This window comes from Lagenorhynchus albirostris, chromosome 7 (genome assembly GCF_949774975.1).
Source record: "Lagenorhynchus albirostris chromosome 7, mLagAlb1.1, whole genome shotgun sequence".
Lineage (NCBI taxonomy): Eukaryota > Metazoa > Chordata > Mammalia > Artiodactyla > Delphinidae > Lagenorhynchus > Lagenorhynchus albirostris.
Genome location: NC_083101.1, coordinates 34675294 through 34819472, shown reverse-complemented (window position 1 = coordinate 34819472; position 144179 = coordinate 34675294).

Here is a 144179-nt window from a genome sequence, read left to right as displayed (position 1 = left end):
TTGTGGCGCACGGGCTTAGTTGCTCCGTGGCATGTGGGATCTTCCCAGACCAGGAATTGAACCCCTGTCCCCTGAACTGACAGGCAGATTCTTAACCACTGTGCCACCAGGGAAGTCCTGTCCACATGCTTTGAATATGTAGCATGCTTGTAATGTTGCAGCTGATTTCTTTTTTATCCTTATTAGGTCAAAAGGCTTTTCTCCCATTTGCTTCCATAGTCTTCATCACAGTTTTTAATGGTTGTACATTGTTCAATTGTGTGTTACTAATCTTTTGGTTCTAAGTAACAGAAACTCAACCTAAATAAGCTTCAACAGAAAGGGAATCTTTATGCAGATGATACTGGAGCATCTCACAGAAGCCAAGGGTAGGCTTCTGGCTGGGCCTTGGGGACCCCCAGAACAGGGATGCAAATGCCATAAGGTATTATCCTGTGTCTGTGTCAACTTCATTCCTTCCTTCTTTCCCAGCTGATCTTCCTCTGATTTTCCTGTCCACGTGGCAGAGAACACCCACACACCATGCCCAAGCTTTACATGTGATAATTCAGCCACCCCTCAGAGACTGGTCCCTCTTTCTTAGGAGCAGACTCCTTTTGTGTAGTTAGGGGCAGGGTCACATTCTACTAATGTGGGTCATCCTTGAATAACCCGGTAGCTGGTGTAGAAAAGGGATCCTGGGAAGAGAATCCCATGGTGAGATTTTATATTGCCTCCAAATAACTGCTATAGCAGTCATTGCATGTATTAGCATATAAACTTTTCCTGATTTTGAATTATTTTCTTTGGTCCAGTTCTTAAAAGTGGGATGACTGGATCACAAAGTTCGTAATTTTTATATATGATATTATTACCAAATTGATTTCAAAGAGTTATTCAATTCACTCTCATTGTGTGAGAGAGCCTTTTCATTGTACCATTGAGAACATTGGGCATCATGACTTGAAATAGAATTTTTACTATTTTAATAATCATAAAAATATATCTCTGTAATTTTTATTAGCATTTTTCTGGCTACTGGTAAGGCTGAAGATTTTCTCATATATTTGTTTTATTAGAGTATATTCCCTTTTGTGAACTGTGTTTTCCTGGTTTTGCCCATTTATCTAGTGGCATGTTAATTCTGTTCAGATTTAATTGCTTCCTTCTTTTGTGTGTGCATTTCACTTTCTCTACCTTTCTGCATGGTCTAGCTTGTATTATCGTTACTTGTCTGATTTTTCTTATTGGACTGTGAGCTTTTGGTGGACAGAGCCAGCCCTGAGCACCAGCCTAGTGTGGAATACTAGTAAAGCCCTTAGTGGTGGTTAATTGGATAATATAAGCCTATGGTTACAGTCTCCATTATGCAGGAGTAATTTTTCAGCCTGAGTAGTGTGCATATAGGCTACAAGGATGCAAAAGCATAGACTTCATTCATTCAGACTAAAGATCTGCTCCATGCTAGGGTCTAGGAGTGCCTTGGAGCCACAGGACAGTGGAGGAGAGAGAATTAAAGATGGATTGCACAGCTGTGAGAAATCCTACTTATCCCACAGAGTTCCAGAGAGTTCTATGAACTCTAATGGGGAAGGAGCACAGATCCAACATAATCTAATGCAGAAGTCAGCAACCTTTCTGTAAAGGGCTAGATAGTTTATTTAAGGTCTTTCAGGCCATATACAGTCTCTGTCACATAGCCTTCCTTGTGATTTTCTTTCTTTTTTTACAGCCCTTTAAAAATGTAAAAACAATTCTTAGCTCACAGGCCATGCAGAAACAGCTATGGGCTTGATTTGGTCTGCAGGCTATAGTTTGCCAACCAGGTCTAGACTCCAGATCACAGAACATAATAGCTGGAAGAGCCAGCTCCCTCATTATTATACAGATGGGGAAACTAAGTCACAGAGGGCAGATCTATGTGTTGGGTCCCTTTGCTGATGCCTGTGCTAAGCTGGACAGCTAAGGGATTTTGCTGGGACTTTGGCAAGGTCCCCTCCGCCTGTCTTCTGGGATAAACTGCTCCCTTCCCTACTTTTGTGCCATGGCTGCTGCTGCCCCAAGAAGTTAGGGAATATAGTCTGTTAGCAGAGCATAGGGCCCCCTCCCCGAGGGGTATTTCCTGTCCCTCCCACCATGGGATCCTTTTTTTGTTTTTTACATCTTTATTGGAGTATAATTGCTTTACAATGGTGTGTTAGTTTCTGCTTTATAACAAAGTGAATCAGTTATACATATACATATGTTCCCATATCTCTTCCCTCTTGCGTCTCCCTCCCTCCCACCCTCCCTATCCCACCCCTCCAGGCGGTCACAAAGCACCGAGCTGATCTCCCTGTGCTATGCGGCTGCTTCCCACTAGCTATCTACCTTACGTTTGGTAGTGTATATATGTCCATGCCTCTCTCTCACTTTGTCACAGCTTACCCTTCCCCCTCCCAATATCCTCAAGTCCATTCTCTAGTAGGTCTGTGTCTTTATTCCTGTCTTACCCCTAGGTTCTTCATGACATTTTTTTTTCTTAAATTCCATATATATGTGTTAGCATACGGTATTTGTCTTTCTCTTTCTGACTTACTTCACTCTGTATGACAGACTCTAGGTCTATCCACCTCATTACAAATAGCTCAATTTCGTTTCTTTTTATGGCTGAGTAATATTCCATTGTATATATGTGCCACATCTTCTTTATCTATTCATCCGATGATGGACACTTAGGTTGTTTCCATCTCCGGGCTATTGTAAACAGAGCTGCAATGAACATTTTGGTACATGACTCTTTTTGAATTATGGTTTTCTCGGCGTATATGCCCAGTAGTGGGATTGCTGGGTCATATGGTAGTTGTATTTGTAGTTTTTGAAGGAACCTCCATACTGTTCTCCCTAGTGGCTGTACCAATTCACATTCCCACCAGCAGTGCAAGAGTGTTCCCTTTTCTCCATACCCTCTCCAGCATTTATTGTTTCTAGATTTTTTGATGATGGCCATTCTGACTGGTGTGAGATGATATCTCATTGTAGTTTTGATTTACATTTCTCTAATGATTAATGATGTTGAGCATTCTTTCATGGTTTTTTTGGCAGTCTGTATATCTTCTTTGGAAAAATGTCTATTTAGGTCTTCTGCCCATTTTTGGATTGGGTTGTTTTTTTTTTTTGTTATTGAGCTGCATGAGCTGCTTATAAATTTTGGAGATTAATCCTTTGTCAATTGCTTCATTTGCAAATATTTTATCCCATTCTGAGGGTTGTCTTTTCATCTTGTTTATGGTTTCCTTTGCTGTGCAAAAGCTTTTAAGTTTCATTAGGTCCCATTTGTTTATTTTTGTTTTTATTTCCATTTCTCTAGGAGGTGGGTCAAAAAGGATCTTGCTGTGATTTATGTCATAGAGTGTTCTGCCTATGTTTTCCTCTAAGAGTTTGATAGTTTCTGGCCTTACATTTAGGTCTTTAATCCACTTTGAGTTTATTTTTGTGTATGGTGTTAGGGAGTGATCTAATCTCATACTTTTTACGTGTACCTGTCCAGTTTTCCCAGCACCACTTATTGAAGAGGCTGTCCTTTCTCCACTGTACATTCCTGCCTCCTTTATCAAAGATAAGGTGACCATATGTGTGTGGGTTTATCTCTGGGCTTTCTATCCTGTTCCATTGATCTTTCTGTTTTTGTGCCAGTACCATACTGTCTTGATTACTGTAGCTTTGTAGTATAGTCTGAAGTCAGGGAGCCTGATTCCTCCAGCTCCATTTTTCGTTCTCAAGGTTGCTTTGGCTATTCGGGGTGTTTTGTGTTTCCATACAAATTGTGAAATTTTTTGTTCTAGTTCTGTGAAAAATGTCAGTGGTAGTGGTAGATTGCATTGAATCTGTAGATTGCTTTGGGTAGTAGAGTCATTTTCATAATGTTGATTCTTCCAATCCAAGAGCATGGTATATCTCTCCATCTATTTGTATCATCTTTAGTTGCTTTCATCAGTGTCTTATAATTTTCTGTATACAGGTCTTTCGTCTCCTTAGGTAGGTTTATTCCTAGCTATTTTATTCTTTTTGTTGCAATGGTAAATGGGAGTATTTTCTTGATTTCACTTTCAGATTTTTCATCATTAGTGTATAGGAATCCCAGAGATTCCTGTGCATTAATTTTGTATCCTGCTACTTTACCAAATTCATTGATTAGCTGTAGTAGTTTTCTGGTAGCATCTTTAGGATTCTCTATGTATAGTATCATGTCATCTGCAAAGAGTGACAGCTTTACTTCTTCTTTTCTGATTTGGATTCCTTTTATTTCCTTTTCTTCTCCTATTGCTGTGGCTAAAACTTCCAAAACTATGTTGAATAATAGTGGTGAGAGTGGGCAACCTTGTCTTTTTCCTGATCTTAGTGGAAATGCTTTCAGTTTTTCACCATTGAGGACAGTGTTGGCTGTGGGTTTGTCATATATGGCCTTTATTATGTTGAGGAAAGTTCCCTCTATGCCTACTTTCTGCAGGGTTTTTATCATAAATGGGTGTTGAATTTTGTCAAAAGCTTTCTCTGCATCTATTGAGATGATCATATGTTTTTTCTCCTTCAATTTGTTAATATGGTTTATCACATTGATTGATTTGCGTATATTGAAGAATCCTTGCATTCCTGGAATAAACCCCACTTGATCATGGTGTATGATCCTTTTAATGTGCTGTTGGATTCTGTTTGCTAGTATTTTGTTGAGGATTTTTGCATCTATGTTCATCAGTGATATTGGCCTGTGGTTTTCTTTCTTTGTGACATCCTTGTCTGGTTTTGGTATCAAGGTGATGGTGGCCTCGTAGAGTGAGTTTGGGAGTGTTCCTACCTCTGCTATATTTTGGAAGAGTTTGAGAAGGATAGGTGTTAGCTCTTCTCTAAATGTTTGATAGAATTTGCCTGTGAAGCCATCTGGTCCTGGGCTTTTGTTTGTTGGAAGATTTTTAATCACAGTTTGAATTTCAGTGCTTGTGATTGGTCTGTTCATATTTTCTATTTCTTCCTGATTCAGTCTTGGCAGGTTGTGCATTTCTAAGAATTTGTCCATTTCTTCCAGGTTGTCCATTTTATTGGCATAGAGTTGCTTGTAGTAATCTCTCATGATCTTTTGTATTTCTGCAGTGTCAGTTGTTACTTCTCCTTTTTCATTTCTAATTCTATTGATTTGAGTCTTCTCCCTTTTTTTCTTGATGAGTCTGGCTAATGGTTTATCAATTTGGTGTATCTTCTCAAAGAGCCAACTTTTAGTTTTATTGATCTTTGCTATCATTTTCTTCATTTCTTTTTCATTTATTTCTGATCTGATTTTTATGATTTCTTTCCTTCTGCTAACTTTGGGTTTTTTTTTGTTCTTCTTTCTCTAATTGCTTTAGGTGCAAGGTTAGGTTGTATATTCGAGATGTTTCCTGTTTCTTAAGGTAGGATTGTAGTGCTATAAACTTCCCTCTTAGAACTGCTTTTGCTGCATCCCATAGGTTTTGGGTCATCGTGTCTCCATTGTCATTTGTTTCTAGGTGTTTTTTAATTTCCTCTTTGATTTCTTCAGTGATCACTTCGTTATTAAGTAGTGTATTGTTTATCCTCCATGTGTTTGTATTCTTTACAGATCTTTTCCTGTAATTGATATCTAGTCTCATGGCATTCTGGTCGGAAAAGATACTTGATACAATTTCAATTTTCTTAAATTTACCAAGGCTTGATTTGTGACCCAAGATGTGATCTATCCTGGAGAATGTTCCATGAGCACTTGAGAAAAATGTGTATTCAGTTGTTTTTGGATGGAATGTCCTATAAATATCAATGAAGTCCATCTTGTTTAATGTATCATTTAAAGCTTGTGTTTCCTTATTTATTTTCATTTTGAATGATCTGTCCATTGGTGAAAGTGGGGTGTTAAAGTCCCCTACTACGAATGTGTTACTGTCGATTTCCCCTTTTATGGCTGTTACTATTTGCTTTATGTATTGAGGTGCTCCTATGTTGGGTGCATAAATATGTATAATTGTTATATCTTCTTGGATTGATCTCTTGATCATTATGTAGTGTCCTTCTTTGTCTCTTCTAATAGTCTTTATTTTAAAGTCTATTTTGTCTGATATGAGAATTGCTACTCCAGCTTTCTTCTGGTTTCCATTTGCATGGAATATCTTTTTCCATCCCCTTTCAGTCTGTATGTGTCTCTAGGTCTGAAGTGGGTCTCTTGTAGACAGCATATATATGGGTCTTGTTTTTGTATCCATTCAGCCAATCTGTGTCTTTTGGTGGGAGCATTTAGTCCATTTAAATTTAAAGTAATTGTTGATATATATGTTTCTATTCTCATTTTCTTAATTGTTTTGGGTTCGTTATTGTAGGTCTTTTCCTTCTCTTGTGTTTCTTGCCTGGAGAAGTTCCTTTAGCATTTGTTGTAAAGCTGGTTTGGTGGTGCTGAACTCTCTCAGCTTTTGCTTGTCTGTAAAGGTTTTAATTTCTCCATCAAATCTGAATGAGATCCTTGCTGGGTAGAGTAATCTTGGTTGTAGGTTTTTCTCCTTCATCACTTTCAATATGTCCTGCCAGTCCCTTCTGGCTTGCAGAGTTTCTGCTGAAAGATCAGCTGTTAACCTTATGGGGATTCCCTTGTGTGTTATTTGTTGTTTTTCCCTTGCTGCTTTTAATATGTTTTCTTTGTATTTAATTTTTGACAGTTTGATTAATATGTGTCTTGGCGTATTTCTCCTTGGATTTATCCTGTATGGGACTCTCTGTGCTTTCTGGACTTGATTAACTATTTCCTTTCCCATATTAGGGAAGTTTTCAACTATAACTCCATGGGATTCTTTGACCCTGTGTCCTCCTGTTGAATTGGGGGCGGGTGACAGAAAAGATGGAATGGTGGCATTATTAATTAATGCTTGTGTATCCTGAGGCTGAGAATTTTGGTGAGTGTAGAAGTATTTCCCTTATTACAATCGATTTTTACAGCAAAGGTGACATTCTTTTTTCAACTGAATAATGTATGGGACAGAAAGTCCTAAAGATAATTGCTTCTTCTCTCTTGAGATAACTCTCCTGACCAAATATACACAGCAACAGACAGGACATGAAGATGCTTCCTCTGTCTCCAGAGGCTTCCGCGGGCTCAGGGCCTCACCCAGCCTCAGAGCTGAACTTTCAAGCTGTGTACCGCCTGGAACATCGGCCTCATGAGAACCAACATCTGCTTAGCCATGGGTCTCTCTGGGGCTCCCACGTCTGCTCTCAGTGGGCTGTTTCCTGTAAGGAACAGCTACCACCATCCACAACCTTGTGTTCTTACCACTCTCACTAGGATTGTCTTGATACCCCAGCTTGGGATGGGCGGAACTTGCAAGCAGCGAGGAATGATTTGACCTGATAATCAAATCATTAGTTAGGAGGCTGAGCTTCTGGTGTTCACACTGCTTCTGCTAGCACTGTGACCTCGCGCAAGTGTCTATCTCTCTCTGGGCCTCAGTTTCCCCTCTGGTAGTAGGGGAGGACTGACCTTGTTCTTCTTTAGTACGCTGTTTCTGGCAGGCTTGTGATGAGGCTGACTTGGGATCAGGTTCAGCTCTGAGGACCACCAGAGTGCGCCTGGGACCCAGACTACCCCTGGGACCCAGACTACCCTCCCACAGCACTGCCCTCCTCCTGCCTCTGTGGTGTCTCTGTGTTTTTCTTCTGACTCCTCTCCTCCTTGCATTTCTGCCCCACTCATGCTAAATGATCGGTCAGAGTGCTTTCCCCTCCTGGCCTTTGCACCTGCCTGTCCTCTTCCTGGAATGCCCCTCCCCCCACCCCTTCACGGGGCTAACCCCTGCCAGCCTTGCTGGGGTATCCCCTCCTCCGGAAAGCACCCCTCCACCGAGCTCTTTCTGCTCCTCCCATGCTGTTGCAGTGGTGGGTTTTGCGGGGAGGTGGTAGCCCCAGCTCTGATTCCTCTTAGTACCCCTGTGTTTGTCGTGGGTCTGGACACCAGGCAGGGAAAATGGGTGGACCTGGTGGGGGCAGAGCAGGCATGGGGAGCAAAAAAGATGATTTATGGAATGACTGAGTTATATTTTATTTTCTAGAAAAAGAAGGTGCTGGAGCTCTGGCCGCCTCCCTGCCTGCCTCTCTGCCCACTGCCTCCCCTGACTCCATCACCCTGAGCTCCAGGGACCAAAGAATAGTAAGTCATTTGAGGGGCCTGGATGGGGAAATGAGGGCAGTGTGTGGAGGCATCTCACAGGCTGGACAGCAGCACCTCTGGCCCCTCCTGACTGTGGTCAGTGTGTCACTGGGCACTCTTGGCCACTTGTAGCTGTTATCTTGTGCTCTTCCCCCCTGACTTTTCCAGGAAGGCCCACTAGTAGGATCAGGACTCCAGTAGAAGAGAGGGGCTTCTTTTGGGGGCCGTGAGGTAGAAGGAGCCCTGGCCCTAGAGTTAGGGTTCAAGTTTAGCTCTGCCTTTGACTTGCTGGGCGACCTTGGGCAAATCCTATCCCTTTCTGAGCCTTAGTCTCCCATCTGCACATTGAGGAGGTCAGAAGGGATGATCTCTAAGACACCTTTCAACTAAAAAAGGAGGTCCTGCAACTCACATCCTGTGAGGTAGGCTAGAGATGGCAGCTACCCAGTGGCAAGATGACAAACACTGTGGTGATTCATTTGTCCTGAGGCTGTTCTGGGAATGGGTTGCCACAGGTGGGAGGGAAGGCTCAGCATAATTCCAGGAATCTGGACGGAAAGATCTGGAGATAGCCACATACTGGCCAGGATAGAAGCATGTGGCACTACTATACCTGGAAATCGACCTCTGAGTGCTACTGGCATGGCACTATCACTGTCAGGAGAGGGGGACAGATGTGGGATCCAGGAGGTGGCCCCTGCTCAGGCCTGGAGGTGCATGTGAGTGCATGTGCATATGTATGTGTGGGTGAGTGAGCTTTTGTGCCTGTGACTTTGGCCCTGTGTGTGGACATAGGCTACTTCATGTGTGTGAGAACGTGTGTGCATGAATGAATGAATGTGAACATGAGTATGTATGTGTGTATTGAGGACAAAGCCTTTCGTTTAGCTTGACTCTGTTGCAAGCACACCAAGACCTGGTGTTTCTTTGTTTATTTTCACATACCTTCCTGCACACACATATACACACCACACACACACACACACACACACACACACACAGAGCTTCAAGGAGTAAACTTCAAGCTGGTACAGACTTGCCTATCTCAGAGTGGTAAGTCACTTTTGACATTTACGGTCTAGATTTTGAAATGCACAGAGAATAGATTCTCCTGAGATGACCAGCTTAATCTAATGATTGATGTGGAACAAACACATGTCAACGTGTGTTTGCCAACTTGAACACTTATTTAGGATAGTGGCCAATAAGCAGAGCTGATGATGGAATTTTCTAGCTCATCATTTTCTTCCTTTCCTGCATTTTTTTTGTTCTATTCTCTTCTTCCCTCCTTAGATATCTATCGAGCTCCATATCATAAAGGGCATTGAATGGGATGATTAAAAGTTTCTACTTAATTCTGTGGTTCACAAGAAGCCCCTGGAGTTTTCTGAATAAGATAGTGGAGGGTTCAGGGCTTTGGGCCCTTGCTGTTTAGTGGTTTGGACCTTGGCCTTGAGGAGATGGTTACTGGCCTCTGTGAGGCCTCGTTTAAGGTGGTGGCCATAGTGATAGTGAGAATTGCTGACGCTCACATGGCTCCTGTGAGCCAGGCATCGTTTCAGTTGCTTCAGGTCCATGGACTCCTTTACCCTCCATAACCCTCTGTGCTAAGTGCTATTATTATCCCCACTTCACTGATGTGAAAACTGAGGCCCAGAGCAGTTAGGAGACTTGCCCTTGGCCACACACAGCTACTAAATCAAGCCAAGATTTGCACCAGGCAGTTGAGCTCCATAGTCCAGACCCTTTGCCGTAAGCTCTCCTGTCTCTCAGTGTGCAGGAGGAGCAGAGGGAGGAATTTGAGGTGACTGAGCAGGCCTTGTGACTGCTGGGGTGTGTGGGTGAGGGTGAGGGCAACTCTGACATGCTCCCAGATTTCTGGTTTGGGCCACAGAGGACGGTGGGGTCCTTTGACTCAGCCTCTCAGGTTTCAGGGCCTGCCTTGGCCTTGGCCTAGAGCAGTGGACCTCAGCTCCATTCAAGGATGGAGTGTCTGTACATCGCTGTACGCTTTGTAGTTCCCTGGGAAATCTCAACACATTTAAGTTCATCGTGCAAAAGAGAACCAGAAACAGTTTACCTGTAGGAAACAGGGCTCTGTTCTATGTGTGCAAAATATAGTAAAAACCATACGCTCATGGAAAAGTTGTTGAACTTGCAGTTTTATTCTGTTTCCTATTAATATTCATTTCTCCATTTGCCATTTGTTCACTTATTTTTGTTAAAAAAAATCTTTGCTCAGAAGTAGACAAGTAGTTCCAAGCACTAGTTTTAAGAAAAATTTATCAAATAAAAAATTTTAATTCAGCACATTCTCCCTATGAACTTAATGTTATTATCATTATGTGGAAACCATTGAGTAGATGACCCTATTCAACTCCCAAACCACCAAAGTTGGACAACTGTGTCCAACTGTCTCATTCTCTCTGGAGAATGAACCTATGGAAACAGTCTCCTTAATTCCCTGGTCCTAACTCACTGTGGGTGCAAAGAAAGTTAACAATAATAACTTAAATTCTGCTAGTTCTTCAGCCACCTCTTAAATTCTCTCCAGGTTGTTCCCTGAGCATGTCCCACATGTGTTCACACAATGGGATATAAATAGAGATGGTATATAAACCTTAAGGAAGTATCTTTAAAAGTAGGAAGAGATGCCCTTCTTTATTACTTCTTGCTTGCCGGAATGCAGCTGTAATGGCTGGAGGTCCGGCAGTCACATAGGACCATGAGTCAACTTTGGGAATGCGAGGTAGAGTAGCAAGATAGAAGGAACATGGGTTCTTTTTATTTATTTATTTATTTTATTTTATTTATTTACTTTTGGCTGCTTTGGTTCTTTGTTGCTGTGCGTGGCTTTCTCTGGTTGTGGGGAGTGGGGGCTACTCTTCGTTGCGGTGCGCAGGCTTCTCACTGCAGTGGCTTCTTTTGTTGCGGAGTCTGGCTCTAGGTGCGCGGGCTTCAGTAGTTGTGGCACATGGGCTTAGTTGCTCCGCGACATGTGGGATCTTCCTGGACCAGGGCTTGAACCTGTGTCCCCTGCATTGGCAGGCGGATTCTTAACCACTGCGCCACCAGGGAAGCCTGGAACATGGGTTCTTGATCCTGTGGTATGCCATACCAGCCCAGTAATTCTTATTGCTGGACTTCTCAAAAGTTAGAGAAGAATAAACTTTTATCTTGTTTAAGACAGTATTTTTAGGGTTTTTCTTTTCCTCAAAGCTGAAACTTACCTCAACAAATACTGATGCCAAAATGGAACTGTGTTCTTCTCAGTCCTCCTGACCAGAGCCTCTCTGTGTGCACGCTGGAGCGAGGCAATGAGTCACTCCCCAACTCTGCTACTTACTGTTTTACTTGGGCTCCACAGCAGAAGGTCTTCAGCTTACCAGAGTAGCCCTTCTCCTTACCTTATGTTTCTTCCCTAGCAATATGTTATTCCAGGCTTCTCATACTTTAATGTACATGAATCACCTGGGGAACTTGTTAAAATGCAGATTCTGATTCAGTAGGTCTGGAGGTGGGGCTGGAGAATCTGCATTTCTAACAAGTTTTCAGTTGGTGTTGCTGCTACTGGCCCAGACCAGGATTTGAGTACTAAAGCTGTTGGAATGCTCGGCTGTGAGCTGCTTGCAAGCATGGACCATGTGGAATCTCGCCTGTTTCCACAATGCTTGGTGCACAGTAGACACTCAGTGTATGCAGAATGACTGACTGAATACTGTAATAGGCCATTAATATGCAAGATGCCAAGAAGTTCTGCAGAAAGGAAACTGACCCTTTGTTTACTATGCATATCTCAAATTTATTTTCACTGGGACCCTATTTTCAAAAATACCTATTGACATTCTGTGGAAAGAGTGCTCTGAGAAACCCACTTTGGCAGACCCTGATTTACATGGGGTCTTTGCAGACCCTGTAGCCAGAGTGAGCCAATTTCCATGTGGGAGCCTCGTATCCAGAATTCTATTTGGGCGTCTGCTTCAGCAATTAGGAGAAATTGTTTCAGCTCAGACTCCCTGTATCCCTGAGGGCCTGCAAACTCCTCGAGGGAACGTATTTGAATACATTAAAATATAGGCTTGGGTGCTATTGCCAAGGTGTTGGGCCCAAGCAGTGCCCAATAGACCTATGACCCCCCTCAGGGCAATGGGAGCCTGAGTTGTTTGCTAATTAGCATGTTCCTGCGGATGTGTTCAAATGTCTTTGTTCCCAGGCTGAGGCAAGGAGGAAGTGCTGGGGAGAAAACTGAAGGAGTTTGAAGCTGGGGAAAATGCTGAGTTTCCCTCCAGGGTTGATGTTGACTAGGTGAAGCCCTAGAGCTTTTTCCTGTAAAAGAAGGCTCCTGGGCTCTGGAAGGTCTGCTTTGCCAGCTTCATGGGAAGGAGGGAAGCTGGCAGGAGGGTCTTTGTCATCCCTCTGTGGGAGCATTCTCAGAAATGCAGGCCTGGGGCTTCCCTTGTGGCGCAGTGGTTAAGAATCTGCCTGCCAATGCAGGGGAAACGGTTCGAGCCCTGGCCGGGGAATATCCCACATGCCGCGGAGCAACTAAGCCCGTGTGCCACAACTACTGAGCCTGCACTCTAGAGCCCGCGAGCCACAACTGCTGAGCCCACACACCCTGGAGTCCATGCACTGCAACTACTGAACCCATGTGCTGCAACTACTGAAGCCTGCGCGTCTAGAGCCTGTGCTCTGCAACAAGAGAAGCCATGACAATGAGAAGCCCGCACACCACAACGAAGAGTAGCCCCCGCTTGCCACAACTAGAGAAAGCCCGTGCACAGCAACGAAGACCCAACACAGCCAAAAATAAATAAATAAATAAATTAAAAAAAAAAAAAAAAAGAAAGAAATGCAGGCCTGGCTGTCTGTTCAGGAGCCCCATGAATGCCCTGTAGCCCCCACCAAGACAAATTCACAGGATCAAGTCATGGGGTCTACATGGGCTGCATCCCCTGAACTTGGGCACCTAGCTCCTTATCCTCATTTTGGGTCTTAACAACAACTCTGGGTCAGTAAGGAAAAACCTATTCAACATTCTGTTGCATATGTCAAAAGATATGGCCCCTATGAAATAAAGGCAGAAAGCCATAGGAATAGAGGGACAGACAAGTCACAGAATGAGATTTTTAAAAAAGTTAAATGAAAAAGGAATTAATGAGAAAAGGAAACACTGTGATAGAAACTAAAAATGTAATCACAGAATTAAAACTTCCCATTAATCCCTTGGTGAGATTAAAGAAAAGAATTGGTGCTGTAAAATATTAAATCAGTGCTGTAGAGGTCAAGGTTGAAAACTCTCATCAAAAATGCAGGGGAAAAGACAAAGAAATTCAAATGACAAGATAGGTATGGAGACCAGAGACTAAAGCAGTGCCAAGCAGACACTCCATGCTTTTGCGGGTGAGATTGGAGAGTAGCAATCATCCAGTAAACCAGGGGTCCCCAACCCCTGGGCCGCGGACCAGTACCGGTCGGAGACCTGTTAGGAACCGGCCGCACAGCAGGAGGTGAGCGGAGGCGAGCAATTGAAGCTTCATCTGCTGCTCCCCATCGCTCGCATTACCGCCTGAACCATCCCCCCCCACCAACCCCCGTCCTTGGAAAACTTGTTTTCCACGAAACCGGTCCCTGGTGCCAAAAAGGTTGGGGACCACTGCAATAGACAAGAGAACACCACACGAATCCTGAGTGTGCAGCTCAGAAGAGATTGTGTGTCACGCAAACATCACTGAAGATGGAACTATATCTAGACACCTCACAAAAATATTTAAGAAGCAGGATCTTAAAAATCCTACAAGTATATGCGCAGAATAAAGAGGAACCTACAAAGGAAGAGAAATCAAACTGGCTTCAAACTCTTACTGCCCTCAGTTTTCAGAAGAATAAAGAAAAAAATTGCAATCCATTATTTGATGCCCCACCCAGGTACATTTAATATTTGAAATCTCAAGAAAGATACTCTCAAATATGCAAGAGTTTAAAGTTCGCATACTCTCAAGTATGCAAGAGTTTAAAGGACATACCACCTTGTACCCTTTTGAATAAGAAACTTGAAAAAGCATTAAATATTGTCAAGAGATGAAGCAAATTTAAGAACTGAAAGTGGGGAAGCCCTGGTGCAAGAGGGCAGGGAGCAAGTGCCTGTTAAACATAGAAAAATATAAGAAGTTTTAAAAGTGGTACAAAATAATGAAAGTTAAAAATATTCTCAAAAAGAGGCAAGAGGACTCAGGAAGTACTGATTTACTCTTGTCTGATATTTAGAAAAAAAAGTGGATTAAAGAATACTTAAAAAAATTTAAAACTATTGAATTATAGACAGAATATATATCTCATATATACATATACATAATATAAGATACATTAAAATGTATAATACATGAGATATAATGTAATACGTATGTGTGTATACTCTCTCTCTCTCTCTGTCTCAGATAAAAACCAAAGAATACATGGTCCCACACCAAACAGCAAACACTCAAAAGAGCAAGAATTAAAATGATCTTTAGGTCTTTCAAGATGACTCTCTTAGTAACTTTCAAACATGCAATCCAATATTATTAACTATAGTCACCATGCTGTACATTACATCCTATGACTAATTTATTTTATAACTGGAAGATTGTACCTTTTTTTTTTTTTTTTTTTTTTGCGGTACGCGGGTCTCTCACTGTTGTGGCCTCTCCCACTGCGGAGCACAGGCTCCGGACGCGCAGGCTCAGCGGCCATGGCCCACGGGCCCAGCCGCTCTGCGGCATGTGGGATCTTCCCAGACCGGGGCACGAACCCATGTCCCCTGCATCAGCAGGCGGACTCTCAACCACTGCGCCACCAGGGAAGCCCAGATTGTGCCTTTTGACAAGGAGAATAGATCTTAAAAGTTCTTATCAGAAAAAAAGCTTTTAATTATCTTCAGGTGATAGATATAATACTAAATATATGTTACAACAATTAATGTAAATGGGTTGCATTTCTTTAAGACAAAAATTCTTAGACTATATGCTATCTATAAGAGGAACTTAGTGAAGCAGGAATTTAAAAGCAAATGGGATTCAGCAATTCCACTCTAGGTTTGTACCTAAAGAGTTGAAAGCATGAACTCAAACGGATACTTGTATACCAATGTTCATAGCTGCCTTTTTCACAATAGTCAAAAGGTGGGAACAACCCAAGTGTCCATCAACAGATGAATGAATAAACAAAATGCGGCATATAGATACAAAGGAATATTATTCCTCCCTAAAAAGGAATGAAGTTCTGATACATGCTACAACATGGATGAAGCTTGAATACCTTATGCTAATTGAAAGAAGCCAGACATAGAAGAACAAATACTGTATGATTCCATTTACACATGGTACCTAGAATAAGCAAATTCATAGAGACAGAAAGTAGATTAGACGTTGGCCAGTAGATCTGGTGTTTGGTAGTGCCTTTAAGCTGGTTCCTGTGCCTCCATCGTCCTTTGAGTACTTCCTTACTTTCTAGCAGGACAAGATGTTCCAGGTTTATCTGTACTTTCCCTTTCTAAACCCTGGAGTCAGCCATTTCTCCAAGGAGTCTTTGTTCCTTTCAGTGTATACTGGTATTTAGAAGTCAAGATCTGGGCACTAGGTGTGCTCATTGCTATTGGGGTATTGCTGCTTCCAGCCTCCTTCAGTGGAATTAGGGAATTAGCCTGGCCTCTCAACAGTGGGGTCCACAATGGCTCTCCCTTTGTTGAATGTGATAGAAAAGGGGGGACATGCACCAAAGGAGCTTTTTTCTCAACTCCTCTCTACTCTATGAATGGAACAATTTTGGCAAAACCCTCCATTTGAGTCACCCCCAAGGAGAAGAAACCTCTTAGATCACTGTTGGCTATTGAAAACATCACTCACCTATCCTACACCCCCTAAGCTCCACCAGGGGCCTTAACCTTGCTGAATTCTTTTCTCTTCTAGTTGACATTCATAGGGCTAAGGCACAGCAGGACCCAGGCCTCTGCCCAGTGGGAGTGGGGGATGAGGCAAGGGTTAGGGTCACCAGGGAGCTCATGTCCCTCAGCAAGTCTTCATTCCAACCAGAGGAAAAGAAAGGAGAGACATCCTAGCTCTGAAGTTTCTGCTGCTCACTCCCAGTGCAAGGAAGCTGCTGGTGCATGGGCATCTACAGCACAACCAGGACTGGGAAGAAGCTCTGATATTGGAAATCCAGAAGAAAGCATGACTTCAGAGTTCTTTTCTAAGAAATGGCCCTTTTGCTACCACAGGGAATTATCTGCAGACAAAAATTATTTTTTTTCATAGAAATAGTCCTTCTCTGTTTCCCTTCCTTGTCCCCAGACCAGCATCAACTAAGTGATTCCCAGGGAGGGGAGGGCAGGAAGAAGAGTCCCGTGACCTGGGGGGCAGGGGATGCCCTTAGGCCTGAGTACCCCAGTAGTCATGATCCCCTTGCTCCCGTACTTCTGAGGACTTAGATGTGCTTCCTGCCTCATAATCATTGATTCGAACCTTCCCAACTGTACTGCTGCGTGGGTCAGATGGCCACTATGAATTCAGACATCTCACACCTATAGACAGGGACCTATTGTGCCTTAACAAATTGCTTTTCCTGTACGCTGTAGCTGGGAGAGTCTCTCTCTCTCTCTCTCAATAACTTTATTGAAAGATAATTTGCATCCCATACAATTCACCTGTTAAAAGTGTGTATCATTCAGTGGTTTTTAGTAAATTCACAGATATGTGTAACCATCACCATAGTCAATATTAGAACATTTTCATCATCTCAAAATAAAGAAACCCTGTACCCTTCAGCTATCATCCCTCTATCTCCCCAACCCTCAGCCCCCAACCCTAAGAAACCGCTAATCTACTCTGATATTATAGATTTCCCTAGTTTGGAATTTCAGATGAATGGAATCATATAGTATGTAGTTTTTTGTGACTGGTTTCTTTCACTTAGTATTAGGTTTCCAAGGATTGTCCATGTTGTAACCTGCATCAGCACTTCATTTCTTCCACATTCCTCTTTAGGGTAGTGAGCAGGCCAAGTGTGGATCCATGGAGTAGGGGAGTATCTCCAGAGACCCCCACGTCCAGGCTCGTGGTGAACGTGGCTAATTTCAGGGCATGTCATTCGCTTCCTCCTTAGGTGGTTGTTGGATCAGAGACCGGTGACTTCTCCCAGAAACTCCTTGCCAGCCTGGTGCGGATTGTCTTTGTACTTTACAGATAGGCTTCTGCCCAAGGCCACCGTGGTCACCACTTTGATCTTGCCAAAGGACATCTGCTATTTCCAGGTGTTCTGAATGTCCTCAGCCTGCTATAACTCACACTGGCGATGAAGAGGATCAAATAGTATTTGTAGGTGCCGGCACACTTCTGAAGCTCTTCTGTGGGGTTCTGAGCCCTAAACTTTTCTCGGCAGCCTTAGATAAGGAAACATTCTTGACAGGCTTAAACTTGGACGTGAGGCTGCCTACACTGTAACAGAAGTTTTAAACCTGTAATAGGTTGGCCTGGATTTTTTAAAAACTAAAAGTGACCAGAAAGCCATGTGATCTGTTCAAATGCCAGTGTGGGGCAGGAGGGAGAGATTTGACAGAACTTGCCTGAAGGTAAGCGAATGGACAAAGAAATAAAACCATTTTATGTTTATGCCCTGCTGACTTCAAACTGTTTGATACACTGGTTACACATTTAAGAACATAGAGGCCGAAATCCCAAATGAAATAGTGATCAATCCAGTGATATGTTAGAAGAATAATACCTTATAGTCAAGTCAGTTTTATTTCAAGAATGTAAAGATGACTCAGATGAGGAAGTGCGTTGATGCAATTTATCACAGCAACAGGTCAAAAGAAAACTTTTGGCAGTAGTTCAGGAACCTGTTCACAAGGCATTTTTATTCCTCTAGTACTGGTGCCAAACAGAAGCCAATAGGACAAAGGTAATGTCTGTTTGCTGCTTTGATAGACTTAACCTCAAAGAAGCCATTTGATTTTGGGATGGTGACAGGTGTTTCATGTGACTAAAAAGCCACCTTGCATCATTCTGTGGCAGCAGAGGAACTTCAGCTGCGGGTGAACGATTTCTTGAATGTGGAAGAGAGTCCCAAAGTTTAAGGTGACAAGAATTGCATTTGAGAAACTCTTCAGGCTCCATCTATAGTTCTCAATGGAGCTTTTTAAGGTGCTTCCAAGATCAGGAAAGGGAAATTGCTGAACACTGAAACAGCAAAAAAATGTAGTCCAGTGAAGGTGAGGCCAAAGGTTATCAGGGCCAACACGGACATGGCTTCTAGACATCTCAAAGCCACAAGTGATCTTGCTGCTTGATTTATCGACAGTTCTATTGTGATGTATTTTACATACAATATCACCAACTTTAAGTGTATAATTCAATGGGTTTTGACAAGTGTTTTCAGTTGTGTAACCACCACCACCACAATCAAGGTATAAAAATTTCTGTCACCCCCCGAAAAGTTGCCTGGCGTTTCTTTACAGCCAGTTCTCTTTGCACACCCTCCGTCATGGGCAGCCACTGATCTGCTTTCTAGTTGTGTCTGCTGTGGGTCTCCGGAGCTCCCGTGGAGCATCTCTGCCATCTTCGGCATTCTATACTGCCGATTCTAGCTGCCTCTGCCTCCTTGAACTCTGATCTGTCCCCCAACTCAGTAGGTTTGCTCGTCTTGGTTTGGATCCTGCTCCCTGTGCTGTGGCTTGGAAACTCCCTCCAGGCAGTCAGCTGGGACAGCTGTAGAGGCTCACCTGTGGTTTTTCCTGAGACCTGTATCCTGGGTCCAATATGTGTGTAAGACATTTTACTCATTTTGTTTGGTTTTTAGTTGTTTAGGCTAGGATGGCAATTTCTAGAGCTGTTAATCCTTCATGAGCAGAAGTGGAAGTGCTCTGACTCATAGTTTGCTATTTGCCTGATGATCTCATGTTACCTGGAGTCACCAGAAGATACATTCAGGCTGGTGGCCACTCCCTTGCGGCAGGTGTATAGTTTCAGCTGAAATGGAACAATTGTGTTTCCAGTTTGGGACCCATTGCCTCATCAAGAAATATATAATAATAATAATTCATTTTGAAATAATTTCAAATTTAGTGGAAATTTGCAGAACCAGTTGTACAGAGAACTCTCATTGTTGTCAGCTGTCCCGCAGAGTCTCTGTTCCCTCTCTGGTCCAGGACCAACTCAGGCTAACATGTTGCACTTAGTAATCAAGTCTGTTTGGTCTCCTTCAATCTGGAGCTGTCCCCCAGTCTTTTCTACTCATGCACACCCTGACAGTTTTAAATGGTACAGGCCTCTCATTCTGGATCAGGTTCCTCTGCCTGGGTCCATCCAATGTTTTCTCGTGTCCAGACTCAGACCATGCTTTCTTGGCAGGAATCACATAAAAACTACACTGGTCTCTTTCAGTGCGCTGTGTCAGGGGGCATGCGATGTCAATCATTGCACCACTGCTGATTTAACTTTAATCACCTAGTTATATCGTTGTCTCCCACCTTACTCCGTTGTGAAGGCACCATTTTCCCCTTGGTAACTGGTAGGGACATGGTATGAGTCTATGCCAATATTCACAGGTGCCTTTTTGAGGGAGTAAAACATTTATGATTTAACTTTGCCCTAAAGAATAACAGTAGAGGCAGAGGAACCAAGATGACGGAGTAGAAGGACATATTCTCACTTCCTCTTGTGAGAACACCAGAATCACAGCTAGCTGCTGGACAATCATCAACAGGAAGACACTGGAACTCACCAAAAAGATACCTCACATCCAAAGACAAAGGAGAAGCCAAAATGAGACAGTAGGAGGGGCGCAATCACAGTAAAATCAAATCCCATAACGGCTGGGTAGGTGACTCACAGACTGGAGAACACTTATACCACGGAAGTCCACCCACTGGAGTGAAGGTTCTGAGCCCCACGTCAGGCTTCCCAACCTGGGGGTCCGGCAACGGGAGGAGGAATTCCTAGAGAATCAGACTTTGAAGCCTAGTGGGATTTGATTGCAGAACTTCAACAGGACTGGGGGAAACAGAGACTCCACTCCTGGAGGGCACACACAAAGTAGTGTGCACATCGGGACCCAGGGGAAGGAGCAGTGACCCCATAGGAGACTGAACCAGACCTACCTGCTAATGTTGGAGGGTCTCCTGCAGAGGTGGGGTGTGGCTGTGGCTCACCGTGGGGACAAGGACACTGGCAGCAGAAGTTCTGGGAAGTACTCCTTGGCGTGAGCCCTCCCAGAGTCTGTCATTAGCCCCACCAAAGAGCCCAGGTAGGCTCCAGTGTTGGGTTGCCTCAGGACAAACAACCAACAGGGAGGGAACCCAGCCCCACCCATCAGCAGACAAGTGGATTAAAGTTTTACTGAGCTCTTCCCACCAGAGCAACAGCCAGCTCTACCCACCACCGGTCCCTCCCATCAGGAAACTTGCACAAGCCTCTTAGATAGCCTCATCCACCAGAGGGCACACAGCAGAAGAAAGAAGAACTACAGTCCTGCAGCCTGTGGATCAAAAACCACATTCACAGAAAGATAGACAAGATGAAAAGGCAGAGGGCTATGTACCAGATGAAGGAACAAGATAAAACCCCAGAAAAACAACTAAATGAAGTGGAGATAGGCAACCTTCCAGAAAAAGAATTCAGAATAATGATAGTGAAGGTGAAAAAAGAATGGACCTTGGAAAAAGAATGGAGGCAAAGATCAAGAAGATGTAAGAAATGTTTAACAAAGACCTAGAAGAATTAAAGAACAAACAGAGATGAACAATACAATAACTGACATGAAAACTACAATAGAAGGAATCAATAGCAGAAAACTGAGGCAGAAGAACGAATAAGTGACCTGGAAGACAGAATGGTGCAATTCACTGCTGTGGAACAGAATAAAGAAAAAAGAATGAAAAGAAATGAAGACAGCCTAAAAGACGTCTGGGACAACATTAAACGCAACAACATTCGCATTATAGGGGTCCCAGAAGGAGAAGAGAGAGAGAAAGACCTGAGAAAATATTTGAAGAGATTATAGTCGAAAACTTCCCTAACATGGTAAAGGAAATAGCCACCCAAGTCCAGGAAGCACAGTGAGTCCCATACAGGATAAACCCAAGGAGAAACACGCCGAGACACATAGTAATCAAATTGGCAAAAATTAAAGAAAAATTATTGAAAGCAGCAAGGGAAAAACGACAAATAACATACAAGGGAACTCCCATAAGGTTAACAGCTGATTTCTCAGCAGAAACTCTACAAGCCAGAAGGGAGTGGCATGATATACTTAAAGTGATGAAACGGAAGAACCTACAATGAAGATTACTCTACCCGGAAAGGATCTCATTCAGATTTGATGGAGAAATCAAAAGCTTTACAGACAAGCAAAAGCTAAGAGAATTCAGCACCACCAAACCAGCTCTGCAACAAATGCTAAAGGAACTTCTCTAAGTGGGAAACGTAAGAGAAGAAAAGGACCTACAAAAACGAACCCAAAACAATTAAGAAAATGGTCATAGGAACATACATAATGATAATTACCTTAAGTGTGAATGGATTAAACGCTCCAACAAAAAGACACAGGCTCACTGAATGGATACAAAAACAAGACCCACATATATGCTGTCTACAAGAGACCCACTTCAGACCTAGGGACACATACAGATTGTAAGTGAGGGGATGGAGAAAGATATTCCATGCAAGTAGAAATCAAAAGAAAGCTGGAGTAGCAATACTCATATCAGATAAAATAGGCTTTAAAAGAATGTTACAAGAGACAAGGAAGAACACTACATAATGAGCAAGGGATCAATCCAAGAAGAAGATATAACAATTTAAAATATATATGCACCCAACATAGGAGCACCTCAATACATAAGGCAACTGCTAACAGCTATAAAAGAGGAAAGTGACACAATAATAGTGGGGGACTTTAACACCTCACTTACACCAGTGGACAGTTCATCCAAAATGAAAATAAATAAGGAAACAGAAACTTTAAATGACACAATAGACCAGATAGATTTAATTGATATTTATAGGACATTCCATCCAAAAACAGCAGATTACACTTTCTTCTCAAGTGCACACGGAACATTCTCCAGGATAGGTCACATCTTGGGTCACAAATCAAGACTCAGTAAATTTAAGAAAATTGAAATCATATCAAGCATCTTTTCTGACCACAATGCTATGAGATTAGAAATCAATTACGGGGAAAAAACGTAAAAAACACAAACACATGGAGGCTAAACAATAAGTTACTAAATAACCAAGAGATCACTGAACAAATCAAAGAGGAAATCAAAAATACCTAGAGACAAATGACAATGAAAACGACGATCCAAAACCTATGGAGTGCAGCAAACGCAGTTCTAAGAGGGAATTTTATAGCTATACAAGCCTACCTCAAGAAACAAGAAATATCTCAAATAAACAATCTAACCTTACACCTAAAGGAGCTAGAGAAAGAAGAACAAACAAAACCCAACGTTAGCAGAAGGAAAGAAATCATAAGGATCAGAGCAGAAATAAATGAAATCGAAACAAAGAAAACAATAGCAAAGATCAATAAAACTAAAAGCTGGTTCTTTGAGAAGATAAACAAAATTGATAAACCATTAGCCAGACTCATCAAGAAAAAGAGAGAGAGGACTCAATAAAATTAGAAATGAAAAAGGAGAAGTTACAACAGACACCGCAGAAATACAAAGCATCCTAAGAGACTACTACAAGCAACTCGATGCCAATAAAATACACAATCTGGAAGAAATGGACAAATTCTTAAAAAGGTATAACCTTCCAAGACTGAACCAGCAAGAAATAGAAAATATGAATAGACCAATCACAAGTAATGAAATTGAAAAATTGATTAAAAATCTTCCAACAAACAAAAGTCCAGGGCCAGATGACTTCACAGGTGAATTCTATCAAACATTTAGAGAAGAGCTAACACCCATCCTTCTCAAACTCTTCCAGAAAATTGCAGAGGAAGGAACACTCCCAAACTCATTTTATGAGGCCACCATAACCGTGATACCAAAACAAGACAAAGATACTACAAAAAAGGAAAATTACAGACCGGTATCACTGATGAATATAGACGCAAAAATCCTCAACAAAATGTTAGCAAACAAAATCCAACAACACATAAAAAGGATCATACACTATGATCAAGTGGGATTTATCCCAGGGATGCAAGGATTCTTCAATATATGTAAATCAATCAATGTGATATACCATATTAACAAATTGAAGAAGAAATACCATATGATCATCTCAATAGATGTAGAAAAAGCTTTTGACAAAATTCAACACCCATTAATGATAAAAACTCTCCAGAAAGTGGGCATAGAGGGAACCTACCTCAACATAATAAAGGCCATATACGACAAACCCACAGCAAACATCATTCTCAATGGTGAAAAACTGAAAGCATTTCCTCTAAGATCAAGGACAAGACAAGGATGTCCACTCTCACTACTATTATTCAACATAGTTTTGGAAGTCCTAGCCATGGCAATCAGAGAAGAAAAAGAAATAAAAGGAATACAAATTGGAAAAGAAGAAGTAAAACTGTCACTGTTTGCAGATGACATGATACTATACATGGAGAATCCTAAAAATGCCACCAGAAAACTACTAGAGCTAATCAATGAATTTGGTAAAGTTGCAGGATACAAAGTTAATGCACAGAAATCTCTTGCATTCCTATACACTAATGATGAAAATTCTTAAAGAGAAATTAAGGAAACACTCCCATTTACCATTGCACTAAAAATAATAAAATACCTAGGAATAAACCTACCTAGGGAGACAAAAGACCTGTATGCAGAAAACTATGACACTGATGAAAGAAATTAAAGATGATACCAACAGATGGAGAGATATACTATGTTCTTAAATTGGAAGAATCAATATTGTGAAAATGACTCCATTACCCAAAGCAATCTACAGATTCAATGCAACCCCTATCAAATTACCAATGGCATTTTTTTACAGAACTAGAACAAAAAATCTTAAAATTTGTATGGAGACACAAAAGACCCCAAATAGCCAAAGCAGTCTTGAAGGAAAAAAGGGAGTAGGAGGAATCAGACTCCCTGACTTCAGACTATACTACAAAGCTACAGTAAGCAAGACAATATGGTACTGGCACAAAAACAGAAACATAGAACAGTGAAACAAGATAGAAAGCCCAGAGATAAATCCACGCACCTATGGTCAACTAATCTATGACAAAGGAGGCAAGGATATACAATGGAGAAAAGACAGTCTCTTCAATAAGTGGTGCTGGGAAAACTTGACAGCTACATGTAAAAGAATGAAGTTAGAACACTCCCTAACACCATACACAAAAATAAACTCAAAATGGATTTGAGACCTAAATGTAAGACTGGACACTATAAAACTCTTAACGGAAAACATAGGAAGAACACTCTTTGACATAAATCACAGCAAGATCTTTTTTGATCCACCTCCTAGAGTAATGGAAATAAAAACAAAAATAAACAAATGGGACCTAATGAAACTTAAAAACTTTTGTACAGCAAAGGAAACCATAAACAAGACGAAAAGACAACCCTCAGAATGGGAGAAAATATTTGCAAATGAATCAACGGACCAAGGGTTAATCTCCAAAATATATAAACAGCTCATGCAGCTCAATATTAAAGAAATAAACAACCCAATCCAAAAATGGGCAGAAGACCTAAATAGACATTTCTCCAAAGAAGACATACAGACGGCCAAGAAGCACATGAAAAGCTGCTCAACATCACTAATTATTAGAGAAATGCAAATCAAAACTACAATGAGGTATCATCTCACACCAGTTAGAATGGGCATCATCAGAAAATCTACAAACAAATGCTGGAGAGGATGTGGAGAAAAGGGAACCCTCTTGCACTGTTGGTGGGAATGTAAATTGATACAGCCACTATGGAGAACAGTATGGAGGTTCCTTAAAAAACTAAAACTAGAATTACCCTGTGATCCAGCAATCCCACTACTGGGCATATACCCAGAGAAAACCATAATTCAAAAAGACCCATGCACCCCAATGTTCAGTGCAGCACTGTTTACAATAGCCAGGTCATGGAAGCAACCTAAATGCCTATTGACAAGTGGATAAAGAAGATGTGGTACATATATACAATGGAATATTACTCAGCCATAAAAAGGAGCGAAATTGGGTCATTTGTAGAGACGTGGATGCATCTAGAGACTGTCATACAGAGTGAAGTAAGTCAGAAAGAGAAAAACAAATATCGTATATTAACGCATGTATGTGGAACCTAGAAAAATGGTACAGATGAACCGGTTTGCAGGGCAGAAGTTGAGACACAAATGTAGAGAACAAACTTATGGACACGAAGGGGGGAAAGCCGCCAGCGGGGTGGGGATGGTGCTGTGATGAATTGGGCGATTGGACGTGACATGTATACACTGATGTGTATAAAATTGATGAAAATAAGAACCTGCTGTATAAAAAAATAAATAAAATAAAATTCAAAAATTAAAAAGAAAAAAAGAGGAATAACAATAGAACCATAGCTGTCATCCAGTGAGCATTTTTTATGTGCCAGGCGCCATGCTAAGCACTTTCCATATTTTAATTTAATGCTCAAGCACTGTGAATTAGGTACCACTATTATTCCCTTTCACAGATGAGGAAACTGAGTATGTGTGGTAATGATTTAGGAGCAGGACACACTAGAGGCCACCCATTCACTCTTCTTGAGAACTAAAAGTATTTTCCATTTAGTGCCCCCCAAAACTGTAAAAGACATTAACTTAGAAAGAGTTAAAATAACGAAACGGGACTTACCTGGTGGTGCAGTGGTTAAGAATCCGCCTGCCAATGCAGGAGACACGGGTTCGAGCCCTGGTCAGGGAAGATCCCATATGCCGCGGAGCAACTAAGCCCGTGCACCACAACTACTGAGCCTGCACTCTAGTGCCCGGGAGCCACAACTACTGAGCTCACGTGCCACAACTACTGAAGCCTGCATGCCCAGAGCCCATGCTCCGCAACAAGAGAAGCCAGCGCAATGAGAAGCCTGCACACCACAATGAAGAGCAGCTCCTGCTAGCTGCAACTGGAGAAAGCCTGTGTGTAGCAACAAAGACCCAATGCAGCCAAAAAAATAAATTAATTTAAAAATTTATTAGAAAATAAAAAGAAAGAACCAAACAGAAGTGGTTAGAATTTTTCCCTTGTATCTCAAATGAATCTGCTTTTGGCAACTAATGACCCAGAAGTTCCATCAGATGCTTTAGTAGATAATACCCCTTAAAATCTGCAGCCATTTAAAAATTGGGTCAAAGGCACTTGTTTAAAGCCACCAAAATTGTCAAAAATAAACCCCACTAAACCTCATTATTTCTACTAACGTTAGGTCATAAAAGGAAAATGAAGGGTAATGACTAAAATTGTCAATCCAGTCAAAGCCATCTGGAAATTTGCCAGTGCTGGGACCAACCCAAAAAAGACCTAGGATACTATCTCTATGTATAAAGGAAAACCCCATAACAGGCATTATTAAAATATGAGAATTGATAGAACAGTTTTGATGCGGGTAAAAAATTATGACTCTAAAATATTTTCAAATACCCTTGAGAAAGAGACTGTAATTTTCTCATGTATTAATTATAAATTAAGCACTGTCTATCCGTCTCTGTTTCAATTTTTAATGAGTATTTTTATCTGAGTTCATTTTTATTAAATCTCCCATGGGAGCAGAATGGTGGATTTACAGATATTTTACTAGGGTCCATTTATCATGGGCCATTTGCTGTGATCATAAATTTTGTGGTTGAATAACAATGAGTGAGGAGGGAGTAGAGCAAGGAGTAGATTGAGGCTGAGAAATAGGGTGGGATTAAAGATGGGTTTACACAGAAAACAAACAGCTTTTATGTTTTGATACAGCTCAAAATGACCTGGTAAAAGTACCACATTGAAATGCCCTTGGAATGAAAATAGCAACATTAAAATGGACTGCTTCACTTATATGCGCATCACAACCCTCACTCAGCTCAAAGGATTCACAGGCATAACACACATAGTTTTGGCTTTTTCTGAAGACCCTAAAAGCCGTGAATTGGAATCCTGGGTTGTGAGGCCAACGTGCTGAACCAAGATACTGAGCTAGTGAGTGAACCTAGCTGACTGCCTGGCATCCAATTCTCTGAAGTTTTGGTGTTCTCAATTCATCACTTAGGGAATGACTCTACTTAAGTGATAAAAACTTTGGTTTATTTTTTGTTTGTTGTATATGTGCACATGTATGTAGTAAGTGGAGATAAACAAAACTTTAATGAAATCTTCAAAAGGCAGTTAACTAGTAGTGGTCATATGGGGCAAGTGAGAACAGTAAATACCAGTGTCTTGTGGGAATGTGATTCTAGAAATCACGAGCCTATATATCTGAGTTCATTATTTTGGTGGTTCAGAAGTGTTTTGGAAAGTGTGGCAGTAATGGCTGGTTTTCTTTCTTGTATATAATAGATAGCTGAGTTTTTTGCTGAGCACATGGCTGCCCAGAAAAAAGACTACATTTCCCAGACTTCCCTGCAGCTAGTTAATAAAGTTAATAAAGCTGTGTAATAAAGTTCTGCCCAATGGATGTAAGTGATGTGTGAAACTTGGAGGTTGTGCCCTTAAAGGGAAGAGGCATGTTCTCCTCTGCCCTTTCTAGCTGGCTGGAATATGGACACATGGTGAGTCATTTTGGACCAGGTGAATGAGGAAACCCCAATATGACAGAGCAACAAGAGAGAGGAGGCCTGGGCCCCTGAAAACTTCACAGCCAGAGCTGCCATAACTGCCCAGACTTATGGTTTCTTACCTATTTCTTAACTAACACCATAGTAGATCAAGGATCCATTGTAATTGTTTCCATGCTTGTCTCCATCATTAGGCTGTGAGCTCCTTACGAAGATCTCTCCCCATATTTCTCTCCAGTTCCTCACGTAGCCCCAGAACTACTCTGAGCCATGGCACAGAATAAGCCCTTGTGAATATTTATTGAATGAATGAATGAATGAATGTACTGTGACACATACCAGCCTGTGATGGGAGCTGTGATAGGTGCATCAGAAGAAATGTGGAGGGAGAGCCACCTCCCAGTTGGAATTTATGTCTAGGAAATTGTGTTTGGCTGCTTGTAACAGAAAACCAAATAACAACGTAGTGATTCATTTTCTTCACATGGTAAGGGTCTGGGGGTGGGTGGTTTCTAAATTAGGTTTAGTGCTGTCAGGCCTAAGTTTCTGCCAGTCACTTGGCTGCTTCCTCATGTTGGCAATATAGTAGCCAAACTCCAACCATCATGTCTATGTTCCAGGAAAACAGGAAAGTCAAAATGGTGAAAGGGAAAGCCAGCCAAGCCTGTCCCCTCCTAAAAGGCTCAGGCTACTCCAGATATTTGCAGGGACCAGACAAGAGTATGAAGGGACACCCAGCTACCGTAGGTTTATCAATTTAAAAGTTGTTAATTCAAGCCAGAAGACTGTTAAATAACATATCTTTGTTTTATTGCTTTGACAAAAATACCTTCAAAATGACAAAATCTAGAATATATGTCAGGCTATAATTTTTATATGACTGAAGATCAACAAAGCACCAAAGACAATTTAATTTAATTATGACTGAATATATCTGGGTATTCTGTTGATGTGCTTGCAAAGTCTGAATGAATAATAAAAGTAAGGTATACATAATTTATAAGTTATCATATATTTATTCCATAAATTTTATATTTTTGCTTTTATCTCAGCAAAATTCAATAATTATGTTATCATCAAGATTTTCACAGATTTGTATTCTGTTGGCAGTAATGATCTAAAGCAGAGGTTGGCAAACTATGACCTGCCACTCTATTGCCTGTTTTTGTAAATAAAGTTTTACTGGCACTTAGCCAGGCTCATTTTTTTACATATTGTCCACGGCTGTTATCACGTTAGTGTCAGAGGTGAATAGTTGTGACAGAGATTGTATAGCCTAATAAGCTTGAAATTTCTGGCCCTTTAAGAAAAAGTTTGCCAACCCGTGATCTAAAGGATAAAAACATAAAATGTAAATGTAATGAAAGTATACAGAATTTGAATATATTTTTATCAAAAAGCATTAGTTAAAAATAAGTGAACGTAGGGAATCCCCTGGCAGTCCATGGTTAGGACTCTGCGCTTTTACTGCCAAGGGTCTGGGTTTGATCCCTGGTCTGGGAAATAAGATCCTGCAAGCTGTGTGGCATGGCCCAAAACAACAACAACAACAAAACAAAATAAGTGAGCATAAAAACCAAAGAATTGGGCTTCCCTGGTGGCGCAGTGGTTGAGAGTCCGCCTGCCAATGCAGAGGACACGGGTTCGTGCCCCGGTCCGGGAGGATCCCACATGCCACGGAGTGGCTGGGCCCGTGAGCCATGGCCGCTGAGCCTGTGTGTCCGGAGCCTGTGCTCCACAACAAGGAGAGGCCACAACAGTGAGAGGCCCGCGTACCGCAAAAAAAAAAAAAAAAATCATTTTTCATATACATATTCTATAGAAGTTAATTTTTCTACAAAAGTCATAATTATTTAACAATTAAAAGGTAAAATATAAATTATAATTCATGTATTGAAATATTTAAATAAATTTATTTTTAAAATTTAGTTAAACAAATCTTAGTAAACATTTCTATAAAAATAAAACTTGACCTTCTGTCATTCAACATCCACGTGATTGCCAAGGTAAATGCTTCATATCATGCTTTGTGTATATTCTGTCTAGACCTACAAGTATACAAATTTGAGAGTAATATGAATTGTTAAGTATGGCAACATGTTCTTCAGCTGCCATGTACAACTGCTGTGAACACCCTGCTAATAGTGAGTACCTCCAGAAGGGGATTGGAACTGGGAAAGGAGCAAGAAAATAGATGCTTGGCACAAGAGGGAAATGATACTTTGGTCTGTAAGAACATAACATTCATGCTATGTGCTGGGAAGGAATTAACAATTTTTCCCATTACCTAAGCTCTTCTGCCATTCATTCCTTCCTGATTTCAGAAGGAGCATTCATCTCCACTGTCATCAGGCACAGACACAAAATTTCCAGACTCAGTATTGTTTCGAAACAGGGCAAGGGATGTGGAAGTGTATTTCCCTGGGGCCTGAATGGTGCTTGTAATAAGATGTTTAGGGCATGGATTGCTTGTGTCAGTGTTAAGCACATGATCTCAACTGATAGAGACCATCTTTGTGTTCATTAAGAAATGGGTGTGCGTATGTGTGTGTGTGTGTGTGTGTGTGTGTGTGTGTGTGTCTGCATGATATACAAGGCCCACTAAATCACGGAACCCAGAGCGGGGTCTGAGGACAGACAGTACTAAAAATGCTTTCTCGGAAACCTGCCCAAATGACTTCTGCTTACATCTCATTGGCCATGACTATATGCTGTGGCCACTGACGGCTGCTGTGGAGTCCCGGCACACTGTCAACAAGAAAACCAGGAAGAAGGGGACATTGGCTATGAGTAGTCTCTGCCACACTGCCCTCTCCTCTCCACTCTTTCTCTCTGGCCTTGACCTTCTAATCCAGCATCTTTTCCCTGCCCCCATATACAGGTCTTCCCTGCAGTTCCTCCACCTTGAGCCAAGAGCCTCCATCTCTATGTCACTCCCAGCCAGGGCTGAAATGCTCTGGACAAAGAAGCTGAGAGTGGGAAACCCCAGGTGACTCCTCAGTGCTCCCCCCAAGCTGTACCTCCAGGAGCATGCCATTGTCTGTGGGCCCAGTGGTTGTCACAGAGCTAACTGGCATGAGCAGTGCAGGGGCCAGGTGCCACCTGCCTCCCAGGTCCCCCTTCATCCAGGTGTGGAAGGACCTTATCACCACCTGGTTATGGACTATTGTCCTCTGAAGAGCTGCCAGAAGGGTTTGCTGCATTCCTGTAGATCAGCGAGTTGTGTCTCTCTGGGAAGGTGAGGGCCTCACCCAGCCCAACCACAGGGATCCAGCTCCAGCTGGGGTATGGCGGTGAGGGCCTCGGTTAGTTCTTCTCCCGTCTGGGACCCTGCCCCTTTCAAAGTTAATGTAATAATGACAATGAGATTTTGGGGAGCATGACTCAAGTCTGGGAAGGAAAGAGATATCGTTTTACATAATTAGTTACTGGAGATATGCCAACAAGAATCATTTTTTGTGGGCTCAAAAGTATGCCAAACTTTAGATGTTTCACCTGGGGCTAGATCACAGTGATCTCACCCTGCTCCCCTTTACCCTTGAGACTTGCAGCATCCGCTACCACATGGAGCAGCAGAACTCAAGCAAAGTAAATGGTGACTGACAGCTGAAGCTGGAGGCTGGGATTTAGGATGAGGTGGGAACTCTGGCAGAAGAAGTGGAGCTCAAAGGAGCCTGGAACTGTGGGGCTGAGAGAGTGGGCTTGTGTGGGAGGTTGGCTGGGGACAACTATGTGTATTTGCCTGCTGAGGAAGGGGCCAGGCCACTCTTTCCCTTGTGACTTTCTCTTTTGGGGGACCTGCCATCCTCGAGATGTACATGTATTCGGGGGGAGGTGGATTTCCTGGGTGTCTTGATAGGCAGCCCTGTCAGAAATAGGTCTGTGTGTGTGTGTGTGTGTGTGTGTGTGTGTGTGTGTGTGTAAGTGTGTATAAACCTGTGTTGATGGGCATGTCCGAGAGTGAGTGTACATGGACATGTGGGTGCCTGGGTGCAGTCAGACCCTCTTGTCCTCCTTGTGAGTTGCCTCTATCAATTTCATCTTTGGCTCTGAATGCACAGGTGTAAGAGCTGGGGCTCCTAAAGTGTTGCCACTCAAAAAAATAAATGTACAGAGCAATAACTCACGCTGAAGCCTCAGGGAAGCAGCTTTGCAAGCTGAACACCCTGCAGAAGAATAAGCCACAGGGTTCGTGCCAGCCAGCAGCTGGTCCGCACTCTCCACCAGGGGAAACCTGCCAAGGGTCACTGATGAACGTCAGGGACAAGCACAGAATGGCCACAGACCCCAAGGGGCTGGGGTGGAGGTGGAATGAGCTGGTTGGAGAAGTAAAGCAGGGGCAGACTTTTCCTGTGCCTTCCTGGCTGCATCTCACGCAGAGAAGCCAACGAAGGTCTTCCAATTTCTGTAGGAAAATTGCGTGGTGTGTATATGTCTATGTACGTGTGTGTATCAGCATAAGTATGCATGTGTGCACACAGGGCATGCGTGCAGGTATAGGCACATGTATGCATGTACACATGTGTGCATGAGTATATGTGTGTGCACGAGTGTGCACATGTGCACGTGGGTGCACTCTAAAATACTTATGACAATTGTCATAAAGGGTGGGGGACCCATATTATCCTTTTAGTCCAAGAGTTCATACTAGAGTCCATGCTTGGGTGCCCGTGAACCCCCTGAGATTAGATGCCAAAATGTTTTTGCATGTGTATTTTTCTTCAAACCTGGTTTTCCTTAGTTTCTCCAACTTCCCAGATGGTTTAGGACCGTGATAGGCAGAATAATGGCCTCCCACATCCTAATCCCAGAACCTGTGAATATGCTATATTATATGGCAAAGGAGAATTAAGGTTGCAGATGGAATTAAAGATGCTAATCTGCTGACCTTGAGATGGAGAGAGCATCCTGGACATCCAGGTGGGCCCAGAGTAATCACAAGAGTCCTTCTAAGTGAAAGAGGGAGGCAGGAGAGGTGTGCAGGAGCAATGGTGTATGAGAAAGACCCAACCAGCCGTCATTGGCTTTGAAGAAGGAAGGGGATCATGAGCTAGGGAATGTGAGTGGCCTCTAGAAGCTAAAAAGGCCAGAAAACAGATGCTCACCTAGATCCTCTAGAACGGAATGCAGCCCTGCCAACACCTTGATTTTAGTCACGTGAGACCCATTTCTGACTTCTGACCTCAAAAACTGCAAGAAATTTGTGTTGTTTTAAGCCACTTAGTTTGTGGTAATTTGTCACAGCAGCCAAAGGGAGCTAATAAAGGGCCTGTTTTCTTAATCATAATTGCTTCACGCTTCCAGGCCCTGTGCTGGCTCCCCCAATTCTCCCCACAACTCTGTGGTGGGGCTAGGTCCTCCCCTCTGAGCAGTAAGGAAGCTGAGGCTCAGATAGGTGAAATGGCTTGCTGAAACTCATTCAGATGTTAACTGAGGGAGGTCTCTTACATGCTCAATGTGGATGAAGGGTGGGTTTAGCAAAGAGGCAGTGTGGGGCAGTGGGCAGAGCTGCACTGGAAGTGGGGAGACCTGTTTCTTAGCTAAGGCTCCATCCTAACTTGTAGGACTTCAGGCAAGTCACCACCCCTCTCTGGATCTCAGTTTCCCCATTTTTAAAGTGAGAGAGTTGTACAAGAGCACTTTCAGTCCTGTTGCTCAGTGACTTCAGGCAAGATAGATATATATATATATATATATATATATATATATATATATATATAAAACAACTGGAAGGGGGCCCAGTGGTGGTGGTAGCAATATTGCTGAGGGGAGAAGAGAGTGGAGTAATTAGCCAGGGTGTGAAATTAGAGCATGAGAGAGAGCAGGGGAAGGGAAGACCTTTGGGGGGAGCGCAGTGTCTCCCTACCTGTAAAGTCCCCGAGATGCCTCCTGGGATCATTCTAGTTCTGCAGTTTTGATGGTGAGGTTTGTTTTCACGGGCAGTCATATGTACACAGGAAATGACCTGATTTCCTTCTACTACCTGCTCCCAGGGTCTGGTGGACTCCTCACAGCACCAGGTAGACAAAGGGTCTGGACTTAAAGTCAGGAGGCCCAAATCTACCAACCTGCCTGGTCATTGCCTCTGTGGTCTGCAGGGAGGACCTGGGAGGTATGGAGGTGAGAATGAGTTGTGCTCATGGGAACCTATTTTTCCTGAGCTCTTTGCCTCGTTCTGGAGAACCACACCTTCTAGTGTTTTTTCCTCATCAAGTGGCAAAGAAGACAGCATACAGCTAATGTAGCATCCGTCCACCCTTGGACCTGGGCCTGGTGCTCCAGTCCCTTGCTACTCTCAGTGTGGTCTGTGGCCAGCAGCATCTGCATCTCCTGGGAGTTTGTTATAAATGCAGGGTCTCCTGATCCATGTGCACACAAGTGTGAGAAGCTCTACTGCAGAGGCTATAGCTCTGCCCTCTTCCCCTGGTCTTCCCCACAGGTAATGAGGACCACCCAGAGCCCAGGCCCTTTCTGGACCTCACTCCAGCACTCTCCATCCTGGGATTTCCTGCCTAAAGGGACCAAGCCTGCATCCAGGCCTTGTACTTGTCTCTTCTGCAAGGCTGTTGTACCCGTAGCCCCAAGGGATGGTCAAAGAGTGACTGTGGGAGTAAGAAAGGGGTTATGGGGGTGTGGGGTGGATCTTGGGCATGAGGGCTTGAACAAGAACCTTACATGTGCACAAGATCCTTACAGCACAGGATGAAGTCAGGCAGAAGGGTGGAAAGAGGGGAGCAGGTGCTGTGGGCTGCAAGACTCCCTCTTTTACTTGTCCTGGGTTCTTAAGTCGTCAAGGGTGGGCCTGTGTGACTTTATAATTGTTCTAGCAATGGATTGGGTACATATCTGTCTATGGCTGTCTATAAGTTGACTCTTAAGGTGGGGGTAGTTAAAAGGTTTCTTAGAGGAAGGGGCATTGGAGCTGGGCTTTGACAGATGAGTAGGAGTTCAATTGGTTGAGATTGAAGAAGATAGAACTATGTAAGCAAAGATGTGGAGGTAGGGAAGTATGAGGCATTTGTAGGAAAAGATGAACTTTATGCTGGATTATTCTTACTGTGGGACCAAATCATGTAGGTGAGGAGTCTGGTGACAGGGAGCCCTTGAGGATTATGAGCAGGGAAACTACAAGGTGAAGGCAGCATTTTTGGAGGAGTTTTGGTTGGAAGCATGGAGAGTAAGTTGGAGCGGGGGCGGATACCAGCAGTGTGGAGACCAGGTTTTGACAGGAATTGAAGCAGAAACAGTGGGAACTGGGAGTAGAAGTGAACTCCGGGGACATCAGGTAGATGTCTGCCTGGACTTGGTGATCAGTTGGATGGAGGCAGAGTGTGAGTGAGAAAAGACATGTCCTGAGTCTTTAAGCTGCCATGACCAAGGTGCTCTCACAAAGGTGGGAGAGATGTTGAGGCTGAGATGCCTGGAGCAGGGAGCACCCAGGTGGAGAGCTCCAGAAAAGCCTGTCTGGAGAGAGACTTGGAAGCATCAGCAGACAGATGGTCAAAGGTGAGAATGAGAACACGAAAGGAGAGAGGACAAGACTGTCCTTCAGTCTGCACTGAAGGGGAGGCCACTGAGAGGTGCTCGGAAAGGAGCGTCTGGGAGGTCATCGACAAAGCCCAACTATCCTTGTATTAGGGTGCCAAAGAGGCCACTGGTGTGACCATGACTAGCCTCACCTCCATAGAAAGGATACTGAATTGGTCACAGGGACACCTGTGGTCTCCTGAGGAGGGGGTTTGGGAGAGGGTGACTTGGGACCGAATCATGTCGGTGAGGAGTATGGTGACACTTACCCAAGTTGACAGCATAGCATAAATCACAGTTTAGGGTGTGAAGATTTGCAGACCCCACACCTACTTTCTGATGATTTATTCACATCCAGGAAATATGCTGAGAGAATCAGGGGAATTGCTGGGTCATCAGCAGATCCTCAAAGCTTCTTGGACATTGCAGGTTGCTCTGTCTGTAGTGGAACATTAATGCAAGGGGAGAGGTCTCATTTGTAATTAATCAAGCAGTAGTGAGAGCAATTGCAGGGAGCTTGTATTGATTCCTGACACGTCAAACAAAATGGCGCCCAGCAGCCAGCGATAGCAGCCTTGGAGAGGCTGGCCAAATTGGATTAGCAGACCAAATGTCTGTTCTAATGCCTGAGAGATGGACGAGGCACTTATTAAATGGTCCACAGGCAGGGATGTTTCGAGTACTTAATCAACGCTTCATTTCCCTCCTCCAGGGAATAGGGAAGCCTTAGTGCCACCCATGGTGAAAAATTACCAATCCCGGCAGGATCTCTCCCTGCCATTTTCACTGTACAATATACATGAATTATAGCAAGAGCCCAGGGAAGACAGTGTAGGGATATTTGGCAGTGGAAACTGAATAGGTCTGGGGTGGGAGACCTGGGTGCGAGTTCCGCCTCTCCCACCTCCTCACTGTGAGGCTGTGGGTCCATCATTCCCCTCTCTGGGCCTTAGTGCTCCCTTCAAGGCCTCCTCACTTTGATGAGCTTAAAACAGTTCTCTGAGGGGGCTTACAGGAGGCAGCAGGCAAAGTGGCCTGCGTAGCCAAGTGCTTTTTCTGGGGTGAAGGCTTGCTTCGTGGGGGAGAGAGGCAGGGTGCCCTTGGATTTTCTCTTTGTGACTTTAATTCAACCTTGGCCTACAGGGTAGAAAGCCCCTTCTATCCTCTATCACCTCCCCTTCCTCTTTTCTCAATTAAGAGACTTAAATTTCAGAGCCAGAGAGCACCAAAGAAGCCTTCAGGGGCCCCTCTGTTGGAGTCCTGGAGGCATCCCTCTCTAGTCTCTGGTAAGATCTCCCCCAGGGTGGCTTTTGAGGTGGGATTCCCCCCTCCCTTGCCCCTACTTCTTACCCAAGGATGACACCCTTGATTAAACCCCTTTTTCCCCTCGAAGGAGAAACAAAAGGTAGGGGGAGAGGGTCCCGTGTTAGACTTTGCATCAAGGCCCATTACTGCCAGCTACATGGTGACGTTGACCTCAGTCACCCCAGGCCCATCCTTGTACAGTTTGGGAAACTGAGGCCCAGACAAGGGAAGGGCTTTGCCCAAGATCCAGGGTGAGTTTGCTGTGGAGCCAGGGCTGGTCCTCTACAGTGCACTCTTCCCCCCTTGCCATAGCCCTGCCTACATAAGCCAGGGGTGGGGTTACCACTGGGCCTGGTCAGCAGGGGCCACAGTCACAGTGGAGCCCACCATGCTTACCTTGAATGTCCCTCTCCCTGTCCTGAGGTCTGAGATCCCTTCTTGGTCACATGGATGTTCCCTTTGCAGGCTTCTGTGTACACCGGGATAGTACCCTTTGTTCCTTTCCTCCCAGGAGCGTTTTAATTAGAGCACTCCCATCCCCCCCAGGGGGCTGTGTGGTGGGACCCACCAGGTTCTAGGTGGGTCTACTTTACTTCAAGGAAGCTTAGTAAGCCTTCCCATAATAATCCTTATTAAGAGCCAAATATAAACATTAAAAAACAGCAAGATCCTGGGGAAAAACCCAACAAACACATCCCACAATCTTCTAGATAAAATTTGTGCTCCATCACTCTAATCCTTCTATTATCCACCAGTGCTGAACCTAGTCCCACTGTCATCACCACACTTCAGTAGAATGCTTCTTTCAAGCTGGCCAGAACATTTTTTTCAGGGGCAAACATCTTTACCTTTGATATTCCTGCTAGCAGGGGGCCTTGTTCTTTCTCTCCACTGATGGGATGCCAGGTGCAGCTTCCACCATCAAGCCTCTCTGGCTCCAAAAGAGTAACAGACAAAACAGTTGGAGAAGGGAGTGAGACAGCATCCCCTTGGGCTCCAGCCACCCCTCCTCCTGCATTTAAAGGATCAAAGGGAGGGATGAATTATTGCCTTAGCAGGTTGGGGTGGCCCTGCTCCCTGTCCTTCCCGGTAGGAGCCGATTTCTTCACTGATTTATTTACCCCCTTGGCCCTTTCTTCATCTTTCTGATTAATAGTTTATTTGGAGGTTCTGGGAAATTTACATGCAATTGCTACCATAGCAGCCAGCTCTCTTGCACAGGATCCCATAGCAAATGCATTTTGGGCCTTCTGGAGGAGCTGGGTTTATAAGGATCTCAGCATATACTGGGGCAGAATGGGCACGATGACGTTCTACTGATATGAGTAAGAATTATAAGCAAGGATATGAAACGGTCTTGCCACACTGTAAAGGATGGTTTTAATGCCTTCCCTCTCCCCTTTTCTTGTCTCTCTTTCACTGAACAGCCCTCCCCCTCAACGTTCTCTCTTAGGTCCCCAGAAAGTTAGTGCCCCGTGGGACAAAGGCAGGACCAGTGCGTGGAGGACTTGGGGAGGCTCATTTTCTTTTAGCAAAAGGAAGAATTTGTAGCAGGCTGAACCATCTGAAGGTCCAATTGGCAGCCTTGGGAGGTAGTGTTCTCCCCATCATTGAAGGTGTGTGGACAAGGGCCTGTTAAAGGGCTCTAGGGAGGATTGCACAGGGTGAGGGGTGGCATGTGTGGAATCTCTGGGTCCCTTCAGTGCTAGGATGGGAGAGTTGAACTGAGCACATTCCCCCAAGCTAAGCAGAATGTCAGATTTGAGCATTTTAGCTCCCTGGGCACCTGGGATGTCCTTTGTGTTCTCATAAACTCAATGCCCAGCACCCTGCCTGGCCCATAGGTGAATGAATGAATTCCTTAGGGTTTTATTAAGTGTGTGGGCAGAATCTACTAACTGTTTATATGTTCTTTGATTATGATAATACAAATCTACATTTTAAAGCATGACCAAATAACAACTTGAAGCAAAAGAAAAATGACGTTGCTTGTAAAACTCCATCGCATATGCTAGAGTCATTCCCTGAATTACAGTTGAGGCATGGAAGTGTTTGTCCTCTGCAACCATATGGAAATGGGGAGGCCATGTGGTATAGGGGAAAGCTCTGCCCAAAGGGACAGGAAAGCCCACCTTGGACAAGTCCCTTACCCTCCTTGTGCCTCTATTTTCTCCTCTGTGAACTGGGAGCAATGGAAACCATCAGGAATGACCAGCTGGTTTTCATTTACGGCTGACTCTGACTGATGGGTAGAGGCTGCCCACAGTGCTGTGTACAGGAGGATTCAGTTGTTTCTGGGCTCAGCCAAAGAGTATGTGGTAATAGATTAGCAATGTCTGCCCTGGACGCCAGATGGCAGGAGGTTGGCCCGTGTGTCATATATTTTCCATCCCTGGACTAGGTGATCCCAGAGGGCCCTGATGGCTCCAGATGCCAAGACTTAATGCTGCTAGGTCACTTCAGTCATTCCTCTGCCTTCAAGCCAACCTTCTTGGCCCTTCTCTACTCTTTTTTTTAATAAATTTATTTATTTATTTATTTTTGGCTGCGTTGGGTCTTCCTTGCTGCGCGTGGGCTTTCTCCAGTTGCGGCGAGTGGGGGCTACTCGTTGTTGTAGTGCTTGGGCTTCTCACTGTGGTGGCTTCTCTTGTTGCAGAGTACGGGCTCTAGGCGTGTGGGCTTCAGTAGTTGTGGCTCGCGGGCTCAGTAGTTGTGGCTCGCAGGCTCTAGAGTGCAGGCTCAGTAGTTGTGACACACAGGCTTAGTTGCTCTGTGGCATGTGGGATCTTCCAGGACCAGGGCTTGAACCCGTGTCCCCTGCATTGGCAGGTGGATTCTTAACCACTGCGCCACCAGGGAAGTCTAGCACTTCTCTACTCTTTTTTTTTTTTTTTGTGGTACGTGGGCCTCTCACTGTTGTGGCCTCTCCCTGTTGCGGAGCACAGGCTCCGGACGCGCAGGCTCAGCGGCCATGGTTCATGGGCCCAGCCGCTCTGCGGCATGTGGGATCCTCCCGGACCGGGGCACGAACCCGTGTCCCCTGCATCGGCAGGCGGACTCTCAATCACTGCGCCACCAGGCAAGCCCCCTTCTCTACTCTTAAGTCTGTAAAATTATGAAAAAACTGTGAGGCTGCTGCTTCAAAACTTGGTTACATTTTTTGTTCTAAATAGAATAGTCTGTGTGAAAGACCTCAGAGCTGGTTTGTAAATTATGCAGATTAGTGGAGAAATGCAGGGTTTAGATTCCAGGGAACACTCTGCTTGCAGCAGTTTGCAGGAGAGCCACCTACAGAGGGGGGACAGTTGAAGTCTTTGGGAAGGGGGACAGTGGATGGGCTACTCCAAAGAGCAGATGGAGTCAGATCTGTAGGGATTTATTCTGGGTGCACAGCTGCGTTCTAAGACTGAGATTCCTCCTTGGCAGCAAGAGGCCATACCCACAAGGGATTGAGACTTGGCTGCCTTCTTGGGTAAAATACCCTCCACTATTTTTCCCCAATATCCTCTCTGGCCTCAACTGCCTCCACCCTCCCCCCACCCACCCTGGGCTCTAGTTACACTGGCATCTGCACCATTCCTACTTGTACATGTCTTTTCTTAATTCCATACCTTTTCCAGCACTGTTCCAGCCACGTGGCACGCTCTCCGCCACCCAGCAGGCTCCTATTCATGCTTCAAGATCCAACCTCAAAGTTATCTCTAAGATGACTTCTCAACCCTCTGGACCATGCAGAGTCCTGCATCCCCATTCCCTTCTCTGTGTTTAGACTGGCAATGTTGTCTGGCTTCTTGGTAAATCCCTACTTTGCTTGGTTCTGGGTAAGCCTGGACATAATGGAGTGAAACATCTTAGAATGCAGTCATTTTGTGATAGAAAATAAAGATGACTTAATTCTCTGATGAGAGCAGGAAATTCAGTTTCTGTACGAGCCCTCCCTGGAAGCTCACCCCTCAGCCAAGGGCTGTTTGAGGGTGTAGAATGGACTCCTTTGGCCATACACAGGCCTCTCCTGAGGGCTGGGCTGGGCTGGGGTTGGCAGGGTGTGCCCTGTGGCTGGGCTTGACCTCATTGAAAGGCCTCATATTTCATCTTTTGTTGTTATTTCCAAGGGAGGTTACATGGGTTATAGGTCCCATCATAGAGGTACCCTGACCTGATAAAAGCAGAAAATGCTCAGCCCACAAAGTAATGTTTGCATCTCATTACCAAATCATAGCACTTGCGGTTTACTATAAATTAATATGCTTTTAAAATAAATGCGTGATTATCTTGTGATTAGCAATTATAGTGCATTGCTTTTTTCTTTGATATTAAAAGTGATTACTTAATAAATGTAAAGATTTAAAATATGTCACCATTTGTGTATTTGTTTCTTCATATCTTCATTTACTAGTATACAAAGCATCTCAGAAATTGGAAGTGGCCCAGGCCTCTCTTAGCCTCTGAGAAGCCCCACTTGCCTCAGGTTGAGAAAACAATAGCTGTGGACCTTGGGCAAGTTGCATAAACTGTCTTCCCAGCCTCAGTTTCTTCATCTGCCCCACTTGCAAAATGATGAAAATAACTCTGCCTTGCAGAGTTTCGATGATGTAACCCCGCATGGAATATGTAAAGTACCCAGCAAAGTTTCAGATGCACAAAGTTCCCAGTAGACAATAGGTGCCCGGTTATTTGTAGCGGTGATTATCGTGTTTTTACTGTTTATTTACTGTTTATATCGTGTTTTACAGCTTATTTCTAGCTGTTTTGATGAAGAATATTCCTGTATCTGTCATCTGTTACTGTGTAACAAATCACTTTAAAATTTAGTGGCTTATTATAAAGCAGAAACTAACACACCATTGTAAAGCAATTATACTCCAATAAAGATGTTAAAAAAATTTTAGTGGCTTAAAATAACAACCATTGGGCTTCCCTGGTGGCCCAGTGGTTGAGAGTCCACCTGCCGATGCAGGGGACACGGGTTCGTGCCCCGGTCCAGGAAGATCCCACATGCTGCGGAGTGGCTAGTTCGTGAGCCATGGCGGCTGAGCCTGTGCGTCTGGAGCCTGTGCTCCGCAACGGGAGAGGCCACAACAGTGAGAGGCCCGCGTACCGCAAAAGAAATAAAAAAATAAAAAAACAACCATTTATTAACGTCAAGATTCTGTAGGTTGGCCGTTTAGGTTGGGCTCAGCCAGCAGGTTTTCTGGACTCAGCTGGCATTCCTCCTGCTTCTGTGGTCAGCTGTGGCTGGCTTTGCTGATTTTGGCTGAGCTCTTCACATGGTTGGGGGCCTCTACTGGGACAGCTGAGTTGACATTAACTCATCTCTAGCAGCCTCTCCTGGACTTGTTCACATGGCAGGGACAAAAATCCCAAGAGAGCGAGTGACAGGGTGCAAGGTGTCTTGAGGCTAAGGCTTGGAATTAGCACAGTGTCACCTCAGTCACAGTCTATTGGTCAAAACTAGACAGCCTCATGGGGTGGGGAAACAGACTCCATGTCCTGATGGGAAGAGTTACAAAGTCACATCCACGAAGCAGCATAGATACAGGAAGGGAAACAATGGGGGTCACTTTTGCAAACAATCTACCATAATTCCCTCTTTTTAAACAAAAACCAGAGCTTGAGTTTATTCCCCATGTGCCCCGGTGAGCAAGTGGTGATGAATTCTGTTCTTTTCCACTGTCTGATTCAAGCCTATTTTTAGATCTAGCCTAATAAAATGATCACACCTGGGTTACTCACCCACTTTGTTCTTATCAGTGCCTGGGACAAACACATAGGCAGCCTGGATTTGTAGTTCCATTACCTCCAAGCACAATAATTGTTAATTACTCGCTTTATTTGGTTCTGTTGCATTTGCCAATAGTCAATTACCTATGTTAGGTTTTCTTGTGATCAGTGGGCCTTATCCAATATTTCAGCTCAGCTCTGTTTTTGTCTCAGAGATGTCTTTTCCAAGAGAGTTACAGAAAATCCTTGTTTACTAGTTTATTGAATATTAGCCTTTATCTGCTTATTTCAAAGGCTCCTTATTTACTGCTGCAAGCACCAGAGTGCTCAGGCTGAGTTCCTAGAATCAAACAAAAGACTAAAGATAAGCCTCCCCTTTGCCTGATCTGCCTAAATCCCGGTACCCGGAATAGAGGAAAGAACGAATCGTGGGATCCTGGGGCATTCATTTAGTTCAGGCCTGAATCTCTGAAACTGCCTTATCCCTTCTAATCCACCCTCCGCATCTCGGCCATGAGACCTAATGCAGAGATCTGATCGCATAGCTTGTGCTAGAGTGCATTGATGGACCCCATGCCTCAGTGCTTCCTATGCTCATGCCCTTCCTCATATGACTTTGCAGGTGCATGCCTTTGAATCCAGACTAGGCCACATGATGTCCTTTGGTCAACAGAATGAGGTAGAAGTGATAATGTGCCAGTGCTGAGCCCAGGCCTCAAGATGCCTTGCATGTCTCCTTTTGCACTTTTATGCCTCTGCCATTGCCATGAGCAAGACATGCCAACGCAGGCCTGATGGCCCCAGGAGGAAGATAAGAGACTCATGAAGAACTGAACCAGTTCATCAAAGCCCAGCCAGGACCAGCCAGCCCCCAGCTGACCCCAGATGGGTAAGTCATGAACACTGTTGTTTTAAGCCACTGCGATTTGGGGTGGTTTATTATGTGGCAAAAGCCGATTTATCATTCTTGTGATTAACCCCCAACACTGGTCCCTTGTAGCATAAAGTCCAGGTGAAACCTCGTAACATCTGGGCCCAGCTACTTCTCCTGCCTCCAGACCTCCCTTTTCACTTTATACTTTAGCAATGACCCCCAAATGGCTTGCAGTTCTTCAGATTCATCATGTTGGTTTACATTTCTATGCCTTTGCACCTGGTTTGCCCTTTCCCTGGAATGCCATTCTCCTCTCCTTTGTCTGCAAGGAAAACTCCTATTCAGCTGAAAAAACCCAGCTCAGGAATTGTCTTTTCTAACAGATCTCACTGTACTCTCCTCTGTGGTAAATCACCTTCACTTCTGCGACAGGTTTGGACTCATAAATATTTCTATTGTTACCATGTGACATTGCCATCTATTATAGACTGATTCACTTGAGGACGAGGGCAGCCTTAATTCATCAGTGTATCTCAGTACCTAAAGCAGTGTCTGTTTGATGGCTAAAGGAGGTGTTAGGATCCCTCCTAGCTGGGGGAATTGCCCACAATGGGAAGATGGTTATTTCTTGCTTCCTTCCCCCCCTCCCCCTCAAACTCACATGCTGGAATTTGCCTATGTGTGTCTCTTTGCACTGAGGTTCTGACTCCACTGTAGGGGGCGCTCAAGTACTTAATGAACAAATGAATCCTTGGTCCTGTGGGTCCCCCCACTGAGCTATGAGCTCCTCCAAGGCTGAATCTGGGTTTGCCCACCTCTGTGCCCATTGTGTTGGCACTGAGCCTATACACAGGCAGTTTCAGAAAATCCATTTATTCAAAATATTTATATTTCTGGAATATCCATCAAGTACTAGGCACTGTTCTGGGTGCCGCTGATAGGTGGTGACCAAGATAGACACAGGTTCCCGCCCTCCATGCATTCCAACTGGGAGACAAGAGAAAGAAGAGTAAACAACTTAGTTAAATAAAACGTCATTTCTGTCTGTTCCCATGACGAGAGGAATTTTCTTTGCATTTGGAGGTTATCTGTGAGTAGTGTCCAACTTAAAAATGAGCCATTTGTGAAGAGTGCTTGGGACGCCAAGGGGCATCTCAAAGAGAGAGCAGTTAGCTGTTCTCCAGAAAAATGAGGTCTTAGATACAGCTAGAGGTCAGCGATGGCTGATGCTACTACAACAGCCAGGGATGGTGTTGAGGGGAAAACAATGTCGTTTTGAATCTGAGCCCTATTCCGAATGGCTCTAGGGCACATTCCAAATCTCAAGCTCTGATTTGCAATCGAGCTGTTTTTCACTTGGATAACTTTATATATTGTGCTCCAGGGTGGGCAGTAACGGCGATGTATTTACTTAATGATGTGAGGGAGGCCAACCAGTAAATAAAATAATTACAAAGTGTGACAAGCACTTTATAAAGGAGCCTGAGATGAAGTTGTGGGGGAGGCGAGGGTCAGATTATGTGGGGCCTTGAGACTGTGGTGAGGGCTTTGGATGTTAATGCGAGTGCATCGGAGACCACGGGAGAGAGGATCTGATTCATGTTTAAAGAAATCACTTCTGCTGCCATGTGGAGTAAATTTTTATTTGATTGAATCAAATATTTCTGGAGAGCATCCCAACAAATTGGCTTCTAGTTCTTGAAGCTATCACCTCCCCTTGCTGAATTTCAGTAGCTCCTCATAGAACTTGGGAGCCTAATTTTCCAAGGAGACAAACATTCAATTTTGGGTTTAGATTTGCATTAGAAAGAGACCTTAATTGCTCTGATCTCTAACACCTTTGAGAAGCTGATTTGAGCTTTTCAGAGGCAAAGAGTGTTAATTGGCTGAGGGGCCCAGCTGAGCGGAAACCCTCTACCGCCAAGTGGGTAGGGGATGAGGCTGGGAGAGGGGGAGGGGGGTTAGAGAGAGGAGGGGACCGACCCCTCGGGGAATGAAGGGAACCAACACACAGCAGTTTTCTCCTTGTCCTTCAAGATCCAACTCACTCCCACTTACTCCAGGAAGCTCCCCCCGCCCCACTCCCCCCACCCCAGGACTCGCCCCACTTACCCTCAACTGCTTCCTGGGTAGCCAGTGCCTCCCTGGGATCCTAGTTTCTAACCACAGCACTTCCCCTTGTATTGGATGGTCTGTAACAGAGCGACCCTTCCACTTGAAGGACAAAGACCCATCTCATGCAGCTCTGCCTCCTTGCACAGCCCGTAGTGGGTGCTCAGGAAATGTGAAATGAATGAACACTAGAACAAACAATAATAATTATGCTAATAATAATGTAAGAATAGAAGCCATCACTTATGTAGGGCTTCCTGTTTAAATGCTGTTTAGTCTCAGACTTAGAAAACATTTAATCCTGTTCTCCAGTTTTTGCCAGAGCACATGTCCTGCATGAATCACTATTGATACTTACAGATTTGTGGGATCGTTTAATATTTACCACCTCATGAGGACAAGATGCCTGTCTGTTTTATTCACCACTTGATCCACAGTGCATAGCCCAGTGCTTGCCATGTAAAGGCTTAATAAATATTGTTGAATGAGTGAGTGCTTGCATACCTCAAGTGACGGGGAGCTCACTATCTTTTGATAGTCTTGCCCATCTTTGACACCTTTTCCTGTTAGTTGTTCCTTTTACTGAAGCTACATCTGTTTTCCTGGAGCATCCATCTATCTAGTCCTGACTCATGGACTTTCCCAAAGACAGCTTCCCCCTCCTCCCCGAGGCTGAAAGGCTATGACCTATAAATGTCTCTCCTTAACTCCCTCTGTTCTTCCCTGGGTATAGCACAGCCAGTTCCTTCCTCAAAACGACCCAGCATCCAGTCACTGCCTTGTCCTGGTTACCCACTCTGGACACAGTCCAGATTGTCCTGCTCCCTCTCAGAGTAAAGACGATATATGTAAAGATGGGACCTTCACTTCCCAAATTCTGAGAATTACATTTCTGTTAATGCAACCCTTTAAATGTGTTTACCTCTACCCTATTTAAATCAAGAGATAAGGCATCCAATATGGAAGGTGGGTTGACCAAATGAGGTCTTTTCTATTCTTTTATATAGGAATAGAAACTATTGATGGTAGGCACATAGGTACTCACTGAAAAACTTCTTCAACTTTTTGGTATGTTTGACATTTTTCATAATATGTTGGAAAGAGAAAAAAGTTCAACAGAGTAATTAAAATGGAATACTAAAAATATTTTGATTAACTCCAAAGAACACAAAAGGAGAAACAGAGAAAAAGAAAACAGGACAAATAGAAAGCAAATAATAAAGTGGCTATCCTAAAGGCAGCCATATCAAAAATAATATTACATGTAGAACTAAATATTTCAATTAAAGGCACACGTTTTTAGACTGGTTAAAAGAACAATAGCTAGTTAACTGCTGTTTACAGGTGTCAGCTTTCTGTGGACACTGCTGTCTACAAGTGAAAGAAAGCTTGAAAGTAAAAGGATGGAAAGAGATGTACTATGCAAAATCACTAATTATAAGAAAGCTGGAGTAGCTATATTAATTTCAGATAATATAAACGTCAAGGCAAGAGGTATTATCAGAGATAAAGAAGTAGGGCTTCCCTGGTGGCGCAGTGGTTGAGAGTCCACCTGCCGATGCAGGGGACACGGGTTTGTGCCCTAGTCCGGGAAGATCCCACAGGCAGTGGAGCGGCTGGGCCCGTGAGCCATGGCCACTGAGCCTGCGTGTCCGGAGCCTGTGCTCTGCAATGGGAGAAGCCACAACAGTGAGAGGCCTGCGTACCGCAAAAAAAAAAAAAAAAAAGAAGTAAACTTTATAATGAAAAGTGGGTCAGTTCATCAGGAAGACAAAACAATTATAATTGTGAATATGTGCAAAAACAGTGTTTCAAAATATACAAAGCAAAAATTGATGGAGAAAAATATAAAACTACAGCCATAGTTTTTACTCTCCTGGTAGTTGATAGAATTATTAGAACAACAATAGTGAAGATATGAAAGATCTCAACAACGTTATCAAGCACTTTGACATTCAACAATTGTAGAATACTTATTTTTTTCAAGTACCCATGGAACATTCATCAGGATAGACCGTATGCTGGGCCAGAAAATAAAACAAGCATTGATAAATTTTAAAAACTCGAAAACTTACAGATTATGTTCTCAGACTACAAACAGTGATGAATATAAAGGTACAGATTAAGAACTCAGTGAGCTCCAAGAACAAGAAACATGAAGAAAATGATGTCAAAGCATATCATGATATAATTGCTCAAAAGCATTAATAAAGAGAAAATTTAAAAAACGAGAGAAAAAAGACATGTACAGAGGAAAAAAGATGAGAACTATAGATTTCTTATCAGAAACAGTATAAGTAACACCTTTGACATACTGTATGATTAAAAAAAAAGTCTTTCAACCTAGAATTTTATATTCAGCAAAAATATCATTTAAAACCAATGGCAAAATAAAGACTTTTTCAGACCTATAAAAGCTGAGGGAATTCATCATTAGCTCACCCACACTAAAAGAGATGCTAAAAGAAGTTGATTAGGGGCTTCCGTGGTGGCGCAGTGGTTGAGAATCTGCCTGCTAATGCAGGGGACACGGGTTTGAGCCCTGGTCTGGGAGGATCCCACATGCTGCGGAGCAACTAGGCCCGTGAGCCACAACTACTGAGCCTGTGCGCCTGGAGCCTGTGCTCCGCAACAAGAGAGGCCGCGATAGTGAGAGGCCCGCGCACGGCGATGAAGAGTGGCCCCCGCTTGCCACAACTAGAGAAAGCCCTCACACAGAAACGAAGACCCAACACAGCAAAAATAAATAAATAAATTACTAAAACTCCTACCCCCAACATCTTAAAAAAAAAAAAGAGAAGTTGATTAGACAGAAGGAAAATGACACCAGATGGAATTTTGAATTCACAGAAAGTAATGAAAAGCATTCAAAATGGTAACTATATAAGTATATGCAATATATTTGTATTATTTAAAATTCTTTTAATGATATTTTACTGTTAATATTAAAATAACTGCAATGTAATGTGGGATTTATAATATATGTAAATGTAAAATGCATAACAACAATAGCACAAATGTTGCCTGTAAGAAAAACATTTTAACTATAAATACACAAATTGTTTAAAAATGGATTGATGGGAAAAATACTATGCTAACACTAGTCAAAAGAAAGCTGGAGAGGCTATATTAATATCGAAGTACATTTGGGAGCAAAAAATATTACCAGAGATAGAGAAGGTCATTTTATGATTATAAGAGGAAGTCGATCAAGATAACATAATCCTAAATGTTATGTGGCTAATCATAAAGCTTGAAAATTCATAAAGCAAAACTAATACAACTAAAAGGAGAAATAGAAAAGTCAACAGTTGTTGGGGATTTAAATAACCAAAAATTGATAGAATGAGTAGACAGAAAATCAGTGAGACTATAGACAACTTGAACAACACTATTAAGTAACTTAATCCAAATGACATTTATTGAATACTCCTAACAACAGCAAAATTTACATTCTTACCAAGAGCATATGGCACATTTACTGAGATAGACTCTATTCAGGACAAATCTCAACAAATTTAAAACAAATCACTTCATATAAATTATTTTCTCAAGTCACACTGGAATTAAATTATAAATCAATGACAGAAAGATCTCAAATGTTCGGGAACTAAGTAACACACTTAACTCCTAAGTAACCCATGGATCAAAGAAAAAATGAATTTAGAACAGAATGAAATAAAAATAGAATACCAGAATTTGTGGGATGTTGCTAAAGCAGCACTTATGGGGAGATTTCTAGCACTAAATGGCTATATTAGAAAAAGAAAAGTTTGAAATCATTGACCTTGATTACCACCTTAAGGATAGAAAGAGGAGAGCAAATGAAACCCAAAACAACTGAAGAAAGGAATAATAAAGATCAAAGTGAAAATAAATGAAACAGTATAGAAAAACAGTAGAAAGAATCAATGAAACCAAAAACTTGTTCTTTGGGAAGATCAGTAAGAATGATAAACCTCTAGTTAGACTGACCAGGGAAAATAGAGCAAAGATACATATTTCTAACATCAGGAATAGTAGTGGTATCACTATAGATTCTCCAGATAATAAGGGAACATTACAAACAACTTTATGCCAATACATCCAGCTACTTAGATGAACTGGACAAATTCCCTGTAGGACACAAATTACCAAAGCTTACTCAAGGAGAAATAGTTAACCTGAAAAACTCTTTATCTATTAAAGAAATTGAATTTACAGGTTATAAAAACTTTCTCACGCTGATAAATTCCACAAAACATATAAGAAAGACATAATACCAATTTAACACAAGTTCTTTCAAAAAGTTTTAAGAAGTGGGGGAAAGGGGGAGGAAATATTTCCCAATTCATTCTATGAGGCCAGCTTCACCCTGATACCAAAAGCAGACAAAGGCATTATAAAAAAAGAGAACTATAGTCTAATAATCCCTTACGGACACAAATTGAATCAAACAATAGACTAAAAGGATATTTGTGTCAGGACCAAGCAGGGTTTTCCCCAGAAATGCAAGGTTAGTTTAACATTAAAAAATCAATCAGTGTGATTCACCATATTAACAGACTAAAAAAGAAAAAAAATCATGATCTCATAAATACAGAAAATGCATTTGACAAAATCCAACATCCATTCCTGATAAAAACCGTCAGCAAACTAGTGATGAAAGGGACTTGCTCACCATGATTAAGAACATCTATAAAATCTCAATAGCTAACATCATACTTAATCATTAAAGACTGAATACCTTTCCACTAAGATCAGGAATAAGACAGGGCTATCCTTTCTTGCCACTTCTATTAAACATTGTACTGGAGGTCTTAGCCAGTGCAATCAGGCAAGGAAAAGAAATGAGACATTCAGACTGGTAATGTAAAACTGCCTTTGTTCACACACAACATAATCATCTATGTAGGAAGTCTACTGGAATCTACAAAAAGCTACTAGTAGTAATAAATAAGTTTTGCAAAGCTGCAGGATACTAGATCAATTTACAGAATTTCAATGTATTTTACACACTAGCAACAAACAATTGGAAACAGAAATTTTAAAACTTACCACTTATCAGTAGTATCAAAAGATATAAAATACTTAGGGATAAATCTGAGGAAAGTTATAAAAGAACTGTACCCTGAAACTATAAAATATTGCTGAGAGAAATTAAAGAAAACCTAAAATAAGAAGTTGGAAGAATCAATATTGTTCAGATGTCAGTTCTCCCCAGATTGTGATCTATAATGCAGCACAATCTCAATCAAACTCCCAACAGGGCTTTTTGGCAGAAATTCATAAGTTGATTCTAATATTCATACTAAAATGCACAGAGTCCATAATAGCTAAAATAACTTTTGAAAAAGAAGGACAAAACTGGAAGGCTCATGCTAGCTGAATGCAATACTTATAAACATATAGTAATAAAAATCATGATATTGACATAAAAGCAAATAGATAAATGAGACAGAATAAAGAGAATAAGGAGTCTGAATAAAGAGACCAGAAATATAACCACAAGTATATTGACAACTGATTTTTGACAAAGGTGCAAAGGAAATGCTGTGGAGAAAAGGACACTTTTTAGCAAAGGCTAGAACAACTAGATATCCAAATAAAAAAAAAAAGGCCCCAAAACCAAAACTGTGAATTTATATCTTATACTGTATACGAAAATTAATTCAGTGCATCATAGACCTAAATGTAAAACCGAAAACTGTAATTCTTTTTTTTACATGGAGGCATAAGACAAAATCTTCATAACCTTGGATTAGGCAAAAATTTCTTAAATATGTCACCAAAAGCACAATCCACAGAAGCAAATTTGATAAACTGGACTTGATCAAGTTAAAAACTTCTCTTCAAAAGATATTGTTATGAGAATAAAATGTAAGCAGCAGACTGAAAAAACATATTCGCAATTCATATATCTGAAAAAGGACCTATATCCAGAATATAGAATGAACTCTCAAGACTCAATAATATGAAAATAAGAAATCCAGTTTAAAAATGGACAAGAGAGTTGAACAGATGCTTCATCAAAGAAGATTCAGGGATGGCAAATAAGAACATAAAGATGCTCATCATTAGTAATTATCAAGGAAATGCAAATTAAAAACCACAATGAGATACCACTCATTGGTATTGGATATAATACCTTCTGGTTTGAATATAAAATATTACTACTATTTTGGAAAATAATTTGGCATTTCTTAAAAAGCTACCATCCAACCACCCTTCTCCTAGGTGTTTACCCAAGACAAATGAAAGCTTATGCCCATTCAAAGACTTCTACACAACTGTTCACAGCAGTATTATTTATCCATCAACAAGTAAATGGGTAAACAAAATATGGCACCTCCACACAATGGAGCATTATTCTGCAATAAAAAGGAATGAATTATTTCTACAAACAACATGTGCCTGTCTCAAAATGAATTTTAAAATAATTATGCTGAGTGAAAGAAGCCAGACAAAAGGGTATATATATTATATTTCATTTATAAAATTCTAGAAAATGCAAACTAATCTATAATGAGAGATAGCAGATCAGTGAGGATGGGGTTGGGAGGAAGGGATTTTGAAGATTATGAGGAAACCTTTGGGAATGATGAATATGCTCACTCTCCTGATTGTGGTGGTTTCACGTCTGTGTGTGCTGTGTGTGTGTGTGTGTGTGTGTGTGTGTATCTTAAACTATATCAAATTTATACTTTAAATATGTCCAGTTTATTGTATATCAGTTATATGTAATAAAGCTGTTTAAGTACATTTGAGCCTTAGTAAGATACACACACACACACACAAAGTTCCTGAGCCCTGTCCTAGGTCTACTGATTGTGTGGGGAGGAGGCCTAGGGTCGCAGTTTTGCAATTCTGATGCACACCCCAGTTTGAGAGCTGAGGCCCCATCATGTTGAGGCCCCATCATGTTGAAATTCCTTCCTGTGGCCTGTGAGGCTCCCCTCCTCCTCTTCCTACTTCCCTTGAAAGCCTCACCTCTCCCACTCCCCATCTCATTCTCTGCCCTCCAGCCAGGCCAGCTGTCTGAGGTTCCCTGATGGGTACATGCTCTTATGACCTTGAGCTGTTGCAGACACTGTTCCCTACTTGGAATACCCCTGTGCTCTTCAGTTGACTAATTCCTACTCGTGCTTCAAAACCCTACTCAGAAGGCACCTCCCCTGGGAAGCCTTCCTAGCCACCCACTCTCTGTCTGAGGCTCCCTCACATATGCTTTTTTCCTGGGGACCTCTCTGAACTTCCTTTTCTTGATCTGTAAAATGAGCTTAAAAATAATACTTACCTTGGAGAATTCTTTTGAACTCAATGAGCTAACAGAAAAACTACTTAGTATACCTCTTGGTATATATTAGAATTCAAGAAATGGTGGGCACTGTCGTTGTGGCTGTTACTGTTTTTTCTTGTCACTGTTGTCAGAGCCCTCGGACCATGTGATGTGTACCATTCAACACACTGGTGGCTGCGTTTGATCTTCCTCCCCTGGATGGTGACTTCCCTGAGTGTGTCACAGACATTCAGTTAGTTGAGACCACAAGCATTTTTTGAGTACCCTCTGTGTGTCAGACCCTATCTCAGGTGCTGGGGACAAAGATTAGGAGGAAGGGAATGGACAGCAGAGGTGAAGGCAGCAGAGAAGTACCAGAGGAGAGTGTGAGGGGCACAGACTTCTGAATCATTGCTCTATCACATGTAGCTGTGTGACCATGGACAAGATATTTAACCTCTCTGTTCCTGTTTCTTCAGCTGTAAAGTGGGGGTAAAAGATAAGTTATCTTACTAGGTTGACGTATCATTTTATTTTACTTCAACAACACATACATAGTTTTGGTCAAATGAGTTGATATCTGTAAAACACTCAAAAAAAGGCACTGGGATTGGCAATTAGCAGGGCATCAGAGATGTGGAGAGAGCTATTTTAGAGGGGGCAGAAGCCCAAGTGTAGGGAGGGAGGAATGAGTGACCTGAAAGAGTGAGAAAGGGAAGTGGAGGCAACTCCTTAGAGTTGTTTGGATGGGAACGTGAGAAGAGGGAGTGGTGGTTCAGTGGGGAGGGTGTGAAAGGGTTGAGAGACCAAGTGTTATTAAGTTGAAGAGAAGCTTCCAGTAGGATGCGAGTGACTCAGATACAGGAGACAGCAAGGAGGACAGAAGGACAGAGCTGGGGGGTGGGGCGCAGGGAAGGGGAGACTGCATGCATGTACAGTGGGAGGTGAGAAGTGGTCGTTAGTGCTTGCTGCCCTCTCCTCCGTTCTCCGTTCTCTGCACAGCAAACTCAGCTGTGCAGGGGCAGATGGGTGGTGTATGGAGGGTGTTGGGGAGGGCTGGAGAGGTGTGAAATAGCTCTTGAGGGTGTGGGGGAGGGTTACAAAAGACTGACAGGCAGTGCTAAGCAGAGACCAGAATTTGGAAGGCTGCCAGTCTGTGGGGAGTGGGGGAAGGGAGACTGATTCACCTGCAGCTGCAGCCACTAAGGCAGAGGACGGAGAAGGTGGAGGGTAGCATTGCTTTAGGTTTGGGCTGGATCACTGGTAGGAGGGCCAGCTTGTCTCTGTTTGCCTGGGACTGTCCTGGTTTTAAAACTGAAAGTCCCATGTTCCAGAAACTCCCTCAGGGTGGTTGGTCACCCAACTGGGCAGAGTGGTGACAGCACGGGGATCCAAGGGCTATGAGGATGCTGGTTTCTGGAATCAGTGCCTGGATGGAGGCCTCTGCCTCTGGACGGGAGCGTGGCCTGCGCACTCAGGATATGGCAGTGCGGGGTTGGGAGGGAGGGTAAGGACCTAAAGGTGTTACTCACCTGTCTTCCCAGTGCCTGAATAGTGCCTGGCTCTCTACTGAGACTAAATACTTTTCCAGAGACTGCAAAAGCAGACATTCACATGCTACTTTTAATTTTTCCCAAGCCACACAGCTTCTGCATTAACTTAATATTCTTCAAAATCAGCTCCTTAGTAAAAATGTCTTAAAAGGAAACAATCTCTACCCTACATGGAGAAAAACAAAGAAACCTCTCTCAACACCACCAAACAAGTGTTGGATTCTTTTTTTCCCTAAATATTTATTTATTTATTTTGGTTGCGTCAGGTCTTAGTTGCAGGCACACGGGATCTTCATTGAGGCATGGGGGATCTTTTTGTTGCAGTGCGTAGGCTCTTTGTTGGGGCACTCGGGCCTCTCTCTAGTTGTGGCATGTGGCTTCCAGGGCATGTGGGCTCAGTAGTTTGTGGCACGCAGGCTCTCTAGTTGAGGTGTGCAAGCTCAGTAGCTGTGGCTTATGGGCTTAGTTGTCCCGTGGCATGTGGGATCTTAGTTCCCCGTCCAGGGATCGAACCCCCGTCCCCTGCATTGGAAGGCAGATTCTTTACCACTGGACCACCAGGGAAGTGCTCAAGTGTTGGATTCTAACTGGATCTGCTGCCTGACAAAGGATTTGAGTCTGAGAATGCTCCTTCTCTGATAACCTGGGAGGAGCACCAGCATCAGGGAGGCATTTAAGATGCGATGTGCCAGACAGATCTGCTCAGGGGGATGGAGACTCCACAGGGACTCAGCACTCCCAGGGGACTGAAATCTGTGACCCTTTACTACCTAAAATCATCTTGCCTTCCTCGTTTTGGAGAATGCTGTGGTAAAGTATTGGGAATGTAGGTCCTCTGGGTATTCTCAACAACAGCTGCGCACTTAAATACTGAGATGTCACTTTGGTGGCATTTCCCTGAGAAGCCATGTATAGGCTCAGAGAATGTTACAGCTGAAAAGGTCCCAGAGGACTCAGCTGATCTGAACCCCCTATCCCACCCCTGCCTGCATTTTTTTTCAGGGTAGAAAGTGAAGCCCCAAGGAGACAAGGACTTAACCAAGGTCACCCAGATGGAGCTGGGACTCACTGTTCCCCTGCCCTCCCAGCTCGGCTATCACACCAAGTTGGCTGCGTTTCCCAGTCCTTCCCCACTTTGCCTTCAGAGGCAGAAATGCCTTCTTCATTTCTGACTTCTTGTCAGCTGTGATTAATGAGGAATTCTGACGCATACACGATTTTCAGCTGTACCCAGTTTATGACAAACAGGTTAGACCATTTAAGTCAGAATCATGCTATTTAGCAAAGCTGGATTTAGAGCTGGCAGAAATTAAGAAAATTAATTTAAAGGTTAAAATAAAGGGGGTGACAATCATAGATTAACACCTGAAAAATCTCACTGCCTATACACATGCCTAATTGAGAAGTATGTGGAAGATTCCATCCGTGAAATTCAATTATCATGCAAGCTAGAGGAAGCAGCTTCCCTGGGGAAGAAACTAGGCAGTCCAAATCAAAACGACTCCACCTGTCTGTTTTCCTGTCAAAAGAGTGAGAAAACCTGCCTTGGTGACGGTGAAATATGGACGGTATGCATTAATAGTAATGAAAATTTCCAGGGGTCCCTTTCCGGAATGTGATTACCTCCCCAGCTCCTCCATCAGAGGTCAGCCCGGAAAAACCTCCGAGGCTCCACAAAGCCTCTGGATACGATACCAAGGACAGACGGACTCCTGACATCCTTTCCCCACAGCTTCCAGGCAAGACGGGATGGGGCTTGCAGACAAAAGGCGCTCTCAAGATCCCACACCCCTTCCACTGATTAGGGGCTTCCTAACCCAAGCAATCAGCAGAGAAAACTCTAGACAACTGTAATGATTACAAATGAGCCGATGGTAATTGACCCGCCTTTTAACTGCAGGGAGAGGGGGTGGGGTGGCAGATTCGTCAGCGCTTGCTTTGTCTTTCCGATGGCTGAGCTTCGCCGTGGAGCACGCTGCAACCCCTGATCTGCAGAAGAGCTGGACAGAATTCCTTTTAGGTTAACTGTTTTGGGTGGTCGGGCTACTGTGCTGGGAGGTTAACAGTGTGCAAAGTGCTTTTACATTCATCAACTCAGAAAATTCGACTCAGGAAACCCTGAGATAATGTCTCCCATTATATAGATGAAGAGACCAAGGTTAAGAGATTGGCCTCAGCTGCTTGAAAGATTGTGGTTGGATTCCAATCTCACGTATGTTTGATGTTGCACTGGTTAATACAGAGGAAGGTGTAGTGTCAGTTTTTCAGGAGCTCCTGTTCTGGAGGGAAGGACTAGACACAAGACTGTGGAGATCATCGTTGAAGGTCAAATGTGATATGATCATCAGAGCTGGTGCTCAGGGAGAGGTCAAAGATGGAAGAGACTGCATGATGAAGAAAACACACCCAAGGACGGGGGTCAAGTCTGTCTTGATTACTGCTGCAGCTCCATAAATATGCTCGGCACAAAGCAGGTTTCGAAAATATTTTTGAATAAATGAATGATTGATGGTGATGCCTCTTGAGACAGGCCTTGAAGGATGTAAAGAATTTGGGGGATTTGGAGGTGAGCAAGTGTGTTGGGAAATTATTGACCAGGAGAATGGAACATGTAAATCGTAGGATATCAAAATTGCAATAATATTGGGTTTGCTGAATCCGTGCTGAGTACAGACAGGCTCTGGCTAATAACAATGTGGTTTTGCTAACCTACTGAAATCATTTTGCGGCATTATCTTATGGAGGGTGACAGACAGGTCTGGTTCACGTGCATTCCTCTTCTCTCAAAGTCATCAGGAGCATCGCTTCAAGGAGCACCTGTACCTCTTCCAGTGACTTAGAGCTTCCAAGTTAGTTTTTCTCACCAGGAATGATTTTGAATTCTAGTCCCAGATTAGAGCAGGAATAAGGGGAGAAGAGAAAACTCAGTGGGAAGGGAAAAGTTCTGTGTTTAATTGGAGACTTGTGTAATTTTCAGTGCAATGAAAATCCATGAAGACGGCTCTTTATGCTGACTGTCTTTTGAGTCCTCAGGAACACTTATGAAGGGAATGTCTAATGTCAGGGCAGACTCTCTGGTGCTACCCAGGAGGAGCTCGCTGAGCTGGAGGGGATGGAGAACGTGATCTCCAGCCTGAACCGTGATCTTCACATTTGTCTGAGACAAGAGGGCCCAAGGGGCTCCGGGTCAACATGAGAATCAACAACTTCCTAGAAGTGTGAGGCAGTGAAGAAAATCTGCCTGTCCCTGACTATAGGATTCTCATTTCAACCTCTAACTGATAAATAACAGTGGGTTTGTCAAGCCCTGATCAGGAGGGGTTTGTGGGAAAAGTCTGATGGTTCTTCTCCATTGCAGTTCCCTTCCATTCCAGTCTCTGACCCCCACGGAATGCACCATCTCCTTTGCCCTTGGGCATCTGGTTAGGTTCAGTCTAGGGAGGCAGCACAGGAAATGGGAGGGTGGAAGATAAGGAGAGGTCAGGTATTTCTTCCCCGCTCCCGTCCTGCTCTGGCATCATGTCTGTGGCAGGGTGTGAGTCCCTCCGTGACTGCCGTGAGCAGGCGGCTGCTCCTCTGTAGCTTCAGCTCTCATGAGAGTCTGAGAACACCATCTCTTCCCTCTACCCCTCCAGGCCTCGGTGTGGAATGACTCCCTTTGTGACAAGTCTCTTGGTGCTTCACCATCCTGCTCACATCCCTGCACATGGTCCCTTTGCCAAAGTCTCTTCAGTGAATGGATTCATATTTCTTGCTAAGATCCTGACTGAGAGGAGATTTCAGGCTGGAGATAAGGGTTCCTGCCTTGTTCACCTCTGGACTCCTCTGGTTTGATTGCAGAGCTTGGCTTTAGCACTCTCAGTAAATAGCTACAGAAGTCTTTATCCTCCAGGAACCTACACGGTTTGAGAGAATCCCTGTCCCCTGCCTTCTCCCTCATCTCAGCATGTGAGGATGGCCTTCCTGCTGGGCTTCTTCATCGCAGGGAGGCTGGGCACATCAGGATAGGAAATGCTCACACCTCTAGGGCCTGGTGGCTTAAGGTCTGGTCTGCTGGTCCAAGTGTGCAGTGCCTCTGTGTTTCACCCCCCAGAGCCCAGCCTTGGGGGTCCCTAGGAATGACAAGTATATCATGTGGCTCACGCGGGGCAGGTGAGGAAAACCACGTGGTCAGTGAGGAGAAAGGCCTCGTCCTACCTTCAAGCTTATCATGTCCAAGTGGAACCTGGTTTCCAGGAGAAGAAATAGCTGACTTTTAGGATTGGATAGACCTGAGTTTGAATCCTAGATCCTCTTCTTACACACTGGGTGGCCATGGGCAAATCACTTCATTGCTGAGTCCCTTTCCTCATATGTAAAATGAGAGTGATAATAGCCTCCATGCTCCAAGGTGACCGCGAGGATTGCACGTGGTATAGATGGGAAGGGCTGGGATATAGGGTGGTCCTGTGACCCACACCTGCTCATCCTCAGGTTCTCCCCACTCGAGTACAGTGCTCCTGAAGAAAGGAATTTCCCCATTTCCATCTTTCTATATCTCCTGCAAAATGACCTTCATAATACTGTGTCCCAAACGCAGCCTTTTACGTTAATATCGACTCAAACCCCCAACCCCCAATTCTGAGGAGGATCCAGTGCTCCCCGAGATTTCTCTAAATTCTGAAGGGAATTCGTTTCCCATGGTCACCTTTGGCTCTGAGTTAGTCCCATTTCTGGATCATCCTTTTATCTCTCCCATGTTGTTTCTTTCCTATACTGTTAATGAGATATTCAGCCCTTTCCACAATTTTGGCAAAACCAGACTTCCCCAAAAGAGAAAAAAGCTTGCACTTTGCCAATGCAGGCTCTGGGCTTCCTCTCCCCAGTCCATCTCCTTTCCTTTCCCCTTCCTCCTGATTGTCCTGGGAGCTCCAAATTCTCGCTGTTGTGCTGAGCTCCGCAATCTGGTGCAGCCCCTGCTCCCCAGTTCTGCTGCAGGCCACCGTCCTGCCCGAATCTCTCGAGTGTACCCAGGAGAACAGAAGGGTCTTTCATCTTATGCTCCTCTCCCCTTTGAACAGCGTCCATGTACATAGGACTATTATCCATCCGTGACATAACCAGGGCAGGGCACTGCGAGATCTTAAAGCTCTGCCACCGGTAAGACCCCCCTGTCGTCTCTTTCTTCCACCTGAATGCTTTCTCAGGGGGTCTTTCCAGAGGTGGAAGGGGAGCTGCCCTTCCCAAGCTCCCAGTCCTGGATTGGAGCCCTAGTGCTGGAGATGTTGGGATGTTCTAGGCACGAAACACTCCTCTGAAAGCCCGCCTGGAGAATCGTTAGCATAGGCAAGGCAGGGCTGAAGGTAGACTTCTGTAAGAACGTATGGTAGGGGGTGGCAAGGGCGGGACAGCCCTGGGAGCCAGTCCACAGGCATCGCCCATCACACGTACCACAGTGTAGCTGGGACTGCGTGGAGTCAGGTGTCCTTCAAGCGCGTGACTGGGTGGGCGACCCTCTCTGCCTCACTCTCCTCACTGTCAGGTGACGGTGTGGGGCTGGGCAAACTGGAGCCCCAGCCCAGTGCCCTGAGCCTGGCGAGCTGGCCGGAACACAGACGTCCTGGCATGGGGGCCCGTGCACACACGCTGTCACGCAGAGCCTGCGTTTTCTCTTGATCACGCTTTCTCTCACCTTGTCCTTGTGTCACTGGATAGGATCCCATCTGTCACACTGAGCCATCTGCTTCCTCTCCTGCCATCTCTGCTGCCCAGCTCTAAGTAAATTAAAAAAACAAAGAGGTAGGAAGCCACTGACAGCCACATTTATCCTCATTTCTGTGCCTGGCAATGGGAACTGAAGGGCCAGCTTTGTGGGTCTGAATTAAAGATTAGTTCCGGCTGGTGAGGAGGGAACAGCTCCATGGCTGTGACATCCTGACCCGGGTTGACACCACAGGTGGCAATGAATGTGGGCTGGGGCTGAGGAGGAAGGTATTGAGGCCAGCATGAAGAGCAGTGGCAGGATACCAGCTTCAGAGTTGGGCAAAACTGGGGTCCAGTCTGGTTTGCTGCTCAGGACTGGGGGCTTGGAGAGGCACCTCCCATTCCAGCTCTGCCTTATAAATGACTGACCTCACAGAGTGCTCCGGAGACTAAGTGAGGATCCTACGGATTGATAGCAGGTGTGTGCTGGTGCTCCATAGAGAGCAAGTATTTCTGGTGACTCGGGGTAGGCAAGGAAGAGGATGGGGTAGACAGGGAGCCCTTTGGTTAGGGAAGGGCATTAGGGAGGAGTTGGTGACCCGGGGCTCCTCTGTGGGCCTCAGTCTCCACATCTCTAAAATGGGACTAGGATGGTGGGGCCAAACCCTATTAGAAGAAGCAAGAGAAATGGGACAAAGCTGGAGGACATGTAGGTCAGAGGAGCAGGAGACCTGGCTTAGGTGCCACTGTTGTGGCTTCTGATGGGATGGCTCTGTGGCGGGTTGTGTTACTGTTTCCCTTGTTTTGTGCCCTCCTTGTGAGATCATAATTGCCCCACCTCACTGACATCCGATTTGGACACGTGACTTGCTTTGGCCACTGAAAGTAAAGGGAAGGGCCATATGCCAGTTGTGAGTAGCAGCTTTAAGAGCTGTCAGATGTTTCCGTTACTGCTCTTCCCCTTCTTCCACAGGACCAGAATAAGTTGTTCTCATCTGGTCTGGGTCTTGAAATGAAGGTGGAGTGGAAAAGAGCTAGAGCTGACCCACAGTAGATATGGATGTGACCCAGAAATAAATGTTTGTTGTGTGTTATTGACATTTCAGGGCTGTTGGCAAAAGCTGACTGATTCTGGCCCTTTCAAATCCAAGCTGGTCCCGACCCGCATCTTGGAAAAGGGATGCAGCCTGCTCCTACCTGGGTTCCTGCGATCTCTGGTTTTTGCCAAATGAGGTGCCATCTATCACTCTCTCTGGGTCTCAGTAATTTGCCTGCGAAGTGATTGGGTTGTGGACAATTGGGAGTCAACAGGGAGGGGGAGGGTGTAGGGCCACACAACTGTGTCATCCCATCGCCAGAGGACCCTCACGGTGTAGGCAGATATGCGGCAAAAGTAATAGCGTTGGTCATTGTGTCCTCCTTGTGCTCTCAGCTACATAGCTTTCCTAATCTCACAGAGCACACCACCGCAATTTCCAGAGCCCAGGATGCAGGCCACACTCTTCTCACGCCAGGTTCCCACAATTAGAGAGAGGCCTCCATGGTTCATTCCAAGGACGTAAGCTTAGACCTCCCTGCACATCAAGGTCTAAGTCCTTCCTGACCCGGCCCAACAGAAGTCATGATTGCGGAATGGTCAGGTTCTGAGTCATGAAAGTGCGCTGGGCAGGCAGATAGTTTAACTCAGCTTCAGAATGGAAGCCTTGACATTTAGAAAGAGGGGATAGTTAATGGCATCATGAATCCTCTTTCTACTGTCCTGAGATATTTAATTCTGGCCCCAAATGTGACTCTTTTATTCTGTAAGACTAGAACCCTGTAGGTAGCCAAGTCTTTTTGGAGTGGACACCAAATGTTGGGAAGTGTTCTGGCTTCTGAACATCCTGCCTATGTTTGGGCCTGACTCACTATAGAAGCAGAAAAGCTGGACACTCACTTCCCAGGCCTGCCTTGTAGTAGGCCACGGGCACTCAGACCCACCTGCTCCAGTGACACAAAGAGGCCGTGGAGGCTCTACCCTGGTGCAGCAGCAGCACCCAGCCTCCAGGGGCCATGGCGGCAGTGGGGTGGGTGGTGGCATCCGGTGCCCAGTGAGCTGTGGCTAGCAGGACTTGGGGCCAGTAGTAGTGTCCTTGATATCCTGGCTCTGTAGTGGAATTTTGGCTGTGGTCCTGGCCTCTGTCCATTTTCTAATCCCGACTCTGCATCTGTCCCAGCCACACTGTGAGTTGCTCACTATGCTTTCACTACATTTCCTTTCTGCTTATTATCAGCTAGAGTCTGTTTCTTTTGCTTGCTAATAGGAGCCCTGACACTTACATCACTCTCCTGAGAAGGCAGGCCATCATCTTATCCCAGACCAAGCAGGTTATCTGTCAGGGGATACTTTCCAGGCATGCATGGTTCTATCTTAAGGAGCATTCTGGGAAATAAATCCAGCTATATTTCCAGGAATATTTTAGTGCCCTTATAAATTACCATCCAGACTGCTGATTCATCCCTTATTCTGGTTCCGAGCATGGCTGGCCCCATTCTCAGGTGGTAGGCATGTTGGGGTATAACATAAATGTGGTTTGTAGTGGTTCTGGTCACACATAAGAGCCAGCTCCCATCTGGGCATGGACAGAAGGGGGCATCTGTCATAGCTTCATAGCTATCAGTCCCAGAGGACCCCTTAAGATGGTCTAGTTAGGTAGTTTTCAAAGTGGTGCTGGCAAACCAACTGTATCAGGATCACTTGAGAAGCCTGTTGAAGATACATGGTCTAGTGTCCCACTTACTGAACCAGTGAGGCCTGGACACCTGCATTCTGATGCTCTAATCCAACTCCCTGACCCCACTACAGGTGGGGAAGGAAGAAGCCAGGTCTCCTGACCGTCAGGTGCTCAGTAGCCCCTCTGAGGCCCTTGAAGTAGATCCAACCCCTCCTAGGCAGGAAAGCATGATCCAGGTTGGCTGTCGGCAAGACCAACCTGGTGGGGAGGGGATGCAGCTTCTGGAAGAAAACTGTGATGAGTGTGGAATTTATAATCTGGCTATTTCAGCAAATATTTGTGTACTTTGCTGAAAGGTACACTTTCAGATCAGTTCTGCACTGCGTCTTTTTCAATTTATTATTCTAAGCTTGCAAAATTGAGTTTATCACTGATGTAAAAATAATAGGCTCAGAAATCATTCATTACTTTACTTTCCACCCTCAGGAATCAGCCCAATTTTTGAAAAAGTCAGGAAAGTCCAGAATGACGCCAGGTTTCCTAAGTAAGCGACTGGGGGATGAATTGAGAACTCAGTAGAGGGACAGATTTGGGGGATGCAGGACATGTTGATTTTGTGGTGCATGTGGAATCATCATAGTAATATTGGTGGGCAGAGGCCAAACAGATCTGGAGCTTAGGAGAGAGGTCTGGTTTGAAAGCAAAAAGTTAAAACTTTCAGCACAGGTGAGATGGTTCAGAGACATTGTTTTCTGTGATAAAAGAGACCAGGCCTCCTCAGCCCCTTTGTCTGTCAACAGAAGATGGGGGTGTCATAGGGAAGGAAGGGTGAATGGTGAGAGGCTGGGACCAAATGGTTTATAAATTTAATCTAGCACCAACATTCTGCTGCTCTGGGCCAAAAACATTTGTGAATTCAATTCAACTCAACTCAGTTCAACAGACCCAGTCACTGTGCTAAGCACAATGCAGTCCATCCACTGTTTATTGAACACCTAGTATATTTTAGGTCCTGGGGCTCATCAGTGAACCTGAGACAGGCTTCATCCTGAGTGAACTTCCACTTGTCATATTTGGCAGTGGGTCAGGGTGTGATGTTTAATTAACCATGTCAGGACTGAAGTCCAGAGGGAGGAGACAACATTCCCAGGGTCACAGAGCAAAGTGGTGAGAGAGGCCCAACAAAGGGTTCCTGATCTCCAGCCTAGTGTTGGGGAATTCTCTGAAGCACTGTACAGCCAGGAAAAGGAGGTAGGATATGAATGGTCAGTGTGAAAATATGATTAGTATTTGATTATTTGCACAAAGGATTAAATAACTAGGTTGGCTCTGGAGTCCCACTGGGGACAGCAACAGGGTTTTTGGGCTCACTGCAGTAAATAGGGTATCTTGAGCTGGATGAGCGGATGAGAGAATCTCAGGAGTCAGGGATCATCGCATTCAATCTGCTACTATTTAAACAGTCCTGCACATCCCCAATAATGAGGAGCTGACTACTATCCAAGGTAGCTCATCTCTTATTTGGGTAGCTCTGACTATTGGAATTTGTTTTTCTACAGTGAAGCAAGAGCACTCCTGCTGGGGTTCAAATCCATTGATTTGTCTTAGCTTAGCTCCTGAGTACCCCAGATCATGTCTGCTCCCTTTGTTCTGTGACAGCCCCTCAGAGACTTGGAAGTGACCATGTCTCATTGAGCCTGTCTTCTCCAGGTTAAGTGTCCCAGATCCCTCAACACTGGGTCTTCTTCCCATCCTGTCCTCTAACCCCTCATGCATTATGATTCTCCATTGTCCCCCTCCCAGAGCTGAGCACAGCACTCCAGAAGTGTGGGATGGACATATCCTGTGATGAATGTGTTCTTTTAATGCTTATTGCAGGACTAGGAGCTGCCTGTGTATTAGCCTGAGACAAACGACCTTGTGACCCAGTGTCCATCACCAATGACTCCTTGCTTCCACTTAAGGACATAGGCACCTCCTGATTCTTCTGTGTATGTGGAGGAGGGATGGGACAGGAAGGGCCCAATGAAAGTGGTTTCAACCCTGTGCAAGAGAAAACCGGAGAATACAGAAGGTGGTCTATAAATTCACAGCATTCATTAATGACTGGGCCAGCAAATAGGTTTCATTCCCTTGTTACTTAAAGTGTGGCCCATGGACCAGGAGTATCAGCATCACCTGGTAGCTTTCTGGGAAATGCAGAACAGCATGCCTCACCCTAAACCTACTGAATCAGAAGCTGTGTTTTAACAAGATCCCCAGGTGACCCATGTGCCCTTTATTTGCCTTTTATGAACCTTCAGAGTCATGTTGCTTGGCTTAGCCTCCAGGGCGTGTGGATCACACCAGGATGACCTTCCTAAAACTCCAATCTGGCCGTGTCACTCTACATTCTTTCAGAGGATCCCTGTTGCTTTCAGGATGAAGTCTAATCTCTCAGGCATCACGATCTGGTTGTACCAGTCTCTAAGGGGTATTTCTCAACTCAGATCTGAATGCCCAGTCATACCAAATGACCCCAGAAAAAGGCTAGACCATTTCACACCTCTATGTCTTTTTACATGCTGTTCTCTCCTCGCTGGAATTCCACCCCTAGACTTTCTCCCCTGAGAAATTCCTCCTCAGCCTTCATTTTAGCTTCGATATCACTTCCTCCAGGTGCTGCCTGATTTGTGCCTGCATCAGATCTAGCCCTTCCATCTAATAAACACGTAACAGAGACACACTGTGCTGTCATCACTAACTCACAAGTGTCTTCCTCATCAGGTTGTGTATTCCTTGGACCAGAGTCTGGTTTATCTGAGGGCCTAGCACACAGTAGGCACTCAATAAGTGCTAAATTGCTGAAACAGTTAACAAAGGCCCTGGTGTCCACAGGAGAGCCCAACTGGAGGGAAGGCTTATTCAGGAAGGTTATTCCTCGTAGTACCCGTCTCCCTGCTCCCAGGTGGGGGCCCTCTCTGCCCATGAAGAGTCCTCGGAGAATCAGCCCATCATCATCCCAACACTACTAAGTTACACAGCAGCCAGTGCCACCACCAAGAAATGCCACTGTCCTCAGAGAGTTTCCTGGATCCTAGGCCTTTTACAATTCATCCCATTTTCCCAAGCCCACTGTGGGTTGGGCTCGACTCCCAGAAAGCCAAGATGGAGCAGATCTAGTCCTTGTCTTGGAGAGTTCACATTCTGGTCAGGAGTCAGGCCCAAATGACTTGTAAACAGTGCTCTGGAGATTTGGGGAAGAGAGGTCCCCACTGGGGAGGATGTCACTAGGTAGGATCAGGGCAGGGCCAAAATACCAAGACATAAAACAAAAGCAATATTGTAGCAAATTCAATAAAGACTTTAAAAATGGTCCACATCAAAAAAATCTTTAAAAAAAAAAGAGAAAAGGGAGATGGGGGCTTGCCTCAACCCCAGTTTGACTGTATAAAAACCAATTGGTCAAATAAATATGGATTTTAAATTACTCAGGATTTATAGTGGGTCAAATCTAGTGATCATTTCTAGAGAAAACAAGATATGGGGGGAGTAAACATTAAAATAATCATAAACATTTTGTTTCCATGAAAGTGAGATGCATGTCTTAGCCTAGGTTCCCCTAAAAGGCAGAGACTGAGACATGAAGGTGGTTCATTTAGGGAAACTGGCGCCAGGGAACTGGGATAAGTGAAACAGGAAGGAAGCTCCCCGTTATGTAGCTGGCATCTGCTGTGAGCACCTGGGCTCCATCTGGCTGGGACCCTGAGGAGCCATGAGGAATGTACCCCATTGGGCAGAAGAAGGGAGCATTTCTCTACTGGTGTCCATCCCCCATTGGTCAAGGGTTGTTGCTCTCTGAGGAGTTAACCCTCTTGTACTTCAAAGTTTGCACATTTGTCAGAATGTCCTCTGTGACCACATCAGAAAAGTCCCAGAGCAGAAAACAGGAGATATGCGGGTAGCTGAGGTGACGTGCTCTCAGGTGACACACACAGCTGGTTGCCTCAAAAGCATCTGGAGTAAAAAAGTGACTGAGAGGATGTGAGGTGGGGCGTGAGAGGTATCTGATACAATGTGTAATACTTAAGAACAAATAATTTTAGTCTAGCTCTAATTATTGTGAATAAAAGCTCAAATTTTCTATTTTACTTAGAACATTTAATTTTGGTTTAATGAACACATGGTACACAAATCTTAAGTGTACAGCTCAATGAATTCCAAGTATTCTTTTATATTCTGCAATTGATTTATTTTACAAAAAAATGACTTTGTTATAATTATTATTTTTAAGAAGTAAATAGCGTACCTATTTACAACTGTACTTGGAAGATGGGTGGCTTGTTCTAATTTGCATCAAGGTGCCGTATGGACTAGCAGTGAGGCCTCCGAGCAACACTGCTGTGTGTCCTAGCAGAGTAGGGAGGGACACTGCTTCACCTAGTGGGTGAGGTTTGGAAAATTGTAGCCAAACTGACTTTTTGTAATTGAATGTTTTTGAAGCGTCAACTAGGAGAATTCGCCATTTTAAAGGTCCTTACAATAATAAGGGAACCCCTTTAAATCAGGGGAGCCTGTGTGCTTAGCTTTTGGAATATTGAAATTCCTTCCCTCCCTCCTGGACCTCCTTGAAGGTGTTCCTACTAGAGAACACTTGGAATTGCAGGGCTGGGACTAAAACCAAAGCATGTACCAGAGCAGGGCTTCTCAACGGAGGGATGATTGATATTTGGGGCCAGAAATCCTTTGCTGGGGCAGCGGGGGGAGGTCTGTCCTGTGCGCTGCAGGAAGCTTAGTGGCATTCCTGGCCTCTACTCACTAGATGCCAGGAGCAGTCTGCTTGCCCCTCCACCCCGTGTGACAACCAAAAATGTCTCCAGACATTGCCAAATGTCCCTGGGGGGCAAGATAGCCCCCATTTGAAAACCACTGCTTTAGAGGGTGAAGAATCCATTTGTACAGCTAATTATTTCTCTCCAATACTTCTTTCCATAAGCTCCCATTTTCTACACTTTTCTTTAAAAAACAAACAAACAAACAAACCAGATGGTATACTATTTCTCCAGTCAAAGGATTTAGTGAAAATCATAACTCAGGGGCCTGCAAGATGATGTGGCCAGGCCAGTGTCTGAGGATGCCCAGTTTCTGGATGTTGGAGCTGGGCAGTGAAGATCTGGAAGGGGAGTCAGGAGATTCAGTACTAACCAGTTTATACTGAAGGAATGGCAGGCGGGTGGGGAGGGTGTGTTGGGGGGGGATGAGGAGAAGGCCTGAGGAGCCCAGCATGTGTCTACGTAAGGGGGGCCATGACGTGAGAGCTCATGGAGCCCTCCAAGAAGCTGCCACATCTGACTGCGACCATGGCTACTGCTGAGATATCCTGAGAAAAATGGCTTCTGCTTTACTTCTGCCTTCCAAGAGTTCCTCTTTGACATATTTTAATCCTACAAACCCTACAGGAAAGGAGATTCTGGGAAATGTAGTTTCCAGTCTGATAACAGGAGCAGTGGTTGCTAGAAGATCCAGAAGAGCCCACTGTCAACTTGGCATCCATACACATTGCTTTCACTAAGACTGACTTCTGAATGAAAACAGTAACAACAGCACACTCCACCTGAAATGATGCATCTCTCCTCGGTACAGCTGAAGACAAGCTCACTGGCCCCTCCTCCTGCCAAAAGAGGAAACACAAAGTCTCATAGGAAACTTTATCCATCTCTGGATGATGTTTACTCATCTAGCTGGATCATCCTCCCCCCTTTTATGCCCTGTAACTTAATATGGAGATATAGGATTAAACACTATTAATGCACTTCATATTAGCTAGAAGAGAATGGGTGAGGGGAAAACAGAAAAAGAAGTGGTTAACAGATACAAATATACTCATATCAAAGCAAGGAAACAAGGAAGCAAGTAGTTCCCATTTTGGCAACTGGTCATGTGGTTGTAGCTGGAATTTGACTTCTTTCTTTTACTACCCATTCCTTAATCTTTTTTGCTCTTAGCAAGCATTTTGACTAGTTATGGTTCCTTGTCTGGTGGAATAACTCAACCCTTCATTCCTGAGGAGTCTACGTCATTAGACTACGCTGATGTTTTCCATGCACTTTTACCACAGAACATGAGAGTATTAGAAAACATCCAGAAAATTTCCTGGGTCCCAGCAAGACTTCTCTTTATCCCTGTCTTAGTCTGTTTGGGCTACTATAACAAATAACCAAGACTGTTATATATAAGCAAAAAACATCTATTTCTCACAGTTCTGGAGGCTGGGAAGTCAAAGATCCATGGTGTCAGCAGATTTAGTGTCTGGTAAGGACTTGCTTCCTCATTAGTGGCTGTCTTTTCATTGTAACCTTACATGGTGGAAGGGTCCAGGGAGATCTTTGAGGTCTCTTTTATAAGAGCACTAATTCCATTCATGAGGGCTTCACCCTCATGACCTAATTACCTTCCGAAGGTCCCACCTCCAGATACCAGCACCTTGGGTGATGAATTTCAACATATGAATTTTGGGGGGACACAAACATTTAATCTATAGTAGGCCCCATTGTGTAGTAGCAACTTAATTTCCCCTTGGTAATCAGGTCTAATCATTCCAGTAATACAGAATGGACCGTTGTTGCATCCCTTGAAGGAAGTAGTCTTCCTCTGGTAACCAAGACTTCTATGCCAAAGAGCCAAAGTCATGGGGATAGAAGCAGAAATGTTGCTGGTGTATCATTAAGGGTAACAGTGATGTGAGCCACTTGTATTTCCCCTTATTGATCCTCGGACCTCTGAATCCTGGCTGTGGGAGACACAGTATTATACATGGGTTACTGAGTAAGAGCATATGCCCCATTACCCCAGACTGCAACATCTCATCACCCAGCTGGTGCCTAACAGACCTACTGTTTCAGAGTGATGGAAAACACGGTCAGATCAGCAAATTCTGGGAACTTGAACCTAAGGATTATTTCAGAGCAGTCACCAAAGCTTTATGTTTTCTTACTCAGACCTTGAGTTGGGAACTTAAAGCCTGAACTCATCTCTTTCTTTTTTCAAATTCTTCAGCACAATTAGAAATAGCCAACTAATCCCACAGTCCTTATAATCTCTACTTCCACTGTAAATGTTCTATTGCAGAGCTAGTTGGTCACTTGACTTTCTTTCCACAGATACCTGACTTCAGATAGGTAATAATTTAAGAAAATGTTTTGTCACTTTATGCCATGGATTACCATGATGTAATAATGGTGTTGTTAATTCTAATATTAGTGAGAGCATTTCACACTCTCATCCTTAAGGCTCTGTTTCTCGAACCACTAGTGATTTCAGTCAGGAAAACAGAGCCATTACAAGTATTATAAGAATAAGGGGTTTAACATAGGAGGCAGGGCTTATGCAAATCTGAGCGTAGCCATCGGAGTGAGGTTCTAGAAGGGGAAAGTTGAAGGGTTTGAGAAGCAGTTGCTAACCACTTCCACCTTAATTACAGGTGGCAAAGGTGGTACAGGTAGCACAGGTGGGAAAACCTGAGAAGCTGCGTGCATCTGGCCCCCAAAGTGGGTCTGTGGGATGAGAGCTCACTGGGAGGTCTGCAAAGCCACTGCATCTGTTGAAACTGCCATGCCTGGTGACTCTGCCATCATGTCTGACTGCCATGGCTTCCCAATGACAACGGCTTCTTGTTGGCATCTCACTTCCAAATTTTGTACAGGTTGCTCTCATTGGCAAGCTCCATCCTGGAACATTCAGGAAACAGCATACTGGGAAGTGAAGTTCCAGCGTGTAAAAGGAGTGATGGTGCCAAGTTGACAGCAAAGACAATCCAGCACAATATCCAACAATGGGGGATTGGTTAACTGAATTATAGTATAGTTATATCATAAAATCTACACAGCCTGTGTCGGTCAGCTTTCAACCAGAGAAACAGAACCAGTAGGAGATATATGTATTCAAAGATTTGTTGGCTTACATAACTGGGGGCTCTGGTTAGGTGAGTCTGTAGGGCAGCCCACCAGGAAGGGCACAAGCTGAAGCTGCTGTCCACAGACACAGTTTCTTCCTCAGTGAAGCCTCAGTTGTGCTCTTCAGGTTTCCAGCTGGCTGACTCAGGCCCTCCCACATTATCTAGGATAATCTCCCTTACAGTTAATTAGGGACTTTAATCACAGCTACAAAATACCTTCATGGCAATACCTAGATGAGTGTGTGACTGAATAACTGGGGACCATAGCCTAACCAAGTTGACCTATCAAGCTGACCATCCCACAAAATGAAGGAGATTGTATAACATGACAATTCATGCTGCTCTAGAACATTTAATGATATAGAAAAGTGTTCATGAAATGTTAAGTTAAAAAAGGCAGGTTATAAAACAATATATAGAGTATTCTATTTGTGTGAAACTGTCTATTTAAGCATAAAGAAAATATGCTAAAATAGCACATGAGATGGTTCAGAGTGGTAATTACCGGGCTCTGAGAGACTGGGTGATGAAAATTTTCTCCTTTTTGCTATGTGTATTTCCTAGATTATTTACAATGAATAAATGATACTTTATAATAAGAAAAAAAATTGAACATTCTCTTTTAGACACCTTAGGAAACCTTGCTAATTAAATACCAGTAGGTTTCTCCCAAGGAGTGGGGGTGGGGAGGGAGGGGATTTCTCTCCCCTCCCACTCTCTCAGTCTTTCCTTCCCTATCTACTTACAGACACCAAAGGTACTTGCAAAATAGGAAGCTCTCAAGTCTTAGCATGAAAATGCTTCCCTCTCATTCCTCTCTTTAACAAGTATGAGTGGATGTGGCGGGTGAGATGTCAAAAGTAAGCATTTAATTTAGTATACACGGTGGAGAGAACCTTTAATATAGTATTAATTCCTTGTGCAAGTTAGCAAGGCTTAATAACCATGTGAGCCATTGGGAATCCTGGTGTGACTCAAAATGACATCTGCATTAATGGTCTAATTAATAATGTATATGTTAATAAGAATCTCATTAAAGCCAGGGTACAATTATCAATGTAGGATGCAATTCCTTAGCATCTGTGGGCCAGTGTAGTGCTCTGGTGATTCCAGTTGCAGTTACCAATGATAAATGACCTTTTAAGTCTCATTAATTGATTAAGGAGGCAGCAATTAGTGTAAAAACTTAACTGCTTTAGAAGTACAAAAACCACTGGCAAGACAGTGATGATTACAAATCAGGAGGAACTGGGCCAGCTCATCATAGGCAGTGGGGGATGCAGAGTGAGCAGTAAAAGACAGCACGCAGGTTCACCAAGCCTACTCATCCATGTCTCCCTTAACTGCACCCCCAGTCTGGGCATTTGTGCTGTTACTAGTAGTTTAATAAGAATTATATCAACACTAATTAATATTATGGAAAAATTATTTTTCAAAGCCAGCACCTTAAAGTTAATGGACTTCTTTGGTCCATTTTCCTCTTTAATTTAGTTTATCTTTTCGCAAATCTTACTGAAATTATTTCAGTCAGGGACATTGTTTCACCATGAAGACTTGGTTTATCACTCAGTTTTCTTTCTTTTTCTTTTTTTAAAATTGACTCATGATAGCATCTGCCACTGTAGCTTTTCTTTTCTTGACCACTATTTTGACCAAGCCCAAGTTTCTTGGGTCATATTTAGCAAATCAACATCAAGATGATTTGGTGCTTTGGTCAATTTTTAGTCAATGAAATTTCCACCATGTGGAGTTTTAGCCTTTGTCAATTGTATTTTATGCTGATTATTGCCACCAGTCATCCTGGCTGTACGTTGGGTAAATGAGAGCTAATTTTTATTTCTAAGCTAACCCATGAAAAAAAATGTGAGCAGGTTTATGAACCAGAGGCAGACATTAGGGGAGAGGGAGGAGGAAGGAAAGTGGGGAAGGACCCAGAAGGGAGGATAGATCCAGAGGGGGAGAGACAAGAGAGGTGGAGACAGACAGCAAGAGGTAGTAGCAGCTCTAGCTTATTGGCCACTCTGCTTTTGACTTTTCATCAGAGTCAAAACATCTGCTTCTCTGTTTACCTAATTCCATGGTTTCTGAGCCCCTGCTCTGAGGTGGATCCTGGGCCATGGGGAGTGGAGCTAAGTAGTGTAGGTGGTCTGCTCTCCAGGATCCCCAGTCAAGGGAGCCAGGCACGGAGGCTGAGAGCTAAGCTATAGACGTGGTGATCCAGGGCAAAGGAGCCGCCCAGATGCATCTCTGCTTCCCCAGCAGCTGGCACAGGGCCTGGCCAGGGAACATGCTCATAAATGAAGGAAGCTGTTTATCTATTAACATGTGTTGACATAGTACTATGTCCCAGGTACTATGTTAGCATCTGAGGGTACAGCTGCAGAGCAAGCAGTGCAATGGGAGAATGAGAAGGAAGGGGCTGAGAGGAAACGAGCATGTTGAGCATATAAACTCAGATTTTTTTAAAAGTAGGCAGGAATTTAGTAAGTAATTTTTAAGATTGAAGCCAGTGATGCTAAACTGAGGGCTTGTTTGGAGAGGGGGCAACACCTGGCACAGGTGAGCAGCATGCCTGGTGGGGGTGATGTTTGTGATAGTTTCTTCTTTCTCAGCTCTTGGGTCTATGTGCCCAAAGCTGTTACCCCATCCTGCCTCCTGGTTTCCTCTCCTGGGAGGCCCAGGAAGGACTCAGGAAACTTGGATTCTGGTCCTGCCTCTGAATGCTATCCTCCGGGCTATGCAGTTTCCCCATTTGTAGCTCCACTCTGTCCAGTGCCCCTCATGGGGCCACCAGTCCTTGCCATCAGGAAGTGCCAGCTGGACCCTGCTTAGAATCTGGGGCTCTACCCATTGGTCCTTGACCCCTGGAAACCAGGTCTTGCCTTCTCAGGGGTGGTTCCAGACAATTGAGACAGCCCCTGGGCCAGAACCCACTGGGGCTCAAAATCTTGGGCATTCAGTGAGGGATTTCCGGTCCTCCATCACCTGATCCAAATTTTCTTAAATTCTCCTTCCTGCACTCACCATCTTATACCTACCTGTCTTGCTGAGATGATTTTCCCTGAGGCTGTATCAGTGTGGGGCTGGGCTCCTTCTGCTGAAGATAAAACCAGGTTCCTGGAGTCTTCAGAACTGTCTGGGCTCTGTTGAAAGGCTGACCTGTTCATATCAAATTGAGGCTAATTGACAGAAACCTAACATTTATTAGCCACTTGCCATGTGCCAGACTCTGTGTTGGATTTTTAAGTGTCATAATCTCAACTACCCAATTGCATTTATCATTCACATCTTGCTGATGAAGATACTGAGACCCAAAGGGTCTTAGTGGCCTGTTCAAGGTCCTGCAGGTACTAACTATCTCAGCCCTGCTTTTTGCTGCCCCAGGAGTTGTCTCAGGGTCTGTCCAGTGGCCAGATCTCCACCGGCCGAGAAGCATTTGGGGGTTTGCAGGACCTCACCAAGTCATCACCTCCAGGGGAAGCAGGGGCAGGTGGGCTAATGGGCTTCAGGTGGTAGCTCCTGGCTTTGCCCTTTCCCTGATGGAGTCCCCAGAGAGAGAGAGAGAGACTGGCAGAAATCAGTCCCTGTGGCCCCCAGATCATGTTAGCCAGGGACACTATAAATCCCCTTGACTGCCACACAGCATCTTATTATCTTAGAAAGGAAAGACCCTAGGTGATGATTTGGTTCTGTCCCTTACTGTTCAGAGGGGAAGGCACCTGCCCAAAGTCATATCAGGGCAGGGCTGGGGTCCCACCTACACCTCCCCACGGCACCAGCCAGCAGCCTTGTTCTGTCTCCTTTTCTCCGTGGCTCAAAGATCAACAGAGGCACAGCCCAGAGAGCTTACAAAGGCTTTTCTTCCTTTCTCTCCCTTCCTTTAACTCTCCCTTTAAGAGTCACTTTCTGCTTTCCTCTTGATAAGAATTTCACAGCAATTCACACACCCTGAAGGGTGAATGCATAGCAGATTGCTAAAGCCAGGCTGTAATTACCCATCCTTCTGTTCCAAGTGAGGAATTCACTTGCATTGGGTGAATGCTGCTGGGTCTGTCAGCCGTGCTCTTGTTTCCTGAGCGCTCGCTCTGGACTGGCTCTTTGGGGACCCTGCATTGGAAGGCACAGAAATGAATCAAAGAGTGCTGTCCCCAGGAGTTCCCAGTGCAGCAGGCGATGGGAGATGGCCACAGATAGCTAGGAACAGAGAGCATGGCAGGTATCCAAGGTACAGACCCATAAAACCCTGCAGACTCCGGTGGGATTTGGATGATGCAGGGGACAGGGGTGGGGCTTGGTCCAGCTTCAGGTATGGAAGCTGCAGGAGCAGAGATGTGGAAGTGGGAGTTGAAGAATGGGGTCTGGCTGTGTAAGAAGGCACGTTGTGGGAGATGAGGTTGGAAACGTGATTCGGTCTGACCATAAGCCCTAAACACCTGCGATGGTGGCCTTGCCCAGAGGTTATAAAATGGCTGCCCTATAACAGATTGAGGCCTCTGATGAGTTTGTGTGGCCCCCACAGTGTTTTTGTTTTGTTTTTATTTTTAATATTTCGAGTTAGTGACCAGCCTTTAAAAACCAGAAGATTTCATATGAGAAATGGATTTCCAGCTCTTTGGAAACACTCAAAGAACTGGCAACCCTGGGCCTGCATTTTTGCCTGGTGACACAACTAGTGTGTATTTGGGGAATGTGTGTTTTCTATGCCTCCGTCAGATCTTCTGGGGGGGTCCGTGACACCTCCAAAAGTCAGAACCACAGTTTAAGAAGAATGGAAGAATATTGAATAACATGGAAGCTGTTTACAAAATAATAAGCAGAAAAAAGGTAAAAAGGAATGTTAACTATACAATGACATTTTGGAAAAATATATATATATTCTTAGGAAATATTGGTTATCTCTAGGAAATGTGATTAAATGTGACTTTTATTTTCTTTGCTTATCTCCATTTTTTACAAGGAATATTTATAGCAAGAAAATGATTTCAAAAATTTTTTTATTGGAGTATAATTGCTTTACAATGTTGTGTTAGTTTCTGCTGTACAGAGAAGTGAATCAGCTATGTGTATACATATATCCCCTCCCTCTTGGACCTCCCTCCCCCCGTCCCACCCAGCTAGGTCTTCACAGAGCACCGAGCTGAGCTCCCTGTGCTATACAGCAGGTTTCCACTAGCTATCTATTTTACACATGGTAGTATAAGAAAATGATTTTTAAAATCAGTTTTTAAAGTAAATCTGAGCTGGTTGACAGTGTTTAAAGTCTTTCGAAATTCCTCAGCCACAAGTAGACAAAAACTGGAACTCTTTAGTCTACTGACCTGGGCTCTATACTCAGCCTCAGGAAAGTCTTCTTTGCATCTTTGTCTGGACATTTGAGACCCTCTGCACAGTCTGGGCATTTGGTGTTACATGTCTCTTCCTCCTCCACCCTCTCTCTTTCCTGCTAAGCCCCTACTCATCCTTCCTGGGTGAGTTAAATGCCACCACTTCATTAAGCCTTTATCCATCCCACTCTGACAGGGCCACCTGCCTCTTCTTCCCCATAGGGTTGTTTGTGAAGTATGTGTCTGACTCTGCCACTGGACTCTGGGCTTCTAGAGGGTAGAGACCATGGCGTCTTCATTTGTTGGCTTGTTCATTGGGACTTGTGTGCAGTATGCGATCAGAAAAATGCTTGTTGAAGTCAATTGACTGGAAATGAAGAGAGAAAAATGAGGGGTTCAGTTAAAAAACATGGATTCAAATCCCTGCCCTGCCTCATAATGCCTGTGTGATTGACCAAAGACAAGTCCTTAACCCGTCTGTCTACTTGTTCATCTGTAAATTGGGCACACAGACCAGCTCTGATGACTAAATGGAAGGATGTGTGTGCAAGTGCTACGGAAAAGTACTAATGAATGATAAATTACTGCTATTGTGCATTGCCATTCCTTTAAGGCAGCTCTTCCTGAATGTTCTGTATTGTATGGTCTGACTTACTCAAAGTCACATGGAAAGTCAGTGGTGGAGCTAAGACTAAAATCCAAATCCTTCTCTATTTATGGGCTGTTAACTGTCCTGTTACAGCAAGTATTAAAAGAAACTATAAAATGAAGTCAGAAGCTGTTGTTGTCTTCTCTGTGCAGGTGTTGTGGTTTCATTTGCTGCTGGAGGATAATAGGGGCATGGTTCTCACCCAGCTGCTCCAGCCATTGCCATGTTGCAGCCACCATCTGTCCTGCCCAACTTAGAAGCAGACGTGAAATGCCTGGTTTAGACTCTCCTTGCTCTTCTCTTTGAGCCTTCAGTATCCCTGTCGGATGCTGAGGTGAGGGCTGGAGTGGAATGGGGAGGGAGGCCGTTTTGCTTGGTGCCTACAGTGGGATGGGCAGTTAGGACTCTGTCCAGAGATAGAGGAAAGTGAACTGTCACTGGACACACTAGGTCAGGCCTGCAGATTGGCCAACCCACAGAGGCCAATGGCAGAGAAGATGCTGGGCTGTGGGAAACATGCTCCTAAGGCTTGTGCAAGACATGGATGTTAGGTCCCATCACCCAAGCCCTTGAAAAGATGTGCTAAATATGAGCAGAGGGTCATACAAAGTTGGCACATTTTGGAGTATAAATTCTGCACCAGGTTAGGCAGTGCATACCCAGGGCAGTGGAAAGAGGCCTTGCGCAGGAGGTCGGGACCCCTCAGTTCTGAAGCTCCAGCTTTGTGAACTTGGGTGAACCACCCAGCCCTCCTTTTCCTTTATCAGATAAGAGATTCCTTCATTGTACAAATATTTATTGAGCACCTATGATGTGTGGAGGAAACCTCAGTAAACAAAACAGACAATATGCCTGATCTCAAGCAGTTCATATTCCAGTGTTATGGCCATATTCCTTGTGGTATAGTTTGAAGTCAGGGAGTCTGATTCCTCCAACTCCATTTTTCTTTCTCAAGATTACTTTGGCTATTTGGGGTCTTTTGTGTCTCCATACAAATTTTAAGATTTTTTGTTCTAGTTCTGTAAAAAATGCCATTGGTAATTTGATAGGGATTGCATTGAATCTGTAGATTGTTTTGGGTAGTATAGTCATTTTCACAATATAGATTCTTCCAATCCAAGAACATGGTATATCTCTCCATCTGTTTATGTCATCTTTGATTTCTTTCATCAATGTCTTATAGTTTTCTGGCTACAGGTCTTTTACCTCCTAAGGTAGGTTTGTTCCTAGGTATTTTATTCTTTTTGTTGCAATGGTGAATGGGATTGTTTCCTTAATTTCTCTTTCTGATCTTTTGTTGTTAGTGTATAGGAATGCAAGAGATTTCTGTGCATTAAGTTTGTATCCAATCCAGGAGAATTCTATCAGAATCTCTGGGGCTGGGATGCAGACTTCGGTATTAAAAACAAAACAAAACAAAAAAACTCTTCAGGTGATCGCAGTGTCCCTGTGCCTATGTCACTTGGGGAACTTGTTAAAGTGCAGACTCTAGAGTATAACCTGGACTTCAGAATTTTTTTTTTAGTTGATTTACAATGTTGTGTTAATTTCTGCTGTACAGCAAAGTGATTCATTTATACATATATATTCTTTTTCTCATGTTCTTTTTCATTATGGTTTATCACAAGATATTGAATATAGTTCCCTGTGCTATACAGTAGGACCTTCTTGTTTATCCATTCTCTCTATATAATAGTTTGTATCTGCTAACCCCAAACTCCCAATCCATTCCTCTCCACCCCCCCTCCCCCTTGGCAACCACAAGTCTGTTCTCTATGTCTGTGAGTCTGTTTCTGTTTCATAAACAGGTTCATTTGTTTCATATTTTACATTCCACATGTGAGTGATATCATATGGTATTTGTCTTTCTCTTTCTGACTTACTTCACTTAGTATGATAATCTCTAAGTCCATCCATGTTGCTACAAATGGCATTATTTCATTTACTATGGCTGAGTAGTATTCTGTTGTGTATACGTACCACATCTCCTTTATCCATTCACCTGTCGATGGACATTTAGGTTGTTTCCATGTCTTGGCTATTGGGAACTGAGCTGCTGTGAACATAGGGGTGCACGTATCTTTTTCAATTATAGTTTTGTATGGATATATGCCCAGGAGTGGGATTGCTGGATCATATGGCAACTCTATTTTTAGTTTTTTGAGGAACCTCCTTACTGTTCTCCGTAGTGGCTACCAACTTACATTCCCACCAACAGTGTAGGAGGGTTCCCTTTTCTCCACACCCTCTCCAGCATTTGTTATTTATAGACTTTTAATGATGGCCATTCTGACCAGAGTGAGGTGGTACTTCACTGATGTTTTGATTTGTATTTCTCTAATAATTAGTGATGTTGAGAAACTTTGGGCTTCATAATTCTTTTTTAATATTTAACTTAATTTAATTAGTTTAATTAATTTATTTTGGCTGTGTTGGGTCTTTGTTGCTGTGCGTGGGCATTTTCTAGTTGCAGTGAGTGGGGGCCACTCTTCGTTGTGGTGTGTGGGCTTCTCATTGCGGTGGCTTCTCTTGTGGAGTACGGGCTCTAGGCGCACGGGCTTCAGTAGTTGTGACACGTGGGCTCAGTAGTTGTGGCTTGTGGGCTCTAGAGCGCAGGCTCAGTAGTTGTGGCGCCTGGGCTTAGTTGCTCCGTGGCATGTGGGATCTTGCCAGACCAGGGCTTGAACCTGTGTCCCCTGCATTGGCAGGCAGATTCTTAACCACTGTGCCACCAGGGAAGTCGCCTGGGCGTCAGAAATTTTTAATCATCATCTCCAGGTGATGCTGATGCTGCTGGTCCCGGAGGCACACTTTAATTAGCAAGAAGTTTACACAGTGCTGTATGTCCCTGCAGAACCCTTTCTCTGACACCTTTCCTGGTTTTGTCTCTCTTTCAGACGTACATAGGCACACAGACAGATAGAAATACACAAACACACACACACACACACACACACACACACATATGCCGCTCCTTCCTGGCCTAGGATTTTAAATACCATCCTTCAAACCAAGAGGAATTTCCCATGGACACTGAGCCCCACAGAAGGTGACTGCTCGTGAAAACACTAGCTGCACTGCTGGCCTACCAGACTCGGGGTGCGGTGGTTATTGTCAGGCCCCCAGAGGCAGAGCTGGGTACTGGGGGAAGGAAGCCAGGCGCTAGGGCACACTTAAAGAGTCGCTCCTCTCTGGTTCCTGCAGGTGCCCACCCTGCACTTGCAAGAGCCTGAGAGGGACGTCTCCTTAAGTTTCGCTGCCTAGGCACCCTGCCTCACACTAGTCTGAACTGCCTCCCCCACCCCTGCCTTCCCCCTGAGGCCAGCACATCGTTGAACCTTTGAGTTTTTTCAGCTGGGTCCTTCTTGCTTCCTTCCAGATGGCAGTCGTTATCCCTGCCTCTTCAGCACGGTGTTCTTGGGCTTCGTTCCGGATTCCTAGGCATGAGGCAGTTTCCTAAAACAACAGTTTCAAAGTGTGGTCCTCAACCAGCAGCAACAGCATCATCTGGGAACTTGTTAAAATGCAAACTCTTAGGCCTCACTCCAGACCTACGGAATCAGACTGGGGGTGGGGCCGTCAGTTGACTGAACGAGGCTTCCAGGTGATTCTGATGCCTTTTCAAGTGTGAGACCCAGTGTGTGGCTGCGGGGCAGTGGTCATGGGGTGGTCAGCAGCCCTAGATTCCAGGCCTGGCTCTGCCCTCTCCCAGACAAGGAGGAGATAGCTTGGCAGAGACATCGGCAAAGACTCCTCCAGCCCTGACTCTCAGGACTGCGGTTGTGCTTGTAAACTTTGCTCCACTCCAGGGCCACAGTGCCCCTGGCAAACTGCTCTCCCCGGGGCTGACCCCTGGGGCAAGGCTGTGTATTGCAGCCTCCACTCTCTCCATGGACATTATTAGCTGAAGAGACTCCTGGCTGAGAAGAGTTGCCTTCAGAAACAGAGTCTTAACAAAGAGAGGGAGTTCGGGGCTGGCAGAAGGAGAGGCACCGTGAGCTGTGAGAAAACTCAGCTCCACAGAGGCCAGGCTACATCTCACCCGGCCAGGGGTCAGGGCAAGCAGGAAGGGGTTTGAGCAGTGCACATGCACTTGGCTGCAGGCAGAGGTAGCTCCAGTGTGTCACAGACTCACCTTCTCTCAAGTCCTGTGTCCATGGAAGACAAGGCTTCCCATGACCTAAGTGCATTCACTCGTTCAGCAGATGCTCCTGAGCACTTTGCAGCCTTGGATCCACTGTGAAGGGCCAGGAGATGGGGGTTACAGAGAGGAATTGGAAACAGGGACAAGGGCTCTACCCCCTAGACCATGAGGGAGACCTCATCACGATAGCTAATGTTTATGGAACATCTGTTATGCTCTAAGTATCTTGTTTTACCTGTGTTCACACATTTCGTTCTCACAGTGCATTATAATAATAATACCATATTATTAACAATATAGGTTCTCTCAGAATACTCACTTAAAGATGAAGAAACAGGGCTTCCCTGGTGGCGCAGTGGTTGAGAGTCCACCTGCCGATGCAGGGGACACAGGTTTGTGCCCCGGTCCGGGAAGATCCCACATGCTGTGGAGCGGCTGGACCCATGAGCCGTGGGCGCTGAGCCTGCGTGTCCGGAGCCGGTGCTCCGCAACGGGCGAAGCCACAACAGTGAGAGGCCTGCGTACCATGCAAAAAAAAAAAAAGATGAAGAAACAAAGGCACAAAGAGGTTAGATATTTTGCCCTATTAGATGCAGAGTCAGGATCAGAACCTAGGTGATCTGGGTCTTGAACCTGGGCTTTTAGCCACAGGGCTGTACACCTCCTGCTCCATAGGTGAGACTTCACCATGAATTAATATGTTAAACAGCTAGACAAGAACAGGTCAGAAACCCAGCCTCCCCACCTGGGGATGTGACAGGCTGATTTCCTGCTTTTGGCCTCAATTTCCACCTCTGTAAAGGGGGCTGGTAATTCCTGTGAAGCCACCCTCTCTTCCAAGGCCATGGTGAGGATTACGTGGGTGACGCTGAGAATGGGGAGTGAACTCAAGGTTGAGGGGGCCGTGCTAGGTGGTGGGAGGGGTTTCCATTTACTTGGGCTCACCTGGCTTGCCCAAGCTATAGGTCAGTGGTAATAGCACCACCACCTGCCATTTGTGTGAGTCTTTACAGACAAGGGACCTGAGGTTCAGAGGTAAGTATCTCACCTGGGGCATGAAGCTCAAGTTGTCTAGGGGAGAAGGAGTCCAGCAGATGCATGCAAGTGGCCAGAGCCAGCAGAGGCTCTTCTCTATTTTATGATATATTTGAAATTTCCTCATCATAGAAGCAATAAGAAATGCCTAGAGAAGGACAGAGTCAGGGCTGGAACCCAGGCATCTGTGTTCAGTGTCTGCACTCTTAACCTCTGTGCTATAAGAAGGCTGAGGGCACTGGTGACCCCTTGGTGGCCCCTTGCAAACATCATGGGGAGATGGGAGGTGTTAAGCCTGGACAGGCCAGGGGGTTGGATCTGGGCCTGCAGCCTTGGACCAGGCCCCAAAGAGTCCAGCTCTCTGCCCCTGCCGCAAAACTCCTGCCCCAGCCACTCTGAATGGGCAAGAGAAGAACGCAGACTGGGGGCCATGGGCAGTCAGATCTACTCATGCAACATTTAGACTCACTCAGGGTCTGGAATCGGCTTAGAAGCCAGTGTTATTGCCTGGTTTCTATCCCATCAATTGGTGTGGGGAGCCTGGAGGTTCCTGGGGGAGAGAGAGGACCATTTGCAAGGAAGCAGGGCCTCCTAGAACGAAAACAGTGGAGACTCCCAGCCCTTCCCCATGACTGTTGCAGTTACCAAAGCATGCCTGGTGGCCTGGAGAGGCCCTGACCAAGGCCAGAAGACAAGACTGAATGGGGAGGAGGGCCCAGAGAGAGAATTCACCCTGAAGGGAGAGTGATGGCACTTGCAGGCTGGCATCTCACTGGGGCAGAGGATGGGAGGGTACATGGACCAGGTCCTGGTAGGGTCTGGGTGTGGGCACTACTGGGTCTTTCTTAGAAATCTAAACAATTACCTACTCTGTGGACCAGCAAATCCAGTCTTAGGGATTTACCTAAGACAAACAAAAACATAAGATCTCAAAAAGAATTGTTTAAAAATAATTCATAGTAGCTTTATTCACTAACAGATAAAAACTGGAAACATCCCAAATGTCCATCAACAGGAGAATAGACAAGCAAATGGCGGTATATCCACATAAAAGAATATGACTCAGCAAAAAGAAGAAACAAACTACTGACATATGTAATAACTTAGGTAGATCTTAAAAACACTGGGCTGACTGAAAGAGGCCTTACACAGTATGATTCAATTTAGATGATGTTCTAGAACAGACTAAACTAAGTTCTGGTGGGAAAAATTCAGAACAGTGTTGGCAGGTGGAGGTAGAGGCAGGGAAAGGTAATGAGGGAAGTTTCTGGTACGAAAGGACTGTTCTATATTTTGATGGTGGTTTTTAGATTATACAGGTGGATGAATTTGACAAAGTCTATTAAATAGTAGACTTAAAATTTATATTTGATTATATGAAAATTTATCTTAAAAAAAACTGTAAACAAATATGGAACTCTAGTTAATGATATACATGTTGAAGTGTTTCTGGGTAAAGCATATTGCTGTCTGCACCTTATTTTGAAATGCATCCAAAAAATAAGATGGATAGATATATGATAAAGCAAGTAAGTCCAAGTGTGGGTAAATGGGTATTCACTTTGCAGTTTTTTCAATTTTCCTGTGTATTTGAAATTCTTCGTAACAGAATGTCATAGGGGAAAATAACTGGTGCAAATTTTATTTCTTGACTGGACCCTGACCGACATGTACAGTATGTACAGTATGTATGTACAGTATGTATGTACAGTAATTTATTCACAGATTCTTCTATTCGTTGATACTTAGACTGACATTGTTCACTGTTGCTAGCAAGACTGCCATCCTTAATTGTGTCTTTGTGCACAAAACTACCTAGAAGTAGCTTTGCTGGGTGAAAGGATCTCCAACACTTTATAAGGGGCAAGGGGAAACCAGGCCCAGAGAGGGTGATAATTTACTCCAGCTCACACAGGAAGCCCATAGTGGAGCTGAACCTGGGCTCTTGCTCCCATGCTTTTGCTACAAAGGGTAGAGTCCTTTCCTTGCTTTCTTGGCCTTGAAGGAGACAGAAATGGCAGAGATAGGGCTCTGCCATCTAACAGTTCAGAGTTAGGTTGGGTGACAAGATCCTTGGAGGAAAGTGATCAGCAGGGAGAAGGTTGGGAGAAGGTGGCTGCTGTCACCCTCAACCTCGGCAGGGCCTCCAAATCAGATCAGAGGTGCAACAGGAGAAGCAGATGGGCAGAGAGAGGAGGCTGTACCCACGCCCTGGCCAGTGACCACCAACAGTAAGTCTCCATAACTGGGCTCATGGAGATGATACTGCTGTTCTAGGCAGGAAGCTGCAACTCTGATCTGGAAGGACCATCTGCTACCCAGGGGTATGGCACTCAGAGACTGTCTCTCCACAGACTTCTGGGGCTACTAGGGGAGCAGCAGATGTACAAAGGCAGCCAGAGCCAGGCAGGCGAGGGCTTCTCTCTCCTCTTAGTGTCTTTGCGATTGTCATGAAGGAAGAAAAGAAAGAGGAGAGGAGAGAAGACCAGAGGCAGGGAGACCCCCATAGATGGATGAGTAACCTGGGTGAGAGGGGGGCTAGCCTGAGGGGCAGGCAGGAGGGCAGGTCCCATGATGTGAAGGAGGCGTAAGTAACAGGGAGCTATTTAGATGTAGAGAGGTGAAAAGTGGGAGGCAACGTGCCCCCAGGACCCTCACCTGGACACCTGACCTGAGTGCATGGTATTGCTGTTCAGCTTCTGGAACCAATGTTTGGATTGGAGAACAATGATGATTCCTTTTTAGACTTAATGAATGTCGGAGGGGGTTCTTCATGACTGAGGATAATTTTTTTTGGATGCAGAAAAAAGTAACAAATTAAAAAAACCATTTTTCGCTGAGTCTTTAAGTTTAACTTCAAATTTTACTATCCTAATCGTAAATCCAAATTCCCTTAAAAGGTCTCATTTACAATTCCTTTCATTAGGTTACTATAAGCATTTTGAAGTGCATTTATAAATTTGATGCATCCTGTTTTCATCCAGAGAGCTTCGCATGCCTGACCTAACAAGAAAACCTTTCCAAGCACTTAAACTACTCTTGTAAGTTTAATAAATCAAAGTCCTAAATATGGTGATTCTTAAGTTCTCATAAACATCCCAGTACTGTTTACAAAACTAATCAAATTCTCTTACAGCCTTTAATTTAAAATCACGTCTAAAATCAGTTGCTCAATTACATATTTACAATGAAATCTCAGATATGCCAAATTCTCTTACTTATCACAAACCCTGCAAATACCAAGTATGTACAGGCCATTCCTAAACTTAACACAAATGTATTAATGTTATGGGTTTTGTTGACTTTGTTATTTTTGTATTCAATTTATACCTTCCAGGGGTAAAAAAAGACCCCTTTTCTTTTTTTTTTAAGACCCCTTTTCACTAGGGGAACAGCTTTCTCATCTCAAGAGAATTGAGGTCACCACTCCAGGAATACCACTCTCATTTCAAGTGAGCTGAGGTTCCTGGTCATTCATTCATAGCCATGCTCTAGTTATAATCTCAGAGGACAATCTCTGCTGGTTGCTCAGAGATGTGGCTGGCGCAGGAGACTTAGAACCATAATCATCCTGGGTGATACCTCTCAGGTACCTTTTCATGTGACAATCGGGGGATTCCGAGTCCGTATTGTTCAAATGGAGCTGGATTCATAACCCAGGCCCCCTAGGTGCAAGTTACACCGTTACCTTAATTATTTATCTGATTTGAGTCTGTGAACATCACCCCACCCCACCCTGCCAACCATGTTGCATCTAATTTCATCCAACAAATCACTTTGTTCAATACTAATTGAATTCCCTATTCTTTTCCTATTTTTCCTTTCTGACAGGGAGGCTAGTCCCTAGGAGGAATGATCCCCAAACACCACAGTGAGTTTACACAGTGATGACTACTCCTTCAAGGTCTCTATGCCCATTTACTCAGGTGACTGTAAATTGGGGAGCACCACACATAGCCTGTGGCAAGTACGCCTGTCTGTCACTGTATTGCACAAGCAGCTGTAGGCAATACATAAACAAATGAGTGGCCAACAAACCAGCAAACCTTATTTATAGACACTGAAATTTGAATTTTATATCATTTTCACATGTCATAAAATACTCTTGATTTTTCCAACTATTTAAAAATATAAAAACCATATTTAGCTCACAGGCAGAACAAAAATAAGCAGTGGGCTGGATTTGACCCTGGGGCTGTAATTTGGTGACTCTTGTTCTAGTGTGTTAACATTTGTCAATTTCACATTGTTAATTTTTAGAAATTAGTATTACCATTAAAGAAGCTGTAACTTTTTGGAGAGTCACTAACTTATTGTGTCTCAGGTTTACCCTGCTTGAGGACAAAAGCCTTTTCTTGTGTCTTCTTTCCCATGTCTTAAGGTCCCCCCAAATCTTGCTTTTGAGATCTTAAAAAATCTGGAATCAGTTAACTTCATAAACTCTCTACCCAAGTATGACCTAATTTTACTGTATTATGTGTATTATGTATTAGGGTTTTGTTTCCATTCATCCATCACAACCTCCACCACCACCCCCCACTTTCCAAAAACAAGTCCTGGGCCTTGTATTTAGGTAACAAAGGTCCAATAACATGTTTTCCCAGACAAAGCAATCATCCACTAAGGTGAATTTAGCTTTCATCTCCGAAATGCAAAGATTCTGGCAAGCAGATTTTAGAATAATAAATTTAATCTCTACCGTGCATGACCAAGCCGATCCTCACCACAATTTTCTGTGGATGGAAAAATAAGGAAATTTAGACTTTGTGAAATTGCGTAGAGACTCTAGCACCAAGCCAAATATTTCAATGGATGGAAAATGGTTTGGTTAAACTGGAAGCATAAAACAAATGTGGCTGTTATGTCTTCACTCTTATTATCTTGTCCATAGAAAATGATTCGACTGGCACGGGGGTCGCAAAGTCAAATGTCTGCAGAGGCCACACTGATCCCCAAAAGGACCAGGTGTAGGAAAACAGGGAGTGATGGGGACTGAGCCAAACAGAAACATGTACTTCCCGTTGAAATACATTCAAAATAAAAATATATCCCCATACAGCAGTATATTTGTTAAATAAAACACATTCATGAAACAGATGCAACTCTCAGGCCATCAGCTTATAATCTCTGTGTCTGTCCTTTCCATTTGTCCAGCTCATTCATGCATGAGGCTATAAAGAGTAACATCCTGAAAAGTGCCTCCTTACACTCCTTGTGTCCAATCCCTTCATTGTAAAGACCAGCAAACTGAGGTCCGGGTCAGAGAAGGGACTTGTCCAAAGCAACGCAGTCAAGCTGCTGTAGCTAAACCGGGAGTCGAACCCAGTTCGCTTAAGTTCCAACCCAGTGCTCCTCACCCTCTTCATCCATCTAAAGGAGCTCAAAACAGGAGAATGCTAAGGCCGGCAGAGTGAAGCCTATAGCTGCTTACTCTGGCTGCATCACTTAATTAATTCACCCACCAGTTGGCTGAGAGGATGAAAAAATGAGTCAGCTGGCATTATGAGTAAGTGGCTCCCAGCTGCCTCCCGCCGGCCAGAGCTGCCCTATCTTTGAAGGTCAGACATCAGAGCCCCAGCTCTGCATGTGGAATTTAACCACTGGGGCCCACATGGCTGTAGGCAGCCAGACTAAGGAGAGGGCGAATGGATATTCACAGACTCCGGATTCCAAGTACTCAGAGCTGTGCAGCCACCTCCCCACCCCCCCCCCCCCCGTGTGGGGCTCAGACGATTTAAATATCACAGCCACAGGAGTCAGACACACATTTCAATGTCACCCCAATTAGGGTGCCTGCAGGGTTGGATGGGACCTGAGGGAAGCAACAGGGATGCCTGCTAAATGAGAAAATGAGGGTCCCACAGCCTCAGAGACCCAGGACCCAAGTGTTCTTCTAAGGAAAATGGAAAACTCTGGGGTCCAGCTGTGCTATGGGATCTTAAGGAAATCCCAGCCCTTCTGTTGGCCGCTGCTGTTAAATGGACTGATAGGATCCTTACTGTGCATATTGGACAGTGTTCTCATGAGGAACAAGAGGCAAAAGGAAGGTACAAATACTCTGTGAATAGTGCTGCAGTGAAGAATTTGGGCTGTTAGTGAGGGTCCATAAGGTGGCAGTTGAATGGGAAGGACTAACAGAAATCTTTTCTCAGGAGTAAGGTGCTATGATGGTTGTCATTACTATTGCTGCCGTCTAAAGGGCTCTGTTCCAGAAGAGGGGCTCTGGAATAGCTGTGCTCTGTGGGTCCCCAGAGGCAGAGTGAGAAAGTTTAGTGGCAGACAGTTTGGGGAACAATAGGAGAAAGACTTTTGTAAGAGAGCTGTACAAAGTCTGGAGGGGCTTCCGCGAGAGGAGAGGCCATGAGCTGGCCATGGCTGGGTGGGTCCAAGGTAAGGCAGGGGGACCGAGTGCATCCAGGCATGTGATGGCAGAAGGAGGTTTGTACTGCATCAGCTGTAGGTCCCTTTCAGGCCTAATGCTTTGAATTTCAGATTTGGGGGAGGAGGGCAGAGGGGGAGGATAGTAAAGGAGAGGAAGTTAAATCAGGAGCCAGGAGCTCTGGTCTAGGCCAGGCTACACATCAACTTGCTGGGCCCTCCTCTGCCCTCTACCCTCCATGTCCCACTTGGCTCTGCAGCCTAACAGGAATGGCCTCCAGTGCATCTGGGACTCTTTTTCAGTTTCAGAAGCCTCTTCAGGTGGCCTCTATGTGGAAGGCCATGCTCTGGACACTGGACAGAGTTGCTTACCCCTTTTTCCCTGGGGACCTTGGTAGTCCCTTCTTGAAAAGTTGGGCTTGGAAGAGCACAGTTTGGAAGCCATGACCTGGGGACTAAAGGCCCCTCAGGCCCCTCTGATAGTCTTCAAGCTTTTCACAAGTATTAGGATTGGGTGCCCAGATCATCTGGGAATACAGAGTCCCTGTTCACAGATTCACAATTATGTCACCTAGAGATAGCCCTCTCAGGACCATAGCCTCTGTTCTTCCCCCACCCCCCGCCCCTCTGCCCCCAAACCAAAGGTGGGAGCATGGGTTTGCAGAGGAAAAGACTTGATTAATGTCCCAGCTCTGTTAGAGACGTAGGATGAAAGGAGACTGTCAGAACTATGAAAACATGTCTGTGTCCCTAGGGAAATCAGTCCATTTGATATTCTGGGCTTGCAATTAGTCTGTGGGGAGCCAGAGCCCTGTGATTCCTGAGTTGTCTTAACCATCCTGCTGGCAAAAGGCAGACAGCAGCCCGATTTGGGGGTGGGGAGTGGGAGATGCAAATCAGGCTTGATAATGCAAGCTCCATGCCTCCCTCCCTCCCTCCCTCCCTCCCTCCGTCCCTCCCGTGCGTGCTTCAGTTCCTAGTTTATAACTCCTCATTTTGCAGGTGATCTTCAGAAAAGTGGAGACAATTAATTACCCCAGGTCACCTGTGAATATGAATTTCCCTTTTGGCAAATTCATTCCCTCCTCCCCCACCCCCCCTCCGTGAGCTCCTTGAATATAGGGACGGTGCTAACAGTGAGGTGGATGGTGGAGGGCCTACACCCAATGCTCCCCAGAGGCTTTTTGCTGGTTCTGTGCTCCTCTCCTCCCCTGCCTCCTGTGTTCTGCTTTCAGTGGCCCACACCTGTGACTCTCCTTCAGCAGCCTGCCCCAGGCTACTGGAAACTTCCAACAATGGCAGACAGATTGAAGTGCCTGGGAATTAAGCTTCTCCTTAGCTAATGACTTGCAGGGGTGGGAGTGTGGAGCCGAGCTCCCTGGTCTTGGGACAGGACAACCCTGAGACGTGGCTTATACTCCAGAGCAACCTGGGGAATCAGGCCGAAGCTACCCTCTGTGAGACTTGGCTAGAAATCACTCCCTTCCCAGTTTCCTCCCTTCCTTCTCCTGCTTCCCACTTCCTTACTGGTTTTCCTTAGAGCACCTTCTTAATAAATCACTTGTACATGAATCCTTGTCTCAGGGACTCCTTCTACATCCCCAATACCCAGGACAGGGCCTGCTGTGGGGAAGGGATTCAGTTACTGTGGGGTGTAGCAAACAAAGGAAGCTATGGAAATTACCCTAGAGACAAAGCCCAACTCCTCATCCTTCAGATGAAGAGACTGAGGCCAGAGTGAAGGCACTTTGCCAAGGTCTCAAGGGAGGCAGAGGCTGAGCCTGAGTTAGAATCCAGTTCACTGACCCCCAGGTCAGGGGGTGTCCCCACTGCTGAGTGGCTTCTCTCCAGCAATCCAGTTAGAACTAAGGCAGAAAGTGTCCAGAGCCTTGGGAGGTGAAGACCAAGGGCAGTGAAGGTTTAAAGAAAGGAGAAATCTCTGCCAATGTGCAGAGGAGGGTATAGGGCTTCCTGGAGGAGGGAGCACTTGAGCTGGGACTGGTAGGATGAACGATAAGGGGTGGTCGGATGGGACGATGGCATTCCTGGCAGAGGGAACTGCATGAGTCAAGGCCAAGAAGCTGGAGAGTATAGACTATGTTTGAGCAGCAGAGAAGAGTGAATTGATCAGAGACTCTTAATAACTGAAGTCTGATGGGACGTTCCAAATATCTATTATCATAGTAGCTAAACAGTGATGATGGGGACCAGAGACTGGGAAGGGTGGCATATGCAGGTGGGGGGCCTCCTCCTGCCTGTCCAGTGTCCCCACAGACAAGTGTTGGGTCTTATAGCCTCCACTCTTGGAGGCTTCCTGCTTCCAAGTTTCTCCCCAGGTTTGGCGCTGGTGCTGAATGAGAAGGCTCTGGGCACTCACAGGGGGTTGGAATTTCTGAGCACCTAGAGACCTCTCAACTAGTCCTGAGTCTAGCAAGTGGGACTTGGGGGAAGACTGGCGGGGGCTCCCAGCAGAGAAAGGGAGTTTGGCTAAATGAATTCTTACTTATTTATTTATGGCCGCGTTGGGTCTTTGTTGCTGCGTGCGGGCTTTCTGTAGTTGCGGTGAGCAGGGGCTACTCTTCGTTGTGGTGAGTGGGCTTCTCATTGCAGTGGCTTCTCTTGTTGCGGAGCACGGGCTCTAGGCACGTGGGTTTCAGTAGTTGTGGCTCACGGGCTCTAGGGCTCATCAGGCTTAGTAGTTGTGGCGCACGGGCTTAGCTGCTCCGCGGCATGTGGGATCTTTCCGGACCAGGAATCGAACCCGTGTACCCTGCATTGGCAGGCGGATTCTTAACCACTGCGCCACCAGGGAAGTCCCTAAATTAATTCTTTATATCCCTGCCCTTCTCACATTACCCCAGGGCTGCCTCGGTATACCAATCCGTATAACTGGGGCATGAACCAAGAACACTTTGGGGACATTTCTCTGGCATTCAGTTCCAGTGCTCTGTTCTGTATTTGAGATGTGATTCTGAAGAGCCCCCTTTTTAAAACAGTCCAGCACTGAGATAAATTCATCAATACCAGCGTTTCTGGTTATAAATACAGGGGCAAGGGGCTGTTATCAAGTTGTTAAAACTAGAGAAGAGGAGAGGCCCTTGTCCTTCTTAAGGAGCCTAGAAAATAGCAAAAGACAAAAGGACCTCAGCTCTGATGGACGGTTATAGATAAATGCCCCGTGGGCAAGGTGGATCTGATTTGGGTGGCTCAGAGTGGGACAGGGTCTTGCTCAGTTTCTCACATCAAATGGGGGGCAAGGCTGCGGAAGGACCCAGACTGCCTACCTCCCAGGCTAGGGCCGTTTCATTCTGCACTCAAATTGTTGTTGTAGCTGGCCTTCAACGCCTCTCAAGGAATGGACCACCCAGACCTATAGGGTTACATAGTTTGGAAGTTTCCATAGCTGAATGTGCACACATGTACCTGGGGACTTTCTGGACTGAAAGAAGACCTCTAACAGTTTCCCTAGTGAAGCTGATTGTCTCCAAAGAAGGCTGTCATCGATCTCTTCCCTCCCTGTATGTGTATGCCACTTCAACCGCTGGGAAGTAGCCTGTTTCCCTTCCCCTTGATTCTGGACAGGTCCTTGTGATTTACTTTCACCAAATGAATATGGTAAAAGTGATGTTTTGAGACTTCTGAACCCAGGCCTTAAGAGGACCAGAAGCTTCCACTCTATCCCTCTTGGAATGCAGTTGCCACTTAAGAAGTCCAATTACCTTGATGCCACCATGCAGTGAGGAAGCCCAAGCTACACCTTAGAGACATCACCCAGAGGACCACCAAAGTACCAGACACCTGAGTGAGTCTTCCTGGAATTTGCAGCTCCACCTAGCCATCAGATGAGCGCAGCCCAGTGGGTGACCTCAGCTGATGCCATGGGTGGTAGAAGAACTACCCAGATGGGCTCAGCCAAACCACAGAATCATGAGAAATGTTTTTTATGCTAATACCTTTTGGGTTATTTTACAATAGATAACCAAAATACTTCATTTAAAATTTTTTTCTGACCCAGAGTTTTTAGTGGCTTAGTGACATAGGTGGTAGGGACAACTGTGGAGCCCAGCATGGAGGGACCTGCCAGGTTTGTGTCCTTTTCCCTGGCCCTGCCTGCTCTGTTTCAGACCAGGAAGATGCTGCTTCCACAACTTCACTGCCTCCCAACTCTCCCCTGGCGGGGGCGGGGTAGTGGTTACTGCCGGGTAGACTTTGGAGCCTACTGGCTAGGAGGATAGGACAAGCTGATGAATGGTGGCAAAGGGCAGGTTAGGAGGCTGAAGCGTAGATCCGTAGCGACCCTCTTAACTCATCCTTAGGATGAGGATCATCGATGCAACAGCTTCACTCACATTAGGCTTCGTGGAGGGGGCTGGGGAAGGGTATGAATCAGAACAGGTTCTTGGCTGCACCAAGTACCTTGGGGAGAAAGACCCAGAAACAGAACATTATGGGCAAAGGCTGAAAGTGCCCAGAAAAGGGAGGGACTGGTTCTGCTTCAGATGGCCTGGGGGAGGGGGAGATGACATTCGGTCCAGGCTGTAAAATGGAAGACAACTTTGGTCCAGAATGGTGGAGGGAGAGAACCCAGGAGGGAAGGATGTTTGCAGAGGGAAATTTGGCTGTGCTCCCTGAAGAGCAGAGGCTATAGGGAGGCTGAGTGGTCACCCTTAAGAGAGAACTTTGACCATTCTAACTGAGAACAGTGAAAGGCAGAGACAGAGAGGCATCTGGAAGAGGCCTAGATAGAAGCTGCTTGGCCAGGAAGCCTCTTCTCAGTGTTTCTAAAAAGGAAGAAATAACAGAGTGGACCAGACCTGGGGGCACCTGGAGCTTGGGCTCAGAGGCGGGGTCAGGTGTTCTCACCCGTGTGAGCTTGGGCACCTTCCTGCTCCTCAACGAGCCTCAAATCTCAGTCAACAAATGCTCAATGAGTCCTGGGTCTCAGGCCCTGGGAATCCCAAGAGGAACAAGGCAGGATCCCTACCTGGGAGGGACTCCTTGACCAAGAGGGAGACAGACCATAAGTGGTCCATTTCAATATAATGCAGTCAGGGCTGGGATCTGGGGTGAAAGGAGGGCTGGCTTGACCTGTTTTAAGTGGGGACTATTGGTGATGGGGATGTGAGGTTGAGGGGACCATCACACTCTGGTTTCCAAATGACATCCTGAGGTCCACCTGAGCCACTCAGTAGGCTTTAGGGTGGAGGAGATAAAACATTAGATCAGTGGTTCTCAGAGGGTGACCCCCCAGTCCAGCAGTATCATCATCACCTGGGGCTTATTATAAATGAAAATTCTCAGGCCCCTCCTCAGACCTACTGGATCAGATATTCTGGATATCTGAGTTTACAAAGCCCTCCAGGTGATTCTGATGCTTGGTAGAGTTTGAAAACCATTGCATTAGGTGACAATTGTCTATTGGCTTGAGGGTTTGGCAATCAGTATTTGGCCTTTGCAGGTTGTAACAGGCAATCGGGTGTTATTGATTAGTTCAATGAATTCTGGAGTTTGTTTTATTTCACCGTCTACTGCTTGATTTACTGGTCCAACTGTTAATGACTTCTGGTCCCACAGCACACCCCTCTGCCTTGCTCCAAATGTAAGGTGTTTTTGAGCACCTAATATATGGTCCAGGCAAAGCCCTTATCCTTTATTGGCCTCAGTTATTTCACCTGCGAGATGAGCCAGGGGAGTTGGAGTGCTTGAGCTCCAGTGTTCTGGGTGCTGGTGGATGTTCTCGGGGGACTTAAGGCTAGTCATGCCTTGTGGCTGGCAGGAGCAGAGCCTGAAGTAGAGGGCAGAGGGCAGGGAAGGAACACAAGTAGGAGCATGTGGAGCCCAAATGCCAGCTCCATCACAAGATGAGGACAAGCCCTGTGCTGAGAGCACCCAGGAGAAGCAGAACTTCATTCTAACGGGGTGAGGAGACGCTTCAGCTCCCCATGATCTCCATCAGCCCCACAGAGCCAACCCAAATAAACACACAGTCTAAGTAAAGGCAGTGAATAAGTTGTGCAGAGCTTTTAGACAAATTTCCTAGAGGCCCCGCCACCCCACCCACCAAATACAGTGCTGCCCTGGAACTTTCCTATAGAAATTCTGGAGTCTCTGCTATGAGGGATAATGGATGGCTTCTGGGAAGAGGTGACATAAGGAGTAGGCCCTGAGAGGTGAGCAGGAGTCTTCAGACATAGGGAACGGCATGCGCAAATGCATGGAGGCCAGAGCAGGTAGGGCACTTTGGGGGCAGTGAGAAGACCAGTGTGGCTGGCACGTGGGGCATATGAAGAGGGGTGGAAAAGGCTGAAGACCTCAAATGCCAGGGTAAGACCTTTTAAATTTATATGTTCTAAGCCAGTTTTTTGCCCTGCATTCCTTAGCAGCGAAATCCTTCTGAAAAAAGGACATCTTACATCAATCTCTCCTTATAAAATGAATAATAATGGCTAAGATTTATCGACTACTTTCTATGTGCCTTACGTAGATTGATTCCCTAAATTCTCACAGCATCCCTCCTTGGCAGGCAGTATTTGCCATACCTAGTTTTGGTCTGGTAAGAGGGGGGAGGTAGGCTTTGAACCCAGACACCCCAGTGTCAGAGCCCTCTGTGCTCTGGACTCACCATTTTTGTTTGAGGTGGGGCTAGGTGCTGGTGCTCTGCTTGCTCAGTCTCCCCTTATCCCCACAGTGGGCCACCAGGTTCCCCCACATGACACAGTGGCTCCAGGGAGAAGAGGTTGAATCCATTGTTCTGATCTACCCCCCGCCCCGGGGTTTGGAAGGAGGGACTTAATCACAGCTTAGCACTGCGTGGAGAGAGAAGGATGGGAGAGGGAGGAGGTCTGGACCAGGTGGAGGCAAGAGACAGAGCTGGGGCAGAGTCCTGATGGCCTCTTTACAGCTGGAGGTCAGGGGATCCTGCTTCTAAGCCAGCCACTGCTGACTCTGGTCCTGAATGAACAAGCCTCTGCACCTCTCTGGGTTGTGTTTCCCAGTTGTATCATGGCGGGCTTGGACTAGGTCAGTGGTTTCCTACTGTTGCAGCACTAATATTCAAACACATTGGTCGGTGGAAGTCCATTACATAAAGCTGACAGGAGTGACTATTATAAACGTATGTTTAAGTTCAAACGTACAAGCACTACTTATTATAAAATCAGCCAATGAGAATAATGAAGCTATTTCAATAACTTAAACAATTTGAAGTTGGGCATTATAAATAATAGTTGCAATTTGGTATCAGCATCAATATCCAATTTATTTCAGTATTTAGATTTGGTTTCACTGTATTATTAAAATCCTGATCCAGCCCAAAAAACAGTTGCATATGCTAACAGATTTTCAAAATACTTTACTTTCCATTCTCAAAACATTCTCCAGTTAAGCTGGTCCAGGAACTTCAAGAGGATTAATAGGCAATTATTTTGTTTCAGGATTGAATTATTAATAATACCTAAGTGCAACTCTCATTGCTTAAGCTGTATTACATTTGGAGGGAGATGATGAGTAGGTTTGTTAGTTTAAATATTCATTGTTTGGCAGAAAAATACTTTTCAGATGTAGCTTGAAGGATGTTCAGTGTTGTCATTTAAGAAAATCTCATGCCTCAGTGCCCGTCTCTGACAGCTCTACACTCAAACTTTCTGAACAGTCAAATTTACTTTGTTTTGTATGTGAAGTCCAAACTTCAGGATGCAACTTTATGCTAAACACGTTATCCAGAATTGTAATCAGAGTAACCGTGGGACCCTACATTGCCACACTGAGCCCGTTGGAGTTAATGGAAGTCATACAAGAAGTGCCCAGACTTACTCTGAGCACTAAGAGTTTTCCCCATACGATAGTATCAAGACTTCTGGCACTTTTACCCATTCCCCAGTTAGCACCAAGTCCTTCTGTGGTGTCAGGAGCAGGCCACTAACTGAGCTGGTATTTAATTGAGTGCTTCACCTGAGTCACCTAGGAGTGGGCTCACAGGACTTGAGAGCTCATATCCAGGCCTGAATTACTGGGCGGGGGGCGGCAGTGCAGGTGAGACAGGTGAGCAGCCTTTCCAAGCAACGGAGCTTCTCCTCAGAATCCACAGGGAGGCCCAGGCTACAGAATCTTTATCCTGAGGTCCCCAGGGAATCGCACTGTGCAGCATGTTGGCGGCCTTTGTGGGCTAAACTTTGGATGCCTACACAGCATTTTTGCTTTAAGATTTAAAATAATTAAAAATATATATTTAGACAATGCTTGGGGAAGTTACTATCGGTCTTCTTGGGATCCTACTGGGCTCCCCAAATTCCAGTTTGGAAACTATAAGTCTAGGCAGTGTCTCAGGGATCTCATGGGTGGACATCTGAGGGTCATCCAGCCCTTGCTGGGCACCGGTGTTACCAATGATTGATTCTATTTTATCCTCCCATCACCCGACCCCAGATGTTTCCAGGAGTAGAAAACCAAGCCCTCCTGGTCTCCCCCAACCCCCAGCCTGTGGGATTCCCTTCTAGGAAAGTCATTACTGCCTCTCTTGGTCGTCTGCCAGCTCTAAAGTGTCTTTTTAATTGCATCTAATTTGGCCTCATCTCATTAAATCCTTAATTTAAACCGCAGCGATCCCTCCAGCTCTGGCTGCCTAATGACAAAGGGACCCGCATGCCCTTCCCCCTTCAGCACAGCTCCCTGTCAGGGCTGCTCTCATTTCCAGGTGGTCTCTCTGGGAGGCTTCTGACAAGTGGCTGTCGTCCTCGCCATGCTGGGTGTGGAGCAGAGCCAAGAGGGCTTCCCGGGAGCAGTAATTACCGATAAAGAGCCTCAACCCTCCACCCCACTGGTGCCCTGCACACAAAGTCGTTGCACCAACAGCATCCAATTCTCGTGGTGTAGGAATGGGAGCATGGTGAGGAGAAGCACCTAGATTAAACAGTAATAACCGCATGGTAATTACAGTAGCCACCGTCAAGTGCAGGACATCATCGGCACCAGGGAAGGTGTCTCTGGCCTTATGCTGAGGGTGAGGAAATTCAAGCTTGTAAATGGAAAGTGACAGGCCTTGGGTTATAAATGCAGATTTGTCTGGCCTGGAAGGGAGGACACTTCTGTCTCCCCCAGTCCAACCTCATCTCCTACCAAACTCACCCTTGTCACTCCTCCTTAGCCACCTAACCATCTCAATGTTCCTAGAACATGCTAGCACTCCTACCCCAGGGCCTTTGCACTTACTGTCCCCTCTTTCTGGAATGCTTTCTCCCCTACAGTTTAACTGACTCACTTCCTCTTTCCATTAGATGTCAGCTCAAACCTGCTCTCTTCTGAGAAACCTATCTTGACATCCACCATCATTGTCTGTGCCCTCACCCTGTTTGGTTTTGTGGTTTTTGTTTTGTTTGTTATTGCTGGTAGCACTTATTACTAGCTTTTACTAAATTATATATTTATCTTTGAAAAATGAAACACTGTAAGAGCAGAGAATGTTTCTATCCTCTTCACTGTTGTGTGCCTAGTATCTAGAACACTGTCTGGCACAGCTATGTCTTCAAGAAGGAGAGAACAGCTCTTAGCCCAGTCTGTGAGCCTCCTGGCCCACTTATGGTCACTGCCAGATGCCCTGTGGCCACTGAGCCTGGATGCTGATGAGGCACAGTTCCAGCCTTTTTGGTGGTACTCAGCCATTCCTCTCCGAAGCCTGTCACCTCCCCTGGCACTGCAGGGAACTGGGGGTCTGACCCTGGCTTCTCACTGGCCTTCTGGGGAATCTTCCTTCTCATAGGCCAGCTCCTCTCTCCTTTCTTCCCTTTCAGGAACCCCTCAAGCAGCTCAGGTTTTTGGAAAGCAAAGGCCAAGAAAGAACTGATGCCTGCCAGCAGCTCCTCCAGAGTCAACGAAGAGCAGCTAGTTCCTTCTTGGAACCGGGAGGGAAAATACAGTTAGAAGAAATACACATATACAAATATCTAAATGTATTATCTGCCAGAAGCACGCATATATAATTAAAAAAAATGAAACCACAAGCCTCTGCCTAATTCCAGTGACAATGCAGAGTGAGCCCCTTTCCTTCCCAAGGCTGGGTGAACACTCAGGAAATCCATCATCTTTTTTTGATCTTCCCCTGCTGTGGGGAAGCAGAGACTGGGCCCCCCTCCCCTGCAGGCTGATGAAGAGGCAGGTAATGAGTATCCGGGCAGCAGACTCGATTTCACACTTATTCCTGATAATTGGTCACCCCCTTCAAGAGCAGGTGGGTCCTGATGCAGTAGTTGGCAGGGGACAGGGCCAGTCCCGAGGGAATAGAAAGGTGTTAATTGCTCTTTCCCCTCCCCTAGGTAGATCCCTATTAAGAAGGGAGTTTTAGAGCTATGGGATGTCCAGGAGAGGCCTGGAGGATGCAAAGGGCAAAGTGTTAGCACTTCCTTATGTTACTGCAAAGAGGGTAAGGTTCATGGCCAGTCCTAAGAACCTGCTGAGCTCCGCTAGCTGGTGAGAGGCAGAGCTGGGACCTGGAGACCAGGGCTGTGAGAGCAGAGCAGGGATTTAGAAACCAGAGCTGCCAGAGCCCAAAGCTTGTGGCTCAAGCACTCTGGTGTCCTGTTTCTTGTTGAATGGAACCATTTGGAGGGAGGGATCTAGCTCAGGTGACTCTCAGACCCAGACCGTGGCCATCCTGAAGAAAGGACTTAGAGATAAGACACCTCTCTTAGTTAGGGGCACTGGCTCTGCCCTCCACCCAGTCACCCAAGCCGGAGTCCTAGGAGTCGTCTAAAACTTCTCCTTTCCTTCACGTCCTCTGCCCCATGAGCCCTGTCCCTGCCAATGTTGTATTCAGGCCTGCTCATCTCATCAGGATCTCCATAGCAGCTTTCTTGCTCATGTCTCTGACATCGGTTTACCCCCTCCTCTTGGTCACCTACCTTGTAGCCAGAATAATCTTTATGAAATTCAAGTCTGATCTGTCTGCTCCCTAGTCTAAAACCCTTCTGTGGTTTTGTGTCATGGAAGCATGGCATATGAGGCCTTCCTTATTCCGGCCTCTGCCTCTCTCCTGTCTCAGCCGATTATTTCCAAACATGGTGTTCTCCAGACATACTACACCATCTCCCACCTCCAGGCCTTCGCTGCTATTGTTCTTATTACCTGGAGTATTCTTCGCCTTGCGCCAGAAGCCCAAATCCTACTCATGCTTCAAGGACCACGCCTTCTTCTTCTTCTTTTTTTTTTTAAATTGAAGTATAGTTGATTTACAACATTGTGTAAGTTTCAGGTGTACAGCATAGTAATTCAGCTTGGGGTTTTTTTTTGCAGATTATATTCCATTATAGGTTATTACACATCATTCTTATACACAAGATATTGTGTGTAATTCCCAGTGCTATACAGTAAATCCTTGTTACTTATCTGTTTTTTGTATGGTAGTTTGTATCTTTTATTTTTATTTATTTTTTTATTTTTTTGCGGGACACGGGCCTGTCACTGCTGTGGCCTCTCCCGTTGAGGAGCACAGGCTCCGGACGCGCAGGCTCAGCGGCCATGGCTCACGGGCCCAGCCGCTCCGTGGCATGTGGCATCCTCCCAGACCGGGGCACGAACCCGTGTCCCCTGCATCGGCAGGCAGACTCTCAACCACTGCGCCACCAGGGAAGCCCGGTAGTTTGTATCTTTTAATCCCATGCTCCTGATTTGTCCCTCCTCTCCTCTCTCTCCCCATAAATTTGTTTTCTATGTATTTTGAGTCTGTTTCTGTTTTGTATATACGTTTATTTGTATTATTCTTTAAATTCCATGTATAAGTGATATCATACAGTCTTTGTCTCACTCTGTCTCACTTATTTCACTAAGCATAATATTCTCTAGGTCCATCCATGTTGCTACAAATGGCAATATTTCATTCTTTTTTTTTGAATTTTATTTATTTTTTATACAGCAGGTTCTTATTAGTTATCTATTGTATACATATTCATTCTTTTTTATGGCTGAGTAATAGTCCATTGTATATATACCACATCTTTTTTTCCCATCATTTTTAATATTATGGGTTTTTTTGGTTTATTTATTTATTAACATCTTTATTGGAGTATAATTGCTTTACAGTGGTGTGTTAGTTTCTGCTGTATAACAAAGTGAATCAGCTATACATATACATATATCCCCATATCTCCTCCCTCTTGCGTCTCGCTCCTACCCTCCCTATCCCACCCCTCTAGGTGGTCACAGAGCACTGAGCTGATCTCCCTGTGCTATGCGGCTGCTTCCCACTAGCTATCTGTTTTACATTTGGTAGTGTATATATGTCCAAGCCACACTCTCACTTCGTCCCAGCTTACCCTTCCCCCTCCCTGTGTCCTCAAGTGCATTCTCTGCATCTGCATCTTTATTCCTGTCCTGCCCCTAGGTTCTTCAGAACCAATTTTTTTTTTTTTTTAGATTCCATATATATGTGTTAACATACGGTATTTGTTTTTCTCTTTCTGACTTACTTCACTCTGCATGACAGACTCTAGGTCCATCCACCTCACTACAGATAACTCAATTTAGTTTCTTTTTATGGCTGAGTAATATTCCATTGTATATATGTGCCACATTTTCTTTATCCATTCATCTGTCAATAGACACTTAGGTTGCTTCCATGTCCTGGCTATTGTAAATAGAGCTGCAGTGAACATTGTGGTACATGACTTTTTTTTTTTTTTTAACATCTTTATTGGGGTATAATTGCTTTACAATGGTGTGTTAGTTTCTGCTTTATAACAAAGTGAATCAGTTATACATATATATATGTTCCCGTATGTCTTCCCTCTTGCGTCTCCCTCCCTCTCACCCTCCCTATCCCACCCCTCCAGGCTGTCACAAAGCACCGAGCCAATATCCCTGTGCCATGTGGCTGCTTCCCACTAGCTATCTACCTTACTACGTTTGTTAGTGTGTATATGTCCATGACTCTCTCTCGCCCTGCATGACTCTTTTTTGAATTATGGTTTTTCTCAGGGTATATGCCGAGTAGTGGGATTGCTGGGTCGTATGGTAGTTCTATTTGTAGTTTTTTAAGGAACCTCCATACTGTTCTCCATAGTGGCTGTATCCATTTATATTCCCACCAACAGTGCCAGAGGGTTCCCTTTTCTCCACACCCTCTCCAGCATTTATTGTTTATAGATTTTTTGATGATGGCCATTCTGACTGGTATGAGATGATATCTCATTGTAGTTTTGATTTGTATTTCTCTAATGATTAGTGATGTTGAGCATCCTTTCATGTGTTTGTTGGCAGTCTGTATATCTTTTTTGGAGAAATGTCTATTTATGTCTTCTGCCCATTTTTGGATTGGGTTGTTTGTTTTTTGATATTGAGCTGCATGAGCTGCTTGTAAATTTTGGAGATTAATCCTTTGTCAGCTGCTTCGTTTGCAAATATTTTCTCCCATTCTGAGGGCTGTCTTTTCGTCTTGTTTATGGTTTCCTTTGCTGTGCAAAAGCTTTGAAGTTTCATTAGGTCCCATTTGTTTATTTTTGTTTTTATTTCCATTTCTCTAGGAGGTGGGTCAAAAAGGATCTTGCTGTGACTTATGTCATAGAGTGTTCTGCCTATGTTTTCCTCTAAGGGTTTTATAGTTTCTGGCCTTACATTTAGGTCTTTAATCCATTTTGAGTGTATTTTTGATACCACATCTTTTTAAGCCAATTGTCTGTTGACAGGCACTTGGGTTGTTTCCATGTCTTTCTTAGCTACTGTAAATAGTGCTGCTATGAACATTGGGGTGCATGTATCTTTTCAAATTAGAGTTTTCTTTTTTTTCTGGATATGTACCCAGGAGTGGAATTGCTGCATTGTATGGTAGTTCTATTTTTAGTCTTTAAAGGAAACTTCATACTGTTTGTCATAGTGGCTGCACTAATTTGTATTCCCACCAACAGTGTACGAGGGTTCCCAAGAACCACTTCTAATGGAACCCTTAAGTCTTCCTGGGAAAAGTGACTCCTAGTCTTCTTTTTATTCCAGCCTTGAGACTTCTATGTCTGTAGTGGGTAGAATAATGACCCCCCCCACCTCCATGCTTGCCACAAGATGTCCAGGTCCCAATCCCTGAAATTTGTGCATATATTACCTTACATGGCAAAAGGGACTTTGCAGATGTGATTTAGTTAAGGCTATTGAGGTGGGAAGAATATCCTGGATTATCTAGGTGGGTCCAATTACTCATTTTTTTTTTAAGGACTTTTAAAAAAATATATATTTTATTTATTTTATTTTTGGCTGCGTTGGATCTTTGTTGCAGCCTGCGTTGCAGGATTTCTCTAGCTGCGGCGAGTGGGGGCTACTCTTTGTTGCGGTGTGCAGGCTTCTCACTGCAGTGGCTTCTCTTGTTGTGGAGCACGGGCTCTAGGTGTGTGGGCTTCCGTAGTTGTGGCTCGCGGGCTCTAGAGCAGAGGCTCAGTAGTTGTGGCGCATGGGCTTACTTGCTGTGCGGCATGTGGGATCTTCCTGGACCAGGGCTCGAACCTGTGTCCCCTGCATTGGCAGGCGGATTCTTAACCACTGCACCACCAGGGAAGCCCTGTTCATGGTTTTTATAAGAAGGAGGCAGAAGTGTGAAAGACAGAAAAGGAATGTGACAATGGATGCAGAGATCAAGTGATGTGGGGCCATGGCCAAGGAATGCAGGCAGCCTCTAGAAGCTAGAAAAGGCAGATAATTGAATTCTCCCCTACAGCCTCCAGAAAGGACCACAGTCCTCCTAATATTTTGATTTTAGTCCATTGAGACCCATATTGGGTTTCTGACCTCTAGAACTATAAGATAATGTATTCGTATTGCTTTCAGTCACTAAGTTTGTAGTGATTTGTGACAGCAGCCATTGGAAACTAGTACAGCATTGTACTAGAGGTGATTGTTCATGTGTCTGTGAGTCCCTGGATACAAAGGACAAAGGACAAAGCATGAGGCTGGTCCTTCCGTCTGTCTCTAACTCCCAGTACAAGGTCTGCCACAGCGATGATGCTTAGCAAACATGGGATGAATGAATGAGTGAGTGAGTGAGATACTTCCTTCCCCTGGTACCAGCAGACCCACTGTGGATATCAGGCGTTTGAGAGTTCTTGGGCTGAAATGAAATGGAATTGATTTCCTTTCATACCCAGAAAGCATGGTTCCCTATTCCCCACCCTGCCATGTCCATAAAGATAAGTTACGTTGCCTCAAAGACATCCTCCCTTGGGCTATGAGATCACTTAGCCTTCCTGGCCCGGGATCACTTCTAGTAACTCTCATGTACATCAACAAGGTTGTTAGGCTCTGAGGCTCATGGAATATCAGGGCTATAGGAGCCTCTACAATTGACTCATCTCATCTCCTCATTTATAGATGGGGTGACTGAGGCTCAGAGAGGGAAGGAGCTGAAGTGGTCAAATTGTGGTCCTGTAGGGCCAGGAGGAGAATCCAGCCCATGCCTCTTTCACCCACCCCTCCTGAGGACCCAGATACTAGTATTGATACCCCCATTTTACAGATGAAGAAATGGAGGCACAGAGAAGTTAGGTTACTCGCCCATGATCAACTAGTTGGTGCTGATTTAAATTGAGTCTAGTTCCAGAGTCTCTCCTCTTCTTCTCTGCAGTATACTGATGGATGGGGAAACTGACATGCAGGCAGTGGTGGCTCGAGAGAAAGCAAGTTACGGCTTAAGTTCAAATCAGAGCCCTCCAAACCCACAAGGTGGGAAGTGCCTGGGCTGAGAGGAGGCCTTGGGAGTTTGCCTTCTTCAATTAGGCTGTTTGCTTCTCTGAGTCCAGGGGATAATTTAACTAATGGTGCTGGTTTTCTGACACTATCGATCGGTCAAGATTAAATATGTTTGTCACAGTCAAGTAAACTAATCACTTTATTGCATTTCAAGTACTAATTTCATCAGATAGATGTAGGGGGGTGACCTGGGGGACGTGCAGAGAGATGAGCATGTGCACAGATCGGGGTGGGCAACAGCACAGTCGATGCAGCTGACCTGCCTGAAGGTATTTGGAATACTGGGTTTTCTGAATGCCTGCAGCCATGCTGCTCAGACAAGAGGAATCTGCATTTTCCTCGGCCTCCTCCCTCACTGTTCCAGGGCCCTCCTGAAATTTCTCAGGAGAGGCAATTTCTCAAGCATTATTGGAAAATGGTAGTTGTTTCCAAATAGCTATCCTAAATCACCCCCTAGCCACTACTCCCAAAGCCACTCTAACATTGCTGGATGCAAATGCTGCCTCTCTGAGCCATTTAGCCATTCCAGGAACTACCAATTCACGGCAAAACCTGAAAATGAACTAATCAATCTTTTGGGTTTGGAAAGGCTTTGCCATTTCCATGTACATAGGACAAGAAGATCCAGGGATTATTAAATCATCCCCTGGCCCTGATGCAATTGAGTAAACCTCCTTCCTCGTGAGACAGGGTGTATATATATACACATATACACACACGTGCATGCAAGTGCACACACGTGCATGGACACACAAATACACATACACATAAATGCACATGCATACACATACACACCCATATAGCATACACATTTACCTGTAATGCACACCCCAGAGATGCATACTCATGCACACACAGGTACACACACTCACAAGGTTCAGAAGTTCTCAAGGGACAAGATGTTTTCTTAACACAGAAGACTTGTTTGTCCCCTGCATGTAGAAGCACGAGAGATGACTTGACTGGATGGCTGAAGATGAGGCCAATTTCTGTAATTCTGGACACAAGCCCTCCACCGCATCTCTTCTCTTTTTGCCATATTTAATCACATCAAACACAGGCCATCAATTGTAGTCCCTGCAGCCAAAGAAAGTCAGGTATCTCTCTTCTACACTTGGGTTTCTGAGGCTCAGTCCTGTGGTGATGAGATGAGGGGCGGCTGGTTTCCAGCTGACCCCCCAGGCGCTGAGAAGTAACCCACCACAGTCTTCATGAGCACGCACTTAAACGGAACAGCCTCAATAAAAAGAGTCCTTTCCTGAGGAAAACACGTGCTTCTGCTCAGAAGAGCCTTCTGTAGCTGCCCACGGAGCCCCTCAGGCTGTCTGGACGTGTTTAGCCAGAGCCCCCTCACCAGAGGATCGGTTCTTCCTCATATCTATACAGCTTTCAGCAGCATCTCTGGGAGCACGTAGGGCTTTGGAATTTACCATCCTTATTCTATAGATGTGAAAACTGAATCCCAAAGAGGGAAGGAGGCTCGCTAAGGGCATCCAGACAATCAGTAGTGAATTGGAACTGGAGTTTGGGTTTCTGACTCCAAGACTGGCACTTTGTAAATCTCTGGGCAAACTCTGCCCAAGCTTTCAGAGCCTTGTAAAGCTCCCCCTTTATCAGGTCCCTGTTCTGTGTCCATCGCTGGACTTCCTGACTGCTGTTATGCCCTTAAGCAGAAGTCCCCAAACACTCTTCAGTATGGGCTGCTCTTTCCAGCGATCTTCAGGCCTGATAATCAAGACAAAGGCTGTCTGTGGGGCTGGGTTGAGTGGGCCAAGACCTGTGTTCTTGCCAGGCAAACTCTATTTTTAGAAGCATATTTTTGTGACTTAGAATCTGTGAGATCTGGGGGCTTTCCTGGGGAGCTTGTTCAAGCTCTTGGAGATACATCTTTCCCTAGGAATCTTACTGGGTTAAACAAGACAGAAAAAAATAAGTGGTGGCTCCCCAGTGGAAACATTGAAAGTCAGAGCAACAAGAAACAGATTTGTTGAACATTCTGAGTCTTTGAGCGTCATTAAAACCTGAGAGCTGTTTGTTGAGTGGGTAACCTTTAGTCTTTTTTCATGCTGTGTAACTCCAGATGTTTTACTCCCTAAAAAGAGTGTTTTTCTACATGATAGAGTACCCAATTTGCAAAAAGTAACCTGGTACCCAGCCCGAGCCAACAAAACATCGGCAGTATGCCAACCTCCAACACGTTTGTTAAAAGCCAGACCTAGGAAATGTTGCAGGCATGGGTTTTGAGGCCTGATGGATTTGGAATCAGGAGGCCTGGGCTCTAGCCTCTGCTTTACCTTCAGCTTGTCAAGAGAGTTGCCTGAGGCCCACAGAGCATGAGGCAGAGCGAGTGTTGAACACCCAGCCGTGTTCCCTTTGAACAATGAATCAAATCCAACAAGATCAACATGCTCATCTGAATACAGGCTGGGAATAGGGAGAAAGCATGTGTGTAGTAGTCATGTCCAAAATAGCTCCTGGTCAGGGTGTCAGGTAAGCAAGTGTTCCCTTTCCATTGTCTTCTTCTCTATGTGGATTCCTGGGAGCTACAAGGCTATGAGATGGCCACAGTCCTACAGGGGGGTTCTGGGGGCACAGTGGAGTCCTCTGGCAGACTGGCATTGACGTTTCAGGAGGGGTTCATCAGTGCTGTCTCTTCAGCTCTCATCAGGATCGCCACCAAGTCCTCTTCTCTGGTGTTGGCCTCTGGCCCTCTGTCATGTGTACTATTGACCACTTCCTGAGTCCCTGTCCTTTCTTGGTCCCCAGGATCCCACAGTTTCCAGGTGTCCCCTCTCTGGCAGTTCCCTCTCTGCATCTGCAGTTACCTTTCTCCCAGCCTGTTCCTTGAAGGTTGGTGCTCTCCAGGACCATCTTCTTGTTGCCTATCTATCTATCTATCATCTGTCTACACCCTGAGTCATCGCACCCAACTCCACAGCTTCCATCACCCCCACGTATGTGCTCATGAATCTCCAGAGCTCCAGACTTATCCATCTGCCTGTCTACATAACTTCTCCATTTGATGCCCCACAGGGATTTTTCTCAAAAAATGAGTCCAGAAACAGGCAGTGTTTGGTATTGACTCAGCCATTCAAGCATTTCAGAACTGAGGTTTTTGTGGTTCTCTTGACCTTTTCCTTATGGTTGCATGAAGACAGCTATAGCGCCAGCCATCCCAAGTGCATTCTACACAGGAAGAAAGACATGGAGAATGGCAAAGGGGCTTCCAAGAAAGTCCACCAGCAGCTTCCACTTACATCTCCTTGAATGCTCCAGGATATGTAGGGTGGCAGAGTGTCCTATCTGTATATAGTTTTAGTTGGCATGCTGCCATTCCCATTGTGGGAACAATAAGGAACAAGAAGAGACCTCTCCCCAGACCTCTACCCTGATGGAATCAGGCTTCTCCCCACAACCCCTAAGCTGCACTCTCATTTCTCTCTGTCCTGATGGATCCTCATCCACAGTCAGAATGATCTTTCTAACATGATCCTCTGGTCAAATCACCTTCACCAGCACCTTCACCAGAGGTCTGCCCCATTCTGGATGTCCCTAGGTAAGACTCACTGGCCTGTAGTGTAAAATTCTTGGCCTGGCATTTAAGATCCTAGAGAATTGTGTTATCTTCAAAAACTGAAAGTTCTGTTTCTTTGCTGCAGTGTTCCTGGTGGATTTCAGACAAGTGCTGCCATCCTTGAGGGGGAAAGTGGCTGATAACAGAGGATTTACAAAAACAAACACATTAGCTGTGGCCTGCCCAGATAATGAATAGAGGAGAAGGTTATCTATCTCAATGATTTATATTGTTACGGTTTCTTCCATAGACCAAAGTGGGACTGTCTTTACATCTCCTGCCCTCCACATTTGATGCAGCAAGGAAATCACATTTTTCATGAACCATGGGAATTACTGAACGGTAGTGGTTTTATTTGTTAATGATTGAACTTGGCCATTTCTTCTACCAGGGGCTGAGTCCTGCTGTTATGCACAACTTCTCATCCAGAGAGACACCATGGAGAATAAATCAGGAGCAGGACTCAGTGTGACAGCCACAGTCTGGCAGGCCCTGGGGTTTGGGGGCTAATGGGGTCTCAAGGCAGGGAGGAACTACTGCCAGCCAGGCTGGGGAAGAGAGGTATTGTTGAGACATTGAAAAATGAATGGAAAAATTTTGCCACTTCCTAAAACCGATGTCAGTGGGTGAATCATAGATCATGCAGGGGGGCTTCCCTGGTGGCACAGTGGTTGAGAGTCCACCTGCCGATGCAGGGGACACGGGTTCGTGCCCCGGTCCGGGAGGATCCCACGTGCCGCAGAGCGGCTGGGCCCGTGAGCCACGGCCGCTGAGCCTGCGCATCCGGAGCCTGTGCTCCGCAACGGGAGAGGCCACAGCAGTGAGAGGCCCACGTACTGCAAAAACAAAAAACAAAAAACAAAATAAAGAACAATAGATCATGCAGGGACTATGAGAGCTGGCAAGGCCTTCATGATTGGTGAGCTCTGGGCTGTGGCTAGGTTTTATGGGGGTCTATGAACCCATGAAATTGTATGTAATTTTTCAGTGCATATGTGCATTTCCCTGGGGTTTTATAGCTTTCATCATAGCTTTCATCAGTAGCTTTCATCAGTTCTCAAAGATTAAGAACCACTGGTCTGGTTCACCCCACTCAGCATACAGAGGAGAAAACTATTGAGTCCTTGTAGGAGAAGGGACCGGTTGAGTTCCCCTAGTGAGAAAGGGGCAGAACTGGAGTTAAGAATTAGGAGACCCAGATTCCTGGTCAAATCGTGGCTGTGTGACCTTGGGCTAGTCGCCTCACCTCTCTGAGTGTTTTTCTACACATGCAATTAAAGGGTGTAGAGAGGATTAAATAAAGCGATTAATGGACTTCACCACCTACCTACAAAGTTAGTATGTAATTGATTGTCAATAAATATTCTTTGCATCACTGAGTAACTTTGAAAATCATTCTTTTCAGCTATCTTTCATTCATTCAGCAAATATTTATTATCTCTTATATACCAGGATGCTGGATGAACAAAGCAGGCACAGTCTCTGCCCTCAGAGCTGGGAGTTAAGTAGGAGATACAGTTAAGAAAACAGACCACAGTTATTCCTGTAACAAAGAACTATTACATTCTTGATGTAATTTTCATAATACAGTGTGATGAATATCCTTCCAGGGTCAGCACAGAAATCTGGGGGAGCATGGGGTGGGGGGAATCAAGAAAGGCTTCCCAGAGGAGGCAGCAACTAAGCTGAGCCCTGAAGGAGAAGCAGGAGTTGGCCAGGCAAAGAGAAAGCTGGAACATTGTGCAGAGAACAGCATATGCAAAGGTCCAGAGGCAAAAGAAAGCTTGATGCATTTCTTTAGGGAAGTAAAAATAGATCAGCCTTGCTGTTTTTGGCTGCTGCAGGCAGCCAAGAGAAGCCACACTGAAATCAACCTGCATACTCAGCACATCTGCATCCTCTTCACCTTGCATCATCTATCTTTGCATTCACTTACTTAATGTTGGCACCTTTATACATAGTCACATCCTCCCTGTTGATCCAAATTGTGCAGTCTCCCTCTAGCTAGCCTTGGGAACTCTGTCAAAGCCCCCTCTTTAGAGGTGAGGAAGCTGGATGGGTAACTGACTTACATCAGGTGATGCTGGAATGAGAACCCAGGCAGGGCAGTCTGGTGAGCTCATGTTATCAGAGGCAGACAGTCCTTGTGTGGTTCGTTGGGCTGTCCCAGGCTGGCCGAGCTCCCTGGGTCACTGTCCTTTCAGGGACAGCCTGAGTGATCACACCGGAGATGATTAATTCCTGCCTCTCTCAGCGGACCCTGGGTCTGCAGCCAAGTGCTGCTGTCATCTCTTTATTTTTCTGCTCCACTGTTATTGAAAATCAATAAGCCGTCCAAGCCGAATGAAGTTCAGTGACTGGGACTGAGTCCATAAATCAAATAAAAACTAAATTATATTTAAAAAGGGAAATAGGAATAAGAAGACTGCTTTGAGGTGGATGTGGGATTCCGAGAATCCGTTATCACAGTGGCAAAGAGATGACCAAGAAACTGGTACTACTGGGCCAGGGCATAGGGTGTTAGGGCTGAAAGTGCCTCAGGGAACACTTTATCCAGCCCCCTCTGTTCCAGATCAGAAGACCTAGGCCCAGAGAGGAGAATTTCCCCTCTGGTTGCACAGTGATAGGCAGAGCTGGCTCCAGACCCAGGGCCCACTGATGTTCGCCCTCTACCAAATGGCATGCAAATCAATGAGAAACAGCAGCTGAATTGAAATGAATTTAAGAGAAAACAAAGAGAGAGGCTTTAAATTTTTCTGTTGTCAAATCTATCACTCTTTTCCTTTACAATTTCTGCTTTTAATGTTATGCTTTAAAGACCTAAGCAAAGATGTCTGTTTCCAAACAAGGAGTAGGCAGAATAGTTCCTGGAGCTCATGTGGGGCTAGGAATTCTTTATGTTCCCGCCAACCAGAGTGGAAAGACCTTCTTACACACGAGGCATTGAGTAGGGTCCTCAGAAAGGTATTACCTTAATAGTGAGGCCAAATTAACTCTAGACTAAAGGCTGTGCTGCAAGGCTTGAAAAGATCCAACTGATTTGGGCTCCAGAGCAAAATCCAATGGTATTTAAAGGAATACAACAGGGCTTCCCTGGTGGCGCAGTGGTTGAGAGTCTGCCTGCTGATGCAGGGGACGCAGGTTCGTGCCCCGGTCCGGGAAGATCCCACATGCCGCGGAGCGGCTGGGCCCGTGAGCCATGGCCGCTGAGCCTGCGCGTCCGGAGCCTGTGCTCTGCAACGGGAGAGGCCACAACAGTGAGAGGCCCGTGTACAGCAAAAAAAAAAAAAAAAAAAAAAAAAGGAATACAACAAAAGCCAGCAATCAACAGTGTAAAATTGACAACGTCCAGCATCCAATAAAAAATTTCCAGGCAGGCAAGAAGCAGGAAAATATGGTCTATAACCAGATAGAAAACTAATTATTATAAACAAACCAAGAAATGATAGAGATGGTGGATTTAGCAAAGAACATTAAGATAGCTATTATGATTCATATATTTGAGAAAGTAGGGGAAAAGTGATGAAGATGAGGAGAGAAATGGAAGTTTTTAAAGTTTTAGATCCAAATAGAAATTCTAGAAATGAGAAATATAATATCTAAAATGGAAACACACAGGATGTTATTAATACCAGGTTAGACTTTGAAGAAGGAAAGATCAGTGAATTTGAAGCTATAGGTTTAGAAACTATCCAAAATGAAACATATGCTTACCATATGATCCAGCAGTCACACTCTTAAGCATCTACCCAAAAGAAATGAAAACATACTCACATGACGACTTGAATATTCATAGTTTTGTTCATAATAAAGAACTGGAAACAACCCAACTGTCTATAGACTGATGAAGTGATAAACATAATGTGATATATCTGTTCATTGGAATGAAATATAATACTCGGCAATAAAAAGAATTAACTATTGCTACCTGCAATAACATGGATAAATTTCAAAAACATGATGCTGATTACATTTATATGATATTCTAGAAAAGGTAAAACTACAGTAATAGAAAACAGATCAGTGGTTGCCTAGGGTGAGGAATGAAGTTAGGGAATTGACTACAAAGAGACATGAGAGAACTTTTTGGGGTGATGGAAATGTTTTCTATCATAATTGTGGAGATGATTACATGACTGAATATGTTTGCCAAAACTTATTATATTGTTTGTGCATGGGGTGGGGGAAGATAGGTATAGTTATCAAAAGGCAACTTGAAGGATCTTCGTGGTGATGGAACTGCTCAGTGTCTTGACTGTGGTGGTGGATACACCAATCTACACGTGGGATAATATCGTATAGAACTAAGAACACATATACAAATGAGTACAAGTAAAATGGGGGAAATCTGTATAAGAACCGTGGATGTTATCAATGTCAATATGACTTATGATATTAACTGTAGTACTACAAAATGTTACCATTGGAGGAAACTGGGGAGAGGCTACATGGGATCTTGCTGTAGTATTTCTTACGATTACACATGAATCTATAATTATGTCAATAAAATTTCAATTAAAAACTCATTGTACATGGATGGACCTGGAGGGAATTATGCTAAGTGAAATAAATCAGAGAAAGACAAATACTGTATGATATCACTTATACGTGGAATCTAAGAAATACAACAAACTAGTGAGTATAATAAAAAAAGAAGCAGACACACAGATATAGAGAGCAAACTAGTGATTATCAGTGGAGAGGGGGAGGGGCAGTATAGATGTGGGAAAGTGGGAGGTACTAGGCTCAGGCATATATTGTACAACATAGGGAATATAGCCAATATTTGGTAATAAGTGTAAATGGAAAGTAACCTTTAAAAATTGTATAAATTTTTTAAAGTTAAAAAAACTCATTGTACAAGTAAAATTGCTAAAGTTTATTATATGCAAATTATTCTTCAATGAAGCCAATTTTTAAAAAGTTCTATATGACCCTCTAAAACAAAGCTATATTTCTGTTTATAACCTGCTCTTTCATGAGAGCTTCAATGGGACTTTTGCTCCACTTGTATGAATAATTATAAATTAGGAGTTTTGTATGTTTTTTCTTAACATGTGGCAAGAATGATGATTTGTCCATCCCTAAAATAATAAAGATATTGTCTTAAATGAAAGTCCTAAACTACCCCAGGAAAATATAAATATCCACCCATATCTTCTTGTCACTTCATGTTTTCCATTTAGACCTTGTCTACAAATGAAATTTTTTTGGTCTATGCTATTAAAAAAAAAGGGTTTTTTTCCGAAATGGTTAGCTAATAGTACTGACACCACTTATAATGTAATCCATTTCCCCCAAGTCCCAACATACATGTTTAAAAAGTTACCTTTATCATATACTAAATTTGCATATAAATTTGTATCTATATATGGACTCTACTCTGTTCCATTGAGCTGAATGTACCAAATTTTTTTTTTACAAGTATCTCCATGTTTTCTTTATTGCAACTTTATAATAAGTTTTCATACCTGGTAATATTAGTCTCCTCATTTACTATTTATTTTCAAAATGTTCTTGGCTATCCTTGCACATTTGTGAACTTCAAAATCATTTTGCCAAGTTCTCAAATATTCTGCTGGATTTCAACTGGTATTTTATTAAATTTACAAATTTGGGGAAAATGGGTACCTTCATATTACTAAATCTTTCTACCCAGGAATATGATATGTCCAAGACCATCACATTGCACAACTCCAGGGGGCTCCATTACATTAGAGTCATGAAGTGTTCAGCCTGCGTGGCAATAGACAAGGGCTGAAGATATATCTTTTCATTTATTCAGGTTGTCTTTATATCTCTCAGTAAAGCATTACATCTTTTGTTATATAAATCCTGTACATTTCTTGTTATAATACTTTCTGGGTCATTCATATTTTTGCTACTATTGTGAATGTGCTCTTTTTATCCTTTGGATTTTCTCCCTTGTTTATTGCTAGTGTATTGAGAATGACTTTTTTTTTTTTTTTTTTGCGGGGGGTAACTGACCACTTTCCTGAATACTCTCATTCATTCTAGCATAGGTTTTTAGTTGATGCCTTTGGATTTTCAAGCTAGAAAATTATATCATCTGCAAATAACATCTTTGATTCCTTCTTTGTGCTATTCATACTCTTTGTTTAAGAATCAATCAGCTGTCCTCTGTTAAATGAGGGTGGTAATCGCAGGCATTCACGTCTTGTTCCTGCCCACAATGGGGCATTTCACTTTGGGTGTGATGTTGTCTCTGGGTAGGAGATAGATATTCATTTCAGTTAAGGAAATATCTTTCTATTACAAATTTACTACAAGTATTTAAAATTTGGAATAGAGTTTGAATTATGTTCTTTTGTTCAAGATAATCATGTGATATTTCTCATTTGACCTGTTAGTGTAATGGATTATATCAACAGATTTATATCAAACCATTCTTGCCTTTTTGAAATAAACCTTCTTCAGCTTGGCATATTATCATTTTACTATACTTCTATGTTTTATTTGCTATTGCTTTATTTGGGATTTTAAAAAATCTTCAGGCAAGCATGCTCTGTTGTGACATTTCTGTTGAGCTGGGAATCAGTGATATGTTGGGTTTATAGAAGGAGCTGGGAAGATTTCCATATTTTTCTTTGGTCTGGAACTGTTTAAATAGCATGGGAATTATTTGTTTCTTGAAGGTTTAGAGAAATTTGCTCATAAAACAGTGTGAGCTCTTAGCCTTATTTGGTAATGGTTCTTCAATAATTGTGTTGTTTTCTTCCATAGTTCCTCATTTTCTTTCTTTAGCTAATTTTGCCAGTTTATATTTTCTCACAAGATTATCAATTTCCCCAAGTTTTAAAGACAACTAGCATAGAGATATATTAAATACATAGCATCCTCTTGTAACTATAAAATCTCACCAGTATCTTTAGTTTTGTCACCCCTCTCATGTTGTGATGCCATATTTTCTGTTTTCCCCTTTTTATCTTTATTACTTTTTCCTTCAGTATGTATAATTTATTGGACTTTTTGAAGAAATTATTCTTGGTTTTACCAGTCTACTAGGTTTTTGTTTTTATTTTGTTGTTGTTGTTTTTTCTAACTTCTTGAGTTAAATACTTAGGTGACTAATTTTTATTGTTTCTTTAAAAAATGTACTATGAAATTTTCTCTGAGGACAACATCGACTCTAAGCTTTAATATATTATATTTTCATTTTTCTTATTTCCTTGTATGGAATATATTTTCATTTCCGTATTATTTCCTATTTATTGCTAAAATAAATCCTTTGTAATAGGGGCTCCCTCTCAGTTTGGCTGAAGCCTAAAAGCCTGGGAATAAAACCCCCACATGCTGAAGTGAGAAGCTAGACCATCTCTACAGCTCTCACAAAGGAAGCATCTGGAAACCAAGTTTGGCCACCTTAGCCCAACATCCACCTCAACCGTATAAAAGGGTTGAGTGTGAAGAGTCTGGGAGAGGACATTTCTCTGAGAAAGTTCTTGGAAGTGTTTACCCTTTCCGCACCTGGGGGAGCCTAGGAACAGTTCCCCTCATCTCCATATATGTCCCCTAGAGCCTGGGGCAGTGGACTGGGAATGACTGGCTCCTGGAAGATGCAAAGCCCTGAGGCCGAGGCTGCCCACCTGAGGGAGCCGAAAGAAAAAGGACTGCACAGAGAACGAGTTCATTTCGGCCAACAGAAAGGGGCAAGGATGCACATGTTTTCTCATGGACCTGCTCTGGGTTACAAGGGGGAGACTTGACCTGGGGCCATCTTAATAGGGACTTTGCCCCAAAAGTCCCCTTGGAGGGTCGACAGACCCAACAAAGAAAGCGTGGGGGAAATGGACCACTGGATAGCCCAGGGCTCAGGGTTGAAGTCAGTTGGAGATGTAAGCTACCAGCCAGAGACAGGCTTTATCCTGTCCTGGAGATTGTAATGGCAGGGTCCCAGCTGGGGAGATCTCTGTGAAACCCAACAAGTGCCACCAGGCCCAGAGAACACCGACACTGACCCACACAACAGCAGCCACATCAGGCTGTGCAACCTCCCCTGGCACCTGCTGCCTCTGGGCCTCACCTGAGGGGTCAGGAGCCACAGGCCGGGAAGCTGGGGGGAGCAGAGTAAGGAGGGGAAGTGTGACAGAGGCACCCATGCCACCTCCCCCACTACAGGCTTCCCAGCTCCGACTGAGCAAGGGAGGGGAGGAGCTTTAACTGAAAAAAGGGGCACATTTTAATTACTGAAAAAGACAGAGCAATTTTTGTGACTAAAGGTGGAAGCTTTTGGTTTGTTTTATCCAAGGTTGACTGGAAATGTGGGACACACGTCCTGAGGTTTCATCCAAGGTTTGGAGAAGAAGTAAACAACATAGAACCAATCTGAAAAGATAGCAGGGAGAAAAAATAAACTTCTACTTATATATTATTGAATTTGGCCTGTTCAACCAAACAGTTATGGTTTATTAGATTATGATAAGAGAAGATAGCCCATACAATTCCAACATTCCAGAAATTTGGAGGCTTTCTTCATGGCCTAATATACCCCAGTGTGGTAGACATTTTTCTTTGGTTGCTCAGTGTCTGAATCCCCTTTCTATGTTTGGCATTGAGTGTGCCTAACACCTGCTTTCCCAGCCTCTCTCTGTTCAGCCAAGTTGTTCAGCTGCGTTGGACAGGGTTTGTTGAGGTAAAGAAGTAGGAGCCTTGAAAGTCCACTTCTGGACATGAATGGAGACAGCACTGAGTTTCCAGGGCCAGCAGGGCCAGCAGCAGCAGCCAATGGCACAAATAGCACATCTGGGCTTCAATCGTGGTGACCATGGGGCCTCACCCAGGCTGGTATGTGGCTGAATTCCTGGCTGCTGCTTGGTCTTTCTTTTCCTTGTCAGTTTTTGAAAGATGATTGCAATTCTCCCTGACAATGTCAGTGGGGGGAGACAGACAATAAACATGATAAATAAATAAATTACATAGTACAGTTGAAAGTGAGAAATGCTGTAAAGAGAAATAAGGCAGAGTAAGGAAAGTGGGGAGCTGAGGTCCGGTGGTCAGGGCCCCACTGAGATGGTGATGTTGAGCAAAGACTTGAAGGAAGTGAGGGAGTGTGCCATGTGGATATCTGGGGCCCTGCAGGGGTAAAGGTCCTGAGATGAGAGTGCCTGGAGGGTTCACAGTACAGCAGTAACACCTGTGTTAGAGTGGAGTGAGGGGGTGAAGTAGAGGTATAATTAAAGAGGTAACAGAGCCAGTTGCAGTGACCTCAAAAGTGATTATAAAGACCTTCACTTTTACTTTGAGTGAAATGACAAGCATGGATGGTCTTGAGCAAAAAAGTACCATGATCTGATTTATGCTTTAAGAGGATCATTGGGTGTCTGTGGATAACAGGCTGTAGGAAGACTAGGGTAGAAGGAGGGAGACTAGATCATAGGCTGTGGCGATGTTCTAAGCAAGAAAAGATGGTAGCTTGGACTAGGGTGGTAGTAATGAAGGTAATGAGAAGAAATTAGATCTGGGATCCATGTGGAAAGGAGAGCCAACAGGATTTGCTACGAGGAGTCCGGGTTGAGTCCAAGGTCTCTGGCCTGAGTCATTGGAAGATGGAGTTGCCATTTACTGAGAGAGGGAGGGCTGTGTGTAGCACACTTTGGGGGATGACTGGGACATCAGTATTGGACATTAGACATTTGAGACAACTCTTAGATATCCAAGTTCAGATGTTGAGTTGGCTTTTGGAAATCCAAGCCTGGGGGTTGGGAGAAACTTTGGGTATGGATTTAAATTTGGCAGTTGTTAGCAACTAGATGCTATTAAATCTGTGAGACCGGGAAGATCATCTCAGTGTGGATAGTGAAGAGAAAATGTCCAAGGACCGGGCCCTGGGCCATATCAGTGTTAACAAATGGGGGAAGAGGAAGAACCAGAAAAGAAGACTGAGAGGCAAGCATCCAGCAGGGGACACCTGGAGAGTGTGGTTTCCAGGAAGCCAGATGAAGAAAGTCTTTCCAAGAAGAGGGACCAGTCAACTGTGTCAAGTTTTTTGTTTTGTTTTGTTTTGTTTTTTTATTGGAGTATAGTTGATTTACAATGTTGTGTTAGATTCAGGTGTACAGCAAAGTGATTCAGTTATACATATACATATAACCATTCTTTTTCAGATTCTTTTGCCATGTAGGTTATTATAGAATATTGAGTAGAGTTCCCTGTGCTATGCAGTAGGTCCTTGTTGGTTATCTGTTTTATATACAGTAGTGTGTATATGTCAATCCCAAACTCCTAATTTACCCCTCCCTTCCATCTTCCCCTTTGGTAACCATAAGTTTGCCAATAAGTTTACCAATCCATGACAGTCATTATTTTTTTGATATTCAAATTGTCCCATCTTAGGCTAGTGGAAGCCTCTTCAAGTTGGCTTCCTGAGTTCTTTTGCCCTGACCCTTGTAGTCTTTGTTTTTATTCTTTTTTTTTTTCAATTTTTACTTTATATTGGAGTATAGTTGATTTACAATGTTGTGTTAGTTTTAGGTGTACAGCAAAGTGATTCAGTTGCACATGTACACATTATCTATTCTTTTTAAAATTCTTTTCCTATTTAGGTTATTACAGAATATTGACAGAGTTCCCTGTGCTATACAGTAGGTCCTTGTTGGTTATCTATGTTAAATATAGCACTGTGTACATGTCAATCCCAAACTCCTAATCTATCCCTCCCTTCGTGTCAAGTACTTTTGATAAGTCGTGGAAGATGACAGAGAATTTACCACTAGCCTTTGAGGTGTGAAGGTTATTGATGAGGTTATACCCTCCCAATACTTGATATTGTCAGGTTTTTCCCCATAATCTGGTGAGTGTGAATGGTATCTCATTGTTGCTTTAATATCCCCTGAGATTTACAAGGCTGTTTTCTTTGAGATTCTGGGCACAAATTAAGCAGGAAGATGGTGTTTGTTGGGTGGGCACTGAAGTTGTGGCCACCCCAAAAAGCAGCCCTCACTGTACTTGTGTGACTATAGGTTTTTCAAGGGTCAGATGGTGGCGGAGGTTTGAAGGGGCTTCCTGTCTATTTTAAGTAATTTCTGCATTTCCTGAGATGAGCCTGAGAAGGTTTTCTCCATCTGCTATACATGTCTTATCATTAGTTGAGTGTTCTCTCAGATTTGGGAAGTAAGTTTTCTGTCCACCTTGTCATACCTGGTATTGTGAGGAATGCTCTGTTTTCATCATTGTATTAGTGACAATATAGGGGGTGGGGTAGGGAGGGGAAGTACCACTCAAGTGCCATTTTTAACCAGAATTCTTACTTAGAAATATTTAAATTTTTAAAAAGTCCAAACCACACCTCTCCAAATTACCTAGAGTTTTAAATATCCATCTCATAGACACACCCTGCTGGCTTAACTCGTGAAAGATTTTCAACTTTCCTGAGTATGATGGTTAATTTTGTACATCAACTTGACTGGGCCATGGAGTGACCAGACATTTGGTCAAACATTATTCTGAGTGTTTCTGAGAGGGTGTGTTTCGATGAGGTTAACATTTGAATCACTAGACTGAATCAGGCAGGTTGCCCTTTCTAACATGGTGGACCTCATCCATTCATTTGAAGGCCTGAATGATAAAAAGGCTGACCCTCCCCTGAGTAAGAGAGACTTGTGCCAGAGGGCCTTCGAACTGGTTCTATAGTAGTGTGCTGGCCTTGGGATTCAAACTGGGACATCCGGCTCTGCAGATTTGGGGCTTGGCTTGGAGAACCTGCTTCTTGGAGAACCCTGACTAATATGATGAGGAAACAGAAGAGGCCCAGGAACTTTGCCAATGCAGGCACTGCCAAGTGGCCTGGTACCACAGGCCTCCTTCACCCACCCTGCACAGGTGGGTATATACCTTGGCCTCTCAGGGCCTCCATCTTGCTGTGTCATCTGTGAGAAGTTGGACTGGATGATCCCTGAGGCTTTTTCAGCTCTAACCTTCTGGGTGCCCTGAGATGCTGGGCTACTGAGAAGTGAACAGAGCCAAGCCTGCACACCATTTTCCACCTCCCTAATCAGTAATGGGCAATGTCTACTCTGTTTCCACCTCCAAAAAAGGGTAAGAGTGGATGTTGGCAAGGATAGGCAGGAGAAGGCATTCTGAGCAGAGGGCACAGCACAAGCAAAAGCACGAAGAGGGATGTTACTCCTTGTCTTCAGGGAAGGCAAGGTGGGTTGGCCGATAGGATCACTAGGTGTGTAGAGGGAGGGATCTTAAGGCATCTGCAGGCCTTTGTGTTTTCTGAATCCCCTTAACACCCTCAGAACTACGCTGTGACATCAACATTTCAATGCTTATTTTACAGGAAAGGAAACTGAGGTTCAGAGGGCAGTAGCTACTTCTCTAGGGTCAGACACCTGGAAATTAGCAAGGCTGAGATTTGATCCCAAATCTATCTGAGCTCATCCCAGTCACCACAGAGCTTTAGAGACTGTATGACCCAGCATATCTAGTCAACTATTTTGCATTATCCTAATGACAAATGAGGGTGTAATTCATTGGACCAGCCATACAGCCGTTCTGATTCCACTGTCAAAGTGGGGGGAAAACAGGTCCATCATTTCTTGATCCGAGGTGTTTTTATTTTGATTCCTCCTCCCACCCACACCCTGCAGAGCCTGAGGAGGAGACATATTTTGATTCTAACAGCCTGTGTACATCAGCATACAAGGTGAAGGAGAGATTATAACTTTATTCTCACTTGGGGGCAACTGGTTTTTCTGGAAACATTTGAACATCCCATAAAGCTCATTTCTTTTGCAAATGAGTCAGATAACACAGAACACTTCAAAGTGAGATTCCGTTGGGCTTTCCATCTGGCTGGCCTCTGGGGGAATGCATCTTGCTGCCTTTGTTAACCAGGTTCTGGGAGCTAGGATGCTGAAACACAAATAACTGTGCATTCGTGGGGAACAAAGCCAAGATATGATCTCAACTGCATTTCGTTTTCTCGCTCCAAGCAGTTGTGCTCCGTCGTGCCCTGCACCTAGGAAGGCCGGCGTGGCTGAGTCCCGGCTTATTCACCCTGTCTTGAATTTCCATGTGCTCTTGGATAGCAGTGTCTGTGTGGGCCTCACTTCCCTGTGTGTGCACTCCCAGAGCCTCCACATCCCCAGAGCTGTGCCCTGGAGAGTCCCACCGGGTGGCTCGCTCAACTTCCACCCAGCCCTTCTAGTTGGAGGGTCTGGGCACCTTACGACCACATTCCCCCAGACCCTCTTGTGGTGAGAGTTGTGGATGTGAAGTAGGTGCCATCCGTTAGGTGCACCCGTGTGAGTTTTGGAAGTCAGAGTGAGGAAGCTCCATTTCCCTGCCCCTGCTTGCTGCTCCTCCAGCCGGCGGCAGTGAGGTCAGGGAAACCCATGGTCTCCCTGCAGCTGCGCACCCTGTCTGTTCTCCAGTTCTTTAGTACACAGGGCCTCCCACGGCGGTGGTGGCAGCAGTGGCACCTTGACTTTTCTATTTAAGAAGAGCCAGGTAGTGTATAGTAACCCCAGGGATCAGGTCTGTGTCATCCTGACGATTCTTCCTGGAGGCCGGCCTGGAGCCCACTACTATAACCCTCCCAGTGACTGCATCAGGTCCCCCTGCTCTGATCCAACCCCTTCCCGCCTAGGATGCCTAGAGTGGTTTGTGTTCCCCTTGCTGAATGTGCCTCACGCACCTCTAGCCTGCCTTTGATAAGAAATTCCGTCTCCTGCTGAATATTTCTCAAGATTTTTGTCTGCAGGGTGGGGGATTCACATATCCTTGCCTTTACCTGCCACCTCTGGTTTCAAACTTCCATAATACCTTCCACTTGGCCCCCTCTGGTTATCTCTTAACTATATACATTAGTCAGGGTTCTCTGAAGAAACAGAACCAGTAGGATATGTACATATACGTGTGGTGATGGCCAGGGGGTGGGGGGCCTGTAGAGAGAGAGAGGTTTATCTTAAGGAATTGGCTCACACAGTTGTGCGTGCTAGCAAGTCCACAATCTGCAAAGGTAGGCCGGCAGGCTGAAGATCCAGAGATGAGTTCTAGTTTAAATCAGGAGGCAGTCTGATGGCAGAATTCCCTCTCCTCTCAGGGGAGGTGCATCTTTAGTCTTCAGCTGATTAGATGAGGCCCACCCATACCATGGAGGATAATCTCCTTCAAGTCTATTGATTTAAATATTAACCTCCTCTAAATAGTACCTACACAGCAACGTGTTTGATCTAATTACTGTGACTCACCCAAGTCGACATAAAGTTAACCATCACACCATGTATCCATCTCACTCTTTGGACAACTCCAGTCCCCAGTACCCCATCTTGCTCATTCCCCAAAGCACCAGTAGCACAAAAGCTGAGGAGACATCATAGAACAAGAAACAACTTAAAATTGCCTGCCAGATGTTACTGGTGCTGAAGTTCATTGATCATTCCTGCCACAGGGAGGCCCTTTCCAGCCATCTGTCTCCTTTGCATCTATCCATTGTCTTGTCGATGAGGTGCACATCTCCTTCCTGAGTCCTTCCCTCCTCTCCACACTCTCAGTACATTGGAAATTCCCACTGCTTCTTATGTGGAGAAATTTTTTCCCTTAGTCTCAAATTTTTCATTCCAAATTATGCCCTTGCTTTACCTGTCACAAGTGGAAAGCTTAGTAACAAGTCCCCTGAACAAGCAGAAGCTACTTTGGAAGACACTTAGTAATTAGTAACACTCTCACCCAGCTTTGGCACGACCCTTCCGTGGCTGAACGCATCCCCACCACGGCTCACCGTGTCCAGAGGCACAAGTTCTGGTCGTGTGGGGTTTCTGTGATCTGCTCCACCAACCTGTGGGTTCCTGATGAGTCACACCTCTCCTTTGTGCTGCCACCACCCCAACTCCTGCCACAGAATAGATGGTGTGGTCAGGCACCCACCAGGACCCTGGGGCTTTTCAGAAGAACCTTACCTGGGACCTTGTTGATCTCCAGGCTCCAGAACCTTGGATGTCAGAGATCAACCTCAAGATGAGGAATCATACCCACCTGAAGCCGCCTCCACGTGGCCCCCTGGGTTCCCACGGCTAGTTCTGGTTCTAACACCCTCCTGTTTTCCTCCTCCCATCAGCATTGTGTGAGAGTCCGCAGCTCCTATGAGCAGGCTGAGCCTTTCTGGGGGATACAGCAGCTCCCATTCTGGGCAGCCCGCCCAGGAGTCTCTGCTCAACCCCCCTCAGGGCTGCCCCCTGGCAGCTCCCCTCTAGCTCCTGTTTGCCAAAGTTTCTTCCTCCTTTGTGGTGCTGGGCGGGGATCTGGGCAGCTTGCCACCTCTGGTGGGAGTGAGGGAGTAGCCATGTTGTCTGTGGGGTATGGCTCCAGGAGAGGTCCCACATGGGGCTGAGGATGAGTTGTTCCATCAGAGGGTGGAGCCCTGGGGGGAGCTGGGCAGAGGGATCCTCTGTCCACCTCTCTGGATGCCCAGAGTCTTGCACTCACTCTATTCCTTCTTGCAGCTTGGCATTCTAGTCTTAGCAGCTACCGTGGCAGCGCATTGACTTACAGTTGGGTTGACTCACTAACACTGTTGGCAGATATGCACAGGGCAATCTGACCTCACCCACTTCTGCTGTACCTTACTCAGCACCCTCAATACAGGCAGCCTGAGAGGAGGAAGAGCCCTGCTTCTGCCCCTGGCGCCCTGAGGGGTTTCTCTGGGCATCCTCTCTCTGCTGCCCATGCCCCACCAGTCTTGGGGTCCTCAGGGACAGCTCCGATCTGGTGTCTGACCCTCTCAGCCTCTGGTCATAAGAGCCACAGATGTTGTGGAGTACTCTCAGAGACAGAGTGGACAGTAAGAAGAGGTCTGGCCTTCTGATGCTTTCTCCTTGAGAGGCAGAGTGCTGGGGTTAAAGGGCACAGATCAAGAAGAGTCAGACAGACCTGGGTTCAAATTCTGACTACACTTGGAATACATGTGGTTGCATCCTCTGGACCTCAATTGCCTAATCTCAAAGTAGGTAGCCAGCTCCTCGCTGGCAGGGCGGCTTGTGGCTATGATGAGAGGGGCTTTAAGAAGCATTCCATTGTGCGTGTCCACACCCTGGGCCCACAGGAGGGCTGGTGATGGAGCATGGAGCACACGACACTGGGATATAATGAGACAAAATGTGTGAAAGCCCTCAGCATAGAGTAAGTAGTCATATTGAACGGACAGAGGCTGTGGCAGAGAGAGACCCACACCAGGCAGCCAGGTCCCCCACCTCCCAGGCCAGAGCTTGCTACTCTGCCTGGCCCTACACGGTTTGCCAACCAGTGGCCTACAGAGATCACATGAAATGTGCCTTTGATCCAAGACATGTGGCACCCCCACCCACCCACAGAGAATTGTCTGCTTGGTCTGTTTCTTGGCCCAAGGAATATCCTTATCATTTAGCTCCTCCTGAAGGGCCACAATTCTAGGCCTCTGTGGATAACAACACACTCCCCCTGCTTCGTGGTCTCTGTGCTCCTGCCAGCCCTGGTCTGCTTGAGGCTTGAAGAGGGAGCCCCAGGAGGCCGCATGGTGGGACAGGGAGAGGAGTAGGCCAGGGTAGACTCTGGGCTGCCACCCTCGCCTTCCCTCCCACTTGCTGTGGGACCTGAGGCAAGTAGCTGCTCGTGCCTCAGTTTCCCCTCTGCCACCCGAGAGGTTTCAGATCTCAAACACCAGACTCTGAAGTATTTGGTCCCCTCGCCTCCTGGGCACTAATAAAGAGAAAACCCACCTGAGTCCTCAGCAGTCCTGCTTATACTTACCTACCAAGCTGACCGAAATGGCAGTCTTGTGAGAGCTCCTCTTAGCATGGCCTGCACTTCACTGTCATGGTCCCACTTAACATGCTTGGTCTAAACCATCTTACAAAAACCTAACCCACAGGACAGGGGAGATGTAGTTGAGCAGAAGCCCATGTGAAAAGCCTGAGGGATGTGACCCCCAGCCTGGGGTTGTCGATGCAATGAGAGGGGGTGGCACCCACGACCATTCCCAAGGCTCTGGTCCGTAAATCCTGGCTCCTCAGCCATCAATGTGAACATTCACGTGCTCATGCGGAAGCATCCTGTCCTTTTCCAGCTGTGCTACAGCATGAATTCAGGACTTCTGGCTATCATTCCCACCCTTTGCTTCAGAGACACTGCTAAGCTATTTTGTAATTAGAATGATAAAAAAGACCTGCAGATATGCTTTAATATAACCCACAAAAGGAGCATATGCATTTCTTGAGTCTCCAGCACTAAAACAAACAACTCTTCCCCAGCTGCTTAGATCCAACCACTTCACTTTCCAACAGCTGTCTTGACATATGAGGAAATGCTGAGAGGTCAAAGATGAGCTGAATGATTTCCAGGCGCAAAAGAACAAAAAGGATCCAAAATGTGGAGAGGATAATCGGAGGTCCCAGCAGCTGGCTGAGCTATCTGGCTCTGAAGCTTTAGGGGAACTGTGAGGAATGGGGATATGTGTCCTGTAAAGCCTGGGCCCTGAAACTTTCTCTGGCCCTGACATGATCTTTTGTTTTTTCACCATCAGCGTGCCAGAGGTGGGTCCACAGATTGTGGAAGTGGGAAGTGAGTTTAGACTCATGGGTCCAGTTCCTTCATTTTGGCAACTGAAGCTCAGAGAAGGAAGAGCCTTGGTTTTAAATGTTAGGACCCAAAGGCTTCCTGACTTTAGACCATCTTCATATCAAAAGCCCTCTAGGACATGCTCCTTGTCCTAGATTTCTCTCATTGCTAGTAAATTTGTGGTCCTCCTTAAAAGAGAAAGCTTCTCTCCATTGCTGGGCCCAGGGAAATTGAAAAATAGTACAATGACCCTCTGCCAACACCCAGTACTTCTCTCTCTATAGCAACTAGTTCTAGCTTTCGATGGAGGAGCTAAGACCCAGAGAGATGATATCATTTGCCCTAATGGTATACTGAGTATGATGACCCATTGAAGGGCTGTTTCTGACAACCTATTCCTTCCTTCCCTCCCCCTTCTTCTCCTCCTTCCTTCCTCCCTCCCCTCCTTCCATCCTTCCTTTTTTCTCTTTCCTTCTTTCTTCCTCTCTGAGAAAAAAATTGTTTAACACATTTCAAGAATATTCATGATCAAGAATTGCCCAAGACATCTGGACCTTTAAGAAAGTTATTACAATTGCAATAAGTAGAATGTATTTTAAAATATTTAAAATGAGGTTTCATTTTGTTAAGATCAGTAACTCATTAATAGCTTTTCAGATCATTTCTATATTATACTTTTAACCAAGTTTAATTTCTAAGTTTAATAGTATTATTTCCACATGGTTCTCCATAATTACATACATTTGATACTTTCTAAAGCCTTAGGAGAGGAATTCCCTGGCGGTCCAGTGGTTAGGACTCCGCGCTTCCTCTGCAGGGGGCACGGGGTCAATCCCTGGTCGAAGAAGTAAGATCCTGCATGCCGCGCGGAGCAGACAAAAATAAATAAATATATAAAGCCTTAATATAATAGATATCACTGAAAATATTTGTCCCTTTTTGTTTTCTGAGTGTAGCCCATACTCAGCAAACATTTCGCGAACACTGATTGCGCCCGACCTTGTACAGGTGTGCATGTGTGGAGGTGCATAAGGTTCAGCCACCACCTCTGGGAGGTTCACAAGCTTAAACGGTACATGTGCACGTGAATAATGGGAGGCAGCAGGTATCCCAGGTGCTGTAAAGAGGGTGAGGGTGACTCTTGCACTGTTGGTGGGAATGTAAATTAATACAGCCACTATGGAGAACAGTATGGAAGTTCCTTAAAAAAGTAAAAAGAGAACTACCATACAACCCAGCAAACCCACTACTGGGCATATACCCTGAGAAAACCACAATTCAAAAAGAGTCATGTACCAAAATGTTCATTGCAGCTCTATTTACAATAGCCAGGACATGGAAGCAACCTAAGTGTCCATCAACAGATGAATGGATAAAGAGGATGTGGCACATATATACAATGGAATATTACTCATCCATAAAAAGAAAAGAAATTGAGTTATTTGTAGTGAGGTGGATGGACCTAGAGTCTGTCATACAGAGTGAAGTAAGTCAGAAAGAGAAAAAGAAATACCGTATGCTAACACATATATATGGAATCTAAGAAAAAAAAAAAAAGGTCATGAAGAACCTAGGGGCAAGATGGGAATAAAGACACAGACCTACTAGAGAATGGACTTGAGGATATGGGGAGGGGGAAGGGTAAGCTGTGACAAAGTGAGAGAGTGGCATGGACATATATACACTACCAGACGTAATATAGATAGCTAGTGGGAAGTAGCCGCATAGCACAGGGAGATCAGCTTGGTGCTTTGTGACCACCTAGAGGGGTGGGATAGGGAGGGTGGGAGGGAGGGAGACGCAAGAGGGAAGAGATATGGGAACATATGTATATGTATAACTGATTCACTTTGTTATAAAGCAGAAACTAACACACCATTGTAAAGCAATTATACTCCAATAAAGATGTTAAAAAAAAACACACACAAAAAAGGGTGAGGGTGAGGGAGTGCACAGGCAGGTGAATTCCACTGTCAAGGAGCAGGAGTGAAGCAGGGAGGAGGGGCACCGAGAGCCACACGGAGCTTGGCCTGAATCTTGAAACAAGCAGGAGTTGGAAAGGGTAGCTCAGGCAGCAGGAACACAAGGGAAGACTCAGTGTTGCTGAAGAACATCGTTGTATGTCTGGCATGTGGCTCCCTCCTGGGACTGGAGCATGAGGCGCAGGAACAGGGAAGGGGATGAGGGTACCGAGACACTGATGTCACACAGCTGAGCTGATAGTTCCACAACTTGGACTCACCAGCCATTCTGCCTCTTTAGCAAATCCCCAAGTACTGATCAGCCTGTACCTCACTCCCCTGTGATCTGCACCCACAGGGCCCCCCAAAGAGCAGACCATTAGAGCGGGTCAGTACTAAACCCTCACCGGACCTGGCAGATCCAGTGCCAACCCCCATGCTCCCAGCCAATGAGCACAGCCCTCACAGAGCCTGACTCCTCTCTGGGCTTCAGTGACTGCGTCTAACAGCTCAGGCTGGGCTAGCCTCTCTCCAGAACTTCTCAGCAACGGGATTCAAAAGGCAAAGCAATTGTTGTAACGCAGAAAATAACACAGCATTGTAAAGCAATCGTACTCCAATAAGGATGTTAAAAAAACAATACAAAGCTGAAGATCAAAAAGAGAAATTAGAGTAGTATCACCAGAAAAAAGAAAGAAAAATCCAATTTATAAAAAAAAAAAGGCAAAGCAAAACAAAAACTTTACGCTCTGTAGGCCGAGCAGGTGGCCAGTTTGCCAGGCACCTGCCGCCCGACCTGGCATCAGTGGTTTGTCCTGCACGGGCGCCTGGCACCGGATAGGAGGAGGGTTTGGGAAGAGGTTCTGGCAGACTGGTGTGCCTGGCCTCCCACACGTGCCAGTGGGAAACCAACAGAGGCGGTGACCGGGGTGGGCAGCCTGGGAGCAGAGCAGGGGGCCCTGGCGCAGCAGGACTGGCGCTGTTCTGGGGGCTGTCAGGCTGCTGGAGCTAAATCAGGGAACCTAGGCAGGAGCATGCTCAGGAGTGCGGTGCTGGGTCAGGCAGTCTCCCCAGAGGCCTGGGACTGCGTCTGCAGACTGGACATGGGGCATCTGGGGCCATAGCCAACCTCCAGGTCAAGTGCAGGCCCTGCAGTGTGGAGGGGAGTCTGACCCAACACAAACGAGGGCAGGGGATGAGGGACAGAAAGTTCACCCACCTGAGGATAAGGGGGTGGGGGTGGAGGAGACAAGCCCAGAATAAGGGAGGGGTCCAACCTCACACCTGTCACTGGCTCCCTGAGTGACCCTGGGCATGTTCCCCGTCCTCTCTGGGCCTCAGTTTCCTTAGCAACATGATGGGGTAACTGTTACCTGTTTCACCTTACCCATAGGAGTCTTGTGAGAAGATAGTCACAAGCCAGGTAACAGATATGAAAGGACTTATAAACAGTCAAGTCTGGGCTGAGCCCCTCCACCCTTGGCCTCACTGAATCCTAGCTAGTGACCACTCTGCCATCTCTGTGACAGGATTTAGTGGTGGGGAGGGAAGGGTGTGGCAGTGGTGGCCTATTTTGAAGCTGCATTTCTATACCACTTACAAGGAAAAACTGGGAAAGTGTTTTAAACTGGGCAGTGAAGACTGGATGTCCTTCTAGTAACTTCTAGATACTCTTTCTTTCAGGCTGTCTGCTCTTTCATTGTTTTTGAGCTATCTTACAACTTTATAAATTATAGAAAACTGATAGTAACACATGATTCCCATCCATAGAGATGCAAGTGAATTTTGTCCACTGGCATTGCAATGATGATTGCTCTATGGGTAATGACTACTTTTGTATCTATTTCAACATTCCTGATTGCCTACATGCACAGTTCTGTGAATCCTCCTTTGAACATGTTGTAACAGCTTATGGAGTCCCTCATTAATTAATGAGTTAAAGTATTTGACTCATGTTGTTTTTATATCTGTATGAGAATCGTTGTATTGGGTTTTCTATTGCTGCATAACAAATCACCACAAATTTATCAGCTTAATGTAGCACACATTTATGGGCTCACAGTTCTGTAGGTCAGAGGAACCAGCACAGCATGGCTGGATTCTCTGCTCAGGGTCTGCTGGAATCCAAGTGTCAGCCAGGCTGCGTTCCTTTCTGGAGCCTCTGGGGGAAGAATCCACTTCTGAGCACATTCAGGTTTTTGGCCAAATTCAACTCTCTGAGGTTGTAAGACTGAGACCCCTGTTTTCTCTCTGGCTGTCATCTGGGGGCCGCTGTCAGCAACTGGAGATCACTTCTCTCCATTGGGAGATCACAGCATAGCAGTTTGCCTTCTTCCAGGCCAGCAGTAGCATGTCTCACTGTTTTTTTCCTCTGTGACCACCCGGAAAAAAAATGCTCTGCTTTTAAAGGGATCTCCTGATGAAGTCAAGACCACCCAGAATAATCTCTCTTTTGCCATATAACAAAACATAGTTCCAAGGGTGATATCTTATTTACAGATCTCACTCACACTCAGAGGGGAGGGGATTATACAAGGCTGAGCATCATTGAGGGTCGTTTTAGAATTCTGGCCATCACAGATGATTTTACCCAACAAAAAATACATGAACACAATTTACAAAAACTGAAAGTCCATTAAAGAATGAGAGGGGGCTAGTAGAGATTATGAGGGGGCTAAAACACCTCTCTAGGGCATCCCTTGGGATTACCACGGACCCAAACCCTGACCCACTTTATGGTCAGCTTGTCAGTGATGTTGAATTTGGCTGTCTGTCTCCCTGACCAGACAGGGAACTCCTCCCAAACTAGAATCTAGTCCTACCCAGATCTTACCTAATCTGCAGCCCATCAAGCAAGTCCTGGTGAGTGGGTTGGGATCAGGGTGTGAGAGATTTTCTTCCCTATCTTGATTCTCCCTTTTGTTGATTTAAAAATCAAATACCCTCTAACACACAAATATCTCTTGGGTCCGGGAGTAGGGTACAGTGGAGAAAGGATGTAGAGAGGCTCCAGCATTAACCATAGTATTGTCAAACGGGAGCAAGGGACTCACAAGGGCCATAGACCATGTCCCCAGAAGATGGAACAGGGGTGGTTCTGATTCCTATTTGCTGTGAAGTTTCAACTTCAGAGAAGGCAGAGAACAAGACAGAATCACTGAGAGTTCCATCTGGTACCTTCATGGCATCCACCACATCCTCCTCTACTGGAGGAAACTTCAGAAACCCAGAGCATCACAAGCTTCTCCCCCGGTGCCAACTCCTGACAGCTCATTCCATCGTTGCCTCTGTGCTTTAGCATATGCTGTTCCCTTTGCCTGGCATTTCCTCCTTCTCCCTAAACTCCGCAAAGGAACTTCCTTTCAATTTTAACACTCAACTCAAACATCAGGTCTTCTGGGAAAACTTCCTTCAGAGGCATCGCAGCAGTGGAAAGAAAATGGGCTTTGAATTTAGTTAGAATTTTGCCTCTGTCCCTTCCAAGCTGTGTGGCCTTGGTAAAACTATATAGCTCTCTGAGCTTTTGCTTTATCTGTAGAATGAGCACAGTGTAATCTTTGATGATAAAGCCCATCTTAGTGACTGACCACAGAATAATAAGAACAGTGACCATGTATTCCATGCTTGCCATGTGCTGGACATTATGGCAGTTGCTTTAAATGCATTTTTCATTTGTTCTCCCGAACAAGCCAATAAAGGAAGTTCTGTTATTCCATTTTGCAGGTAAGGAAACTGAGGTTTAGAGAGGTTGAACCCAGTCCTATCTGTCTCAAAAGCACAGGCTCTTAATCATTATGACATAGTGCCTCCTAGAAGGTACTCAGGAAATTGTTTCCCTTTCTTCTCTCTCCTTCCCCCATGCTCACCTCTGGACTATCAAAATTGCTTACTCTTCCTCTGTCTCCTCATAGCCCTTATACATCCAGTGCCTCTGTGATGCTGTGGAAGAGCCAGTATTAGTTTTTTTCACCTGTTTCCATCTCCTCCAGCCCCCAGCGTTGGGTCTGGCACAGAGCCGGCACAGACTACCTATTATTCCAGTGAATTAATGAATCATATTGAGTCTTTTTAGGAAGTGACCAGGGTATCATTTATATAATAAAATGATTATGAACCATAAATAAATTACAGAGAGAAGACTGCCCCTTCTACTCCATTCCCTTCCCTCAGGTTTTCTCAGTTGAAGCCATAGGCCCCAAAGGAACACAGCAGCAGACAGATAAAAACATCAAGGCCTGTTCCAGCTTCACACCAGCCCCTGGAATTTAATTTAACTCATACAGACATCAGTGTTGACACTCTTGGGAGCTCCCAGAGAAGCCGCACAGAACAGCTGGTAACAGCTGTGATGGGTTTGCCTTCACACCTCCAATTGAATCCTTGAATCGCGAGGAAATCCCAGGGAGGCAGGGCCCTGGAAACCATTTTATAGAAAGATACTGACTGACTCCCAGGACCTCCGTTTTAGAAGGAGCTGCCAAGAACACCCAGTGACTCCTTTATTTTTAAAATAGCCAAACCAAGGGCAAGGGATTTCCCCAAAGTCACACGGCTTTCCCAGGTTTTGATGAAACAGCATTAAGAATGTAAACAACGGGCTTCCTTGGTGGTGCAGTGGTTGAGAGTCCGCCTGCCGATGCAGGGGACACGGGTTCGTGCCCCGGTCCGGGAAGATCCCACATGCCGCGGAGTGGCTAGGACAGTGAGCCGTGGCCGCTGAGCCTGTGCGTCTGGAGCCTGTGCTCCGCAACGGGAGATGCCACAACAGTGAGAGGCCCGCGTACCGCAAAAAAAAAAAAAAAAAAAAAAAAAAAGAATGTAAACAACTACAGCATCTTATAGCTTCAGGTGCATGGTTCCTATACTTAAGATTCTGCCTTTTGCTCTCTTCCCCATGCGTCCCGAGGTTACTGTACACCAGGTAGTTAACACGGTTAAAGTGGTTCATCAGGCAGGTGGTTTACACAGGGTCCAGATTATCATCTGAACTCCCCATTTTAAAATTTTTATATTAAATTCTGACATTTTATATTAAACTGACTATTTTTATATTAAACTATGACTGTTTCATATTAAACTCTGATTCTGAGAGCAGATAACTCAGTGACAAAACCAGCTTTTAAAATGAAACAAATACAGAACATATTTATTGTGATCCTTTTAATAATTTAATTTTCCAGCTTAATTTAACCCTGATCTTATTGCGCACATTGATTGAAATTACACTTTCTAACTCACCATGTATTTTGGCTTGGAGGCTAACTTGCCTTGGAGGTTTTCCCTCAACCTCAGTCTTAGAATTAAATTTTCTATGCTTGCTTATTTTATAGCACACTGAACTCTGTCAATTCAATAACATTTAAAAATGTGTTTATTTATTGAGCACTCATCACAGTAAAGGCTGGGGGTGAGTGATTTCTGGAGTAGGGATCTACAGATATGAATAAGAGGTAGCCACTGCCCTCAAGGAACTTATGATTAACTAGAGAGTAAAATCATTAACAGATCATTAAAAACAAGGTAGTAAAATGAAAATAAGGCCAGAAATCATGACAGTTAAATCTGTAAGGCAAATGACATAACTACGTAAATATTTTAAATTTCTGTAAGGCAAATGACATCGTAAATAAAACTAAAGTACAAATGACAAATCAAGTAAAAACGTTTTCAACACTTATTATATACTAAAGGTTAATAGTGTTAATGTATAAAGAACTTTTCACAACCCGATAAAAAAAGAAAAACAACCCAATAGTAAATGTGAAGAAGTCTTGGACTAGAAATTCACTTAAAGAGAAATAGAGAAACACAGAGCTCAAAGATATACAAACAAAGAAATACAGATTAAAACAACAAAAATATTTTCTTACCTATCAGGTTGACAAAACACTTAAAAAAATTGATCATGCTTAGTGCTAGCAAAGTGGTAGAAAAAGACATACCCATTTGGGAAGGGGGTAAATTGAGAGAGTATTTTAAAATCAATTTGGCAGAATCCATCAAAGATTAAAATGTGAATATCTATTGACCCAGACATTCCACTTCTAAAAATTTATTCTGCAGATTTCCTCACTCAGATGCACAGAGATACACATCCAAAGTTGTTCACTGCAGCTGCTTGTACAACTGTGAAATTTCAAACGTCTTATATGTCCATCCAGAGATCTGTTAAATGAATTAAGGTATAGTCATAAAATGTAATACAATGCACATGTTAAAAAAAGAATTCATAGGAAAAGACATAATATAAATTGAGTGAAGAAAGCAAGAAACTGGACAGTATATATAATATATTCACAATTGTATAAAAATCTAAAACATAAATATATATATATATATATATATATATATATATATATACCTATATATTTTGTTTTTGTTTTTGCTGTACACGGGCCTCTCACTGTTGTGGCCTCTCCCGTTGCGGGGCACAGGCTCCGGACGCACAGGCTCAGTGGCCATGGCTCACGGGCCCAGCCGCTCCGCGGCATGTGGAATCTTCCCGGACCAGGGCACGAACCCGTGTCCCCTGCATTGGCAGGCGGATTCTTAACCACTGCGCCACCAGGGAAGTCCCCACAGGGCCTTTTTTAAATTGAAGTGTAATTGATTTATAATGTTGTGTTAGTTTCATGCCTAGGGCTTTTTACAAGAATTTCAATCTAGAATTTCTATTCTTTCATCAAAGACTTTAGTCTACTTACATATGTTGCTACTATCAATTTTCTTAGGTTTATTTCTTTTTTTTTAATTTTTAAAATTTATTTTTGCCTGCGTTGGGTCTTTGTTGCTGCGAGCAGGCTTTTCTCTAGTTACGGAGAGAGGGGGGCTACTCTTCGTTGAGGTTCGCGGGCTTCTCACTGCGGTGACTCCTCTTGTTGCGGAGCATGGGCTCTAGGCACGTGGGCTTCAGTAGTTGCTGCACATGGGCTCAGTAGTTGTGGCTCGCGGGCTCTGGCGTGCAGGCTCAGTAGTTGTGGCACACAGGCTTAGTTGCTCCACGGCATGTGGGATCTTCCTAGACCAGGGATTGAACCAGTGTCTCCTGCATTGGCAGGCGGATTCTTAACCACTGTGCCACCAAGGAAGTCCCTAGATCTATTTCTGCCATCTTATTTAAAGCTTTATATTTATCATGCTTTTTTTTTTTTTTTTTTTTGCGGTACATGGGCCTCTCACTGTTGTGGCCTCTCCCGTTGCGGAGCACAGGCTCCAGACATGCAGGCTCAGTGGCCATGGCTCACAGGCTCAGCCACTCCGCAGCATGTGGGATCCTCCCGGACCGGGGCATGAACCCGTGTCCCCTGCATCGGCAGGCGGACCCTCAACCACTGCGCCACCAGAGAAGCCCCATGCTTTTTTTTTTTTTTGCCTTCTATCAGTGTAATTGAATCATCTTTTATTATATGATTTCCCTTCCACTCATTAAGAAATGATACATACTTTTTCTACTTTTATTGGCTACCCTTGATTTTTTAATATGCATATTGGATAGTATCAAGTTAATCACTATGTATTCCTTCTTCCCAGACAATATGAGGCCCTTAGCATAACTTGGATTTCATCATACCCCTCCTGTCTTATTATTGTTCAGTATTTTAGTCACACCTTATTTTTATATTTTCCAGATTATTATTAATATTTTATACATTAAAATACTGTTAATTATTTAGATTTAACCAAATGTTCACCATCTTTTTCCTCCACATAGATTCTTACATTCTATTCCTCCTTTCTGAATCTGATTTTCTTTTCCCTAAAGTATATCCTTGCATAATTCTTTCAGAAAGGATCTATTGGTGATAAACTGCCTCAGTATTTATCTAAAAATCATTTTATTTTAACCTTTCTTAAAGCTTAATAATTTTAGTTGAACTTTTTTTTGAGTGGAGGAGGGAGTTATAGAATTCTAGGGTGCTAGTTATTTTCCATTGTCTTATGGATGTGGTTATTACTGTTGAGAAGTCTGCTGTCCTCTGTCATTTCTAATCAGTCTCTCTGTTTGCTTTAAAGATCTTCTCTTTGTCTTTGATCTTTTGTAGTTTCACTCTGATATATTTAGGATTTTAAAAAAATCTTGTTTGATACTTGTGGCAGTTACTGAATCTGAAAATTCTTGTTTTCATCAATTCTGGAATATTCTCAGCGATTATTTTGAGATTTCATCAAATATTCTCAGCCATCCTAATAGAGCCTCTCCACTTCCTCTCATATCTAACCTCATGAAGTACCTATAAATGTATGTTGGAGCTACTCATTCTATCCTTCATAGAATGAACTACTCATTCTATCTTCTCAATTTCTATTTCACATTTTCAGTCTCTTTAATGCACAATATTGCATTCTAGGCCTCAAACTTACCTTCCATTTCACTAGTTCTCTTCAGTTGTGTCTAATAGTCCATTCACTGAGTTTTTATTTTCAACAATTATATTTTCATGTCTAAAAGTTCCATTTGATTCTTTAAAAAATACGCCTTGACAATATTGCCTTGTTTTCCTTGTTTTCAGTATCCATTAAAAATGTTTTTTATTATTATAAAATATTATTTTATATTAGATGTCAGATTTTCAGCTGTCTTAAGTACTTGCTGATCTAATTCTTACTTTTTGTTGTCTTGCGTGACTCTCACTTACTGAGGATTTTTAATCTTTTTTTTTTTTTTGGTAATTTGCACTATAAGCTCATCTGCAGGCTTCATCTGTGGGAATTAAAGGCACGGGCCAAGACAAAGAGTGAGTGAATTTTTTCTTGTCCACTTTTTAAAAATTAATTAATTAGTTAATTAATTAATTATTTTGCTGCATCGGATCTCGGTTGCGGCACGCAGGCTCTTTCGTTGTAGTGCATGGGCTTCTCTCTAGTTTCGGTGCGTGGGCTCCAGAGCACATGGGCTCAGTAATTGCGGTGCGTGGGCTTAGTAGTTGTGGCACGTGGGCTACAGAGAGTGTGGTCTCTGTAGCTGTGGCACACGGGCTCTCTAGATGTGGTATGCAGGCCTAGTTGCATGGTGGCATGTGGGAAATTAGTTCCCCGACCAGGGATTGAACCCGTGTCCCCTGCATTGGAAGGTGGATTCTTAATCACCGGACTACCAGGGAAGTCCCTTCTTGTCCACTTTTCATCAAGGGTTTGTCCCTTTGTGTCCTAAGCTTACTGGGTGGGAAGTGGGAAGATACAACTCTACCACATCTGGGATCAAACCGTTATTTCCTGTCTCCTAGTGGAACAATAGAGTTCAACCTGAGCCCATGGTTGAACCTCCCCATCCTCCAAATTCCCATTAAATTGACCAAAGGAATACAAAATAGAGAACAACCTGTATGAGGGATGAATACCAACAAAGGCTGGCACTTGCCAGACATTTGAGACATTTACGTGAAATAAAGTGCAGCAAGGCAAGGCTAACTGGAGTGGAAATCATGTGTGAAACCCCAAATCGCATCTGAGGAGTAAGGGCCCTGTGAGTGTTTCACTGACCCCCTCAAAGTTAGTGTGATAACTTCCCAAGAAGAGAAAAGGGAAGGGGAGGAGTTGATATCTCAGTCCCACTAGTACTTCTGGAAGGGCCAGGACTTTGGATGGTGGTCCATGGCATGCTCTCAGCCTACAGTTGGCCCAGCTGGCTCAACAAGCAAGGTGGGTGCACCCTGGTAAATAGCCTCTCATGAGGGCTGTTGTGCAAATCGTTGTGTATTTGCTTCAGGTTGCCACAGCAAATCAGAAAAAATGTGTTGCCATGGGGCTCCTTTTGACTGTTTCTCTCAAATCCCATGGAAGTTATATCCTGGAATGGTAAAAACACAGCAAATCTAATCTTTTTCCTTTCTAATTCATCTGGAACTGAAAGATTTAACCAAATATTCGCACAATCTCTGATCAAACTTAACTCAGCTCCCGATTCTGAACAAAACTTAGCTTCCCTATCTGTTAGGATGAGCAAATAGAGAAAACTCATCAGATATAAAATGAGGTTCAATAGTTCAAAAGAAAGAGACTATATCTGAGGAATTAAGAGAAACTGGGTCCCTCAGATTAGACTTACTGCAAGAAATAGAAGGAAACTTAGATAAAAATCTAATTTGCATTTTCAGTTCCATTCAGGAAGACATTGCAGTTATGAAAAGGATTGGTCTGAAATAATACAAACTTGTTTTCAAATGGAAAGCATAATTGCTAAATTAAAATGTTACAGATTCCATGAAAGTCAGATTGGACACTGTAGAAAATCAAATGAGCAATATATATATATATATATATATATATATATATATATATATATAAAATATGTGCTTGATACATTCTCCGAGAACCCAGAGAAAGCAAATAAAGACAGAGTAAAGCATAGTAAAAAGATGAGAATTGTGGAAGAAAGACCTAGGGTCTATTGTACTTCTATAGATCATAGAAATTCTCAGAGGAGAGCATGATAGATTATTAAAAATGGTCCCCAATGAGTCTTGCCTCCCTGTGTCCATATCCCTCTGCAATACGACCTTGACACTCCTATCAAAAGATGGAGTCCGTTTCCCCACTCGTTGAATCCAGGCTGGCCTTGCCATTTGCTTTGACCACGTGAATGCAGCAGAAGTGCATTCGGTGACTTCTGAGCCCAAGCCTTGTAGCTTCCACTTTAACTCCCAAGACCATCATGTAGTAAAGAAACTCAGTCCACTGAAGCCTATGGAAGGGTGACAGACCAGGTGGAAGACAACCAGCACTAACTGCCAAGCATGTGAGTGAGTTCATCTTGGACCCTCCAGCCTCACCTGAGCTGTCAGATAATTACAGCCACACAAACAAGTGATTAAAAACATTTTTGAAGAGATACATAGGTTTAGAGATGAAAAGAGCCGCAGAAGAATCCTTCAGATTGCTAATCCACAGAATTGTAAGCAATAATAAATCATGAGTGCTTTAAGCCACTGAGTCTTGGGGGTGGTCTGTTATGCAATGGAAACAGAAGAAGAATAATTAAGAAAATTATCATGATAACTTTAAATGGAGTACAATCTATAAAAATATTGAATCACTATGTTGTATGCCTGAAACTAATATAATATAAATCAACTATACTTCAAGTTTAAAAAAATAAAAAGAAAGAATCGTAAGAGTGTCCAGAGTCCTCTTTTCCCCCAGCTGAAGCTTCTCTAGCATTCACCAGTGCATCACCAGAATGAAGCGCTTACTTCTGGTCCCTAATTCACAAAATGCCCAGAGATGTTATTATAAGGCATCCCTGGCTGTGGCCAGTGGGGTGAGGGTAGCACTGACTTGGTGGCTTGGCTTTAGTGGGTCATCTCAGAAACACAGGGGACACCTGACTCATCTGTGATTCATACAGTAGCCAGAGGGGATTATCAAGCATCATCTTTGGAGTATAAAACCGGTCCTGTCTCTAACCCATACAGTGACTATACAGCACTGAGGGCAGTGGCTTGAGCTATGATAAATGGGAATCAGCTACCTTGGTGAGTACCCTGAGATGTGAATGGGCTGAGTCCTCTGTTCTGGCTACTGCACGATGCAGGCCATGCATGCCTCTCCACTTTCCATGTTCATTTGCACCAACAACGGGGGTCTGCAACCCGGGTTAGGAGGGGCTCAAATCCTGATGACCGTCCTGCCTTCAGACACAAAGGCCTGGTGCCCACCCACCTGTATGATACATATAATGGTCTCAGTGGTGGTAGGAGGGGGACTTTTGCACAAAGGAATTCCCTGCCTTAGAGAGAAGTCAACCTTCTGAGGGTGACAAAGGTGACTTCACGGCATTTCTCTCTTAGATTAGAGAGAAAAAAAGTAGTTTAATTTTGACAGTGATACCTACTATACTAGATGAAAACCTCCCTGAGCTAAAGAATTGCATCTTTTGATAAAAAGGTTCATTGGCCATCAGAGAAAAGCAATGAAAGGAGATGCACACCTAGACCTACTTTGGGGATTTTTTTTTTTTTTTGCGGTACGTGGGCCTCTCACTGCTGTGGCCTCTCCCGTTGCGGAGCACAGGCTCCAGACGCACAGGCTTAGTGGCCATGGCTCACGGGTCCAGCCGCTCCGCGGCATGTGGGATCCTCCCGGACCGGGGCACGCATCCCCGCGTCCCCTGCATCAGCAGGCGGACTCTCACCCACTGCGGCACCAGGAAAGCCCTGGGGATTTTTTTTTAAATAAGGAAAAAAATTTATAAATATCCAAACAGAAAAATAAAAAAAGATATCTGTAAGGTGGCAGATGGAGTTATAGGCATCAAATTTCTCCTCTGAAACACTAAATGCTACTAGGCAATTGTGCTGGGAATCCCAACACTCTGCTGGGTTTGATGCACTAGGAGGACCACAGGACTCAGCATTTAGTTATAGTCATGGCTGTGATTCATTACAGAGAAAGGAGACAAAGCAAATCAACAAAGGGAAAAGAAATGCATGGAATGAAGACCAGGGAAACCAGGAGCACACTTTCAGGAGCCTCTCCCAGTGGAGTCACACAGGACGCGTTTCTTCCCCAGCAATGAATTCTGACAACACGTGTGACATGCCATCTACCATGGAAGCTCACTAGACACTCAGTGCCTGATAGTTTTTTTCGGGGGCTGCTCCCCTAGGCACCCTCTGCCTACTACATACCAAGATTCCAGACTCCTAGAAGGAAAGCAGTTATGCAGCATAAACCACGTTGTTTGTACAATTAAGCACAATGATTCACCCTCATGAGTTCTGGAAACTTTGGGAACCCTTCCCAAATCCAAGTTCCCAGACACCAGCCAAGGGTCAACCTTGCTAGCAGACCTTTCGAAGGATAACAGTCTCAGGTCTACTCCATTAACTGTTTTCTGCACAACAATGAGATAGCACATGCATATTTTTAGTTTAAAATATGACCCAATAGTTGTTTTTAATTGAAGTATAGTTGATTTACAATATTATATTAGTTTTAAGTGTACAGCATAATGTCAGTATTTTTGCAGATTATACTCCATTACAAGTTATTGCAAGAAAATGGCTGTAATTTCCTCTACTATACAATATATATTCTTGTTGCTTATCTATTTTATACATAGTAGTTTGTACCTGTTAATCCCATACCCCTAATTTGTCCCTCCCACCTTCCATCTCCCCTTTGAAAACCACAAGTTTGTTTCCTATATCTGTGAGACTATTTCTGTTTTGCATATACATTCATTTGTATTATTTTTTAGATTCCATATATAAATAATATCATACAATATTTGTCTTTCTCTGTCTGATTTATTTCACTAGCATAATATTCTCTAGGTCCATCCACATTGCTGCAAAGCAGAATTTCATTCCTTTTGTGGCTGAGTGATATTCCGTTATATATACCACATCTTCTTTATCCATTCATCAGTTGATGGGTACTTGGGTTGCTTTCATGTCTTGGCTGTTGTAAATAGTGCTGCTGTGAACATTGGGATGCAGGTATCTTTTTGAATTAGTGTCTTCATTTTTTCTTGATATATACCCAGGAGTAGAATTTCTGGGTCATATGGTAGTTCTGTTTTTAGTGTTTTGAGAAACTTCCATAATGTTTTCCATAGGGGCTGCACCAATTTACATTCCCACCAACAGTATACTATGGTTCCCTTTTCTCCACATCCTCTCCAACATTTATTATTTGCAGACTTTTTGATGATAGCCATTCTGACAGGTATGAGGTAATATCTCATTGTTGTTTCAGTTTGCATTTGTCTAATAATTAGTGATGTTGAGCATCTTTTCATGTGCCTGTTACCCAGCTGTATGTCATCTTTGGAAAAATGTCTATTCAGGTCTTCTGACCTTTTTTTTTTTTATCACATTGTTTGTATTTTTTGATATCGAGTTGTATGAGCTGTTTACATATCTTGGATATTAACCCCTTGTCGGTCACATTATTTGCAAATATTTTCTCCCATTCCATAGGTTGTCTTTTCATTTTGTTGATGGTTTCCTTTTCTATGCAAAAGCTTTTAAGTTTAATTAGTCCTCATTTGCTTACTTTTGCTTTTATTTCTTTTGTCTTAGGAGACAGGTCCAAAAAATATTGCTACAATTTATGTCAAAGAGTGTTCTGCCTATGTTCTTTTCTAGGAGTTTTATGGTTTCGGGTCTTACATTTAGGTCTTTAAACCATTTTTGAGGGTTTTTTTTTTTTGTATATGGTGTGAGGGAATGTTCTAACTCATTGTTTTTTTACATGTAGCTGTCCAGTTTTCCTAACACCACTTATTGAAAAGACTATCTTTTCTCCATTGTATATTTTTGCCTCTATTATCATAGATTAATTGACCATAGGTGTGTGAGTTTATTTCTGGGCTCTCTATTCTGTTCCATTGATCTATGTGTCTGTTTTTGTGCCAGTACCATACTGTTGAGATTACTGTAGCTTTGTAGTATAGTCTGAAATCTGGGAGGGTTATACCTCCAGCTTTGTTCATTTTTTCTCAAGATTGCTTTGGCAATTTGGGGTCTTTTGTAGTTTCATATAAATTTTAGGATTATTTGTTCCAGTTCTGTGAAAAAATGTCATGGGCATTTTAATAGTGATTACATTAAATCTGTAGATTGCTTTGTGTATGACCCAATAGTTTTAAACTCAGCTGAATTGTTGTTTATGAGCCATGGCAATAGACAGACATTCTCAGATATGCAAAGTAACACTTCATACCCTTCCTAAAAAAAATTACTTGAGTAAGAGTATTAGTTTTCTATTACAGCTGTAACAAATTACCACAAATTTCATAGTTTAAGACAACAGAAATGTAGTATCTTACAGCTACAGATGTCAGAAGTCCAACGTGGGTCTCACTGGCAAAAATTAAGGTGTCAGCAGAACTAGGTTCCATCTGGAGGCTCTAGGGGAGAATCCTTTTCCTTGCCTTTTCCAGCTTGTAATGGCCACCTGGATTTCTTGGCTCATGGTTTCTTCTGTATTCAAAGCCAAAAGCAGTGGGTCGGGTCCTTCTCATGCTGCCCTCTCTCTGACCTGCTTCTGTAGTTACGTCTGTCTCTGATCACAGCCAGTAGGTTCTCTGTTTCTAAAGATTTCTGTGCTTACATTGAACCTGGATTATCCAGGATATACTTCCTATGTTAATGACCTGACCTTAATCACCTCTGCAGAGTCCTTTTTGCCAAAATAAGGTAACATATTCCCAAATTCTGGGGATTAGAATGTGGACATTTTTTGGGGGGTGGGGGGATTTTCCTGCTGACCTCAGTAAGTATTCCAGCCCACGAAGAAGTGACTCAAAGACCATAGGACTGGTGAAGGGGATAGTACAGGGGTTCCCCAGATGGAAGAGGAAGAGGGGAGACTAGAACCAATGTTTGAGAGAGTGTGTTTGAAGATTTTAAACAATTCAGTGGTGGGAGAGCAGATCATGGAAGTGGAGGTGGGGAATGATGGCGAAAGATGGTCTGTAGTCGAATCGCAAAGGTCTTGAGTACCATGATGAGATGTTTGTTCTCCATGTGAAGGCCATGAGCAGGATAGAGACATCTATATGCCTTAAAACTCAGTATGACAGCAGGGCAGGCAGGAGGATAGCCACAGTGGCCTTGTGACACTGCTAAACCCACTGAGTTTGGCTCTGAAGAGCTGGGAGGCTAGGGCAAAACTGGAAACATGTCAGTTTCTGTCCGTTTATTTTCTCTCTTCAGATCTTAAAAGCAATATCCCACAGCCACCTGGATGGCTTTTTAAATTAAGGAAGCAGCAATCAGTAAGCAGAGTAGACCACTGTTTGGGGAGGTGCCCAGTATGCCCCTCCTCTGCAGAGGTGAAGGGAACGGAGCTCCCCGGCTTCCTGCCCGCAGGGCACTTGGCTAAGTAAGGACCCCACCTGGGGATCTGATTTGTAAGAGTGGGCGATGTAAAAATGAAGCAATTTAGAACTGGTTTGTGGAAGCAGTGTCCATTGGTGGGACAGTCATTCCTGACTAGACTGAAATATGATTCCTGCCCATTTTCCAAGCCTGATCCTCCAGCTTCCCATTGATTTTATAAACCTTCCAATATCCTTCCAGTAGATTCTTTTTTAAAATGTTTGCTAAAGACTCAGTTTATTTTGCTTGCAACTGGTAACCCGGATCAAGTTAGTAACTCTTGCTATATGCCTTTGCTCAACGCAAGCTGTCTCTTTCATGCTACATGAGGCAGAACCGCAAGTTCCTCAATGATCTAAATGTTTTTGTGAAGGACACAGGCACCCCACTGAAGGCAGTTTTCCTTCTCTCTGGATGAGAATGTAAACTGACCTCTGAAACTCTCATAAATCCAGAGACATAATTCTCAGACCAGTGCCGGCAACGAGAGCTGTCCCTGTAACCAACTGCATGGAAGGCCTGGACTACAAGCCCTTGTGAGAACCTTGTTGCAAAGACTTCCAGGCATGAGTCATGAAGCAATTGCAGAACTGTACCTGCCTGAGACTTCATGCAGGCCACGGGTATCTGAGACAGTCCAATGGTCAGGCCCATGCTCTAGTCCTCTACTCTGAGGTCTGCCCCTGTATTAAGTATGTGGGCCAGGTTTTCTTAGCTCATCCACCCTACAAAATGTGTTCCCCTCCAAGCTATGGCAGAGTTATTCTGTCTCCATCTTTACAGAGCTTGCCCATGAGTGCGGCTTGAATAGCTAGTGGTACCACTGTTGACCAATCATGTAAATGAACCAGATAATCTCATGCAGTCTCAGTGTCCTCATCTTTAGAATGGAGATAATAAAACTAACATCTCACAGAACCTGTGAGACTCAGATGATCTAATGGATTTTAAAGAATTTTGTAAACTGTAAAGAGCTGCACAGACCTGCAAGAGTATAATTATGTACTTGATTTCTTTTAGTAGGAAATCAAGTAATAAAGTCCTGTGATTTAGTTCCCAGAAAAAAACTGTTTTTGCCTAAAGACTGATCCACATGGTCCCTGCTCTCTGAAATGGGAGATGATAACTTTAGTAGCCAACACTCTTTTGTGGCAAGTGATGGAAACCCAAGTTGAAATACTTTAAGTCAAAAGGGGGGTTTATTGGATCATGTTACTAGGAGAGGCAGGGGTGAGGCTGGATGTAGGGATGGCTGGAAATGGGGATCCATCCATCAATTGACACCTCTTTCAGTCTCCTCCCCACTCTCTCACCTTCGTGATCCTCTCTTATTGGCTTTGTCCTCTCTGTCTTCACATGCTTTCTCCATGTACTGGGAACAAGGTCTTCAAACCTTTGGATTCCCATCAGCTCAGTAACTGTAGGAAAAAATCTTCCCCGCTAGCTTCAAATTAAG